We start from the raw sequence: 142,240 nt of genomic DNA, 5'->3' as shown, positions 1-142,240 counted from the left end.
TGACGTAGTATCCTTGAAATATTGGCTTGGAAGCCAGTTTCCTCGCGATTGAGAAACGGCCGCAGACGAAGAATCAACGTGTACTCGCTCTCTTTCCACTGGATCAACTTCGAGACAACAGCTGATTGTCTCCACTACTCGCTCTGTTTGTTTCATTACCACCTTACTTAATTAAAATACCAACTTGAACCTTTTCAGAGACTCCATTAGTCTCTTTATTTTAACTTCTCTCCTGGACGCGAGAACAAAGAACACAATCCAACAATACCTGTACTTTCTACTTCTTACATTTTCAAAACAGGGTTGTTACTTTAGTTTTAATCTGTGTTTGGTGGTGTGATCATTATTATTTAGAGTCATTGCGTGCCTATTGATTTGAACACGATCCGTGTATCCATCATTTCCTGGTCTTCTCTAAAGAAGAGGGACCAATGAAAACGTTGTCATGTGGCCGTTGTTCAGCCTCGAAACATTCATTAGCTAACAATGACATTATTTTTCTATTAATATAAAGCAGGGGTACTCAAACTTTTTTATTAAAGGTCCACTTGTGAATTGTATACAAGGTCACTGGTCCGGATCAAAACAGGGACTTTACTAGCATTGATCATTTCAGTTTAACGAAACTGAATCAGAAGCAGTTTCTTACGGTGCGCTATGCATGGGGCCCCCTTGAGGGGGTTTCCCGACGTGTCATTGCAGTAAATTAAAGGGTGTTTCATGTTGTCGTTGCTGTGGACCATCTTAATCTACCTTCTTTGGGGGCCCCCTTCTGGTCCAAGCACTTGCCTGTCGGCGCAAGGCACACGGCAGGCAGGCAGGCAGTCTGTATACACACAGAGGCCGTTTCTCAATCGCGAGGATGCTGGTTTGGTAGTCGCGTACATCCAAGTCACTTCCTTCAGATACGAAGCAAGTATGCTTCCAAGCCACGGCTTCGGAAAACGAAGAAGAATGGAACAGGCTAACAAGTGTGCCACTCTCTCTAACGGATTCAACATAAACTGTACCGAAAATAAATACCTCACTCACGATGTCTATCTAATTATGAACTTGCTTTACTTTCACGGAACACATTTATGGTGGTAACAAATTTAACAAAGTAACACATTTACCAACGCATGTTCTACGCCACTACATACTTACATTTAAATGTATGCTGCGTCGGTTCAGCCATTCTCCGCAAGGGTTGAACATTTGAAATGGGTCCGTGCGCAAAGCATTCTGGGGATTTTAAGGACGCGAAGTCTACCCATGTGCAGCCTCGACATTTTCCCCAAACCAAGGACGCGGCCTCGGTGGAATTCCAAGTATGCTGGAGATTGGAACAGTACTTCGGCGGCACTCGATGACGTAGCATCCTTGAAATATTGGCTTGGAAGCCAGTATCCTCGAGATTGAGAAACGGCCACACATTCAATACATATAGTATGGTGGCTTATAGTGGGAGAAATGGAACTTTTTGTCTGTAGCCATTAATGCCTTGAACCTCGGCAAAAAAGGCATTAGAAGCCAGCAGCGTGGCGTGAGGAAATTTTTTGGGGAAGCCAATTTGTTTGGGTCAGGGGGGGTGGTCAATAACGTAACCAGATGAGTGATTACAGTGCCCGGTATCATTTTACACACATTTGTATCACACAGATGCAGGACTTGCACACGCCTGTTATCGACAGGCCCGCACGCACTCTCCAGCCGAAACTCTCTCGTCTTATTAATTTAAGCATTTTCTTATTAATTTATGCAGCCAACCCCGGCTATCAAGGCTATCGCTATTGGGTTAAGGGCGAAGCATGATAGTCTGCGCCCCACTGGGTCCGCCCGGCACTAGAAGCAGACACACCTGCTCAATAACACCCCCTGCCTGTTGTGCCATGCGTAATGGCGCATCACCGTCCCTGGAACATAGCAAAACATGCCTTCCCTGACGGGGTGAAGGCTGGGAACAATACCAGCCGCTGTGAGAAAGTAGAGACGAAGGTCCCACCTTGCCCAACGATCATAGAGGGGGAACAACAGCTCTCTGCGTGTCAGATAGGTAGGAGAGCGCCCAGCTGGATGCCTGACGTCACTCACTCTGACCAGGCATTCCGTACAAAGTGTGTCAGAGGAAAAAGGAACATCCCTCCTATAAGAGGGGAAAAGGGCCGCTCTCCGCGTGCCGAGAGGCAGGAGAGAGGCGCACAGCTGGCTCCCTGACGTCACTCACTCCGACAGGACACCCAGTACAGGGTGTGTCAGAGAGGAATGGGAGACATCCCTCAAATAAAAATTAATAAATGAACAGGGGGAAGCTCAAGATGCAGCATTGCAAATATCTTCCACTGACATTCGGACATCGGTTGCCCGATCGAGCGCTCTCTATAGTGCACAAACAGGCGCTGAGAATGGCGCCAGGCCGCCGTGCGCGCCACATAGCAAGACAGCGCGTGCACAGGACAGAGGAGATGAGACGTGGCTTCTTCCTCCGACCTGTAAGGAGGGGGGAATAAGCCAGCCAGGGGGATCACTCTTGACCTAAAAGAGTTGTGATGACCTTAGGCATGAAGCCGGGTTAGGGCGTAAAACAGCTGAACTGCCATCTCCTTGGATCCGGAGAGCTGACGGAGCCACAGAGAGAGCGGACAAATCAGTCACCCTTCTCGCTGTTGTTAGAGCCAAAAGTAGTACTACTTTGGCTGATAACAGTTTAAGGGGAACCTGATCAGGTTCAAATGGGGCTTTGCTTTAGTGCGCGTAACACCAAAGCCAAATCCCACTGAGGCGCCAGTATGCGTGACACAGGTCTGAGTCTCCATACTCCTCGCATACAACGGCTGCTGCGTTCTGCGAGCCCCTCGGTTAATTTCGCCGGGAATATACATTACTCTGATGGAGAGCAACGTGTGTGCACGCCCAAAACAGCAGCCGCCTGGCTGCATTCAGAAGCTGCGCAGATCGTACTCCTCCCTTGAGGTAGGCTGCTTCCGTGGCCTGTTGTCTGTGCAAATCAACACATGTTTGATTGTACAGCAACGGGGCGACTCCCCCGTTCTTTTCCGAGATTTAGAAAAATAGCGGGGGTAAAAACCGCGCAAGACACTGTTCCTGGGATGACAGGAGTGTTTCTTGTATCCCATGGAACTGCTGGGGGGAGAGGCTTCTCTGTGATGTGCCATAATGGTCGTCATAGTGACGAGCCACGCCATCGCCGCCGCTGCCAGTGAGGCAAAAGGGCTGCGAGGGAGTTTCCACACGCTGCATTTCACTCCGTCTCTCATCATGAGGCGCATACACGCCCAGAGGATGAGGTGTGTGTATGCTGTCCACACAAGGCGTTATAACGGTGCTCGTGGATTTATTATGACCGTGTGTAGGAGGCATATCTGGGACAGAGGAATGCCGCGAGCTCTGCAGAAGCCTGCTGTTTTTAACCTATTGGTTAATAGGTTAAAAACAGCAGGCTTCTGCAGCGAATGAACCACCTCTGGAGTGTCCCCCTGTTGGAAGAGACCCAAGGAGATCATCACGTGACCAGCTGACACCAACGCCGAGCAGCTGCGTCACGGAGAGGGCTGTGTGGGTTGTGACATGCCGGAGGAGAGCTGTCAGTTCCTCCACTCGCTGCTGCGAGAGCCGCGCTCTGCTGGCTGAGTTTAATTCCACTCCCAGATAAACGTTTGTCTGAGAGGGAAGAGGACAGCTCTTCTTCCAAGTTATTATGAAACCCAGGCTTTGACAGATGCGATACGAGATGTACCGTCTGTAAAGCGACTTCCTCCCTGGAGTGAGCCAGCAAATAGCAGGTCGTCCAGAGGAAACCACCCTCTCATCCCTCCTCTGTGTAGCGGCTCCAGCCTTCTCTACACAAAAATGGGAGGAGACAGGAAATATCCGAACGGCAGACGATTGTCTGGTCTGATATTCCCTGAAATTAGAAACCGCAGGACTTTCCTGTGTTTCGGGATGATGGGTAGTGGAAGTATGCATCCTTCAGGTGGAAGTGAATCAGTCGTCCTGGTGAACACATTCCAGCCCCTGTTTGATCGTCAGCATGTGGAATACTGACAGATCGAGGATGTCTCATTGCCCCAGTCTTTTTCGGGATTAGAAAAATAACGGGAGTGAAAACCCCTGATTTTCCTCCCTTTGAGGAACCCTGGAAATATCCTCTTTCAACAGGAGTTCCAGCAGCTCGGATTTGGAGCGCAAGACATAGCTTCTGGGAGGACAGGAGTGTTTCCTGTATCCCATTGAACTGTGGGGGGCTTTTTCGTCACCACGCTGCGGGGTGTGACACGTCGAAGGAGAGCTGTCAGCGTGTCCATTCCACTCTCTGCCGTGAGAGTCGTGCTCTCATGCGGGCTGAGTTCAATTCCACCCAGGTAAACAATACTCTGGGCTGGAATAGGACAGCTCTTTTCCCAATTTATCATGAAACCCAGCTTTGACAGATATGAGTTGTACCGTCTGTAAAGCCGCTTCCTCCCTGGAGCGAGCCATGCAGCAGCAGGTCGTCCAGGTAAAAATAGTACTCTCATCCCTCCTCTGTGTAGCGGCTGCAACGCCGTCTCTACACACTTTGAAAAAGTACGAGGAGCCAGGGAATAGCTGAACGACAGACGGTTGTACTGGTAAGCTATTCCCTGGAATGAAAACCGCAGGAATTTCCTGTGTTGCGGAATGATGGGTACATGGAAGTATGCATCCTTAGGTCTATAGAGGTGAACCAATCTCCCTGGTGAACACACTCTAGCACCTTTTTGACCGTCAGCATGTGAAAAGGCCTTTTCATTATTGCCTTGTTGAAAACTGACCGGTCGAGGATGGGTCTCATTCCCCCTGTCTTTTTCGGGATAAGAAAATAGCGGGAGTAATACCCCTGATTTTCTTCCTCCTGGGGAACCCTGGAAATAGCCTCTTTCAACAGGAGTTCCCGTAGCTCTGCTTGGAGCGCAAGACACTGTTCACGGGATGTTAGGCATGTCACCTGTATCCCGTTGAACTGTGGTGGGGGGGGGGGGGGGGGGGGGGAGGCGAACTGCAGGGTGTACCCTGCTGATCAGCCTGTGCATCCATCCGTCCATCAAACACATGCGCTGCCACGCCGAGAAACACTCTGACAGCGGGCGCGCATGCTCGAGATGTGTTGTGGTTGTCATGACGACGAGCCACGCCAGAGCCCTCGCCGCCGCTGCCCGTGAGGCAACCCAAGGTGGGCCTAGAGCGAAAGGGCTGTGCGGAGGCCTCCACACGCTGCGTATCACTCCGCCTCGCATCATGAGACGTGTACACGCTCAGAGGATGGATGGAGGTGTGTGCAGTAATATCCACATGAGGCGTTAACACTGCGCTCCTGGGCTTATTATGACCGTGTATAGGTGGCGTATCTCGGACAGAAGAATGCCGCGAGGTCTGTGGTTTAATAACCGAAGAGTCATAACCACCAGAACCCTGCAGCGAACCATGCTGCCTACTAATTACCAGATTGAAGGCAGCTGGTATAATTACTGTGCTCCGCAGCTTATTAATCGATAGATTAAATAGCGCAGGCTTTTGTACCGAACCCGGCTGGCTATTAACCGATAGGTCATGGCAGCTGGCTCACCGGCCAGAGTGGGGGATATGTGAAACACATTTGAAACTAATGACTCAGCCAACATGTTGGGAAATAATCTTCTTTTATTTTCCTCACACTGCCTCCCCAACCGTCAAGGCCGCTCTGCTTCCTCGGCGGCTCTCATGGATCAGACGCCGAACGGGAGTACCTCACTCCCTTTTTACCCCCCCTCTCCTGGTGGGGGGGGGGGGAGGCCCCGTGAGGCAACCCAAGGTGGGCCTAGCGAAAAGGCTGTGAGGAGGCCTCCACACGTTGCATTCACTCCGCCTCTCATCATGATGCACGTACACGCTCAGAGGATGGGTGGAGGTGTGTGCAGTGATAACCACATGAGGCGTTACCACGGCGCTCATGGGCTTATTATGACCGTGTGTAGGTGGCGTATCTGGGATAGAGGAATGCCGCGAGGTCTGTGGTTTAATAACCGAAAGTTATAACCACCAGAACCCTGCAGCGAACCATGCTGCCTACTAATCACCAGATTGAAGGCAGCTGGTGTAGTTACTGTGCTCCGCAGTTTATTAATCGATAGATTAAAATGCGCAGGCTTTTGTAACGAATCCTGCTGGCTATTAACCGATAGGTCATAGGCAGCTGGTTTACCCAGAGTGGGGGATATGTGAAACACATTTGAAACTGATGACTCAGCCAACATGTTGGAAAATAAGCTTCTTTTTATTTTCCTCACACTCCCTCCCAAACCGTCAAGGCCGCTCTGTCTCCTCGGCGGCTCTCATGGAGCAGACGCCGAACGGGAGTATCTCACTCCCTTTTTACCCCCCTCTGGTGGGGGCCCGTAGGTGCGGGACGGTGCCCTGGAGGTGTGGGCCGGTGCCCCGGCCGCCGCTGACGGACGATTCTGACGCCTCGGCTGCTGTTGCCTGTCCGTCTGCCGCTGTGGCCGGGTTGGCTGCTGCTGCTGCCGCTGGTGTTGCTGCTACTTCACCGCTGGCTGGAGCCAGCCGACGTGCTGGCGGATGTCCTCCGCCTGCTCCGATGCCGCCTTCATGGAATCAACCATGGCCAGGAACTGGGGCCCGAACAGCCCGTCCGAGCTGATCGGAGCGTCCAGTAAAACCTTCCTGGCTGGCTCTGTGACCGCTGCCTGCTGTAACCAGAGGTGACGCTGGATCTGTGTCATCCAGGCTGCTAATCCTCGCCTGGGACACCGCCACGGCTGCGCACAGCGAGAGCGCCGTGCTGGCCGCCTTAGCGATCTCTTCCGCCTCCTCTGGAGCCACGGTGGTGTGTTCTGGATGGGTTCCTGCCCACCCCAGACGTCTTCCTCACCCACAGCAGCTAGAGCGTCCGCCCTTCGCTTCCTGTCGGATGAAGGAAGACGCACACAGTGAGGACATGCGACCTGCTGGCTGAGAGCCGCGTCCGCATGCTCTGGCCCCAGACAGGCTGCGCATATCGGATGCAAATCGTAGCTCATAATGTAGCCCGTATTGCACGAAGGGCACATACGGACACACTCTTTATTGCTCATGATGTTGCTTTTCTCGTGCTTCAGTAAACTGCTGGTTGCTGAAGAAAAGAGGGAGCAGATCGCCGGGCAACCTCCCTATTTATACCGGAAGGAGGCCCGAGGGTGGGGCCCACCTAGCGGGTGGGCGTGGTCTACAAGTGTTTTCAGTACTGCGCGGGGGCGCAGAAGGGTAAACCCAATAGCGATTTCCTTAGAGGGCGAAGCCATATACGAAATAGAACAGGGGTTTCAGGGACGGGCAGTGATAGTCGGTCCGTTCTTCTATATGTCCGTCTTTGGTTTTCTAAGTGTTATTCGATCCATATGACAATAGAGATATGTGCATAAACAACAAAAACACTTGGGGTATAATGTTCGAACAATGTTATCACCAAACATTTGAAGAATGTTTTTGGAGAACGTTATCCTACCTTTCAGAAGTACATTCTAGGAACCAAAATAAAACTTCTTGATGAAACCATTCCTAGAACAATGAATGGTAACATTCTCAGAATGTTTTTAGAACCTGAACAATATCTAGCTGGGAACAGAAACATGCCTACGCAAACATGCAATATCATGAATTACGTGCTTGTATTTTTTTTAAAAGGAAAATGTGGTGACATCAGATTTGGTTTAAACATCCTTTTCAAACAAATGCAACAAGTTTGTTTTTTAAAGCGCACTACAAATAAATCTGACGTTGACCATGACCTATTGACATATTTCGCATCAGAGGAACATTTTATAAAAAAAAGAATAACCTCCTGAAAACATTATCCAAATATTGCTTTCAAAATGTTCTTCTTTGGTTATCATGTAACATTAAGGGAATGTTTTATAAAGAACATCTTTAATGTATTACCCCAACAACGTCCAAAACACATCCTTAGAATGTTGCAGGCAAAACGTTCCACCTTTGTTAACATATCACATTAAAGTAACATTTTATAAAACACTTTCTGTCATCTCAGGCCTCAATAACATCCTGAAAACATTTTCAGAATGTTGCTTGGAGAATGTTCTTCATTTGTTATCATGTAACATTGAGGGAACGTTATATAAAGAACATCGTTAATGTGTTACCCAACAACGTCCAAAACACATCCTTAGAATGTTGCAGGCAAAACGTTCCACCTTTGTTAACATATCACATTAAAGGAACGTTTAATAAAAAAACTTTCTGTCATCTCAGGCCTCAATAACATCCTCAGAACATCCTCTGAATGTTGCAGTTAAAACGTTATGTCTTAGTTAACCTTAAACCTTATGGGAACATTATTTGAAAAAATAAACATCCTAAAAAGGTTCTTTGAACATCAGATTAAAACGTTTCTTTAAAACCATATTAGAACCTGTAGGTAACGTTAGCCAAAGTTGTGAGAACGTTCCCCGCTAGCTGGGTAGGTTGACAAGTCTGTCCTGTCCACACGTGTTCCTCAGATACGTTTTTATCATTTTTAGACAGGAAAATGAGCGCTCTGCTGATGTGCTGGTGGCTGGTATCGTGAGCATGAGCTGGAGTAGCTTGTAGACCTCGGAGAGCGTGCCCTGTAGGTCATCCTCAATAAGAAGCTCTATCAGCTCTCCTGGTGGCTTGTGAAACAACCTGTTGTTGTACAGCGTGTGCAGCTCATTCCTTAACTTCTGGTCATCAAAGAATGGATACGTGTTGATCAGCTGAGCCAGCTCACTGCTGGGAAATGCAGCAGGCTTGCAGAAATGTGTGAATGATGTGTGTTCCAGTATCAGAAAAAAGTTCAGGTGCTCCATATCTGCAAATCTTTGGGTAATGTGCAACACTATGCCGTCAACAATCTGAAAGTAAAGACGCCGGAAAGACACAACCGTTTCCTCGTCTCCTACTTGGTGCTGGTTCAACCCCTGCTCCAGGCCGTCCCAGCCGCGGCGACGTCGTTTACGTCGGGGCCCAGGATCTCCGACTGCCTTGACTGTTTCATCGTAAATGCGACTGAATGTCTCATCTGTTCTTGTGGCTTTGAGAGCGCTGAGAGTGCTCATGATCCGATTCTGGCATTTTTTTATGTCCACCGTCTTACTTTGCAGAACCTGGAAGAGTGGTTCTGTGAGGCCGAAAATGGACTGAAAGACCCCGAGCAGGAAGGTGAAGTAAAAATCCTCAAGTTTTTGCTTCAAGGAAGCACTCTGTGCAATGGTCTCTTTGTCCCATCCCGGCTTTGTCATTATCTTGTCGAAAGCGATACAGAGCAACCCGCGTCCTTCGTGGATGGCGTGTACCGCGCGGCTTTTAAAGTTCCACCTCACAGCAGAACCCCCTGGTACACGCACAGCTCAATCAACTTCACACAGTAATGCTGATTTCTTACTTGAACGTGAGAACAAATTGTGGAAGGGATCAAGATTGGCAAAAAACAGTTTGGCTGCTTGAATGTTGTTTGTGCCTTGTGCTAAAACCACATTTTATTTATGAGCATAACAGTGGATGAATAGCGCATTGGGGCAGTGTGCTTTCACTAAAGCCTGAATGCCACCGTGCTGTCCACTCATGCAGCTTGCTCCGTCATAAGTCTGACAAATCAGTTTGTTTGTTGGACTAGTTCCCGATGGCTCTCATGACAACTGATGTTACAGCTTTTGTGTCTCTTTCTAAGCTGACGTAAAAAAAAAGCCCAGAAAACGTTCACACACACTGCCTTTTTCATTCACATATCTGATGATGACAGTGAGATGACAGCACTTATTGGAAATGTCTGATGTGTCATCCACTTGTACAGCAATGAAAGGAGAAATGTGTATAATAATAATAATAATCCTTATATTTATTATAGCGCTTTATCAATGACTCTCAAAGCGCTTTACAGATACACATTACACATACAGATCATACATGTAATGGTCATCTACTGTGGACAATACCCACAGGAGCAAATTCGGGTGAAGTGTCTTGCCCAAGGACACAACGGCCTGACGCAGTGGGGCGGGAGCGGGTTTCGAACTGGAGTTCACCAACGCCCCCTTGATCTGATGATCAAACGCACAGGCCACTGCGCCACCCGTCCCTAATTTCTTTATTTCATTTCTATTTCTTTATCTGTCTCATCCTGGATAGAATGAGCTATGCTTTCAATGAGGTCATTTTGCCATCATCCCAGCTCTGCTGCAGGACAAGCTCTCCCAGCTGCACGTGCCCGACTCCACCTGCAGGTGGATCACAGACTTCCTGTCTGACAGGAAGCAGCACGTGAGGCTGGGTAAGCACGTCTCTGACCCCCGGACCATCAGCACCGGTTCCCCTCAAGGCTGCGTTCTTTCACCTCTGCTCTTCTCCCTGTATACCAACAGCTGCACCTCCAGTCACCAGTCTGTCAAGTTCCTGAAGTTCGCAGACGACACCACCCTCATCGGACTCATCTCTGGTGGGGACGAGTCTGCCTACAGGTGGGAGATGGACCATCTGGTGACCTGGTGTGGGGAAAATCACCTGGAGCTCAACGCCCTAAAAACAGTGGAGATGGTCGTGAACTTCAGGAAGAACGCAGCCCCACCCATCCCCATCACTCTGTGTGACTCCCCAGTAACTGCTGTGAAGTCTTTCCGCTTCCTGGGCACCATCATCGCCCAGGACCTCAAATGGGAGCAGAACATCGGCTCCCTCATCAAAAAAGCACAGCAGAGGATGTTCTTCTTGAGGCAGCTGAAGAAATTCAACCTGCCAAAGACGATGATGGTGAACTTCTACACCTCCATCATCGAGTCCATCCTCACCTCCTCCATCACCATCTGGTACGCCACAGCCAAGGATAAGGGCAGGCTGCAGCATGTCATCCGCTCTGCAGATAAGGTGATCGGCTGCAATCTGCCATCCCTCCACGACCTGCATGCCTCCAGGACCCTGAGGTTGGCAGGGAAGATAGTGGCAGACCCCTTCCACCCTGGACACAAACTGTTCATGCCCCTCCCCTCTGGCAGGAGGGGACCATCAGGGCCAAAACCTCTCGCCACCTGAACAGTTTCTTCCCCTCCGCCTGCCTCCGCCTGCCTCTTAAACAAGGCCCGGCCCCCCCACTGACACTTTACCTCTGCCACATCATAGACTATATGCATTACATTAATTCTTCGTGTGCATCTGGACCCGGTGACGACATTACCTATTGACGCAGCAACCACTGTAAGTTATATTCTTGTTTAATTAGACTTCTCTGTTTCATTTATTCGACTCTGTATAAATTGTTATTGTAGCGTAAACGGCTAAATCGCGTTTGAGAGATTTTAAATCTCAGATCTGCTCAGGCGAAACCTGCTTTACAGGTCTCAGCACTCAATTCTGCATTAATATAGGCACGGCCAGTCTATTGATAGCGTGAAGTACAACCGCGTGACTCAGTCATTTTGTACCTTAAAAAGCATTTAAATACCGCATTTAAAATCTGATGAACTCAATGTGCATCTGGACCCGGTGACGACATTACCTATTGACGCAGCAACCACTGTAAGTTATATTCTTGTTTAATTAGACTTCTCTGTTTCATTTATTCGACTCTGTATAAATTGTTATTGTAGCGTAAACGGCTAAATCGCGTTTGAGAGATTTTAAATCTCAGATCTGCTCAGGCGAAACCTGCTTTACAGGTCTCAGCACTCAAGCCTGCATTAATATAGGCACGGCCAGTCTATTGATAGCGTGAAGTACAACCGCGTGACTCAGTCATTTTCTACCTTAAAAAGCATTTAAATACCGCATTTAAAATCTGAGGAACTCAGTGTGCATCTGGACCCGGTGACGACATTACCTATTGACGCAGCAACCACTGTAAGTTATATTCTTGTTTAATTAGACTTCTCTGTTTCATTTATTCGACTCTGTATAAATTGTATAAATTGTTGCAGAAACTCTCCTCTCTACTCTCTCATCCACTCTGGACTCGCTCTGTCCTCTCACATCTCGGCAGGCTCGTCAGTCCCCTCCTGCTCCCTGGCTAAATTATGCACTGCGTGCTAATAGAACTGTCCTTAGGGCAGCAGAGCGGAAATGGTGGAAATCCAAACACCGTGACGACCTCCTAACCTATCAGGCTCTCCTCTCCTCTTTCTCTGCTTCGATCTCTCAGGCAAAAAGCACTTTCTTTCAAGATAAGATCCAATCTTCCTATTCCAATCCTAAAAAACTATTTTCCATCTTCTCCACCCTCTTGGACCCTCCAAAAGCTCCTCCCCCCTCCTCACTTCTGTCAAGCGACTTTGTTACCCACTTTGAAAAAAAGGTTGATGATATTCGCTCTTCTTTTTCTGACTCACCTTTACTCACCGCTGGGTCACCAGACCCTCCTTCCACCAACACACTGACCTCCTTTTCCCCTCTCTCTCCAAGTGAGGTTCTTACCCTCATTACCTCTGCCCGCCCTACCACCTGTCCTCTGGACCCTATCCCTTCAAACCTCCTTCAGACTATCGCTCCTGATATTCTACCGTTTCTCACCCATTTCATCAACACTTCTCTAACTTCTGGTCACTTTCCAAACAGTCTCAAGGAGGCAAGAGTAAACCCTCTCCTAAAGAAACCCACTCTCAACCCGTCTGATGTTATAAACTACAGGCCTGTCTCTCTCCTCCCGTTCCTGTCTAAATCACTTGAACACGCTGTCTTTAAACAACTCTCCTGTTATCTCAATCAGAACAACCTTCTGGATCCGCACCAGTCTGGTTTCAAGGCAGGTCACTCCACAGAAACTGCTCTCATTGCTGTCACGGAGGAACTGCACACTGCCAAAACTGCATCCCTCTCCTCTGTCATCATCCTATTGGACCTGTCTGCTGCATTCGACACGGTGAATCATCAGATCCTCCTTCGCACTCTCCAAAAACTTGGAGTTTCAGGCTCTGCACTTTCCCTCCTCACCTCATACCTGAAAGACCGTACCTACAGGGTGACTTGGAGAGGGTCTGAGTCCGACCCTTGTCAATTAACTACGGGGGTCCCTCAGGGCTCTGTTCTTGGTCCCCTCCTATTCTCCCTGTACACAAACTCGCTCGGATCAGTCATTAGCCCGCATGGTTTTTCTTACCACTGCTACGCTGATGACACCCAATTAATTCTGTCCTTTCCCCGCTCAGAGACCCAGGTCGTTGCACGCATCTCTGCTTGTCTAGCTGACATCTCTCAGTGGATGTCTGCTCACCACCTCAAGCTCAACCTTGACAAGACTGAGCTGCTCTTCCTCCCGGGAAAAGATTGTCCCACTCTTGACCTAACAATCAACATCGGCACCTCAGTTGTTTCCCCGACTCAGACTGCAAGGAATCTGGGTGTGACCCTAGATAACAACCTGTCCTTCACTGCAAACATCGCTGCTACAACCCGTTGCTGCAGATACACGCTTTACAACATCAGGAAGATACGTCCCCAGCTGACTCAGAAAGCGACTCAGGTTCTGGTCCAGGCTCTCGTCATCTCACGCCTAGACTACTGCAACTCCCTCCTGGCTGGTCTACCTGCATGTGCCATCCGACCTCTGCAGCTCATCCAGAATGCAGCGGCTCGTCTGGTCTTCAACCTTCCTAAATTCTCCCACACCACTCCGCTCCTCCGCTCCCTTCACTGGCTTCCGGTAACTGCTAGAATCCACTTCAAGACACTGGTACTTGCTTACCATGCTGCGAATGGATCTGGCCCTTCCTACATCCAGGACATGGTTAAACCGTACACCCCAGCGCGTGCACTACGCTCTGCATCAGCCAAACGACTCGTTGCGCCCTCGCTGCGAGGGGGGACCCAAGTTCCCATCGGCGAAAACACGTGGGTTTGCTGTCCTGGCTCCAAGATGGTGGAATGAGCTCCCCATTGACATCAGGACAGCAGATAGCTTGCACATCTTCCGGCGCAAACTGAAAACTCATCTCTTTCGACTCCACTTCGAGCGTTAGAACTATTAACGAAGCACTTTTATACTAATAAAGGACTGGCTTACCTAAAGCCAGTTGAGTAGCACTTGAAATGTTTGGCTCTATGAAACCTGATGTACTTATATGATTCTGTTTTCTTCAAGGTTGTGTCTTCCTGGTCGAATGTACTTATTGTAAGTCGCTTTGGATAAAAGCGTCAGCTAAATACAATGTAATGTAATGTAATTAATGCACACAATGTTCATACTCCTTTCTGCACATATTCTTACTTCACATTTCATAGTTTATATTCTAAAACTCATTCATGGCATTTTATTTCCATGTAAATTACTGCTTTATTTAATTTGTATTGCTATTTAACTGTATTTTATTACGGTGTAAAAGATTTATTGTTTTTATATTAGATTTATTGTTTTTTATATTTTATGTATGCACCTTGACATCAAGTCAAATTCCTAGTATGTGCGAACCTACCTGGCAATAAACCTGTTTCTGATTCTGATTCTGATTGTATGGTGTTTGACGTACCGCTGAAGACTGTTGACGATCCCAAGTGCTCCGCAAGTGCAGTGTCAAACTCTGCAAATGCACGTACCAGCTCTACAGAATTGCAATGATGCGTTTCCTCAGAATATCCGGTTATTTTTTACTTGTTCTTTGTGCTAATGGTTCTAGCTAAATCCAGAGCCTCGTCAATCCTGACGCGTCCAAAAAGCTTACATTTCACAGCACAATCTATATGATTTTTGGATTTACCGTGCCTCTCAATTGCCCGTGACAGGTTGGCAAGGTCGATGAATCCTGAAGTTGCCCAAGGATTGTTCAGGGAGCACGAATCCTGGTCAAAAAGAAGACATGGCCAGATAGCCACTCCGTGCGGACATAATTGTCCTCATTGAACGTCTGATTCACTCACTTTATCCTCTGTGTACACAGCTCGAGTGCGGGCATTGGCCTGTCATCTGATTTAATTTTTAGTTGCTGCTGTAGCGGAAGTTTAGTAAAGTTATGTTTGATTAAGTACGCCAAATCTCCACCCTCCATAATGCTTGATAATTTCTAACTGCTATGTAGTACTATGTAGTAAAACTGATGTTGATGCCTCTGAAGGGAAGCCAGAGGCCCTGACCAATCACAGATTGGCAGGGGCATGACGCGGGCCTCATCTGATTGGTCAATCCCTCCATTTTTTTTCACCAAGGGAAGCCCGATTCGGCTGGGCTCCTCTCGCAACAGTGAATGCAATCTACTGTTTCACCATAACATCTAGACTCAGGGCGCTGTTTGTTTCACTCTTTGTAAAATACTCAATGAGAATGGGGGAGAGACGGTCCGGCAGCAACACACAGCAAAGGAGAATTATCTAAACAAAACAAAGTGTTTTTATTCATTTATTTCAATTATAACTACAATCTGAAAAAACAGGGGAAGCCTGGCTTCCCTTGGCCTCCGGGAGAAAACGCCACTGTTAGAAGCATTAGAAAGTCAAGGTAAACTTGCGGTTAACTTGCGGTCTGCAATGCGTGTCACGCTCGCGCACACAAGTAAATATATATGCACGTTCATTCTCACAACGCGACAGACACAAGAATCAGAATCAGAAAGTTTTTATTTTGTATAATTTGATTTTTTTTTATAATGGGACACAGGGTTCGGTCCGGATTGATTGGCAGTTCGGTCCGGATCCGGACCTTGGTCCAGAGTTTGAGAAGCCCTGATATAAAGGGAGGTCAGGTACTCTTTAAAACAGATGGTAGGTATGGGTACTTTTTACTTAAAGTGGACCTATCATGCTATATTTGACAAATATATTGTAGGGCCACACCTAAAACATGTCTGTGAAGTTATTTTTTCAAAATACCAAACAGATCATGCATTTTAGCCATGCCTCATTTCGCTCTATTTGCTCTTTTCCAGCCCTGTTTTTGCAAGGGCTGATTCTGTGACGTAGCTTTAATGCAAATGAGCTGCAGCTGACCACGCCCCCCTGCAGGAGAGGGGAGTGTGCTCTGATCAGCTGCTGGGCTCTCAGAAGAGGGGGAGGAAAAGAAAGGCTCCGTCCTCCGTGTTTTATTCTTATATGATTATATAGAGTTGTTATTCATTTGTTTTAAAGCTCAATAAATAACAAAGAAGACCTTTGACCGGCACATTTCTAATTTTATCTGGAGGATTTAAACTTTAATGGACATGTTGACCGGCGAAAAAAAATCTAACTGAAACTCTGCCGCACGGTCCCCTCGTCCCTTGGAAGAGGTGGAGACAGAGCCGGCCCGATCCATTAAGCGATAAGCGGCCGCTTAGGGCCCCGCAGCAACTAAGGGGCCCCCTAGCAACAACAAAACATTTAAAAAAATGTTTTTAAATCTCAGTACACCGTCACTGTGATAAGTATGTTTAATTAATTGTGTTAATATGCCTAGATTGCCTACTCTCAAAGTCATGTATTATATTATTGAGTCAATAATGTAATACATTAACCGTGCTTTACCTGAACCTCATCATGACACAAGAGAGGACGGCAGGATTGTAATTTCCCGTGTTCGGTGAATGCAACAGAGGCAAGACACCAGACCAACCAGAGTTGAATGGAAATAAACATCTGTCTTATTGGCTGACAGTAGAGATGGGGTCGTTACTAAAAAAATGTAATATATTACATATTACTTTTTTTTTTTTAAAGTAATATATTACACTACTTCGTTACTCTCTACATAAAGTAACTCGTTACTTTACTTGTTACTTTAATCGTTACTTTACTCACAGGGCCGGCCCGCCCCTCCCTACAGGCAGATCACGCAGACTGCTAAAGTTTCAAATGTTCTCTTTAGTTCAGTTTCCATTGTCGCATAAGACTGATCCAGATAGCTCCTGAATGTTTTCCTATCTGACCATGGCTGTCCTCTGTCTCCTGCTATCTGTATTTTGCGCAGTATATCTCTGAACGATGGTGATTCCACTGTGCAAATGGGCAACATTTCCTCTACTATGAAGCATGCTACAAGCCTGTCCATCTCTGCTTTGGTTACCGGTCCTCCAAATTCTAATTGTTGCTGCTTCGGAATCGGCGGCGGGCCGGCGGCGCACTCACAACATCCTCACTCTGGGTTCGGGGGTCCTTAGCTATTAAGGCCCTGACACACCAAGTGGTCACCAGAGAACTTGCCGACGCCTGCGTCTTGGCCATGTGTCGCACTGGAACACACACCGCAAAGACTTCAACTGAGCACGTACGAACTGCGCATGCGTGAGTGGCAATAACTCTCCTTACCAGCAGGCGGCGGTAGTGTGCATTCGTCATTCAAAACAGGCAACAACCGGAAGACAGAGAAGAAGAACAGACTACGTGATATAAACAAACAACAAATAGCGTGTGTGTTAGCTTCACCTTAGCATGTGTGCTTTGCAGGTGTTTGTTGAGGTTTGACGTGGTGTTTACAGCAGTGGATAACAGCTTCTGGCCTGGACACAGTTTGCACCTCACCGTCACATTCCTGTCTATTCTTCGGACGAACTCAAAATAATGGGCATACCTCCACCCCTCGAAAGTTGTTTATGCAACACTGCACGTGGAGATGTGGACGCGCAAGTCGCGCAGATTACGTACATATAAACCTGCGGCGGAAACCCCTCTTGTCTGTCAGTGTGATTATGACTGATTTTTGTAAGTAACGAAGTAACGCGTGTCGGGGCAATGTCAGTAACTGTAGTGTGATTACTGAATTATAAAAGTAGCGCGTTACACTACTCCGTTACCGACAAAAGTAATATTATTACAGTAACGCGTTTCACCAACTCTGGCTGACAGGTACCTATCCTGTGAGCTGTGACAATGTTTAAAATAAACTGTCAGTCGGACTCAGAGTTTTGGAAGATGGACATAAGGCAAGGCAAGGCAAGTTTATTTATATAGCACTTTTCAACACAAGGCAATTCAAAGTGCTTTACAAAAAATGAAAGAGATTAAGAAAATGGCATTTAAAATCAGTCATTAAAAAGAAAAGCTAATAAAATAAACATTAAAAGAAAAAATACATGGATAAAAGTTACAGTGCAGTCTAAGATATGAATAGTTCAATTAAAAGCAGCGACAAAAAGAAAAGTCTTCAGCCTGGATTTAAAAGTAGTCAGAGTTGTAGCGGACCTGCAGGTTTCTGGGAGTTTGTTCCAGATATTTGGAGCATAATAACTGAACGCTGCTTTACCATGTTTAGTTCTGACTCTGGGGACAGAAAGCTGACCAGTCCCTGAAGACCTGAGAGATCTGGATGGTTCATAAGAAAACATTTTCTTAAAAAAGACGACAATTCTCAAGTGGTGGCCGTGGCTCACACAAAAACCCCAGAGCCACCACTTGAGCCAGGTAAACAAGGTATGTAAATGTCAGTAAACTTCCAAGTTATGCGAACATGTAAGCAAAGCATAAATTACAGCTACGTTGACGTTACTTTGAATCGCGGGGGTAAGATAAACCGTTAGCAAGTAGCTATAGCTAGCCAGATATATTAAATAAACACTTTGTCATACAATCTAAATGTAATGTTTTTTAGCGTTACCTGGTGATTTCAAAGAAAGCTCTCTGGGAAATGTTGACTTACTGTTCGACATGAAGCTACCTTACAGTACACAGTTGATCCTGAGTCCTGTCAATTAAAGTGTTTCATAGTTAGCTTAGCATCAACCTAGCACTGAAATATATGGATGTTATGTGACAGTATTTCTGAGAGAAAGTCAGCTGAAATGGTGGCATAGTTGCCACTGCTTTACGTGTCAATAGTTTGAACGTATTTGCAGCAGTAAATGTGGCTGTTTGGCCACTGACATTGCCATAACAACACCTGAATTTAAATGTGCAACCTCTTTTTGTGACGATATTCTGAATGATATTCCTATTGACAGCTAGTTTATATGTGAACATTATGAGATGGACAGCCAGAGAGAATAAATGAAAAACAGTTATGAAATACTATATGACAAAACAAGAATACAGTTTAAGTGATTTGTAAAATATCCATAAAGAAAAATCTGTTTACAGTTCTGTTTCATATGGGTGTTGAGAGATGTATCCATAGATCTCTTAATTTTGCTCTCAAAGTGCACCAGATTGATGCTTTTAACTTCAATATTTAAAATAAAATCTTCCCCTAGAGGGGGTTAGGTCCACAGTGTTTACATGCTTATTTTTACAATATGTGTGCTTATGCTAACATCATAAGACAAAAGTTGGTTCCGTTTTGTGTGTGGTGAGAACGCGCTAGAGTGAGGGGGGCCCCCAAGCCAAAGCTCGCTTAGGGCCCCCAAAAGTCTATGCCGGCCCTGGGTGGAGAGGTGGGTGTTTGTCATCTGCTGGTGGACTACCGGAGGGAATTACAGCGAGGGAGGGATTGCATTGAATTACAGCAGCAGGAGCAAACGCTTGCCTCGGGGAGGGAGAAAAAGAGCCAGAGTGTCCACAGCGGAGAATAAACAGAAGGGCAACCATGGTAACCATGGCAACCATGCGCGGGAAGTCTTCTTTGCTGCTTTTGTGGCAGACTACAGCGCCACTTACAGGCCTGGCATATGTACTACAGCGTCTCCAGCGCTTTCGAGCGGCAATGGCCGTGGCCCAACCCCCCATTCCCCTGATAGGTGGAGAGTTGCCCATATAGGCGGAGCACCCCTTTTCTGACGTCAGAACAATTCAAATCTGTATCAGCTCCGTTGCAGCCCCGTTTTTAGAGATTTGGGTATGGAGGAAAAGAGAGAGGGTTGTGTTTTCTGACACTTGGTGAGTTCCCTGACACACCGGGGACACATATTCATGTATAAAAGACATACAAAAGTGCATTTTGCATGATAGGTCCCCTTTAAGTAAATGTCTTTACTTTTACTTGAGTAAAGACGTTTAGTCAGTACTTCTACTTCTATCAGAGTATTTTTAAACACGAGTATCTGTACTTCTACTTGAGTAAAGGATGTGTCTACTTTTGCCATCTCTGTATATTAAATTAACCTGTTGGCAGCTGCAGTTCTAGCCAACACCTTGCACATACATGAAAATGTGTGTGTTCCCTAAGAGTGCAGCAGGGATGTAATGGTTAATGATCCTCAAACACACGTCTTGACCTGCGGCACATCCGGATCCATTCCAGGCATGAGGTCCAACTCTTTCATGTCACAGGTCAGAGCCCCGCAGGAGCATTGAGGAAACGATATTCTGAGAGAGGAAGGCCATATATTCTGCAGAAGAGAGAGGATGCAAGACGGGTCAAAACATTTAGTATGCATGCTATAACTTTCCCACTTGACATTGCAAACATGCCTACACTTGGGTGAAGAAACTGCCACTCCTTCAAGCAGCTGCTGATATTGTGCAAGTAAAAACATTAACATACTTCATAGCTAAAACATGATGAGACTCAACGTGAATGGGGCCCAACTTTCGTGAAGACACACTAGGCAGTGGTGGAAAAAGTACTCAGATTCTTAAGTAAAAGCAGTATAAATACTCAATTTCAAGAATGTATGACATCAAGAATGGAACTCAAGTCATTAATAGTAATTAAGTACAATAGGGAACATTTACTGAAAGAATTAGGAGGAGTAAAAGTACTAATTTCAAAATGTAATATGTTTGAACAAAAAAAATTCTGTTAACCCACTCATGGTTTTGGTTACTTAAATATACGGTTGGATGGTTTAATCTATACCAAATATTCGTATTTTTAACGTTTTTCGTAACGGTACGTCCACACGGTTCCGTCGCGTGCTTCAACAGAGACGCTTCCCATTCACTTTCAATGGGGTGACGTCACGCTTTACCGAACTGCATTGTGGTTCCGTCGCTTTGCTTTGCCTCCGTTGCTCGCTTCGAAAGTTGAGAAAAATTCAACTTTTCAAGCGTCAACGGAAGCGCCAGCCAATCAAATCATATGCCAGTACAAGCGCTAGCCAATCAAACCGCATGCTTGTGTGTCCAGGGCGGGAGATTAATGTGATAGGTTGTTGGTCGCGCCAGACACGCCCACCGGCAAGCTACAATGCGATGGAACCGTGTGGACGTTACGTAAGTGTTGTGTGTCAAAATCATACTTTATAAGTAACTACATCCGTAAAATAAATGTGTTGGAGTAAAAAGTAAAACCTTTCCTTCCAAAAAGTGGAAGTATAAAGTGAAATGAAAATACTCGGGTACTTAAAAGGTCTCCTATCATGCAAAATGCACTTTTCAATGTATTTTATACATAAATGTGTGTGTCAGGGAACTCACAGTGTCAGAAAACAAAACCCTCTCTCTTTTCCTCCGTACCCACATCTCTAAAAACGGGGGTACAACAGAGCTGATCCAGCTCCAAACTGTTTAAGAAATAATCCTTAATGTGGTTTTGAACATGATATGGTGTGCCTGTTAAGCTCCAAAGCCCCCCTCGGCGGGTCTCTCTTTTTTTCTCTCACAACACTGTGTCTCAGGGCATCTTAATATGTAAGAACCTATTAATGTGTTATACCAGATTAACGCGAATAATCTCAGCTAACTGACGATACAAACCATTTTTACCAAAACACAAGTCTCATAAGAAGCATCTAAATGACCCCTGAGCGAAAAATGCTAACGCACTTTGGCACAGAACTCAAGATAAAGATACCCTTATTACTTATCGTAGCTGTAACATGCAAGATATCCGATTAAAGCTGAGATTCCACAGATTATATAGGTATTGTATCATCACTGAGCGATCCGAACTCGCGACAGAGGAAGCAAACACAGACATCACAACACGTACCTTTACGGAGCTTTTACGGGAGATCGTCTCACCGTAGCTGTCAATCTGATCAAAAGACGTGTTCAATGGCATTAAAACGAGAAAAAACGCGGCTGAATCGGTTAATCCATAGGTTGATAATGAATCTGTAGCTTTGAAAAAATTATTTATAATCCATAATTCCATTTTTATGTAAAAATCGGAGAGTAAAAGTTAGCTGCTAATGGTAGCCACCAGAGTTATCGCAGCTTCCGGTTTTGGCTATGCGTCACTCTCACTCCTTATTTGGTAATGTGTGTGCGTATGTGGGAGTTCCCCTCGATTCCATTGGCTCTGACGGTTAGAAAGAGATGTCAATCAGCAAAATCGAGCAAGGGGGGCCAGAGATATGGAAAATCCACCCAAATGACCCCAGAAGTGTTTTCTTTGTTGCTAAATCTCTCAAAAAAGGTCAAATTTCACTTGTTTTGCATCAATCTTGATACAGGGTGCTTATTATATGTTGTAGTTTGGATTCCTAAAGCTTTTAGTCTACCATCCCATCATTCAAGGGTGGTTTTCACCATAAGTAATTTTTTTTTGGACGGACAGACACAATCATTTACATTTTTTTACTGTGTTCAATCTGAATTTACTTTAAAATAAAAACATCTATATTGATTCTGACACTTCTACATCCAACTCACAGATGTAACATTGCTTTGAGAAAAAAAGATTATTAATTTAACCCTTTTAGAAGGGAAGATATGGTAATTTGAGCCTGAGACCTGAAAAACAGGCTCGGGGCTTAACAGGTCACGGCAGCATTTAGCTGTATCTGGGTAGAATTCCCCTGATCAGATACTCAGCATAAGCTCCTCCGCCTCTTTTTATTTTTTGTTTTGTTTTTAAGCTTTACACCTAGAATCCGCAATTCTCTAACAGGGCTGAAATAGAGGGATATGAGGGATGTCTAAAATGCATGATCTTTTTGGTATTTTGAGCAAAACACATCATAGACATGTTTTTTATATATTTGTATCTGAGACCCATAATATATGCCTACAAATAGCATGAGGAGATCTTTAATTTAATTTACATAGTTACTTTCACTAGGAAATACTTAAGCGCAAACAGACATAGATAAACACCCCCTTCAAATCACCCCATCTCCTTCCAGGCGTGTTAGGCTGCTTTATCATTCAACCACAATGTCTCCCTTTAGGATTCCTAGCTATTGCGGTTAAGACCATAGCAGTCATAAAGCAGTCAGCCCTGCTGCAACACTTACTGCTCCTTCGGTGTAGGCCTACCTGTTTTTTCTGAAAGCATTGAGTCCTATCAACAGGACATTTTGAATGAGACTAATTATGATCCAAACAGCAGACAATCCCAGAGGTCTACACGCACTGCAACATAGATAAAAATGTATGAGGAAAACAAATCTGAAGTCTGCTGATTCAGTTTCATGCATGACGTGCTCCAACTAATACAGAAAGTGGCCCAGGGATCATTTGCATGCCCAAATAATGCTGAAAAATATATTGAATCTGATCAGACGTGATATCATGTTTTGCTCCAATCACGGTCTCCCTCAAGAATATTTGCTACACTGACATGTTGGAATGCCACATCAATGTTATTTGCAGCTGCACCGGGAACCCTGTGATCTGCAGAAAGCGCCTTTATGTGCATGTTTAGCGGAGACTCCAGAGAGATGACTACAGTACATACGGTAAAGATTTTATCGTACACAAATCAGAGAAAATTGCAGAGTTTGCGCTGATGTCAGCTACTTTGAGTAGGCTGGAGATCAGGCTAAGAACCAAAAGGTAAAAGCAGTAAAGATGCTCTCCAGCTCAGCTCAGAGATATATTGCAGTGATAAATTGTGGTTAGCCTCCTGATGTTATTTTGAAGATCCCTGCAATGTCTGATAGTATTTTATATTTAATCAACTCAATGTTTTTTGCACAGCAAGCAAAACTGGGCTTCCTGCCAAGTCAAATAGTTTCATTGGATTACAGTCAATAGTTCCCTTACATGGACAACTTTAAATGTTTCTGTCCAGTGGAGGAAGAGCCTATCTTATGGCTGTCTCATGCAGTTTTCTCCCCTCTTTCTGAGGTAAGAGGATGGGGGGAGTCAAACAAATAGTCCCTGTGTTCTCACCCCGTGTTTGTATGCAGTGCCACGGCCAGGCTTCCTGCCAACTTCTCCTCCTCTTCCCCCCGGATTGCAAAAACAAAGACAAACCACGGTCACCTCCACCCCCCCTGCACCCCAAACACAAAAGGAAGGCAGAGAGGCTGGGTGTGTTTTCCCCCCCATGAACGTGCCCAGATTAGGCCGAGGCTGATGATGAAGACGGCCGGTGAAGAGGTGAAGGATGAAGGGGAGGATTTGAGGTTGTTATTTCACGGACAGTGCCCTCCTCGCCAGCTGGGACGAGGAGTGGCATCCCTCGCTTTCTTTCTTTTCGGTTTTCTCCATCTCCATCCTTTTATGCTTTCAATGAGAGCATTGTACGATCTGCAGGAAGGATATGAGGTCCCATTTGGCGTGACAGACAGCTGACGGGATCAGTGGCCTGTAATTAGCCGGGGATATAGGATATAGACTCTCACCGATCCGTGTCAAAGCCACACATCTATAAATGTATAAAAGATAGACAGAATATGTACAGTATAAACACCAAACCAAACTGCCATGATTTGTTTGCCTGGAGTTATATTAAGGGTGTCCTATCATGCAAAATGCACTTTTCTATGTCTTTTATACATAAATAAATATGTGTCAGGGAACTCACAAAGTGTCAGAAAACAAAACCCTCTCTCTTTTCCTCTGTACCGAAATCTCTAAAAACGGGGGTACAACGGAGCTGATCCAGATTTGCGTCCAACAGGGCGTAATATCAGAAATGTGGGCTGGCTTTACGCCCACGGCCCTATCAGAAACAATGCGCAAAGTTTTTTTGGAAGTAATATGGTCTGTGTTTACATTAGCAAGCATTGCTCATTCTCAGAGCTAACCTGTACTGGAGAGAGTATGAAATAATAAGGAACTCACCTTGTGGTAAACCCGCAAGAGAAGAAGCATTTGAGCTCCATACTGTTTCAGAAATAATCCTTGATGTGGTTTGGAACATGATATGGCGGTTAATCACAGCAGCATTTAGCTGTATCTGCGTAGAATTCTCCTGATCAGATACTCAGCATAAGCTCCCCCCCCCCCCCCCCTCTTTTTATTTTTTAAAGCTTTAAACCCAGAATCAGCACTTCTCTAACAGGGCTGAAATAGAGCGATATGAGGGATGTCTAAAAAGCATGATCTGCTTGGTATTTTGAGCAACACACATCATAGACATGTTTTTTTATACATTTTTATATATCTGAAACACATAATATATGCCTAAAAAATAGCATGATAGGAGATCTGTAAGGGTTATCTATTAGCCTACGTGTGAGGTTTCACACTGGCCTCCCTGGGTGCTATAAATCCAAAGGCGTGAACTATGTGGTTTGGCCCCGGGTGGCCCATTTATTTAAAGAAGGAAAAATTAAAATCCCTGCAGTAGTCGGGGGAGAAGTTTGGACTGAGACATTCATCCATGAAAGACAGAGGTGTGATAAGCCGACTGTGAATAATAGCTGCGTCTCTTCACACCTCATAAATCACATCCATGCTCAATGTGGAATGTGCTAAAAAGTGTCTTAATATGCCTTTTGGGTTGTTAATGTTAATGTGTTATTTATTATTTGCATGTACAGCACTTTGGCTTGACCAAAAAATCGTTTTAAAATGTGCTATATAAATAAAACCTGATTTGATTTGAGTTATCATGCAGAGAAACCAGGGCTGTTATGGAGATTACATCCATGTAACTATAGGACATTTGTATTACTATAATGTATTTACATGCTTTTTATACTTACATATACAAACACAGCAGGATCCCTTATCATGTAATATATTGCCCAAATTGACATATTTTCCAATTACTTTCAGGGTTAAAATTCAGGCAGCTCATTGTTTTTCCTAGCCTTGGTTTTAAACCCGCATAAACCCGATTTTTCTGCCAAGCAAAAACAATCTATAAATGCAAAATTGAGATCATTTGTCACCAAAACATTTCTATTGGTAAACTTGTTTGTTTGCCAGCAGCAGCTGGATTGCACATCCAGAACAATATAGCGAACTAGTAGCATCACATTTCAATTTGATATAGCTGCCTAATAAAGGTGAATTTAGGTGAATTGAACTTCCCAGAGACAGAATTCCAGTACCTCTGGATTGTCAACAGCTTTTATAGTGAGTACATCTTCAGAAGAAACCTTTGTCATTTCACTCCAACTCTCCCTTAGGCCACTAATTGTTGTTTTCACATTTCTCTTTCAGTTCAGGTTTAAACAAAAGAGATACAACTGCTAATAAGCCAGCTTTAAAGATACATTATTTTTCACTTGGGACTCGATTCCAGTCTGTATGCCAACAGAAAGACTGATATCAAGTTTCCATAACAAAGAATTGCAAGGCGAAGAAGTATAACTTTTTTCACGCATGGAAAAAAGAACACTGAAAAAACTGAAACGTTTTGTATTGGGTTAGGTATATAATAACAGAGATGGCAAAAGTATACACATACTTTACTTAAGGAGAAGTACAGATACTCATGTTTAAAAATACTCTAGTAAAAGTAGAAGTACTGCCTAAACTTATTTACTCAAGTGAAAGTAAAGAAGTATGGGTTTCGAAATGTACTTAAGTAATAAGTTTTCATTGGTCCCTCTTCTTTAGAGAAGACCAGGAAATGATGGATACACAGATCGTGTTCAAATCAATAGGCACGCAATGACTCTAAATAATAATGATCACGCCACCAAACACACATTCAAACGAACCAGCCTGTTTGGAAAATGTAAGAAGTAGAAAGTACAGGTGTTAAAAATGTAAGAAGTCAAAGTAAAAAGTCGTCAGAAAAATAAGTAGTGGAGTACTGATATCAGAAACATGTACTTAAGTACAGTATCAAAGTATTTGTACTACACTACTTCCCACCTCTGTATAATAATATTAAGTTGAACCTATATATATATATATATATATATACCTTCACTGTAGTGCATCTTTAAGGTAATGAAGAAGATCCATGCTGTTTTTGTGATTACCCTTCACTGTCCTAAGGGTCTCACACTGAAAAACAGTGTAAATGTGTGTGTGTGTGTGTGTGTGTGTGTGTGTGTGTGTGTGTGTGCGTGCATGGGGTCAGGGTCGGGGGGTACCCGACATACAAGGTTACCCGTGGCGATTAAGCTCCTCTTTCAAACTTGGGTCTCATCTGAAGATGGGCCTTCTCTTTGAAACAGAAAGATCTGGGATTGTGTCAAACCACCACAAGGGTCTCGGCTCGATCAAAACCACCGATGACAGTTTGCTGTTCGGAGATGAGAATCTGCAAAGGACAACGACCTGTGGACCCCCGTTGTCCCATGGGAACTCGTGGAAGGCCCCTTCTCCTAAAACTGGTGCCTCCTCCATCACCCCCCCCCCCCATTGAACCCTTTGATGTCCTGGGAAAGTAAAGCACCACATGGAGAAGGAACTTAATGTCCATGTTTGAAATACACTTTTGATATGAAATCAGAGTGTGATAAGAAAGGTTCAGACATACAGACACAGAGGCAGACACTATCAAAGGTTTCACCGTCTGACCTGTAACTTGGTTTTGATGGAAGACAAGGACGCCGTTTGTTCTTTAATCTGCTTTCTCATACCGAGTTACTGAGGTCCCTCGTGGGAATCAGCTTCAGAACGACTGTGATCTAGCACACAACTCAATCACAGAGCTGCAAAAACAGGGGTGGTTCTGGGTAAAGGTTCCCATTTAGTCTGGACACACTGGAAATACAATGAGAGCATCTTCTTTATCTAATAATGCAGAGCACTTGTGAGACATTACAATTACCAGTGTGTCCAGACAAAACATTTCATTTGACAACTTGTCACAGCTTGCTGGACTAATGTTGGTTCTGAAATGACAACAGCTTGCAAATTCTCCCAAATTCATTTTATTGAGAAAATAACTATACCCTGAGATTCAATTTGTAAACTAACTGTCATGTAGTGAAAAGTTACTATACAAAATCCTGATTTTGTTTTTGGTTAGAACAGATAGTTTAGTGGTCAGCCTTCAAAAAAGAGCTCTGTATTTCATTACCTGACACTTCCAGCCAAATGAATAACTGAAAACATTTTATAAAATGACATTAAAATGTGATTTTTAAGCTTTAAAATTGTCCACCAATAAAAAATGTTTTCAAAAAGTGCCATTGGTTGTATTTCCCTTGCTCTATTGTGCATTTCATTGGATGAATCTCTTCCGCCCTCCAGTGGTTTTCAGTTGCTATTGCAGTTGTGCAGACCCATCACATGTGTTCTGGATGGTTCTGCAGACAGGTGATGAACTCTTTCACCTCTTTGCCCTCAAAGCAGATCAGGTACACTGCAGAAAACAATGGAAACCTGTAGAAGAAAAACACACATTAAGCCTAGGCATCATTTTTATAGGACGTAAAGGCTATGCGACAGTTTTTAAAGAAGTCAATGGACTCACTTGTCAACCATGTCCTTCTTCTTTAGGACCTTGTAGACCTCGGCAGATGTTTGCGGGCCCTGAAGTTTCTGCCCGTTCAGCATTTCTGCCTCCAGCTCAACAATAGACTGTAGAAAAAGACATGAGTTTTAATGTTGTTTCCTTATAATATCAAATAGCATATATCGTATGCTGTTGTTAGAATCAGAATCAGAAACAGGTTTATTACCAGGTACACGTAAGAGGAATTTGACTTGATGTCAGGATGTATACATAAAAGTAAAACAAAAATGTAGAACACAGATAGAAAACTATTTTAAGAAAACTATAATAACATTAAAAAATAATACAAAATATAGCAGCATTTACATATAACTAGAATGGAGTAAAATATGTGCAGTAATAATAAAAAAAACAGATATTGTGTGCATTAATGTAATGGAGTACACCAAGCTTTTGGGCTACATGCAGTATTTGAGTGTATACAAGTAGATCAATACAAGAGATCTCACTCATTATAACATACTTCAATACTATACATATTATACATTTAAAATAACTGATGCAACTTTAACTGATTGCAACTATTTTCAAGCATTCCTAACTGAATTAATAATAATAATCTTTATTTGTATAGCCCCTTTCATACAATAAGTGCAGCTCAAAGTGCTTCACATAGACATCTCACAGAAAATGCAGTTACCAGTAAAATACATACATACAAACAAAAAATTCATAGAGTAGACATATACTAAATATATTCAGATTAAAGGTACAACGATGAAACGATTAAAAGGAGGATAGTGCAATCACACAATCAGGTGACAGGTTAAAATGAGAGTGCAGTAGAGAGCAGGAGTTTGCTTCCTAAAATGCTAAATAGTACAAATGTGTTTTTTTTTTAAGTCTTCCACCGAAGCTGGCTTCCCTGATGTCTACACAGGTATTTTTGTTCCATAGCTTTGGGGCATAGTTAATGAAAGCTGCCTTAAATTGAACGAATTTATGTTTTTTCTGAAATGGTGAATACAGTTACCAGCCTATAATGGTGTCCAGTTTTCTAGAGTTTCTTAAAGTAATGGGACTGACCTTGGACGTGCGGGACAAAGGCCCTCCGCCACTTTGCGGTTCCGTCCCCCGTAGCAGGTGGTGATGAGGTCGGCCACGCCGCAGCTTTCCAGGAAAGTGTCGGAGCTCACCGGGCCCTTTGCAGAAGATCTCTGCGAAGGCCACCATCTCCATCAGACCCAGCCGGATCACCGCCGCCTTGGTATTGTCCCGAAACCCAGCCCGTCGCAAAATCCAGCTCCTACTGCCACGATATTCTGCAACATTTTGGATTAACACGTTAAGAGAGGATAACAAATGTGGAACCTCTTTTAATAATAAGGAATATCTACCTTACCTTCAGAGCTCCACACAGCTCCACTGTGTCACTCGCCTTCACCACAGTGATGCGGAAGTTGGGAGTCTGAAGCAGCTCTTTGAAGATGTGGCCGTTTGCTTCATTTCTTGCCCCTGCATTAAAAAGTGTATCAAAAGGAGGAACACAATGTTGCTTAAAGAACACTCATTATGCAAAATCCACTTTTTCATGTCTCTTCTACATCCACATGTGTCCCCTCTGTGTAAAGAGATTCTGAAAGTTTCAGGAAAAAAGACCCCCTCTCTTTTTGTCCTGATCCATTTATATAAAAATCTGTCTGAAAATGAGCTGATCAGATTTTGGCCACTTTATGATGTCATAACGATTTTTTGGCTTGTGCAACTATTAGCCAATCACCAACCAAGGTAACCCCCCTTGTGTTATTTTTAACCAAATCTCTCTCAGAGGGGCGTGGATCCTTATTTTCATCTAAAGCAGGGGTCACCAACTTTTTTTAGGATGAGGGCTACTTTCAAAAAATAAAACAAGGCTACTTTTACTCCTCTTTTTTTTTGTTTTTTGCAGTGTATATATTTAGCACATTTTAACATTATTATATGCTTACCTTTAACCTTTGTGTGCTGTTTGGGTCTGTGGGACCCCGTTTTCAGTGTTTACTAAAATAACATGTATGCAATTGAATTATTTTAACCTGCTTTATTTGGGGGTGGGCCTCACATCCTCTAGGGGGGGCCTCACATCCTCCAGGGGGGGCCTCACATCCTCCAGGGGGGTCCTCACCTCCTCTAGGGGGGTCTGGGGGCATGCACCCCCGGGAAGATGTTTTTAAGTGAAATGCATCAATCTGGTGCACTTTGAGCACAAAATGAATGTATGGATACAGCTCTCAACAGTCAGATGAAAGGGAGCTGTATACTTTTCAATAATCAAAACATCTTTAGAATATGATCACAACCAATAACAAATCATTTAAACTTGTTTATTCTTATCTTATGTTACCTATTTAGCATTCTATCTTTTTCTTTATGCATATTTTACTGATCACTCCCCTTTTAAACAGTTCTTTGTACTGTCCTATAGTACACATTGGAATGATTTCTTACTTTATATTAAATAGATAAAAGTGTGCTCTCCCTAGCTCTCTCGCTCTCTCCCTCCCTCCCTAGCTCTCTCGCTCTCTCCCTCCCTCCCTAACTCCCTCGCTCTCTCTCTCTCCCTCTGTCTCGCTCGCTCACAGAGGCTGTGTGCTCCTCCGTGGCGATGACGGCTTGCGTTAAAAAAATAATAATAAACATATTTGTAAAGTGGGGGGACAGTACACAAACGGGATTCGAAAAGTGCGGGGGACATGTCCCCCCCTGTCCCCAGTGGAGATTACGCCATGCGTGTGTGTGCGTCAAGTGCAATAAATATATATGCAAGTTTCAACACACACAGTAAAACTCTGCCCTCATGTGCAGTATAGGCTGGCATGATAGGCTGTTCAATGGGGCTGATTGTGTTGTGTAGATTCTGCCAGAAGGAAAATCAACGGGGGAGGTGCCACATTGCTTTTCTTCCCGACTGCAACGCTGGTCCGCAAATCAAGCAAGAACGTGATTGGTCGATATTCATTGTGGGGGTGGGGGGAGGAGGGGGTGTTAGATATAGAGTAAGTAAGTAAGTAGATAGAGTTCGCTATGATGTAGGTTTTGTTCATGCATAGGGTAGATTCTTTAATCACAATTTCCTTTTTTTTTTTGTGTTATTTATACATTTTGGATTTGCTTGGCGAGCTATTTTTAGAACATGCTCCAGCGGGCGACTCACGTTGCCCCTGCGGGCGACTGAGTGCCCGCGGGCACCATGTGGCTACCCCTGATCTAAAGTAACAGACAGAGAATCAGCACTCTGAAACAGGGCTGAAACAGAGGGATTATGGGATGCTGTACTGATCTGATTGGTATTTCAAGCCAACACTCAGAGACATGTTTGTATATATCTAAGACCTATAATATATTGAAGGAGAAAATAGTATAATAGGGGACCTTTAACAGGGAAGTAACGCTGTATTGTTCTCCTTATCTGACCACCAACAGCATCCAGGCAGCTTTTTTTGGCAGCTGAATAGACAAAACGTACCGATGGTGGTTTCACAGAACTTCTCATCTGCGACCTCGCTGGCGATGTTGGCCCCCATAAGGACGCTGACCTCTATCTCCAGTTTCTCTCGGATGATGTCAGAGATGAGCTTCAGTCCATCTGGTCCCCTCATCGATACCCTGGGAGACAATAACCAATTAGAAACCGCTTTGGTTAACTTTCAATTCTTTGGGTTAACTTTCAATTCTCACTGGTATCATTGTCCGTGTTACTGTATTATTTCTGTTTTGCTTTTATTTGACATTTTTAAATTGGTTTTATTGTAACCCATTTTAATTTGTTGTCAGCTTTACTTCAGGGAATTCCATTAGGGTCACTGCTGATGTTTTATCTTGTTCTCTATTTATTTTTATATTGTTGTAATGTTTTCTTCTGTTCTGTAAAGCACTGCTTTGTGCATCAAGGTGTTCATCAAATAAAGTGTATTATTATTATATTATTATTATTTAGAAACAGCTTCTGTCCTTTGACTTAGTGTCATAAAACTCTCTCCTGGAAAGGGTGTTAGTTATGGATAATTTAGGGTTTGATAGCGATAAATCAGTGCGTTGCCTCAACTTCTACATCCCATGATGTCGTGGCCACAAAAACAATAAGTCAGCTGACACTATTTCCCTGTTTCCCTTTTTTTGCTGTGAGGAAATCCTGACATGACGAAGTGGATCTTACTTTGATGAGCGATATCCCGTGGTTCCCTCTGAGATGTGGGGTTTGATCTGATCACACAGCTTGCTGATGAAACTGGTGAGGGATTACAAAGACCAGGATCTTCGCTCCTTTGACGGCTTCTGAGATGTCTGGAACAGCGACCTAGCGAGGAAATAAATCGTCCCTTAATAGTGTCAGATCTTTGAGTATCAACAACGTAGACTCACCTTATTCAAGTCTGGCTTTGCAAATTATTTTTTCTTTAATAAATGTATTTTATTACCAGATTGGTCGCTTGAATGGCACCGTCTTGGGTCCCCATATCATTTTCTCGTTTATACTAACTATTAAATAAAGGTTTTGAATTGAATTGAATTGAATGTGTACATTTCACAGCAAAGAAAACTGGTTAAAAACATCCATAATGATAACAAAAATATAAAATAGGTCTTTATAAGAAAGAAATACAAAACTGATTTAGAAATACGACGAGAAGAATTTGTACAAACAAACAAATTCTTATCGGCCCCTTGGAAAATATCCATATGACGCCACAAATAAACCACACACACACAACAGTAAACGCAAGATACACAACACTATTAATAAAGCTTAATAAACAGATCAATAACTATTCTCTTTTGAAAACGATGCGTTTGCTCATCCTGCTTCTCTCCCACAGGTCAAATCCATGTGAAACTCAAGGAAACTCTTACAGTTTGCAACAATGACAAAGAAATAAACGTGATAACATGCATATGGTCGGATTTAAGTAATCTTATACAATCCAAGTATGTTTCAAGACTGCAGTGAATTGATCATCCGTAGATACTGCTGTTCCTAAATTGGAGAACTTACCACATTCCTGGGCAGCGTGTGACCTGGTAGATATTTTGACATTTTGGTGCTCAGTATTAATGATCTCTGTTAGCTTTCTTCCCATCGATCATCTCTTCATAAACCCACATGTTCACCATTGGGTCGAACCGTTTGGAGGCTTTGACATTATGCCCGATATTTTGGCAATAGGAAGAGCCCCTGGAGGGAGTTCAGGACAAAAGTAGACAATTAGGGGAAAACTATAGCATTAACCGGAGAAAAAGGTCTCATTCAATTCAAACTACACTTTTACTGCGTCAAACACTTTTGAAATTAGGTCCAAGCAGGTCGGAAAGTAAACATTTCCCATAAATATAAGGGATGTGATTTGCAATAAATGAATAGAGGACAAAAAACACTTTAGTTTCAACAAATAAATGTATAATAGTAATACATATATATTTAAATAAAACTGTAAATACAATAAATAAGGATGCTTAATTTAAAAAAAATCAAACAATTTAAAATAAATGTTCTTAAAACAGAGATTAGCACTTCATATTTTTATAACCATGCAGGACAACATCTACTTAAATTAATGAAGGTTGTGCATTTTTCTATTGTTTAACCTTTTTATTTCAACATATCTTTTATTTCAGTTTATTTAAAGTATTTATTTATCAGATCCTGTATTTATGAATGCATTTTCTTTATTAAGTCATGCAGTCCTCCCTATTGAAACACATTGTGCACTTAAAAAAGGGAAATCAAATGGTGTGTCACGTGTGCATTTAGGGCTAACACTTTGATAAGTATCTACAAGGTGATTTATGTGTCAGGCAGCAGACAGAATAACCGTATCTGAGCTAACATGAGCAATGCTTGTAGCTTTATCCTGGAGGTCGGTAAGAAGATGCTGTCAGCAGACTGGATCATTCAACAGCTGGATTTTAACTTTCGCATTTTTTATTGAGATGTATAAAAGAGTAATACATTAGACTTATGCATTTTGACGATATTTGGTCTGATATCTGCTAAATATCCATCCGAGTTCAGTTACGCGATTTGCTAGCAGTACAGTCCCCATTCATAAATAGTATGTCTGTGGAAGAGGCATTAATATACAGATGTTAATTTACCAGTTTTCCAGATCCCACGATGCACACTTTCTTTGCAGGCATATTGCGAAAATGCGAATCCTATTGCTGGTTGAAGCGGTTGCTTTTGTTTATCCCTGGTATAATAACTTCCTCATACGCCCTGCTATAAATGTCTATCACCCCTCCCCCCACCTCACCACGGCTACACCTCTTTTTTTCCTCACAAGTGAAAATACCATAATAATGCAAACTACAATAGCTATTTTAACGCTTTATTCTTCATTTTTTCCACGTTATGGTTCAGCCGACCTAAGCATGCATTATATGGATGCACTAGGTGTATAAAGGACAACCTAACGTAGCCTATATTCATAATGTATCTTGATGTTTTTACCGGTCATTTATTATTAAGTATTAGTAATGACTGGACATATGGGAACCTGCCCATTCACATCTTCAATACACTTTCCGGTCAAGATACCTTTCAAAACAATGTTTATTGATTTATTAAACATATGTAAAAACTACTACCTAAGTTATGCTGAGGAAGAACATTTTATAGTATTATAACCATTCTCCTGCAACTAGCTAACTCCTCAAATCACTCATTTAATTAATCGGATACCAAAGTAATACAATTGAAGGAATTCTATATATTTTTGGACTGAAATCTCTGATTTAATATCCTTTTATTTATGTGTTCGTTTTTTATTTAATTTATGATGTAATTGTCCTACAATATTCTCATGATATACTCTTCTTGAGTCTTACACTTTATATATACAGTCTATGGTCTTAAATAACTGTTTCACTTGTATGCGCCTGTTTTTGTTTACCTGAATGTTTTGTTACCCCTTGTCAATAAAGAAACAAACGATACACAGGAAGCTCGCGCTGTAGTCACTGACTGCTTTCCTGCCAGGCAGTAAATATCAGGCGAGCTAGCATACACAGGCTAACTGACTACTCCCTGAATTAGCGCAATTGAAAAATGTTTTATCTTTCGTTTTTCAACTTACCCAGTTAACAGCGTCTGTCGGGTATGGGAGGTGTTAATAAGCGATGAACTTGCTGCTTGTGTTATAAGGTTTTACTTAATTCAATCTGTAGTGACTTAGTGTAGCTAGTTAGCTAGCTTCCCAGGTTAGCTTAACGCCTACAAGCTGAGTTAGCGTCTGTGAAGGGGGCTTCGTTGCTTGTGATTATGCAAGGGGAAACTACGGCTATACGAATTACGGAAAATGAAGGAAAGCTGGGATGTATTACCCCAGAACAGGACCCCAAGCTCCGGGAGAGTAAGTGCCAAAAGCTGGCAGTATAGGTGGGTGTTTGTTTAAATCCTGTCATACATTTTAAACCTTCTGATTTAAGGCGTATTTTCTATCGAGCAAGTTTGTAATAATACACAATGTTCAGTTAATTATCATGTGTTTTCACTGTGCAATGTGTGGCGGATTTGCTCTTAAATTAATGATTAGGAATTAAATGTGCTTTCTAATCTGACAGGTAACAGTGAAATCAGATTGCCCTTTGAGCAAACCTGTCAACGCTGTGTGATTAATGTGTGCATGCACTATGGGTGTGTCCAAGTATCTGAAGTGTCCATTGTCTCCTTTTTGCTTGATAACCTCCAGTGACCACATGGAGAATATCGATGGCTACTTGATGAAATACACCAACCTTGTAACAGGGTGGCAATACAGGTGAGTTTTATATCTGTGTTTTAATATGACACCAAACTAAACAGTATGGTGTCCCAAGAATAAGAAGACACAACCACTTTCAGCCAAATTCCTTCCTGTAATCCAATCCGCCAATCTGGTTGTACGTGGACTGACATTGTATTTGTGTACCAGTTGTACAGTTGTTCATGCATACAAGTGTATCTGAAAGTATTAGTAGAAAAAAACAAGCAAAAATCATTGATGTTGACAAAACGGCATTGTTTCACTGAAATAGCGTTAAAATCACAAATGCAGGTTCTTCGTCTTAAACAATGAGGTGGGCTTGCTGGAGTACTTTGTCAATGAGCAGTCAAGACCCCAGAAGCCCCGGGGTATGCTCCCCCTGGCAGGGGCCGTCATCTCCCCCAGCGATGAGGACTTCTCATACCTTCACCGTCAACGCCATCAGCGGGAGCAGTACAAACTCAGGGGTGGGTACCTAATGCACATTAACAGTCTTATGTCTGATCGTTGCCTAATTATTTTACGTCTTACTGTAATCACCATCCATCATACAGTATTGATCTGAATGTTTTCCATTAGCTGCTCCTAGATGCAGAGAAGCACGCTGAAATTGATGCTGAGTAAGATGCATCGCAGAGTAACGTTAACATGGTTTGGCTTTTTGTGTGTCTCTCAGCCACCGATGCCAAAGAGAGACAGCACTGGGTGAGCCGTCTGCAGATCTGCACCCAGCACCACACAGAGGCCATGGGGAAGGTAAGATCGTGTGCAAATAATAAAAGAGGAGGCACACAAATACATGTAGATTGTATGTATATAAATGACTGGGAACTGTATTTAGAATAGATGTCAGTCAATACAACAGTGTATAATATCCATTTAAGGTTTGGATAAACATAACAATGTCAGGATGTGAGCTGGACATTCTTCAGTTTCATGCTTTACTTCCTCAAATACAATGAAGCAATTGAGCAAAGCGAGATATAAAAAAAGAACTAACCCTAAAATGCAATTAGTGTGTGTCAGCACAGTTATAACTCATATCGAGATATATTGATCTACCATTAAAACGTGAAATTTCTCCGGTATTTCTAAATCCATCGGGCCAATCAAATGGCTCAATCCAATCAAAAATGCATATATTATTGCCAACCTGGTTTGAAAGCGCATATCTCATCCTTTGGTCTCGTGATTCCAGTAGGTGTTTTGGGAATGTCTATCACAGGCGAACCAATCAGAGCCATAGGGCTAAATTACACTAGAACTAAAAACACATCATTCTTTAAGCAGTGGTTAGAAATATTCAGGAGCTGAATGAATTTGGTTTTAAATGATCAGGTGAACAATTTGCCTTGCACAGACTAACCCCCCGCCCAAGTCCCGGAGCTACTCTATGGCGTCTCAGGGCAGCGGCAGCTCACCGATGTCTGTGCGGCGGCCCAGCCAAAACCCTGCGTTGTTGTTCAGCTGGCAGGCCAACAAGGGCTCGTCGCTGTACTCCAGCAAGAGGTCTCTGCTGCCGGACCACCTGATGGAGGCCCGAGAGGTACTGCTGCCACACTCAGTCTCCTGCTACTGTTAACATTTAATATTATTAATATCATCCCAAATCTGCGATTATTTCGAGTTGTAATGTTAATTTCATTATAGTGTCTAACATTTTAATCTATTTTATATGAAATGTCTATTCAATGCTAATTTTATGTTTCTCTTTACTGGTAACTTTATTCTATGTGATATAAATTATCCAATCCTTCCAATCCAACTTTATTTATATAGCACATTTAAAAACAAAAGTTGACCAAGTGCTGTACATCAATACATGTATAAAAAAGCAGCATAAATACATTTAGACAAAATCGATAGGACGAAAATAAACTAATATAAAACCACGAGACAATAAAACCATACTTATAGCCACAGACTGAAAACCCTCATACACGATTTAAAAACACAACAAAATAGAAAACCCCAATTTAGAAAGCACAGACTGATACCTCTTATACGTGGTCTGCAAAAGCACTGGAGAACAAGTAGGTTTTTAAACGAGATTTAAAAACAGGCAAAGTGGGAGCAAGTCTGATCAATTATCTGTGTCAATTCTCTACTGTAAGGCACTTTGGACTCTTGTATGGAAAGTGCTATACAATAAAGCTTATTATGCTTGAGACATCAGGACCAGCACATAAACTGTATTTTGCAAAATGTATCACACATATGCTTTTCTACTCTGTGCTTCATTTTTACTTTGCTTCCAAACGTTGAATATCAGTTTCCTTGACTACCAATCATTTGTATCATATTCGTCCCTAAAACATATCAATACATCCATATTCCTGCCATGGTCGACAAGATATTTAGTGGTTAATTTAAACTAATTACAGTAGGATTTAGTTGCTTCAGATGTATTTAGTGTCTCTCGTGTTCCCTTTGACCCATTTGTATGATGGTCATTGTCCACAAGAGGGTGCTGTTGTTTCTAATAACAGCAGCACGGCTCAGTTTGAATCAATCATGTGTTTTTTTTAGTGCTGTCAAACGATTACAATTTGTAATCAGATTAATCACAGCTTAAAAATTAATTAATCATGATTAATCACCATTCGAACTATGTCCAAAATATGTCATTTCTTTATGTATATTGTTGTGGGAATGGAAAGATAAATGAAAGAAGGCGGATATATCCATTTAACATGTTTATTGTAACATTTTTCTGTGTGTCAAAATGAAAGAGAGCCCCTATCAATCATCAAACCGTGGGGTCTTAATTCATTACGTGTTGATTTCTATCAACGGGGGAGTACTTCAGGAAAGTCGACGGGGGGGGGGGCCAGGGCTAGTGGAGTACTTCGTGACCACAGAGTGTGAACGTTGTGATCAGCTGTTTCAGCGCAGTTCGCCAGTGAAGGGGGGAGTCTCTGCTGTGCAATTCTCGGCGCGAGTTGGCGGACTTTATTTTGCTAACTTTAACATCATTGTTCATGGTGGGGCTAAGCCATTTCTTGGTATGGGTGTAGCCTACCCCAGCCATACCCTGGCGCTGCCACTGGTGGGATGTATGGGGCGGGCCATTCTGCACATGCGTTAAATGCGTTAAATATTTTAATGCAATTAATTCAAAAAATTCATTACCGCCGTTAACGCGATAATTTTGACAGCATTCGTTTTTTTATAAGCTCCCTCAGGACAATATATACAGTATTTGTCCCATGTACTAATAAGCAAAAGAGTTAGATAAAGGTACTCGATTTCAAATGTTTGTGCTGATCTATGAATAAGACCCTTACCTTACTTACAATTGTAGAATTGCTGATTCAAAGACTAATGAATAATTGAGTTGTATTAATGTCTGTTTGTTGTAGCTTCTACACACAATGGTTACACTTTTTTAGTAAGAGGAAAAAATAAGATGTGTAAGGGGACATTGGCACAAGTTTTTAATGTTAAAGTGCACAGATTAAAAAAGGAAAACAATTTTAAAAGTACCTGCACAGATATATATATATATACACACATACATGTGTTTTCACCCTGAATAACTAAACAACCCTCATCATCCGCCTCCAGATGATGACCCAGGCGCAGGGCCAGCACAGAGACGTGATCCAGAGCATCGAGGGTCTGCCCGCGACCCCCGGGTTCTCCCCACTAGACCAGGATCTGCTGATGCTCAAGGCCACCTCCATGGCGACCATGAACTGCCTCAACGAGTGCCTGCACATCCTGCACCTGCAGCAGGTGGCCAGACTGAGGGGCTCCCTGGGAGGTGAGTGGAGGGGGGGGGGGTGTATACATTGTGTGATGGTGCCTGTTCCTGTTTTGTCTTTGAATATATCATTGAGAACAACTTAATGTATGCATAGCAAGAGGGGATCTGCTATTTCACCAAGCAGAAGTGTCTTTTTCTTCCAAATAAAGCTGCTCCTGTGCTGCCTGACGACAAATCTTAGCCTTGAACATGCAGCCCTGCTTCCAATCTAACAGTTTGCCAGACAGTGGAATTATTTTTGCATTATTGATAGGGAGCTGTACCTATTCTTACCACCTGTCTCAGAGGTAATGAGATCTCAGATGGTTAAAACGTCTATCGGCAACACTTTGTTGACAGAATACAGTTCTTTATCTGCTTCATATTCAAAACTATACATTCTAGGGTATTGTTTTGCTGAAGTATCAACACTTTCCAGATTTTAAAATGGGGCAAATGGTCTGGTTGTAGCCAATCAGAGGCAAGGGATGTTTCCATGGTACGGGCCGAAAGTACCTGATACCTGGCCTGTCGGGGGGGGTTAGGTTACACCCTGTTGGTGTAGGGCTGCCGCTTAAGGAAGAGCCATCTGTCCAGTCAGCAGCCAGGCAGCCGTGGGGTGTTTATGTGGCGATTGTAGAGCTACGCCTGTGTGCCAGTGTCAGGGGGACTTGCAAAGGGAGGGGGGGGATAGCACCACGAGTACCTCTAAAACGGCCTCCCATGGCAGGACCCACCATCGAGTGGCTGGAGCCCAAGCTGCCCGACATCCTGAAGAACGGCAGCTCTCTGGACAGCTTCACTGCGGGGGAGGGCCAGCTGGAGGGGGGCGGCCTGGAGCTCAGTAGCCCAGACTCCTGCAGCTTCTCTGGGGTAAGGACATGACACCCTCTCCCCTAAGAAGTTGATCTGACTTCAGTTATTTCCCCTTTAGGCTTTCTGAGTTTTTTTAAAGGAGTCCTATCATGTCTTTTATACATAAATGTGTCCCTGGTGTGTCAGGTAACTCACAAAGTGTCAGAAAACAAAATCCTCTCTCTTTTCCTCAGTACCCAAATCTCTAAAAACTGGGGTACAACGGAGCTGATCCAGATTTGCTGCCGATATGACGTAATATTGGGCTTTACACCCACGGCCCTATCAGAAACGTTGCTGTCAGAAACAATGCCCGACGTGTTTTGGACGTAATATGGTCTTTGTTTACATTAGCAAGCATCGCTAACATTCAGAGCTAACCTGTACTGAAGAGAGCATGTGTCAAAAAGCAGGGGGAAAATACCTTGTGGTAAACCCGCAAGATAAAAAGCATTTGAGCTTCATACTGTTTCAGAAATAATCCTTGATGTGTATTTTGAGCAAAACACATCATAGACATGTTTTTCATATTTGTATATATCTGAGACCCATAATATATGCCTAAAAATAGCATGATAGGAGATCTTTAAGTGACGTCTCCCATGTCATAAACACTAACTTATTATCAACCTCTGCTGAGACATTCGTGTAGGTTGTTGCTTAAATCAAACCCCCCCCCCCCCTTCCGTGTCTCAGGAACAGGAGGACATTGACGCAGAGGATGAGGCGGAGGACTCTTTCACGGATAAGGAGGAGGACCTGGGTGCTGTGGAGGAGGAGCGCAGCGTCATCCTACACCTGCTGTCCCAGCTGAAGCTCGGCATGGACCTCACAAGGGTAGGTCCAGTTCCATGTAGCTCCGAGAGGCTAAACAACCCCCCTTCCAACACATCTTGACAAAACAAGACTAATGGGATATGTTATCATGTTTTATATGGTATAACAGATGGTAAGTGACATTTCTATAGACTAGTCCAGAAAAATAATGTTCGTTACGCCCTACTATTTAGCTGAAGTCAGTTCAAATTTAAAGCTTCAAAAAGCATTTAGTTTACCTGAATTGAAAAGGTTCGTAGTTGCCCAAAATAAATACATTCAGGTCATGTTTGTGTTTCAATATTCTGATACTTTGATTTGTAATGACCTCTCAGGCTGAAGTAAGCACTTCCTGCTTTGTAATTACTGCTCCTGGACACTCGGACACTCTATCTTCCAGGGTCGGTTTGTTCTAGTATTTGGATAGCCTCCTCTTGGGTTTCTGATTTATCGCAGTTATCTGGTGAAATCATGGCTCAGGTGGACATCTAGTAGACGCTGTGACCTCAGGGTCATGTCGAGTGTACGTCAGCCGCTCAATTTACCCATGGTGAATGATCTGATAACGCACCAAATGGAAAAGAAAATAGCATCCAAGCACTACCTAAGATTTACGAAGACAACCAGGGGTAAATAGCGTTGGCAAGGAATCCTGTTAACAGACAGAGATGTTGACATTAAGTATCATTTTTTGAGGTCAACTGTGGAAGAGGGAAAAACAAGTTTGGTTTATTGTCCAACAGACCAGATGGTGGCAGATGTGATGACAAAACCAGCACCAAAGTTTATGTTTGGAGAGTAATCATTTCTGTAAGGTAGAGAACCGTATCATATTTTTTTGTTTAAAGACCACAAATGTGATATCAAGTGGGGGTGTTAACATTCATGTAAATGTGGTATCAATTTGCATTGTAGTTTTGACAGCCAATAACATGTAAGGTTAAAGTGCATGTATAAATAAAGCCACGCCTCCAATGTGAGGGTCCGTTGAACGAAGTACTGCTGTCTCAGACGCTATATTTTCCTCTGCTACACTTGATTGTTTTATCGGGTGCTAACAAATAAATGTCTCTCCTCCCAGGTGGTCCTCCCCACCTTCATCCTGGAGAAGCGCTCTCTCCTGGAGATGTACGCTGACTTCATGTCCCACCCGGACCTGTTTGTGACCATCACCGACGGCAACAGCCCGGAGGACCGCATGGTGCGCTTCGTAGAGTATTACCTCACCTCCTTCCACGAGGGCCGCAAGGGGGCCATCGCCAAGAAGCCCTACAACCCCATCATCGGGGAGAGCTTCCACTGTTCCTGGAGGGTCCCCAGGGAGCCCTCGCAGGGGGGGGCCGACCCTGCCACCCCTCAAGACCCCTACCAAGTGCGCTTTGTGGCTGAGCAGGTGTCCCACCACCCCCCTGTGTCCGGTTTCTACGCTGAGTGCCAGGAGAGGCGGATGTGTGTGAACACGCACGTGTGGACAAAGAGCAAGTTCATGGGGATGTCCATCGGGGTGTCCATGATAGGGGAAGGTAAGCCAGCACTATCTCATTAGATCACCCAGAAGTAAAGAGCCTGGCTCACATTCTATGGATGTGCTCGACTAGTCAAATAAAGTTTGTACCCTCGCCAGAAGTCAAATAAATAATAGTCCTTAAACTCTTATTAAAAACAGCTATTAAATAACTTGATACACTGCCTTCCTTGTCAAAGCATCTGTCGACTACAATTGTTAATGCTAATTTCAAATGGTGGTTATAATATATTAGGCCTTTCTCCAACTCATATGATTTTGTCAAATAACTGATTTGTTGATTTTAGTTTTTGCACAAAGAATCTTTGCAAAAGCACCACTTACTTTCTTGTATTTACCTGAGGTTATTTGGAAATAAGTCAGACAGGCAAAAAAAAGAACTAATCGACTAAAGAAATAATAGAATTATGTATTCTTCGCTAAGTAATATATGAACCTCAAGAATAAAGTATCCTAACTGATAGAACTCTGGTAGAGATTAATTATGGCCAACAGAATGGATGGTAATGAACAAATTAGTTAAGGAATTAGTTGTTTCTTGATTTAATTTGTATCTGTTATCCTCCCAGGTTGTCTGTATTTGCTCGAGCACGATGAAGAGTACACCTTCACGCTGCCTTGTGCCTATGCCCGCTCCATCCTCACTGTCCCCTGGGTGGAGCTGGGCGGCAAAGTCAACATCAACTGCGCCAAGTCGGGGTACTCTGCAATCATCACCTTCCAGACCAAACCCTTTTACGGCGGCAAATTACACAAGTGAGTTCCTCCTGGGGTTTCTTCTTACAACGCCTGCTGTCCCTGTGTCTAATTGTTCAGTCTGAACACAGGGTAACGGCGGAGGTGAAGCACAACACCACCAACGCGGTGGTGTGTCGTGTGCAGGGCGAGTGGAATGGGGCTCTGGAGTTCAGCTACACCAGCGGAGAGACCAAGACGCTGGACGTCACCAAGCTGCCCGTCACCAAGAAGAGCGTCCGGCCCGTGGAGAAGCAGGGGCCCACTGAGTCCAGGTCAGAAAAAAGAGGGTGGATTTGTTGCGTTTTAATGTTTAAATCTATCATAAAAGCAGTGAAATATGTCAGCAGAGATGGCAGAAGTACACACATCCTTTACTCAAGTAGAAGTACAGATACTCATGTTTAAAAATACTCTGGTAGAAGTACTGACTAAACTTCTTTATTCAAGTAAAAGTAAAGAACTATGGCCTTTGGGTTAGGGTTAATGTACTTAAGTAAAAAAGTACCCATAACTAGCAGCTGCTTTAAAGAGTACCTGACCTCCCTTTATATCAATAGAACAATAATGTCATTGTTAGCTAATGAATGTTTCCATGCTGAACAACGGCAACATGACAACGTTTTCATTGGTTCCTCTTCTTTAGAGAAGACCAGGAAATGATGGATACACGGATCGTGTTCAAATCAATAGGCACGCAATGACTCTAAATAATAATGATCACGCACCAAACACACATTCAAACTAAAACCTGTTAAAAAATGTAAGAAGTAAAAGTAAAAAGTCGTCAGAAAAATAAGTAGTGGAGTAAAGTATTGATACCAGAAGAATTTACTTAAGTACAGTAACGAAGTATTTGTACTCCACTACTTCCCACCTCTAGCATTAAGAAGTATAAATCCAGACTACAGTTTATTGTGTAAAACATTCAACAGATATATATCATCATAAAACTCCCTGGGTAAATACGCAAATAAAGCAGTAACTTCTAACATTTGTGCTAAACTTTCTGGAACATAAATGCGCCCGTTGGACGTACTCAATTTCAAAATTGACGTGATTGATGTATCAGAATTAGGGTTTTTCATAGAAGGAACTACAGATCTCCATACATTGGAAAATACTTTTAATAACAGCCAGTAAAAGATTCCATGTAAAAAATAGTTATTTAAATGCTTTAAAAATCAGGCTATGAATATGGCCTCTTAAGATTGTAAAATATATATATATATATATATATATATATATACTTATTACTTCCACAATGTATTTCTTACAATAAGATAATTATTTTATGTGTGACAACTTTTATAAAACATTATATAACTTTGGTGACAAATCTATAGAGAAAATACATTTTTATTTTTTTATTTTGAATGTTATGTGTTAAAAACACTTTATGCAAGCACATTCTTCTCACTCATTTTAACGGTTTCCCTGCCTCCAGGCGTCTCTGGCAGCACGTGACAAAGTCTTTACGGCTGAAGGACATCGAGAATGCCACGGAGCACAAGAGGATCCTGGAGGAGAGGCAGAGGACGGAGGAGAGACACCGTGCTGAGACGGAGACAGCATGGAGGACCAGATACTTTGACAGAGAGGTGAGCAGGAGACACTAAATACATAAATCACCTTCAGCATAATTTCTGTCTCCAACTGGTCAATTGTCCAAGAATCAGCATCACTCAGCGCAGGAAGTTTGGTTATTATTTATGTATTCATCTCCCAAAATAGATTCAGTATTTTCTTCTTTGTCGTCTGCAAATCTGAATTTTTAACTCGACCCCTAAATAAATGATAAGATGAATGACCATTGGATTAAACAATCATGCTAGCTAGCTGCAGAAAATGAAGACCTTAGGCATTAAAGGTGGAGTAGGTAAGTTTGAGAAACCGGCTCGAGATACACTTTTTGTTATATTCCATAGAATGCTCTTAACATCCCGATAACAATGAATATCTTAAGTGCTTTGACAAAAAATCCATAAAAAAAATTCATCTGTGGAAGCCGTAATACTGTAAAAAGTACAACCAATCCGGCTAAACGGATTGGATTGCCGCCCTGTCTGTCAGCCTTCCATCTCGTGCACGCACAAATGTATCTCGTGCCCTCATTGGGCGTGCCGTCATTGGGCGTGCATCAGAGTTGTGGACTCGAGTCACATGACTTGGACTCGAGTCAGACTCGAGTCACAAATTTGATGACTTGAGACTCGACTTGACAAAATCACAAAACACTTGCGACTCGACTTGGACTTGAACACCAATGACTCGGAACTTGACTTGGACTTGAGCCTTCTGACTTGAGGTGACTTGATCATTTAATTCAGGGGTCTCCAACACGCCGATCGCCAGCTGCCGTTAGAAGAGCAGACTCCCGTCGGGGAGAGCAGAATCTCCAGCCGCTCCTACTCTTGCTGAGAATCCTTGCAGGCAGGGGCGGGACTTTATTTAGCTGGGCCACCATGCGGCCAATCATATGCGAGGACACACTAGGATCATACCATTATGTGAAAGAAGGGTGGGGGGCACAGCATGTGTAGTGGTACAGGCCAGCTGCACGGGGAGACGGGGAGCCGGATTTAAATGCAAGCAAGTCGCAACTACAATAAGCATGTTAGTTAATGTTAATCAATACAGCTCCGGTGATCCACTAGCACCCCCCCCCCGTGAATCTGAATTTAAGGCCCTAAGAAGGTCTTAAATATGACTTGGAAGGTCTTACAAATTATCGGATTTGAAAGGTACTTCTGTGTTGCGATAGCGTCTAAATGTGTTTTGGGGGAAATGTCCGGGCTGCAAAGTAACCAGTACGGTAACAGCCTTTCAGTTCCCCCCAACAATTTGTATTGAATTAAATCAACATGGAACCAGTAATCACTAACTTTGTTTCCCCCGGCCCCTTATTGGAGAACACCCAGCTAGTAACCTAGCAACCAAGCTTCAGCTCATGTAGCCTATCTTCGAATCTACTTGCAAATTAATATGGGGAAGTGTCAGTTCAACCGTATTTGGTTGGAAAACATCTAATTTAGTGCTTGGTTGAAACCAGTGGAGGGGAACGTGTTTGAAGCCCGCTGCACCTTTTGCAAAATAAATTAGCGTTTGTTTTGCTAATGTAGTGTTTGCTAATGTAGCGTTAGCTAGTAGAACGTTAGCTAGTGCAGCAGCTCCCGCAACAACAACGGGGAACCTCCGGGCGAATTTGGGTCTACGTCAACCCTAAAAGCGGAGGTGCTGTAGACGCTAAATACCGTGGCTAAACACCAATCATACAACAGCAACGATGACATAGTGTAGCCAAGGCAGCAGAGCTCTGAATATAGCTCTTGTCACACACACACACACACACACACACACACACACACACACACACACACACACACACACACACACACACACACACACACACACACACACACACACACACACACACACACACACTAGGGCTGCTCGATGATGGCAATAATCAAGATTATGTTGGTCAATAATTAATATCACGATTATTAAATGCGATTATTCATTGACTTTGAAAACATCCATTTATTGAACTTTAAAACAAATAATAATTTGAACAGTATCTTTTTAACTGTTGATTACCCTGAACGTATAATTCAACTGAAAAACCAATACAAAAATTAATTAAATAAATAATATCAAAATAATAAATACCAATAAACAAGATCAACAAATATTTTAGAGCGCACTTCCACAAGCTATTAAACATATATAAATATGATAAATAAAAACAAATTAGACTAAAATGAAATGGATCAAAAATGTTGTAGTGCACTGTCACAACCTAGCAAAGCTAAATAATCGTTTTTTCGATTATGTTGTTTTCGTAATTGTGGCAGGCCAAAATCGTAATTGCGATTAAAATATGATTAATTGCACAGCCCTAACACACACACACACATACACATGTGAAGGTAAACTTCTGTTGTTGCAATGTTGAGGTAGAATGAAGGAGTCTGGAACGTCGATTAGCCAAAGCACTGAGAGTTTTATTGATCACAGTACATTAATTACATACGGCCGGGAGATCATCTTAGTTTCACACTGTCCTGTGCTCCACCAAGATAATCTCTGAACCAAAGCCACAAAACATCGCTGCTACACGAGGAGAGGCCGGCCCACAGAAAGCCCGCGTTTACCTAATCAATAGCCGATGGGAGACAATGAACTACTTGTCTCAAAGAGATCCAGACAAGCCTCAACCCTCCCCCACGGATATAGGAGAAGCGTTTGACCTGTGACCTCAATTTACAGAATAGTCTTTGGCTGCTTCTCAGGTCGATTAAATGAAATCCTTGCTTCCCTCACTTGCGTCGTTTCCCTGCGTTTAGTCCCTCCCACCAGGGAAGCATGGAGGGACGCAAGGAAACCACGAGAAGCAGGGAAATGAGTTTTAAGAGCAATGGGACGTCCTTTCCTCCGGAGCGTCACGTGAAGCGACCTCCGTTTGTGATGACGCTGCACAGCTGATCGTCTGACAGCAGCCAGCTCTGTACCCGTTATTTCCACAAACACCCCCGCCTCTGTTAGTGCACATTAACTGACACACACATTAGTATCATCTGTTGTAGATCCAAATACATGAAATAAAATAAGAAGTCATTCTCAAAAAAGATAAACGCCATTCTTAAAATGTATTTAAACGAACAATAGTTTGATTAATATTGATTAGAGTGCACAATCGAAATAAAATAATTGAGAGAAGAAAAAGAGATATGTTATCTATCAAAACCCAGTTAGATTAACATTCATTGGATTGCACACTTTGTTTGTTTGTTTGGATATGTAGCACATTAACATTTTAATAGCACTTAATGACTGACTGAATGGAAATGACAATAAATGAAAATGTAAAACGAAAAAAGCGATCATGAAAATGTTTCCAATAAATGAATAAAATGATTTTTGACCACTTTGTTGTTCAGATATATCACATATTTGTAACTAAATGAGACATTAATTGAAACAAAACACGGTATAAACTGAGGAGTGAGTCCCGTGAGATTCATGTATTTTCTTCACTCCGCTGGGAAACTGCTCTCATGTCAAGAAGCATCAGATCAGTGCATGCACTGCCTCGTCCAATCAGTGAGCGATACACAGTAAGGGGGCGGGGTGAGTATCTGAGGATTTCATCGGAGGATGGTCTGGTGGTTCCTCGGTTATCGCTCCTCCATGATCGCTCCTCGCTCCTCGATCCTCCTGCAGAAATAAGAGCCATGGGACGGTACTCAAGATGGCGCAGGCAAATCAACTTCCGGTGAGACCGAGGACCAAGGAGCGAGGAAATGAATATAGTCGACCTGAGAAGCAGCCTTTGACTGATAAGTCAAACACATGTTTGCAGTATCACAGAATCTAAGAAACTATAAGAGACTCTATAAACAGATCATATTAAAATATTCTCTTACAGATTCACTCTTTTTATCAATCTATTGATAACCAATTAACATTAGTCTAAGAATATTTCAGTCAATACTTAAAATCAATAGGCGTCTTCAGAGTTGGGTGGGCTCAGATACATTCATTACATTAAAAATAGAACAAGATTGAAAAACACTTCAATCACCATGATTGAACACAGTCAATCATAATAAAAATCATCTCTCTTCAGTGCTTGGCATCTTTTGTCAAAAGGCACAATAATAAACACATGGGATACAAAATATTATAGCAAAATATATGTTTCAAAAAATAAGATCTTTTATCATTTATCACTCAGTTAATCTCATTCATCAAACACAAATTCTAAATCAGCTTACATCTCAAAGATTTGCTTTAAGGCAATTACTTATTAAAAACACAATTAGGATTATAAGAAATCAATTGAGGTATAAATCAGAATCATGAGAGATCCAGCTAAGGTTCCTAGTTTAAGGTATACATTCACAGTGATGAATCGATCAATCTGTAAAGTTACAGTGTCCTCAATCTTTAACATTACTTTACGTTTACTTCATTACGCTTTATTCAAGAGTAAGGCACTTAGTAATACATTTATTTCATTCAAATACATTTGTTCAAAATCTGAAAAGGAAAATTAGACATTTTATTTGTATAACAACCTGAAAAGGAAAAATCAGACATTTGTCCTTTAATCAATTATCAAAACATCTGTTCTTTATTCAGAATATCAACTTTAAACAACATCTCAATCGCTGAATGGAGGTACCCACGGGTCGGAGATCACGATGGAGACCCAGGGGTCCGGAAGCTCGGCATTGTACATTAATATTGTGTCCTTTACAGTCGAATGCTCAACTAGCCTCTGTGGGGCCTGGAGGGCAGTCTTGGCAACCCTTCGTATGGCTAATTTAACCACAGTGATCAAACAGATCACTAGGATTAGCACAACCAAGATAAACACTGAAACAGTAACAACACATTTAACCAGCCCCGCTCCCCAAGATCCAAAAGTTCCACTTAATTCCCCAAATGTAAACCCATGAGTTTCATGCAATTCTTTTATTCCCCTGGCAGTATCATGAGCCATGTCCATAACTTCAGGTGTGGCATCAGATATGAAAGAACAGCATTCACTTCCTATCACCTTGCATGTTCCTCCTTGGGCAGCTAAGAGGAGGTCAAGCGCCATACGATTCTGTAGTGCTACTGTCCTAACTTCCTGCAATTCTTTGTGTTCAGCTAACATCGCTGTGTTGGATACATTTAGATGATGTTCTACAACTTTAGACAATGCGACAATTTCCTGCTGAGTAACATAAATACCGTACCAAGGCAAGAATAGGCTAGCTATCTGTTGTCCTTGTGTAATTGACCTGCTGTTCCTGTGTAGAGAGGGAAGTATTGCTGCAATCTCAGTAGCCTCTACTTTACGGATTAAAGGGATTAGGTAGGCTAGATAACAGGTACCATAAAAAACATCATATGGCACACAGCCATAGGCCCGGTCCCCACAAACTAAGTAAACTCTCTGTGGGAGGGGAATTCTGGCTATATGTACTCTCACTATGGCGTTACAGTCGCTGTGTCCCACATCAGGAGAGGTGTGAGATCCTACTGCATTCTGGAAACAGATGGACACATTCTTCCATTCATGCACAACAATTGGGGGAACATATACTGAGCAGTCACGTGTAGGGGGCTTGCCTAAGGGTATTGGCTGCGTACAGTCATGTATTTTAACCTCAACGGAGTCCACTGTTCTAGAGCCAAACCAGGGCACAACTGTTACCAAAGCTTCAACTAACAAAGCGGGTGTGTGTGGTTGCATTGTACATGTTGGACTTGTAAAGTTAGCTGAACAATTAGTCTGAGCTAGAGCTAACTGGAATCTGTATTCAAAAGCTAGGTTAACATATTTCTTCACATATTAGTTTTAAAAACATCAAACGTTTGAAACCATCAGGCAGGTCATCTTTATTTACTGTATCAACAATGAGAGAGACTAAGCCCTTGTACTGTAAAGGTTTTTCAGAGTCTATGGGGTAGGAAGGAGTATAACAATCCTCAGCCTCATCGCTAATTGTAGATGCTATGTCATTCCAGTTTACTAAACCGTAATCAGCTTTTGTGAAAGGAATTGGGCTAAACATGGGAGAATGCATTGATTCTGGCATATTTTGGCACAACCAACAGTTGCTAACATTACGTTCATGTGCGTAGTCTAACATTAAACTTACTGCAGAATTAGTTTTAGTTTGTTTAAAAGGAGTAATTAAGGCCTTTTTTGAAGAATCTACCTCGCCTCCTGATTGTTTAAGTGGAGTAGATGGAACATTTGTTTTGCTATTTGGTTCAGTAAATGTGCATGCAGTATCACCTAGATTGGGAACGCGGTAATCTGGCTTCCGCACTGTACATTTGACCTCATTCCTTATCAGTGTCTCGAACTGTTCTACCGTGCTACACCACAGTTCTGGGGGCATTTCTTCGATGGTGTTAAGAGCCATCCTTACCCCCCTCTGGTACGAACCTGAACCAAGAGTACTGGCTTTTTGGATATATCTCCCATGTTGGGTAAACTGAGGACACAGGAAACACAATAATACAGTTAGATGAGTCACATATTGAACTTGGGCAGTTAAAGGCAATAGTCTCTGACTTATGATCAGGGAGGGAGACAATCTTCCTTATTCTCTCTCTTTGTGTCTCTTGCACCATACTGAATGTCTGTGTGGTGTTTGGATACAACCTGTCCTTGTCGCTAGGCACTTCTTTGCCCGTTGGTGTTGTTTTGCCCTCAGGGCCTGGACCTTGAGTGGTCAAGTCGTCTGCGCTCTTAGATAAGAGCATCTTATTTTCTCCCTCAGACGGGCGAGGTCCCTCGCCACCTGTCGTTGGGATTTTCACAGCTTCATCTAGCAGGGCGTTCTTGGCCAGGTACAGTAAACCCAGAATGACGATGATGATGACTGCCTTCACACGCCAGCATCCGGTAGAGGAGAGAGACGACATCTTGAAGCGTGAATCCACTCCGTTCTACCTTGTACTCTCAGGGCTGTTCTGGTCACTATTAATACCTGGAAAGGACCTTTCCACCTGGGAGACAAAGAATCTTTTTCAAGCGATTTGATTAGTACATTATCACCAATCTGAAAAGGGTGGGTGGGCTCCTCACCAGGCTGGGGGAGCCTGTCAGCCACCTGCCTGTGAAACTTTCTCAACATGTCAGTTAGATATTTGACATAGTTAGTCATGTAATCCTCTGTCCACAAAAGAGTGTGTCTGTGGGGCATTACTGGAGGACTAGATCCTGTGAACATTGGCCTTCCCATCAATACTTCGTTTGGGCTGAGCCCTGTCGTTGCATTTGGTGAGTTTCTGATTGAGCACAGAACTAGCAGCAGCGCGTCTACCCATTTTAGTCCTGTGGTCAACATTGTTTTAGTGAGTTTTTCCTTTATAGTCAAGTTCATTCTCTCAACCTGACCTGAGCTCTGTGGATGATAGGGAACATGCAATTGCCATTTGAACCCTAACACTGTAGCTAGACTCTGGGTTATCTTAGAAATGAATGCTGGACCTCTGTCACTGTTAATCCCTGCTGGAACACCAAATCTAGGGACAACATCTTTGAGAAGACACTTTACAACTGTTCTGGCGTCTTCTTTTCTGGTAGGGTAGGCCTCTAACCATTTGGAGAACTGGCACACTATTACCAAAATATATTTGAATCCTTGGCATGGTGGCATGTGCGAAAAGTCAATTTGCATATTTACAAAGGGCCCCGAGGGGGGCGGTAAATGTTCATGCTGAACTGGACCTTTTCTTCTTCTTGTCTGCTGGCATATCATGCATCTATCTACAAGGGTCTGTGTAAGGCAAGGCAAGGCAAGGCAAGTTTATTTATATAGCACTTTTCAACACAAGGCAATTCAAAGTGCTTTACAAAAAATGAAAGAGATTAAGAAAATGGCATTTAAAATCAGTCATTAAAAAGAAAAGCTAATAAAATCAACATTAAAAGAAAAAAATACATGGATAAAAGTTACAGTGCTGTCAATTAAACATTAAAAGCAAAAGTACATGGATAAAAGTTACAGTGCAGTCTAAGATATGAATAGTTCAATTAAAAGCAGCGACAAAAAGAAAAGTCTTCAGCCTGGTGTAGCTAGTGTAATGCCTGGAGCAAACCATTGTGACTTTATAATCCCATTCATCCCTCCTTTTCCTACATGTGATTTGCCATGTGCAACATGTGCCAAAACATGGAGGAATGAACGGGGACAGACCATCCGGCCGTCTGGGTGGAGCCACAAGCTGGACTCAGCGTCAAGTGTACAACCTCGTCTTAGCCATAAATCTTTCTCCCTACCATCAGCGCAGGCTTGCATGTCCGCGACATCATTAAAGGAAGGCAAACAAATGGTTTCTGCGGGTTGTGTCGAGGGGCATTGGAGCACCATAGAAGAGGAGGAAGCTGCTGCTTGTTTAGCCGCGGTGTCGGCTAACGCATTTCCACGCGAAATAGGATCATTAGAATTTGTGTGAGCAGCACATTTAACTACTGCTAGCTGTGCAGGGAGCAGGATAGCGTCTAATAGCTCAGCTACTAACGCATGATGTTGAATAGGCTTACCAGCCGATGTTAAGAAACCGCGCATTTTCCACAAGACACCAAAATCATGGCACACACCAAATGCATACCTGGAGTCTGTGAAAATGGTTGCAACTCTACCTTGAGCCAAAATACACGCCCTGAGCAGAGCATACAACTCTGCAGCCTGAGCTGACGTGCCATTTGGCAAGGCCCGGCTTTCTAAAACTTCCCAGTCATTCACAACAGCGTAGCCTGCTAAGTGTACTGTGTCAGACGGCCTGCTCGCAGACCCGTCTGTGTATAGAATCATATCTGAATTAGGGATAGGAGTTTGCAACATATCAGCTCTGGGGGAGGAAGACATGTCAATCTTTGTGACGCAGTCATGTGTTATTTCAAAATCTGGAATTGGCACCAGTGTAGCTGGGTTTAGGGGGGGGGAACGTTTAAGAGTGATGTGTGGACTTGAAAGAATTACCGCTTCATAACCAGATCGCCTTGCTGCCGTCATATGCTGAGTAGCAGAGGTGTTCAGAATATGCAAAACTGCATGTGGGACATGTACTACACAGTCACTGGCCAGTACAATGGGAGAGGATTGTTTTACAACTATCGCAACTGCGGCCACAGCCCGCAGGCATGAAGGCATACCAAGCACCACAGGGGAGAGTCGAGATGAGTAGTATGCAACAGGCTGGAAATTAGAGCCATGCTTCTGCACCAAGATGCCCGTTGCAAAGCCCCCCTTCTCATGGACGTGCAGGTGAAACGGCTGATGGTAATCAGGTAGACCCAGGGCGGGAGCCGATGTGAGGGCTCGCTTTAAGTCCTGAAAGGCAGTGTGCATGTCCTCAGACCATTGAACAATGTTAGGGGCAGCCTGCAGAGTGGCAGCACGCAGGACAGAATCCATCGCAGCATACTCAAAAATCCAGTGTCTGCAATAATTTGCCATGCCCAAGAAGGAAAGCATGTCCTTCTTTGTGCGAGGTGGTGGTACTTTGTTCAACAGACAAATCCTTGCTGGCGAGAGGAGACGGTGTCCATCCCTCAGAATGTGACCCAAATACGTGACCTCAGTCTGGCAGTATTGCAACTTGGCCAGGGATGCTCTGTGTCCGCATTCAGAAAGTCTTTTCATGAGCAGAATGGAGTCGATGCGACAGGCGTCTTTATTGGGAGAAGCTAACAACAGGTCATCTGCGTACTGAAGCAAGGTACTACCTCCTGTCAGGACCAAAGTGTCCAGATCTCTCCTCACAGCTGCTGCATACACTGTCGGAGATTCAACAAACTCCTGTGGGAGGCGCGTGTATGTGATTTGTTTACCTTTAAAAGTAAATGCAAACAGATACTGGCTGTCTGGATGCAGAGGAACAGAGAAAAATGCTGAACATAAATCAATCACTGTGTAGTACTTAGAGTCCGGGGGCAGAGAAGCTAAAATCGAATTGGTGTCCGGCACTATAGGAGCTGTCGGAACGACAATAGCATTAATAGCTTGCAAATCTTGGACAAAGCGCCACTCATCAGGGCGATTGTGTTTAGGTATGGGTAGAATTGGAGTATTACAGGGACTAGTTGTGTAAATTAACACGCCCTGATCAAGCAAAGATTGGATTACTCCTTCAATCCCCAAAATGGCTCTATGGGGCAAATTGTACTGTCTGATAGCTGGCAATCTGGCGTTGGCTTTAAGTGTTACTCGATGTGGAGGCGCTGAGGCAACAAAACCCACATGATTCTTGTGTTTTGCCCATAATGTAGCCGGGACTTCTGAAAAATCTGAGGGGGGGGCCATACTCTGTGGGGGGGTTTGGTTGTAAATGAAGGAAGGTGCTTTGGGGAAGAGCAATCGGCTCCGCGAGACGCAGCAGGAAATGCTCCTCTCCAAAGTTAATTACGTTAGGTGTGTGTGTGTGTGTGTGTGTGTGTGTGTGTGTGTGTGTGTGTGGTGTGTGTGTGTTGTGTGTGTGTGTGTGTGTGTGTGTGTGTGTGTGTGTGTGTGTGTGTGTGTGTGTGTGTGTGTGTGTGTGTGTGTGTGTGTGTGTGTGTGTGTGTGTGTGTGTGTGTGTGTGTGTGTGTGTGTGTGTGTGTGTGTGTGTGTGTGTGTGTGTGTGTGTGTGTGTGTGTGTGTGTGTGTGTGTGTGTGTGTGTGTGTGTGTGTGTGTGTGTGTGTGTGTGTGTGTGTGTGTGTGTGTGTGTGTGTGGTGTGTGTGTGTGTGTGTGTGTGTGTGTGTGTGTGTGTGTGTGTGTGTGTGTGTGTGTGTGTGTGTGTGTGTGTGTGTGTGTGTGTGTGTGTGTGTGTGTGGAAAGTGAGGCTTCCAGCTGGGACTGGCAGTGGGCTGCCATGGCCCCCACCTCCTTTGGGTTACTGCCTGGCGTAACAGCCACCGTTATGTAGGGGAGGGTTTCTTCAACATGGAGAACCTGCTGGGGTGTTGTGAGTCTGATGGGTAAAGCACATCCTTGTCGGGAAATGAACAAATATTGTTCACTTGTCAACCGATCTGATTTGTTGCAAAAACCTCTTACTGATTGCGCGTAGTCATCTGACGGATTAAAGGCTGCTGTGCAATGACAATTCAACACAGGTCGCATAAGAGACATTAAAGACGCACAAACCGGAGAAATGCTAGCAATCTTCTGAATCCCTGTTGTGGAGAAAACAGAAATCATGTTGAAATCTGGAAATGACCAACAATAAAGGTTGTCTCGCGATGATTGAATGAATTGGACTGCCTGATAGACCTTACTGTCAGGAATTGATTGAAAACAATCCATCTGGAGTGCAATGTATTGTTGCCTGTAACATACAAAGTAAGTCCCTGCCCATTAAATTAATAGGACTTCCATCTGAAATAATGAAAGAGTGTTGCACGTTTGATCCATTAATTGAAACATTAGTGGTCTCTGAAATGGGTTCGGACATAGAAATTCCAGCAACACCGATAGTTGTGACAAACTTATTGGTTGCTTCACACACTTTCTCCTTAGTACGCACGGCAGACAAGGTGGCTCCGCTGTCAATCAAAATATCTACAGCCGTACCACTAAAATCAACGGGCATAATCGGATCTTCACGCGGGTTATTGGAAAGGCGAATTGTTGCTGCTTGAATGGGGAAATGCTGTGAATCTGATCCTATATCTTCCTGGCACCCCTATCTTCTATTAAATCCACTTTGTTGAGCGTTCTGCTCCTGCTGAGTTTGTCTGTCATACCTTGGAGGCTGCGTTAATGCCAGATGTCCGGACTGCTGGGGAAGGTTAGGGGGAAGTGCGGGCTGGGAAAAGGGGGGCTGTGTGAGGGGGGGCTGTGTGTGCTGCTGGACCCCCCACCGCTTACCACACTGTCCTGCCCAGTGATCCGTTGCTCCGCAAACATGACATGGCATCAACTTTTTGGGATTTTTGTTCTGCTGCTGTCTGCTCTTTTTATGATAATCCTGTGATCTCCCCTGATTTTGATACTGCTGTGTGTGGTTTTGTCCCTGAGTTTGATAAGCCTGGGTGTTTTGAGGAAATTGTTGAAGCAGTTGTGAAATTCTGGGAGTAAGAAATATTTGGCTCCTATGCAACGCACGCATTGTGGCGATAGTCATTTTCCAAGATTTAATTTGCCAATCCGGAGTTGACATCATGTAGGCTTGAGCTGTCTCTGGGATTCAATTATGTAACAAGGTCTGTATGGCAAACAAATCATTACCCTCTCTTTTAATTCCCGCATTATTGTCCCAAACTGTCATGAAACGCTGGATAAATTCTGGGACATTTTCTGCTGGGTCTTGTACACAAGCCGTCACCTGGGAGAAATCTGTGTGAGTTTTAGCGCATGCTCTGATAGCCAATGCAGCGACGTTTTGTATCCACATGTCTCGCGTCTGTGTCGTGGGCCAGTCCCCTGCGGCCGTACACTCAGGAAATTTAAACTCGTCTCTGCACGTGGGCCAATCTGCTTTGTATGTTAAGATTATCAGCTGCTTAACATCATGAACCAAACAGTTATAAACTGAACAAACATTAGTCAACCATGACAGATACTCATCTGGACTTTTAGTGGGACTGGGAGCGTGGTTAGTGACATCAATGACCTCAGCGGGTGTCCAGGGTTTGCAAACTGGAACATCTCCTATCAGAATTTTCGGGGCGGTCACACTTTCTTCAGAATTATTATCCTGAGATGTTTGCATTGTCGTGTACATTTTACGCTGGACATGTTTTGGAAAACTGCTGCCGTACGGCGAACCTGTGTAATCTTGTAAGAGGAGTGGCGGAGTGCGAGGAGTGGGGGTCAATAGCGGACTGCCATGTGAAACATTCCCCTCCCCCGCTGCTGCACTCTGCCCGGCGTGTGCCGATTCTAATACTCTATATTGTTCTGTCTGATATCTCAAACCATTTTTATTCATGATAGCTGCAGCTGTCATTAACAGATCATCATCGGAGTTTCTCGCAACGGGATTTGAGAGTTCTGTCGCGGGAATTATTTTCGTACAGAGAGATACAGCCTGCTTTCCGTTCAACAGCCCTGCGTCTGTCAAAATACAAATGAGCTGAGATGGGGTTGGAGTTTTGCCTTGTCGTTTAAGCCAATCAAACATGACTGATTTTGCAATGTCTGGAGCATTTTCACCGTGTCTTTCCCTGATTCTAGACATGTTTTCTGATCTTACATCAAAAGCAGCCTCTAGGCCAGGGGTGGCCAACCAGTCAGATGTTAAGAGCCACATTTTTTCTATTTTACTGCAAAGAGCCACATCAAACACACAGTCACTGATACCGCTTGTTTCAGTTTTTTGTTTTCTGGAGACAAGATTTCAACCACGTCACTGATGCATTTTTGTGGCATTGGGATATTTTTTTTTAAAATCCTCTGGAGCAGAGAGAGGAGCTGTGGATTATTGTTATTAATTAATGCATCAGTGTTTCTTAGGGTCAAAAACACTAAACTCACAACTTAAAATGAAAGTGTTTAGTTTATTTAATAAAAGAGCACATGTTCAATGTTAAAAGTGACAGTAGTTATAGATTATTTGCAATTTGGTGCTATATATATATTAAAAAAAAAAAATAATTATATATATATATTTTAAACACCTTGAATTTCAGGGGGGGGCACGGGGCTCCGTTGGCGGGGCGCAGCGCCCCTCCAAGACAATGGTAGGGGAAACACTGGATAGTGTTTAATCAACGATAGGTTTTCCCCCCCTCAAAGGTGATTGGTTCACTGCATCACAGGTATTATTGTGATTGGCTCTTGGGCCACATCAAAATTAGACGCGCTGTCATCCTCTCATACTGACACCTGACACCACACATACACACGTAGGGAGAGCCGGGACGAAAGTAACACGGGACGAAAGTAACACGGGACGAAAGTAACACGGGACGAAAGTAACGGAGCGATTTTATCCGAGCCCAAACAACTTTGACCGGCCAAATTACGTCAGAATGATCAGCATTCAATACTTAACAGACCTACTAAATATCAGGTTTAACTGTCAGGAGTAGCTAGCTAGTGTTGTCACGATACCAACATTTTGGTTTCGATACCAAGTCAAGAATTGCGATTCCGATTCTTTTTCGATACTTTTCTTAAAAAAAGGGAAACAGTCTTAAATGTAATTATTGTGCTTTATTTCACACCAGAACCATAACCATAACACACACTTTTAAACAATGAGAACAATAAATAAAAGAAATGACAAGAATTCGTATTAAATAAAATTAATACATTTCTTACAGACAGGCCTCGTGGTGTCCGTAGGCTTGCTCTCACTGTCAGAGATATAGCTAAAATACTTCCAAATGTCACTTCTGGCGTCTGTTTTGTCAACAAACTGAGGCGCAGCGGCAGCTGCACTCCCACTTGCAGCCATGCTTCTCGTTTTCTCACGTGCTCTGGCAGCTAGCGCGTGCACGAGAGAGGGGAGGCACTTGAGCGTGCTTGAGAGGGGCGGGACTGCAGGCACGGCTGCAGTGCAGGGAGTGGAAGCAGAGCGCTGAACACACACGGCTCTTATTAAACGGCGCTTTCTCACCGGAGTACTTTTCCCCGTCATTCTTAAAGTACCGATACTAATGAAACGGAGGAATAGTAACGTTTTTAACGGCAGGGTATCGCGGTACCTTTCAAGTATCGGTACACCGTGCAACACTAGTCAGGAGTCAGTGTCTCTCCCCCAAACTCACACATATACAATTCGATATGAACTGAAGAGCCGCATGAAACTAGGCAAAGAGCCGCATGCGGCTCGAGAGCCGCGGGTTGGCCACCCCTGCTCTAGGCTAAGCAAATGACAACTTTTTGCACATTGAGAAACTTTATCAATCAGCGCCTTGAGCTCAATGGAGCCTCGCTCGCTGCCAACAGATTTTGCATTCTTCCGCTCCTCATAACCTCTTTTTTCTGCCATAGTCATCCAGGCTTTCACACATTCTGTCATGTATTTCTGATCCCATGAACAATTTGAATTATCTTCCACCAGTTTAAATGCTTGCCACAACACGGCCATATCAAAACTACCTGTCAGAGGCCAATCAAATTGAATCAATCCTTTCTGATTAATCTGTTGCGAGTGTTCGCAAAGTAACGATGTAAACGGCATAACTTTAGACCAATCCAAAGTTCTTCCGACAATTCCAGACGGCATGTTTGGAGAAAACAAATGCGTGTACTGGTTTTCTGCAATTGGGTGTCTTTGTGTGTGAAATGGTTTTCCTCTTACCAACTGAATCGTTTGTGGAGGCAGTATTACCCATGTTTAACGGTTAGTACAATAAAACAAACACTGCAATTAGACAAACAAACATGTACTCGCAACAAAATCAGCGCCCTGGCCATAAAAATCATCCAGTTTAATTTAGTCCGAAATTACGGAAACGTCAACGGGAGCACTGAAATATCTGTTTAATATGGGCTCTTCTCAGCCATATTTACTAGTAATCTGTTGATGAGCAATAAACTACCTTATTCTCAATCAAAACCACTATGCAAATGTAGTGGTAAAACTGCTCAACCGACCGAGAGCAGAGATTTTTAATGAATTCAGTACTTTTTTTTTAAAAACAACATCCAATTCAATAATCCGTTAGTTTATTAAACACAGTGTGAATGTAATATTCTGCCACCACCCTTCCCATTTAATAGCTCAATTTAGTTCTTGAGCTTATGATGTGATTAACAGAAAATACAAGTCTGTGTTCTTAAACATTCCTCGTGTGCCGTTCACCACAGGGGGGAGGGGAATTCGCCCTCCCTCGTGCAGGCCTGAGCAGACACCCGAAAACGGATTGGTCTGATTTAAACCCGTTGAAATCTCCAGAATTCGGCAATTTGTTTCAATTACAAATCCTCACATTGCTTTTTGAAACAGAGGTTCCACCTTGCTGATGCTTTCCTTAAGGTCTCTCCGAATATTTGCAGTGTGTGATTGTCCAGTAATTTAATTCTAGAAACCACACACAGCGGAAATCGTTAAAAGTCGATATTCCGAGGTTATTTATTAGCCCCAAATATTCTTATTGTTTTATACATGAGCTGTGCTTGCTTTTGTTGGCACTTGCCCCAGCAGCATTCACAGGAAAAACCGGTATCCTGTTCGTAGACGCCAAATTGTGAAGGTAAACTTCTGTTGTTGCAATGTTGAGGTAGAATGAAGGAGTCTGGAACGTCGATTAGCCAAAGCACTGAGAGTTTTATTGATCACAGTACATTAATTACATACGGCCGGGAGATCATCTTAGTTTCACACTGTCCTGTGCTCCACCAAGATAATCTCTGAACCAAAGCCACAAAACATCGCTGCTACACGAGGAGAGGCCGGCCCACAGAAAGCCCGCGTTTACCTAATCAATAGCCGATGGGAGACAATGAACTACTTGTCTCAAAGAGATCCAGACAAGCCTCAACCCTCCCCCACGGATATAGGAGAAGCGTTTGACCTGTGACCTCAACTTACAGAATAGTCTTTGACTGATAAGTCAAACACATGTTTGCAGTATCACAGAATCTAAGAAACTATAAGAGACTCTATAAACAGATCAGATTAAAATATTCTCTTACAACACACACACACACACACTCAAGCACACACAGACACATACACATACACACTTTTTGTCTAACACGCAACACAGTTCTGTACTGTTACGCTGTTATGTTCAGTCATTGTTCTTATGTTGAACATGAATACATTGACTTTGTAAGTGATTATGGGACGTATTTCTTCTTTCATATCAATTTTCCTTCATACTTTATTGCCGTGAAATAGGTTTTAAATTCTATGCAAAGTGGTCTTAAAAAGGTGTTAAAAAGTCTTAAATTTGAGTTGGCGAAACCTGCAGGAACCCTGTACAATAAAAAGTCCTGCATTCAAAATGTTACAAGTAAAAGTATTAGCATACAAATATACTTAAAGTACCACCTGCAGAGGGATCTAGATACAGGTGTTCTTTTCCCCATAGAGACTGCCTCGCTGCACATTATCCCTTGCATAAAGATAGATTGTGGGTCCCTTATAACATGTTGTACACAGTGGAAATAAACATTCTGGTTACCTCAACATCAGGGATCTTATACATTAAACTCCTTCTGAATCAAACCGTCACGGTAGCCTTACCTTTCTGATCCCTCTTAAAATAAAATAAAACATGTTACTTTACCAGCAGAGAGAAAATGGATTATTAAATTATGAATGTGACTAATAAAGGGCAGTTTGATTATTAAGTATTATTCTGTTGATCGATGTCATTACATTTGGTGAAAAGCACATAATGACTTGTTTAAGACTTGTTTTGTCAAAGTTTTGGACTTGGACTTGACTTGAACTTGCCCATCCTGACTTGAGACTTGACTCGGACTTGAGCACAAAGACTTGAGACTTGACTCGGACTTGCAAAACAATGACTTGGTCCCACCTCTGGCGTGCATTGCACGTTCATGTGTGTTGGAGGAGGTGCTCTGTAAGGAAGTCTGAAGGAAGGGGCGGATTCTTTTCGGCTGTGTACTTTCAAATTTTAGTGCACTCGAGCCGGTTTCTGAAACTTACCTACCCCACCTTTAAGATAAGAAGTAATTTGAAGCAGCATAAAAGGACATGGCATTGTACATTACAAATCAAAAGACTAGGAATAACCATTCCAAAATGTAAACATATTGGTGTTTTGGAGAGTTTTAATATGTATTCTGATAAATGTACTTAAATAAAAATGTAGTCAGTAACCTAATCCAAATAACACAATATAACTCCCATTACTTTTGGTTAACCTTAAAGTAAAAAGGCTGAAATGTTACCATTGTTTTGTGTGTAAAGCAGAAAAAGGAAACACAATCAATTTATTGACACTTTAGCAGACGTTATCACATTGCCCTGGTTTGACCTTTATTATGTTTGCTGGTTTACTAGGAATTGGGTTTTGTTTTTAGGATGCATCTCGCCAAAAAATAATAATAAAAATGAACTTGAAAGGGCTAATCATTGTTACTAATCTAGTCTGCTTTACAAACTAAATGATGTCCAATTTACACCCAGTAAAAGCTCCTAATGTAAGAGGCGTTATTCTTTATTTTGAAAGGTATTAAACAATTTTAGTCTTATGTTGACTAAATGTATCTGTAATCTGATAACGCCGGCTTACGTATTGTAACCCTTGTTATATTAACACAGGCGGAGCCCTCTACTGGACTCTATGGGTACTACCTTATCATGCAAGCATTCACCTACTGAGATTTATATAGACGTAGCCGGCCCCGGGGCGGGCCTACCTGAATGCGCGCGCATCTCACTTCCGTATAAAAGGAGGCCATCATCCTACACCACTCTTCAGCGAGCGGTATAGGACAGACAGTGCCCCAGAGTAGAGGGCTGTGTTAATATACCAAGGGTTACAATAAGTAACCCGGCGTTATATCTCTCACAGGCTCAATGTATGCACGCACTGTCCAGGACCGGCTTTAGCAGACCGTGGAGAAGTCTGGGTTGCGGCTGACCGAGCACACTCTGCCGCGCTTACCTCGCAAAAAACAGTGCTGAGGGCTCCCCCCCGTCCGCCTATAGGCAGACAGAGAAAGTCTGCAGCCCTGTATGGGTTCACTATGCACCCTCTCTCCGAAGTCCCTAAGGAGCACGGAGAGGGCGCAATTTCCCCCCATATCCCCACACTCAGACACTGACCCAGTGCAGAGTGTGTACAGACTATAGTGTGGAGGGCTCTCCCCCTCCTGCCCCCTGCCCCCAGGCAGGCGAGGGGAGCCCTCCAGCCCTTTAAGGGCCCAGAGCGCATTACGTCACCCGCGACCCTCCAGGGGCCCGGGTAAGCGCATTCACGCCCCTCCTCACTAATCCTGTGTTGCCCCAGCAAGCACAGACGCTGAGAAAGAGCCAGACATATCCAAGAGATAAAACTTTATGAAGGGGCCTGGCGTTGACCAAGACGCCGCCGTGCATATATCCTCCACACTCACCTGTTGAATAAAGCTGTTGACGCAGCCACAGCTCGTGTGGAGTGCGCACGGACCCCCTCGGGGCAGGCTCTCCCTGCTTGTTCGTAGGCGTGTGCAATGCCTCCGCAGAGCCAGCCTGCCAGGCGTTTCTTGGACAGAGCTTTCCCAGTCACCCCGCCCCCGAAGCACACAAACAGCTGTTCAGTGCGTCTAAGGGCAGCTGTGCGCTCTACATAACATGCTACTGTGCGCACCGGGCAGTGTAGGTGTAATTTAGCTTCCCTGGCCCCACCATGGGGTGGAAGACTAAAACCCCTCAACTGAATAGCCCTCGACCTGAACGCACTCCTTAGGCTCTTGGGAACAAAGGAGGGGTTCGGTCTGAGTGTCGCCCCGCTCCGGTCACCACCCCGAATCAGTAAACAGCTCGGGTGCACCGACAGAGCGGTTAACTCGGACACTCTTTTGGCTGACGTTAAGGCAAGCAGCAATGCTGTCTTCCACGACAGTGCTTTCAGGGAGGAGAGCTCCAGAGGCTCAAATGGTTCTGTGACCAGAGCCTCGAGCACCAGCGGCAAGTCCCACTGCGGGGCGGAGGCGCGCACTACTGGGCACAGCCTCCTGACCCCCTGTAAAAACCGCAACATCAGTGGATGAGAAAAGGCTGACCTGCCGTCAAATCTCTCATGGCAGGACGAGATGGCTGCTGCATACACCTTTACCGTAGAATGAGCAAGCCCTCTGTCCACCAATAATAGCGCATTTCCACTGCAGCGGGTAGCCCGGTTTAAGCGTCCTTAACCGTCCTCAAGCGGCCAGGCCAGTTTTTGGTAGCCTTTCCATATAGTCTAGTACCGGCTAGCGGGTACTTTTTCCCTCTTTTTCCGGCCCCATAAAATCGTGGTTCTATCAGACCAGGGCCAGGGCTGAACTAGTGACGTCAACACTCTCGACTGCTGATTGGTCAGAGAGAATCGTCACAAGATCGCGCGCGAGATCATCCCTAGCGGCGCATATATATTTAGAAGCAAGCTTGCAGCATTTTTATAAACGGCATTTTGTAAACGGATGAGCTACAAAAATGGCTACGTCTAATAAGAAAAGCACACCGTGGTCGACCGAGGAGGTGACGACGTTCCTACATCTCATTGGGGATGATCAAATTACATTACATTACATTTAGCTGACGCTTTTATCCAAAGCGACTTACAATAAGTGCGTTCGTCCAACAAAATACAACTTGGAGAAAACAGAATCATAAAAGTACATCAGGTTTCATAGAGCAAAAACATTTCAAGTGCTACTCAACTGGCTTTAGAAAAGCCAGTCCTTTTATTAGTATAAAAGTGCTTCGTTAATAGTTCTATCGCTCGAAGTGGAGTCGAAAGAGATGAGTTTTCAGTTTGCGCCGGAAGATGTGCAAGCTATCTGCCGTCCTGATGTCAATGGGGAGCTCATTCCACCATCCTGGAGCCAGGACAGCAAACCCACGTGTTTTCGCCGTTGGGAACTTGGGTCCCCCTCGCAGCGAGGGCGCAGCGAGTCGTTTGGCTGATGCAGAGCGTAGTGCACGCGCTGGGGTGTACGGTTTAACCATGTCCTGGATGTAGGAAGGGCCAGATCCATTCGCAGCATGGTAAGCAAGTACCAGTGAATTTAGGAAGGTTGAAGACCAGACGAGCTGCTGCATTCTGGATGAGCTGCAGAGGTCGGATGGCACATGCAGGTAGACCAGCCAGGAGGGAGTTGCAGTAGTCTAGGCGTGAGATGACGAGAGCCTGGACCAGAACCTGAGTCGCTTTCTGTGTCAGCTGGGGACGTATCCTCCTGATGTTGTAAAGCGTGTATCTGCAGCAACGGGTTGTAGCAGCGATGTTTGCAGTGAAGGACAGGTTGTTGTCTAGGGTCACACCCAGATTCCTTGCAGTCTGAGTCGGGGAAACAACTGAGGTGCCGATGTTGATTGTTAGGTCAAGAGTGGGACAATCTTTTCCCGGAAGGAAGAGCAGCTCAGTCTTGTCAAGGTTGAGTTTGAGGTGATGAGCAGACATCCACTGAGAGATGTCAGCTAGACAAGCAGAGATGCGTGCGACGACCTGGGTCTCTGAGCGGGGAAAGGACAGAATTAATTGGGTGTCATCAGCGTAGCAGTGGTAAGAAAAACCATGCGGGCTAATGACTGATCCGAGCGGGTTTGTCTACAGGGAGAAGAGGAGGGGACCAAGAACAGAGCCCTGAGGGACCCCCGTAGTTAATTGACAAGGGTCGGACTCAGACCCTCTCCAAGTCACCCTGTAGGTACGGTCTTTCAGGTATGAGGTGAGGAGGGAAAGTGCAGAGCCTGAAACTCCAAGTTTTGGAGAGTGCGAAGGAGGATCTGATAATTCACCGTGTCGAATGCAGCAGACGGGTCCAACAGGATGATGACAGAGGAGAGGGATGCAGTTTTGGCAGTGTGCAGTTCCTCCGTGACAGCAATGAGAGCAGTTTCTGTGGAGTGACCTGCCTTGAAACCAGACTGGTGCGGATCCAGAAGGTTGTTCTGATTGAGATAACAGGAGAGTTGTTTAAAGACAGCGCGTTCAAGTGATTTAGACAGGAACGGGAGGAGAGAGACAGGCCTGTAGTTTATAACATCTGACGGGTTGAGAGTGGGTTTCTTTAGGAGAGGGTTTACTCTTGCCTCCTTGAGACTGTTTGGAAAGTGACCAGAAGTTAGAGAAGTGTTGATGAAATGGGTGAGAAACGGTAGAATATCAGGAGCGATAGTCTGAAGGAGGTTTGAAGGGATAGGGTCCAGAGGACAGGTGGTAGGGCGGGCAGAGGTAATGAGGGTAAGAACCTCACTTGGAGAGAGAGTGGAAAAGGAGGTAAGTGTGTTGGTGGAAGGAGGGTCTGGTGACCCAGCGGTGAGTAAAGGTGAGTCAGAAAAAGAAGAGCGAATATCATCAACCTTTTTTTCAAAGTGGGTAACAAAGTCGCTTGACAGAAGTGAGGAGGGGGGAGGAGCTTTTGGAGGGTCCAAGAGGGTGGAGAAGATGGAAAATAGTTTTTTAGGATTGGAATAGGAAGATTGGATCTTATCTTGAAAGAAAGTGCTTTTTGCCTGAGAGATCGAAGCAGTTAAAGAGGAGAGGAGAGCTTGATAGGTTAGGAGGTCGTCACGGTGTTTGGATTTCCACCACTTCCGCTCTGCTGCCCTAAGGACGGTTCTATTAGCACGCAGTGCATCATTTAGCCAGGGAGCAGGAGGGGACTGACGAGCCTGCCGAGATGTGAGAGGACAGAGCGAGTCCAGAGTGGATGAGAGAGTAGAGAGGAGAGTTTCTGCAGCAGAGTTTGGAGGCAGGAGTTGGAACGAGTCAGAGGAAGGGAGGGCTGAGAGCACCGACGAGGCAAAGGTAGAGGGGGAGAGGGATCGAAGGTTACGGCGGACAAGTGCAGGATGAGAAGAGATTAGTTTGTTATGTTTGGAAAGGGATAGAGAGAATGAAATGAAGAAGTGATCGGATGTGTGGAGCGGGTTTACAGAGAGGTTAGAAGTAGCGCAGTTCCTTGAGAATATGAGATCAAGGACATTGCCAGCTTTATGAGTCAGTGGGGACGGAGACAGTGAGAAAGCAAAGGCGGTTAACAGAGATGTTAGTTCGTCTATCTTCCCCGTCTGGAGGTTGAAGTCTCCGAGAAGTACAGCGGGAGGGCCAGTTTCAGGGATGTGTGAGAGGAGATTATCTAATTCCTCCAAGAAGTCCCCCAAGGCGCCTGGTGGACGGTAGAGAACAACAATGGTTAGCTGTATAGGATGGGTTACTGTGACGGCATGGAATTCAAAGGTGGAAGGAGTGAAGTTAGGTAGCTTGAAGAGGGAAAAGCTCCATTCGGGAGAGAGCAGGAGACCAGTGCTACCTCCTCTGCCAGTTGGTCTGGATGTATGGGAGAAGGAATATCCTGTGGAGAGAGCTGCTGGGGTGGATGTGTTGGATGGAGTAATCCAGGTCTCAGTGAGAGCAAGGAAATCCAGAGACTGCAGGGAGGCGTAGCCAGAGATGAAGTCAGCCTTAGGAACAGCTGACTGGCAGTTCCACAGGCCACCTGAAATTAGATGTTGGATCTCAGTGGAGCACGTGGGATAGACGAGAGCAGGCCGGTTATATCGATTACGAGATATACGGGGCCAGTGATAATTGCGAGAAGACACATGAACAGGAATGGAGAAAATACACATGATTATAGCATGAGGGGCTAAACAACCAAATAAAAATTAAAACGAAATAAAAAACACCAGCGATACTTAGCTCAATCAAAGTAGGATTTGCCTCCTCTTTGCCTCCCTCGTGACTCCCATAGGACTCTAATGTCTTTGTCAGTCTTACTCCCATAGGACTCTAATGTATTTGTCAGTCTTAGCCTGTCTGACGCTGAAGCTGACGCTCCAGGAAAGTGCTACCTAAAATGGACACCTGATTGCTGAGTTCTCACAGCTGTGGGGCAACGTCCTTTTAATTAGTTAACTCTGCAGCTGGTGGCCCTCAAAAGGAAATCTAGACTGGCTTCGTCCTGATGTGTTATTGTCTTTTAAGTCAAATACATTAAACCCTAAGTTATAAAGTTCTGAGTTTAACCCTTAATACAGTTACACCTACTCAATAAAGCTCTTAGTATTCTACAAATGTTTAAATCAAAGTTAACCCTAGTAGTCAGTTAGATCACTTTTAAGGTTTCAGTCAAATGACTTTTCCCAAGTTTCTGTCTGACAGATGCTGTAGCGGTTTTGAGTTTTTAAAAACACAATTCCAGTCAGATCAACTACAGAGCATTGATACAGAGTACACACACTGAAACAGAGAAGTCTACAAACACAGTGTTACTCACACAATTCTAGAAGTCTCCAGTAGCTTTCTTGTCAAATCTAGCGGGAGCTCGACGGAACAACTCGAAATGTGAACAAAAACAAAGCCGATCGCCCCGCCTACACCGCGTTGCTACCCCAGGTCCTAAACTGTAATGGAAATGCGCCACGGCCTCGGACGGCCAGCGAGGCAGCCCGAGGCCTGAGCGAGGACGCTTAGGGACGCTTAAACGGGGCTACCCCGTTGCAGTGTAAGAAGGATAAAATAGAGCCCAACTCACAAGATAGGGGCTCTATTCTCCGCTCCTCACACCATCGCTGGAATCCCAGCCACTCCGGCCTGTAACAGGCTGTGGTGGATCCCGCTCTAGCTGCCTGGATAGACAATCCACCCTGTCCCTCTCAGGAGCGAAGCCTGGAGAGGACGGCCCGGAGTGGGTAACGCTCCGATTGCACCTGCCTCTTGAGACATCGCCCCCCAGAACTGGGGGATTGCCCAGGGCTGGTCCACCTTCATCTGTGTCATCTCTGAGTACCACGGAGCCCCGACGCAATCCGGTGCTACTAGGATGACTGCCAGACGTTCTCGCCTCACTCTCCCCAGGAGAGGGAGAATGAGACGCAGCGGTCTCTGTTAGAGACCAGCGCCCACCTATAGCCCTATTCAGGCAGGTCCCTCCCCATCCTGTTCTGGATCCGTCCGTGAACACTGTGATGTAGGAGGTTACCCGTCCCAGTGGAGACCCCCTCCGGAGGTGACCGGGGGACCCCCAGAACTGGAGGTTGCCCGCCACTGAGGGGGGGATGGTCACCAGCCGCCGTTTGTGCCTCTTGGGATCCAAACGCAGGGTGGAGAACCACCTCTGCAGGCAGCGCATATGCAGTAACCCCAGCGGGACAACAACGTGAGCAGCCGCCAAGAGACTCAAAGTCTGCATGACAGTTAAAGCTGTCACTGTCGCCCCCTGTCGCAGCCTGTGAACCGCCCGGAGAAGGGACGCACTTCTGCTCCCTGACAGGGTGGTGCTTAGCGCGCATGCATCGAGCACCACCCCAACTACAACGCCTATTGGTGATGTATGGGGGTGCTCTTTTTCCAATTGATCGCAGAGCCTAATTTGGTTAGGTGTGTGATCAATTGTGCTGTGCAAAGCATTGCCTGTTCCCTGGACCTGGACTATGAGGTCGTCTAGGTCAAAGGAAACTCTCATGCCGTGGGCGCGCAGCGGTTGAAGCGCAGTGGCCACACATTCGAGTAGCCGAACGGTAATCTGTTGTACTCGTAGGCTATCCCCTGGAAGGCAAAACGCAGATACTTTCTGTGCTCCGGAGCAATTTTCACATGAAAGTATACGTTTTTCAGGTCGATGGTGGTCAATCAATCGCCCGGTTTGCACTAGCCCCATTAACTGTTTTATAGTTAACATGCAGAATTTTCTGCAGGCAATGTAGCGATTCAGGCTGCGGAGATCTAGAATAGGTCTGAATTCCCCTGTCTTCTTGAAAACCAGGAAGTACATGGAATAAAGACCCTTTTCTCTGTGCTGAGGGTGCACAAACATACACCACCTATTTTTGCACCAGAGCCTGAATCTCTGCTGAGAGGAAACCCATCTCCTCCTGGGATGACAGATTTACCTCTCGCATGCCTTTGAATGGAGGTGGGATGTTGCAAAACCGGAGTGAATAACCCCGTTTCAGCGTCCTGTCCATCCACTTTGTTAACCTGTTAAACCCTGAGCCGGTTTTTCAGGTTTCAGGCTCGAAAAATTCTATTAACACAACAAATTACTATATCTTCAAAATTAGTAATTAATTAAATTAATTAATTAATTAAATTAGTAAATTAATAATCTTTTTTTCTCAAAGCAAGGTTACATCTGTGAGTTGGATGTAGAAGTGTCAGAATCAATATAGATGTTTTTATTTTAATGTAAATTCAGATGGAACATAGTAGGGGTGTAACGGTTCACAGAATTCACGGTTCGGAATGTACCTTGGTTTGGGGGTCACGGTACGGTACAACAAGAAAAAGCAAAAAAAAGTCCCAAATGTATAATTCCAGGTTTGTTTTTTATTTATTTTGAACAGTAGTGCAAGTTTCAGTTAAAAAATAAGGAACTTTAACATTTTTAATAATTAACTTTATTCGGGGTTCGTACGGGTGCTGGAAATCCTTGAAAATGCTTGAAATTGTACGAGGTGTTTTCAAGGTTTGAAAAGTGCTTGAATTTTGGGAATGGTGCTTGAATTTGGGATAAAGTGCTTGAAATTGTACATGCTTTACTTCGCTTTTTAGATTAAAAGAAAAATAAAGAAGTCGGAGCACGCTTAATTGCTTCGCTTTTACATAAAACAGCTCCGCTCCGGCCTTCCCGCGCTATGCGCGTGACCGCAAGTGTTTTTGTTACGTGTGACCATAGACTGTATATATAAATGGACGTAGGGTCCGTGACGTCACCCATAGGATTCTGCAGAGTTGCCGTGAAGCCCTTAGTAGGCGGAGTCGGCCACTAACGGCTCGACGGTGTCGTCAGAGTCTAACTCCCGCCTTCTCCAAATAAGGGCAAAGAGGCGGAGCTCAGGCGGGACAGGGCGGGACCTGCTGCCAACGAGCGTGACGTTCAAGTCCTAGCTCAGGCTAAGAAGCTAAGCTAACATGCTCTCAGTATCAATCGAATGTAAAACATGATTGATGAAAGTAGTAAATCGGTCAGATTTGACCCGAAGACAACAGGAGGGTTAATGCCATATTCACTTAGTAACGCATGAACAACTTTTACAAATATTTCTATATAGTCTGTGTTGTTAAATGTCATCTAGGTTGCACATTTCCTGCTGAAATACATGCATACCAAGTCACTGCGTGGCACTTTGGTTTTGATAAAACAGTGTAGTTCCACTATATAAACGTTACATTCATAATCAAACGAGACAATCTGCAAGATAATTAGCTATTTGGTATTATTCTTAATGCTTGTCATTCACACGTTAATAAAATAAAATAAGTACCGATACATAGCAGAATAATTGTGGCGGTGTTCAGCTTAATGAGCCTTGCTCAACATCATTTATTTAGCTAATACTACAGCGGGCTGCAGGCGAACCAAGTCCGCGTTACGATGCATTCCTTGATCTCCAGTTATAACGCCGGACTCCGCCGCTGGCCGAAGCTAACGGAGCCCCAGGGTGCTAGCTACGGCCGCCGGGACGCGCTAGCGAGCTAGCACCCTGCAGCCCCGTTAGCTTCGGCGGCGTGGACTCCGGCGGCCCACCCCTTTTAACATTTGCTCCCGTTTAGCATTATGGGCGTCATAGCCATATAGTATAAAAGTCTTACCCAAGGCTGAATCATAAACTAAACTGTATACATGTATAAAGGGTTACGTCCTTAGCTGGCTAATAAGCTACATAACAGGCTAAGCTAAAAAGCACACAAACACCTGCTAACGGGGTTAACATGTATAATATTATCATTTTACTCACCGAAAAAAGCTGAAAGTAGACTTCTTGGAAGATCTGTTAGTACATTCAAGCGCACAGCACGACATTTTAATTATCTGGTATTTGTAACAATATTCCCTAACAGTCACGATCACCACGAACACAGCTAAAGGATCAAGTACAGTAACTACAACTAACTAACGTTGTAGCCTCTATGGTTGTAGCCTAGCAGATTGGACAAGTTGCTGTTAGCTGACAGTGAGGCACGTATCTGTCAATCAAAGTGACCACGCCCTAATGTATGCACAAACTTTAAGACCTAATATAAATATAAAGGGTCGCGTTAGAAAACAATTCACTCACAGATCCATAATCATGAAGGTGGAATCTAACTATATCGATAATAAAATGTATGGAGCCAGGGGTAGAAACAGGTTTTTTTCTGCTATAAAATCGGGCATTTTAACATGGGGTCTATGGAAATTGCTCCTTTCTGCAGCCATCGCCTATCGGCCAATATATGAACTGCAGTGTGTGGCACTTCCGTATTGGCTTCCCGGCTCTACCCCACAGTTTGCGGCTTGCGTGTGACCTGGGCATTCTGATGAGTGATAGATGACAGTATGCCAGGAGGTTGCAGTTTCAACGAGCGTTGGTTAGTAGAAGACAAATACAAGCCATGGCTAAGACGAGGGTCAAGCCCACGAGTAGCCTCCTGCAAAGTTTGCAAAAATAACGATGGGAGAGTCTGCGCTGACGAGCTACATGAAAGGTACGCCGTAGTAGAGCATTTTAGATTAGGCTAACGTTGCATGTTACGTTTGTTTAAGCTAACGTTAGCAAGCTGAATAGCGAACTCGTTGAGGGATAATAATAATTGCAGGGGACAATCATTTCAGAGGAGCATGTTATGCTATGTTATGTGCGTTACAGTCGCCATCCTGTGGTGTTCAGAGGATGAAGCACTCACTGTTGTAATTCAACCCAGTCTCACAGCATTTCGTGTTATAGTCACGAAATATAATCTATTGATTCGACACAGAGCGATTTTAAAAGCAATGTATTTCTACTAGGGGTCACGGTTCGGTACGGGTTCGGTACAACAAGAAAAAGCAAAAAAAAGTCCCAAATGCATAATTCCAGTTTTGTTGTTATTTATTTTTGAACAGTAGTGCAAGTTTCAGTTTAAAAATAAGGAACTCTGACATTTTGAATAATTAACTGTATTAAACAGTTAAAAACAAACCACAAACAGTACCACTCAGATGGCCATATTATCTATAATGGCTGATGTCAAACAAAAAGGTTTCATCAAGCTGTAAAACTAAAAAGAATGTCTTGAAAATATTACATCATAAATATTAAGAAAGTGTTTCAAGAGCGCATAGCCGTTGAAAAACATATGCCAAAAGCTTCCGTTATTTATTTTGGTCTCTCGGCTTTCATGTCTATTGGTTTATCAAAAACAGCGGGGATAAGCTGTTGAACTGCTGTTGTCTTTTGCCGGGCTCCGGTGATTGGCAAATCTGGGTGATGCCTTCTGATATGATTTAGCATGTTTGGCGTGTGTTGCCATTAGCATACCGCACCGCTATCGAACAACGCCGACACACCGTCCTCGTCCGATCCACCACTCGCGCACTTCATCGTTATTGTAGTCCACAGGGAACCCGAAATGTTCCCACACAGCTGATTTAAAAGAAGCAGGTGGGTTCTAGCTCCTGTGTGTTACCTGAAATCGCCATACTAACTTTTCCTCTTCTTGTATTTAGTTTGTTTTGTTGTTGTGTTTCTTCTTGTTCTTCATTTGTTGTTTAAGGGTGGCTGGCAAACAGCTTTTAGGCGCAATACCGCCCCCTGGATTATATATAGTGTAGTGGATATGAGACTTTTTTCCCACTCGTAAAAAAAAAAAGGCATATTTGCCGTGTGACTGCATGTGCCGAACCGTGACGTCCGAACCGTGACGGTACGGGACGAATACGGATACCGTTACACCCCTAATTTCTACTGGTACTAGTATGTTTCGTGCCTAAACCAAATGTGACTTGGGGTCCTTCTCACTTCGGTTAAATGGATTCCTTGCGTCCCTCACTTGCGTCGTTTCCCTGTGACTAGTCCCTCCCACCAGGGAAGCATGGAGAGACGCAAGGAAACCACGAGAAGCAGGGAAATGAGTTTTAAGAGCAATGGGACGTCCTTTCCTCCGGAGCGTCACGTGAAGCGACGTCCATTTGTGATGACGCTGCACAGCTGATCGTCTGACAGCAGCTCTGTCCCCGTTATTTTCACAAACACCCCCCCGCCTCTGTTAGTACACATTTACTGACGCAAACATTTGTATCATCTGTTGTAGATCCAAATAAATCAAATTTAAATAAGAACTCATTCTCAAAAAAGATGAACGCCATTCTTAAAATGTATAAACGAACATTAGTTGGATTATTATTGATTAGAGTGCACAATAGAAATAAAATAATTTAGAGAAGAAAAAGATATATGTTATCTATCAAAACCCAGTTAGATTAACATTAATTGGATTGCACACTTTGTTTGTTTGTTTGGATATGTAGCAAATTAACATTTTAATAGCACTTAATGACTGACTGAATGGAAATGACAATAAATGAAAATGTAAAACGAAAAAAGTGATCATGAAAATGTTTCCATAAAATTATTTTTGACCACTTTGTTGTTCAGATATATCACATATTTGTAACTAAATGATACATTAATTGAAACAAAACACGGTATAAACTGAGGAGTGACTCCCGTGAGGTTCATGTATTTTCTTCACTCCGCTGGGAAACTGCTCTCATGTCGAGAAGCATCAGATCAGTGCATGCACTGCCTCGTCCAATCAGTGAGCGATACACAGTAAGGGGGCGAGTGTCTGAGGATTTCATCGAAGGATGGTCTGGTGGTTCCTCGGTTATAGCTCCTCCATTATCGCTCCTCGCTCCTCTGTCCTCCGGCAAAAATAAGGCCATTGGGACGCTACTCAAGATGGCGCAGACAAATCAACTTCCGGTGAGACCGAGACCGAGGAGCGAGGAAATGAAAAATAAGAGAAGTGAGAAGGGCCCCCAGTCTCACGGCATTTCGTTTTATAGTCACGAAATATAATCTATTGATTCGACACAGCGATTTTAAAAGCAATGTATTTCTACTGGTACTAGTATGTTTCGTGCCTAAACCAAATGTGACTTGCTCTATCGAAATCAGTCACATTGACCCGAAGACACATTTTCGTTTGTATTACTGGTCTGGGGGAAGCTTGCGAGTGTGTGTATGTTTGTGGATTTTTGCATTTGCGCAAGAAACACCGGCTGTTGTTATGCTTGCTGTGACGTTAAATGACTCCGTTCTCCGCTTGTAATTATGCCGTTAAAAGCTTCAAAGTTGTATTTATCATCTGAATTTGCCGAAACAAGTTTAATATTCTGAAAGCCAATACTTTGTTTATTTGACATATGAAAACAAACACGAATCCATAGATTACATTTATTTCGTGACTATAACAGGAAATGCCGTGAGACTTGGCTGCGTAATTAGACCTTAGCTAGTCAGTATGTTATAAATTATAAATTGAGGATTTCACCGCGTCGCTATGGTTGATACTTTTAGAAACAGGCTTTTATATAAAATCTTGAAGTATTATACAAGTAAAACTTAATTTTGCTTTAATCCCATCATGTAATTGTAGAATGAACACAGTCTTCCTTTGAAGATGTATAAGTCAGGTGTCTTGAGTAGTCAACATTACCTACAAATCATTGTACACATTTGTAAATATTAGTTACCTTTGTGAGTGTATTTTTATGCAGCTCTGCATGATTGTGTGGCTACAATTCAGGCTAATACGAAGATTATCTTTCGATCCCGTTTGAATTGTGCCACGAATTACACATATGATGTTTGTCAATTTAAAAGATAATTTTGCCAGTCAAAAAAAAAAAAATGTGTCTTAAAACTGTGAAGTAACACATGTTTGTGTGTGAAACGGTCAATGAACTACATCTCTGGTCTTGCACAACAACACACGTCACCAAGATGGCCGTCACTACTGTCTTGCTAAACAAGGAATTGGCTACCTTCACTATCACTTCCTCAAACCCCCCAGGACTAAGCTCCGTACTATGGGAGACCAGGCCTTCTGCTCGGCTGCTCCCAGTCTGTGGAATGCTCTCCCCGACCAAATGAGAGCACCACAGACCGTGGAGGCTTTTAAAAAAGGCCTCAAAACCCATCTCTTCAAAAGAGCCTTTGCCTAGACCTTTTTATCACCCTTTTATTTATTTATTTATTAATTTATTATTTTTTTATTGCTTTTTATTAATTTTACCGTAATGTTTATTTATACTGTTCATGCTCACCACTTGTAGCACTTCGGGATTTGGAGTCAAATATGAGGTGCTTTATAAATGGAACCCATTATTATTATTATTATTATCACCACAATGAAACATGTCCAGAAGAATGTCATGCAAAGCTGCCTGCCTTCCTTTGATTCTCTCTGAACTGCCTGATCTTTGTAATGTTTAATGTGAACCATTTGTGCAGATGGCATGAGGTACAAAAGATCGCCGATGCTAATGTAGCGTTAGCGTTAGCATTTCTCCCCCGGGCTTAAATGGTGTTTTTATAGAATGATCACACCGGTCTGACGGTAGCCTACTCTTCAAAGGGTTCAAGAAATATGACTACTACTCTTACTGTTTAACATTTTGGGTTACTTAATGTTACTTCATGTTAAGGCTAATAAAAATGACAAGGCTAAGGCTGTAATGCTAACTAACGTGCTTGCTACTAGCAAGGTATCTAACTTGATCCAGCCTCTCCTGGTCCTTTCATCAGACGGGAAGCGAAAGAACAAGCAAGATCCATTGCTGGTATGATAACAACCTGTTACTAAGCACACAGGCATCTTGTTAAAGTTATCTTATCTTAGCTATCAATTATATTTAGCGGAGGAAAACAATTGTGATTTGTAGTCTTTCTAGTTGCGTATTTTTCATAGTCTTATATTTCAACAGTTTTACGACAAACTGACTTTTTTGACATGGAAATTATTTTTTATGATTGACAAACATCATATGTGTAATTCGTGGCACAATTCAAACGGGATCGAAAGATACGTTTTCTCTCTCCATTGACTTCAATACATAATTTTTCCGAAATAAGGTCCCATGGATCGGAAGTAGATGGGCGTGACTTCCAGGGTAGGATTTTCATTATACTGTTAAAATCTCGAAGTTGCTTTAAAAGCAAGCATGTGATCATGCAGAGCTGTGTGTCGACTCGTCAGCAGCAGCTGATCTCTCTCTCTCCCGTCAGATTAGACTTCACTCGCGTTTATGTCCATATCGATCAGATCCAGCTAGTTCTAGCTAATGATATGACTACCTGCTTATTAAAAGACACCTAAACAATAAGTGTCGCTATGCAACTGGGTGAGGCCACAAAGTATAGCGCAGCATTATGCATTTGTTTACATGCCCACCGGCACCCCGAGGCATTACCAACAGATCAACGCACAATCAACCCATACAGGACATCTCTTTCTCCACATTAAGTGTTAGACGGAATTGACTATTCTTGTCTGTCACATACTTTCTTGTCTGTCACATAAGTGGCGCAACTGAAGCGGTATTGCGCTAAAGGGAAATTATTTTGACCGAAGAGATTTAGCTAACGGGAACTCTGACGTCGCCATTTTGTGTGCTTCGCGGATGCGCTCGGCTCCTCTCGACTGCTGCTCGGGTCTGCTCGGTCAGCTTCCGGATGAGGAGGCATTCGTTCGACCAACTTACAGCAGAGTCCTGCATCGGGTCGGGTACCCGACGGGTGACCCGCAAAAAAGGTGATTCGCGGGTGGTATTTTTTCAAACGCTTTTTTCCGGGTTCGGTTCTGGGTAAAACAAAGATGATGCGGGTCGGGTCGCGGGTATTGCATAATAAATATATTAAAATAATAATTTAGTTTAATGTTTGAATCCTCAGACCTCTCCCCCGCGGGACCGTGCATAATCATAACCTCTGCAGCGCATCAATCTGCTGCTGAGCGCGCCACATTCGAAATGGCTGAGGTGAAGCTCTCTAGCGGAGAATACAGCATTTTCAATAACACTTCCTCAAGAGCGAAATCCAACGTCTGGGAGGCTTTTGGTTCCTAGATGGAGAAAATAACCAACATCCCACGCTTTTTGAGACAAATATGCAACTTCGTGTGTTCATAATTGCACGTTTTCACTGCTCATATATAGGCTATGCGGGTTCGGGTCGGGTTGCGGATCTTGTGCCGACGGGTCGGGTCGGGTTGCGGAACTAATTGGCAATATGTGCGGGTAGCGGGGCGGTTTCGGTATTGCACGTCGCGGGTGCGGGAGCAGGTCTTGAAAATCAGACACGTGCAGGACTCTGACTTACAGTTGATAACATTACAAACATTTTTAACAGGGGCCATAATAGTGTAAATAATATTTGTTTTGGCAGTTATAACTGAATGTAATGTTTTCTACTTTTTTTACATCTGGGAAGGCATTTGGAAAAGTGTCTTGACCAACAACTTAAGTATTTCTTATAGCTATGCAGGGCATGCAAGCGAGCAAACACAAACAAGAACAAACAAACAAGTGAAATGAAGAATAAAATTGAAATTGTAAAATATAATATTGTGGTGGTTCATCTATAATTCAGTCTAGAGAATGCACCAGACAACATCTTATGGCGCGTTTCCACTGCAGGCCTCGCTCGGCCTCGCTCGGTTTGGTTAGGCGCCCGGCTCACTTTAATGCTGCGTTTCCATTACAGTTTAGGAACTGGGGCAGTTACTATAGTAACGCAGTGTAGGCGGAGCCGTGACGTCATCTTCAATGAGAGCCACAGAAAAACAACACAGCCGTTAGCTCTTAGCACTCGGAGCTCACAGCTCTTCATATCTGTTCAGAAACTTGACAAAAGTTAAACGAGTACAAACCACAGACTGCCTGTGTCATGGCGAATACAGTCGCTGGTTTATTTATGTCTGTATAGGCCGTTGTTGTGAGTGTGGACGGTCGGAGCATATATAACGTTAGCTTAGCCAAGCTACATTTAGAAAACACGCATTTTAAAAGGGTTTTTCGCCTGCCTTCTGTCTGCAGACTTGTCAAAGCATTAATTCATGGTTTTTACTAACCGGTATCAGTATGTTGTTACTTCGGCATCATTTTGAAACGTGTATTACAATTAATTCACGGTCAAATATGTTCATCTTGTTGTAGTTGTAGCCCCCTTGCCAGCGATTCTCTCTCTAGTTTAGCATACTCAGCCCGACTCAGCCTGGTTGTTCCTGGCCCTAGAACCACGATTTAGTCGGGCCAGAAAAAAGGTGAAAAAGTAGCCCCGGGCCAAAACTAGGCCAAGTGGAAACGCAACCAAAAACGGGCCCCGCACGGCTCGGCACGCTTAAAGCGAGCTACCCGCTGCCGTGGAAACGCGCCATAAGACCTGCAAAAATCTAAATGTTCTAGGGGGAGGCCCCCCAAACCCTTCGTGCGTCATTTTCGTCCGTGCACATTTTGGCCACAGGGCCATCTCCCAAAATCCTTAATGTCCTGCACTGCACACACACACACACACACACACACACACACACACACACACACACACACACACACACACACACACACACACACACACACACACACACACACACACACACACACACACACACACACACACACACACACTTTTGCATTCCAAAGTATTGCTTGTTCATACAGTTGAATCAATCAATCAATCAATCAATGTTTATTTATATAGCCCAATATCACAAATGTTACATTTGTCTCAGTGGACTTTACAGTTTGTACAAAATATCGGTATGACAATACGACACCCTCTGTCCTTAGACCCTCACATCGTACAAGGAAAAACTTCAGAAGAAAACCCACAGTTTAAAGGGAAAAATGGGAGAAACCTCAGGGAGAGCAACAGAGGAGGGATCCCTCTCCCAGGACGGACAGACGTGCAATAGATGCCGTGTGTAAATTGAAAAGATAATACATTTGCAACATAGGTAGTCCAAATGTTTGGAAATGCATGTGTGTATAATAGGAAGATGAATCCACGAGGATATCCATCCAGGACCTATGATCCAGGACCACAGCCACGACTCAAGATCCAGGGCTCGCGATCCAGGACAGAGGAGCGCAGGATCATCCATGACTCCGGATCCCGGCATATATAGACACCAAAAAGAAAGAAATTTGGGGAAGCTGGGTTAATCGGAACATGAGAGTACACAGGTATAGACAGAGAGAAGGAAGAAGTAAGATGTCCCCCGACAAACTAAGCCTATATCAGCAAAACTAGGGGCTGAATCTAATCAGCCCTAACTATAAGCTTTATCAAAAAGGAAGGTCTTAAGCGCACTCTTAAAAACGGATAGGGTGTCTGCCGCCCGAACACAAACTGGAAGCTGATTCCACAAATGTGGAGCTTGATAAGAAAAGGCTCTGGCTCCCATTGTACTTTTAGAGACTCTAGGAACAACCAACAACCCTGCATTCTTGGAACGCAATGCCCTAGTAGGACAGTAGGGTATAATGAGTTCTTTAAGGTAAGATGGCGCCTGCCCATTAAGGGCTTTGTAGGCGAGAAGAAGAATTTTAAATTCTATCCTGTGTTCTATAGGGAGCCAGTGTAAGGCAGCCAGAACAGGAGTAATGTGGTCCCTTTTCCTAACTCTGGTTAGTACACGAGCTGCAGCATTTTGAATCAGCTGAAGCGACTTGACTGACTTCTTGGTACACCCTGATAATAAAGAGTTACAATAATCCAGCCTTGAAGTAACAAATGCATGGACTAGTTTCTCTGCATCGTTTTGAGGCAAGATATGCCTGATTTTTGCAATGTTACGTAGATGGAAGTAGGCGGTCCTTGAAATTGATTGTATGTGGGCGTTAAAGGATAAATCCTGATCAAATATAACACCAAGATTCCTTACAGTCTCACGGGAGGCCAAATTAATGCCATCCATAGTTAGTATATCCTTAGATACTTTGTTTCGTAGATTCTTCGGGCCAAGTACAATAACTTCAGTTTTGGTCGTGTTTAACATCAAAAAGTTTAAGGTCATCCATGTTTTTAAGTCCTTAAGGCAGTCTTGAATTTTATTTAGATGGTTAATTTCATCAGGCTTGATTGATAAATATAGTTGAGTATCATCCGCATAACAATGAAAGTTTACAGAATGATTCCTTATAATATTGCCTAACGGAAGCATATATAATGTGAACAAAATAGGTCCGAGCACTGAGCCCTGTGACACTCCATGGCTAACTTTGGTTTGTGTGGAAGATTCATCATTGACACGTACAAACTGAGAGCGTTCAGATAGATAGGACCTAAACCAGTCTAAAGCAGTTCCCTGTATGCCAACTAAGTGCTCTAGTCTTTGCAATAAGATATCATGGTCGATAGTATCAAATGCAGCACTGAGATCGAGCAAAACAAGAATAGAGACACGTCCCTTGTCAGAGGCTATTAGAATGTCATTTGTGACTTTAACCAGAGCACTCTCTGTGCTATGATGTGTTCTAAAGCCAGACTGAAAATCTTCAAATAAATCATTGTTTTTTAAGTAATCACACAACTGTTTTGCGACCGCTTTCTCAAGAATTTTTGAGAGGAACGGAAGATTGGAAATAGGTCTATAATTGGCTAAAACTTCTGGATCGAGGTTGTGCTTTTTAAGAAGCGGTTTTATCACTGCTACTTTGAATGATTGTGGAACATAGCCTGATAATAAAGACATATTCATAATATTTAATAAAGAAGTGCTAATTAATGGAAAAACTTCCTTCAACAGCTTAGTTGGAATTGGGTCTAACATACACGTTGATGGTTTAGAAGAGAGAATCATTGAATTTAATTGTTCAAGGTTTATGGCTGAAAAGCATTCTAGTTTACTATCTAGTGTAATATTAGAACTTACGTTTCCGGGAGCTGTTGATAACACTATACTGGTCAAAGGCAAGAGGTCATTAATTTTGTTTCTAAGAGTAACAATTTTATCGTTTAAAAAGCACATAAAATCATTACTACTGAGTGCTATGGGAATAGAAGGCTCAATCGAGCTGTGGCTTTCTGTCAGCCTGGCTACAGTGCTGAAAATAAATCTTGCATTATTCTTATTCTCATCTATTAATGAAGAGTAGTAGGCTGCTCTCGCTTTACGCAGTGCTTTCTTATATTCATTGAGAGTAATATGCCAAATTAAACGAGATTCTTCAAGTTTAGTGGAACGCCATATCCTTTCAAGTTGTCTCGACTTTTGCTTTATTTTGCGGGTTTCGGCATTATGCCATGGAGCTAATCTATGTTTTATTTTCTTCTTTTTCAAAGGAGCAACAGAGTCTAATTTTATTCGCAGCGCATCTGTAGCACTATCAACAACATGATCAATTTGGGGTGGTGTACATTTTGTATAAGTTTCCTCCCTTACATGCAGACATGCTATCGAGTTAAGTATTGGTGGAATCTCTTCCTTAAATTTGGCTATAGCACTAACAGATAGGTTTCTGCTGCAGGAGCTTTTGACTAATGCTTTGTAGTCTCGTAACAGTACTTCAAAAGTTACTAAGAAATGGTCGGATAAAGCAGGATTATGCGGTTCGACTAATAGTTGCTCAATTTCAATACCATAAGTCAGAACAAGGTCGAGAGTGTGATTATAGCAGTGGGTTGGTTTATTTACACTCTGACAAAAACCAACAGAATCTAATATAGAGTTAAATGCAACAGTAAGGCTATTTTTATCATCGTCGACATGAATATTAAAGTCACCTAGTACCTAGTCATTACTTTATCTGTTTTAAGAACCAAAGTTGATAAAAACTCAGAGAATTCAGATAGGAATTCTGAATAAGGACCTGGTGCACGGTACACTGTAACAAATAAGATTGGCTGCAAAGTTTTCCAGGTCGGATGCGTAAGACTAAAAACGAGACTTTCAAAGGAGGTATAATTTAATTTTGGTTTAGTATTGATAAGCAAACTTGAGTCAAAGATTGCTGCAACTCCACCTCCTCGGCCCGTGCCTCGGGCAATATGAGTATTGATATGGCTGGGTGGAGTGGCCTCATTTATGCTGACATATTCTTCATGTCTCAACCAAGTTTCAGTGAGACAGCATATATCAATATTATAATCTGATATTAAATCATTTACCAATATTGCTTTAGATGCTGGAGATCTTATGTTTAAGAGACCACATTTAATATTCCTGTTTTGTTGCACTGTAGTAGTTGTTACATTTACTTTTATTAGGTTATTATGTATGACACCTCTATTAGGTTTTACCTTAACTTGTCCTTGGGCAGACACACACACACCGCTAATATTGGGTATTTAATGTTGGACCTTCACTGTGCACTGCTGAATGATGTATGTGCAGAGTTTGACCGTTGAAGGCTGTTTCTTCTGCTCTGAAATGGAATATATTTGTTACATATTAATATAATTTTTGATTTTTTGATTTGATTTTGGATTTGTGAATGGGTGAAGTAGTAGATGGAAAAAATACCAAACACTAATTATTCAAAGTAGAGTATTTCATTTTATATACGGTAATACTAAGGAGGCATAGGCCTATATGATATCATGTTTGACATTATTGATATTAAAAAAGTGATTTGTTTTCCATGTCATTCGTGTGTTTTTCTTATCAGAAAGTGAAGTTATTTATTCGTAAGCTCCAAATCCAAATGTTTCCCTCAATGGCCTTTGTGCCCTGGCATGTGGCCTTTGCGCCCTGAAAAAATGTGTGACACCAAAGGCCAAATGGCCTTGCCCCTAAAATGATGAAAATCCAAGACTGGTGACTTTGCCACTCTATACTTTACACAGGACCTTATCTCTGGAAACCATGGGTCGATTTGGGTGATTTACACAGTTTTCTTAACCATTAGATCCAATAGAATCAATGGGCAGTTCCCAAATCCACGTAAACATTACCATTGCGGACGTGATAGAGATGCAACGAAGCATATCTGAAAGTACAAGCCCTGGACTGCAAAACGTTATACTCAGTATATCGCCATAAATGTAATGATGGATTATCAGTAAACATTTCTACGTGACACAAAGACATTGGATTAACCTTGAGCGGCGTTTTTATTCCGTTGAACACAACTTTTGATCACAAATCAAAGATTTGACGACGTAATTATTGTTATGGTTTTGAAACCGGATATTTTCTTGCTATGTTCTGGCTGATAGCTCGTACAGTGATGACATTACATGTATGGAATCTGTGGAATCTCAGCTTGCTAGTCGATATTTTGTTTGTGCAGTTAAGATAAGTAATAAGGGCATTTCTACCGTGAGTTATGTGCAAAGTCTGTTAGCATAAGTTAGCATTTTTTCGCTCAAGGCTAATTCAAAGGCTTGGTATTACTCTTGTGTTTCTTTTAGCTAAAAATGGTTCATATTGTCAGTTAGCGGAGTTTCTTCCCGTTAAAAGAGTATGGAACATTAATAGTTTCATAAATGTTAAGCCCTGAGACACAGTCTCGAAAAAAAAGTCGTCCTTAAGAGGTTAACACACCAGACATTTTTCATAGGGGTGGCCAAATGGGGCCACTGAAAATCTTGGGGTGGCCCACCAAAACCAAGAATTTAATTGTTGTAAAAGTATAGACTAGATGAAAACAATGGCAAAGAGAATCACCTACTGATACACTTTGGTTTCTTATTTTACATTTTCTGATACTATTCATCTGAAGTGAATATAATACAGATAGTTAACATTTTACTTCAAACAACATTTAAAAGAACCTTGTTTTGTGTTGGTGATTTATTGTTTTGTTTTTTATATATGCTAGTTGTTCTTTCCTTTAAAAAGACAAATACAGCTTAATTAAAATAAGTTCCTTTATTGTAAGGCACAAAATGTTCAGCATTCTCAACACATACAATACACAACAGCGACACAACATGTTCTTCAGTTATATTATGTCTCGAGGTTATAAATTGTTTTAGACTGAACAAATCTGTTTGTGTCACACTGGGATCAAAGATGATTGACATGACTTTATTAAATCAAGTTTTAAAACATGACTATTTTATTTCAACAGGACCCAAAAACACAAGGGGTATAAAATGGTAAATACATACTGTGATTGAACACAAAAACACCATCTATTATTGACCTTTATAGCAAATTCAAAACATAAATGATACAAAACACCACCTTTTAGTATTAGACAGAAAATAGGTGACGAGACATATTTCTATTTTTTTTAGATTAGGCCACTGTGGTGAGAGTAATACATATAGCTTGTATTCCATTATTATTTATACTTTATAAACAAACTGGTTACCCTTTTTTTTAATTAGCATGCATTGTTTATGAAAACAAACTTGACTAATGGTCGGCTCATAACCTCAGAACACAGAAGAGGAAAAACTGCATAGATTCTCGTTTCATTTTGAAGGAGCTGCAGACCTAAAGTGTGTAGAAGACTTAAATGATTACAAAGGTCACAATCACATTAATAAAACTGTACTTAGGTTTTAGTTTCACTTTTACAACACATAATTCCACATGTACTTTCTAGCATGTATGGCCATCTCCTCACTAGCCCTATGCTGCTGCTCCCCTGCCAGCTCTGTCTCTCCTTTACTCATCTTCTTCTTCAAATAAGAAGAGATGTCTGTTGACTTTCTCTTCATTTTCTGCAAATTGACATTACACACATCAGTGATTAATAGTACCCTACGCATTACACCAGCCCAGCATACCGACATCAGTTAACGTTAGCTTAGCAAGCTAAACTAACGCTAACTAGGATAGCCGCCAAAGTGTGTTTACAGACGAATTATACCTGAAGTCAAGAGTGGTGCGCCGAGTATCAGAGTGTTACCATGGTAGAAGAGGGAGAGGGAGGGGCTGCAGTATGAGCGTTGGAAGCTCAAATCAAGCGACTCGCTGGCTGTGTATTTGTTGTTAAATATCAGATAAACTACTGCACATACGTGACTGGCGAGGCGGTGTGTGTGGTGGGGTGGCCAACAAATATATCAGGGTGGCCATGGCCCCCCCTGGCCCCCCCCTGCTGGCGACACTGTAACACACATCTGAGTTTCAATTCCCCATAACATTGTGTTAGGGGACAAGCTCCCAGCTGTGGGGCCCCAGCTATGATACACTCTGTTTTCATTTAAACAGCTCCTTATATCCGTTAGCGCTGCTAGCTAGCACCAGATGCTAACAACAACAATACACGTAAAGTCTCTCGCTCGCTCGCGCCACACATACACACACCCTCCCGATGGCCAGTCGGTGCCTGCCGGTGAGCGTGGAAGTGTGGTCTGCCGCAAGCGGGCAGCAGGAGCGGGGTTGTCAGCATCAGCTTGTCGATGGTATTTTAAAGTCGATGCGCTCTGAAACTACGGGGCGATGCATTAATCGCGTTAAAATAATTAGTGGCGTTAAAAAAAATGTAACGCCATTATGCAGCCCCCGTCACAATGCCCGCCACAATGCCGTCTCTTTGAAACGGACATTATGGGGAAAAGTGGAATTGTGGAGAGAGATGACTCTTACTCTGGGATAAATGCAATCGTTTTTACTGAATGCATTTTTCCACACACGCATCACTCTAGAACTAGTTTACAAACGTAAACCACCGTTCTCCTGCGGAGGTCCCTGAACACACCGCGGCCACGTATTAACCCTGTATTTCCCATTCAACGGTGAAATGCATTAATCGGAGCTATTATACCAAGCAAGGTGTGTTCTCTGACAACAGCACACCGGCAATAGCGTCTCTTGAACCCGCACAGTGCTTTGACAGCACTCGGTTTATTCCATTCACGTGCACACGCCCACCTGCTGGCTCCCTATACTGGGGTTTACAGCGGGGAGTGTACGACAGTGTTTCTTCCTCTGGGGATGGGCAAGAAGCAGCCACGCTGCGATTACTCCTTATCCTGTGAGGGACACGGGGGCTCCCAGGAGATCAACATGGTCCTCTTTGGAAAGTGCCATGCGGCGTGATATCCAGGGACATCACACGGAAAGGCAGCGGTGGCGGCCTGTGATGAAGTAGGGTCAACCCTATATCATGTGAAGCCACCGAGCACCGGTCCCCGTGGTCCAAGCTACTTATTCGGCCTTGTGGCCCAATAATCGCTCTGACCTGGTGAGGCGGGGGCATCTCTAGCAATGAGCGAGTAGCCCACACACCCGCCGCCATGATCATCATCCAGGGAGAGTACAGCCCTGGGCGGTGGACTTCCATGGACGCCGGACCCGGAAGGAATGGCGAACGTGAATGGCACTGCCTCGGCCATATCCTGGTCCCCCAAACACTCGAAGCAGAGGTGGTGGGGATCGGCGCCCGCTATTTAAGCCAGGGCACGAAGGACAGTCTCTACTCCCTGGAGGTATGATAACTCTTTCTTCTTCTTTCAGACGTCAGATAGTTCTCAGTGTCACTTCCGCTCGCTGAAGAGTAAAAGATGATGGTCAGGAGGCGAGGCCTCATTTTATACGGAAGTGAGATGCGCGCGCATTCAGGTAGGCCCGCCCCGGGGCCGGCTACGTCTATAGAAATCTCAGTAGGTGAATGCTTGCATGATAAGGTAGTACCCATAGAGTCCAGTAGAGGGCGGAGCCTGTGAGAGATATAACGTCTTTGTTTCCTGTAACTGGTACATAAATAATAATATATCTCTTCTTCTCCTCCAGGGTGAAGGCTGGATCTACCACAAACCACTTTGGAAAAATTCTGCATTCAAAACCTAGTTTCTTCAGTCTGTATCTTGGATGTTGATATTGTAGATTAAAGTGTGTGTGTGTGTGTGTGTGCGCTGACCAACAGATGAATGCAACAGAAGGACAGTAAAGACAGCATGGAAGCTTCTGGATTCTCATGATTTTCAGGACAAGCTCTTCTACTCCTGATCAGCTGTTTTTTTATAATCCAATGTCAATGGAAACATACTCTTGTACAGATAACGTTTCTCTATTTCAAAGGCCTTAACATAGTCTGTTTTCTGCTGGTTATTTTTCTTTTTCCAAGCTTTGGTATCACACTTTAAAAGTACTTCCTTTCCTATAACAAGATATCCAACATAACGAAAACGAATTGGAATACTGCCTGGTAAATGTAATGCTGTGAAATGTTGTAATTGAGTGTACTGGAATGTAGAAGAATATTTGATCGCTATTTAAACGTACTTAACATCCATGACTAAATGAGCAATCAGATATTTTTAGGTACTACCTTTGAGAGTTTAACAGTTAAAAGCTTCTTCATCTAGACTGTGGCGTGTAGTATCATTACATTTGATTTAATGTGACTACCAATCCATTAAATGTCATTAAACTGATGCCGTGTTGCGTAATCCACACAATAATGGGACATTTTTAAGTTACTCCTGTGCACAAATAAGAAATGTTAAATGTGAAGTTAGTTCAAACACATCACTCACACTTTTTCAGAGCCTTTTACCCCCAATAACTATCGAACATACTGAAAACATAAATCACTTTCATTCAGTATATTTTCATGCGCACAATCTCTAGTCCAATAAATAGTCCAGCACTTTTCCTCCAGTCTTTATGCTAAGCTAAGCTACCTGTAGCTTCATATTGAAGGGAGTGGTATCGATATTCTTATCCAACTCTCTGCAAGAATTAAGAAACCGTCTTTCCAACTCCAATTTCCGTCTCTAAGCATTGGGATGTTTAAGACAAGACAAAGAATGCATTTTACCACAGGATCAGGTACTCCATGTGACGAGTAAACTGAGCTTTATGGGTACAATTGGTTGCCTTTTTATCGTGATTATGATTCAATGAGTTCACACTACAATTTCTTCAATTTGGTTTCAAACTGGTAAAGATGTGCATATAATGATGGCTGACAAATAACCACATTTTAAATAATGATTGATCACATGTGAATGCAACTCAATATTCCCCCCCCCAATGATTCACCTCTTTCTCCTTGTCTAGTCCTGTGCTTTTGCAGTATGGAATCAGGTTTGTGCCATTAACATCAAGCAAAACTAACAGTTTAAGAGAAAGGAAAAAAAACTCAGTCACGCAAAATAAATGTAATCTGAAAAATAAATCTATAACTTGCAAACAAATAATTTGTGAAATCCAAACTATTTCGTCTTTTTTATAACATGTATTTTTGACTCAAAGACTGACACAAAGACCGACTCAAAGACTGAAAGACTGACTCAAAGACCGACTCAAAGACTGACTCAAAGACCGACTCAAAGACTGACTGAAAGACTGACTCAAAGACAGACTGACTCAATGACTCAAAGATAGACTGACTGACTCAAAGACTGACACAAAGACTCAAAGACTGAAAGACTGACTCAAAGACTGACACAAAGACTCAAAGACTGAAAGACTGACTGAAAGACTCAAATACTGACTGACTCAAAGACTGACTCAAAGACTGACTGACTCAAAGACTCAAAGACTGACTCAAAGACTGTAAAGACTGAAAGACTGACTCAAAGACTCAAAGACTCAAAGACTGACTTAAAGACTGACTCAAAGACTCAAAGACTGACTGAAAGACTGACTGAAAGACTCAAAGACTGACTCAAAGACTGACTCAAAGACTCAAAGACTGAAAGACTGACTCAAAGACTGACTCAAAGACTGAAAGACTGACTCAAAGACTCAAAGACTGACTTAAAGACTGACTCAAAGACTGAAAGACTGACTCAAAGACTGAAAGACGGACTCAAAGACTGACTGAAAGACTCAAAGACTGACACAAAGACAGACTCAAAGACTGACTGAAAGACTCAAAGACTTACTCAAAGACTGACTCAAAGACTGACTGAAAGACTGACACAAAGACTCAAAGACGGACTCAAAGACTGACTCAAAGACTGACTCACAGACTGACTGAAAGACTGACTCAAAGACTGACTCAATGACTGACTGAAAGACTGACTCAAAGACTCAAAGACGGACTCAAAGACTCAAAGACTGACTCAAAGACTGACTGAAAGACTGGCTCAAAGACTGACACAAAGACTGACTCAAAGACAGACTCAAACACTGACTCAAACACTGAAAGACTCAACGACTGACTCAAAGACTGAAAGACTGACTCAAAGACTGACTCAAAGACTGAAAGACTGACTCAAAGACTCAAAGACTGAAAGACTGACTGAAAGACTCAAGACTGAAAGACTGACTCAAAGACTGACTCAAAAACTGACTCAAAGACTGACTCAAAGACTGACTCGACTGACTCAAAGACTGACTCAAAGGCTGACTCAAAGACGGACTCAAAGACTGAAAGACTCAAAGACTGACTGAAAAACTGACTCAAAGACTGACTGAAAGACTGACTCACAGACTGACTCAAAGACTGACTCAAAGACTGACTCAAAGACTGAAAGACTGACTCAAAGACTGAAAGACTGACACAAAGACAGACTCAAAGACAGACTCAAAGACTGACTGAAAGACTGACTCAAAGACTGACTCAAAGACTCAAAGACTGACTCAAAGACTGAAAGACTCAAAGACTGACTCAAAGACTGACTGAAAGACTCAAAGATTGACTGAAAGACTGACTCAATGACTGACTCAAAGACTGACTCAAAGACTTACTCAAAGACAGACTCAAACACTGAAAGACTCAAAGACTGACTCAAAGACTGACTCAAAGACTGACTCAAAGACTGACTCAAAGATTGAAAGACTTAAAAACTGACTCAAAGACTCAAAGACTGACTCAAAAACTGACTTCAAGACTGACTCAAAGACTGAAAGACTGACTCAAAGACTGAAAGACTTACTCAAAGACAGACTCAAAGACTGACTCAAACACTGAAAGACTTACTCAAAGACAGACTCAAAGACTGACTCAAACACTGAAAGACTCAAAGACTGACTGAAAGACTGACTCAAAGACTGACTCAAAGACTCAAAGACTGACTCAAAGACTGAAAGACTTAAAAACTGACTCAAAGACTGACTCAAAGACTGAAAGACTCAAAGACTGACTCAAAAACTGACTTCAAGACTGACTCAAAGACTGACTCGACTGACTGACTGAAAGACTGACTCAAAGACTGACTCAAAGACTGAAAGACTGACTCAAAGACTGACTCAAAGACAGAAAGACTGACTCAAAGACTGACTCAAAGACTCACAGACTGACTCAAATACTGAAAGACTGACTCAAAGACTGACTCAAAGACTCAACGACTGACTGAAAGACTCACTCAAAGACTGACTCAAAGACTAAAAGACTGACTCAAAGACTCAAAGACTGACTCAAAGACTGACTGAAAGACTCAAAGACTGACTGAAAGACTGACTCAAAGACTGACTCAAAGACTGACTGAAAAACTGACTCAAAGACTGAAAGACTGACTGAAAGACTGACTGAAAGACTGACTCAAAGACTGACTCAAAGACTGACTGAAAGACTGACTGAAAGACTGACTCAAAGACGGACCCAAAGACTGAAAGACTCAAAGACTGACTCAAAGACTGACTCAAAGACTGACTCACAGACAGACTGAAAGACTGACTCAAAGACTCAAAGACTGACTCAAAGACTGACTCAACGACTGACTCAAAGACTCAAAGACTGAAAGACTGACTCAAAGACTGACTCAAAGACTCAAAGACTGACTCAAAGACTCAAAGACAGACTCAAAGACTGACTCAAAGACTGAAAGACTTAAAGACTGACTCAAAGACTGAAAGACTCAAAGACTGACTCAAAAACTGACTTCAAGACAGACTCAAAGACTGACTCGACTGACTCAAAGACTGACTCAAAGACTGACTCAAAGACTGAAAGACTGACTCAAAGACTGACTCAAAGACTCACAGACTGACTCAAACACTGAAAGACTGACTCAAGTACTGACTCAAAGACTGACTCAAAGACTGAAAGACTGACTCAAAGACTGACTCAAAGACTGACTGAAAGACTGACTCAAAGCCTGACTGAAAGACTCAAAGACTGACTCAAAGACTGACTCAAAGACTGACTGAAAAACTGACTCAAAGACTCAAAGACTGACTGAAAGACTGACTCAAAGACTGACTGAAAGACTGACTCAAAGACTGAAAGACTCAAAGACTGACTGAAAAACTGACTGAAAGACTGACTCAAAGACTGACTCACAGACAAACTGAAAGACTGACTCAAAGACTGACTCAACGATTGACTGAAAGACTGACTGAAAGACTGACTCAATGACTGACTCAAAGACTGACTCAAAGACTGACTCAAAGACTGAAAGACTCAAAGACTGACTGAAAAACTGACTGAAAGACTGACTGAAAGACTGACTCAAAGACTGACTGAAAGACTGACTCAAGGACTGACTCAAAGACTGACTAAACGACTGACTCAAAGACTGACTGAAAGACTGGCTTAAAGACTGAAAGACTGACACAAAGACTGACACAAAGACAGACTCAAACACTGAAAGACTCAAAGACTCAACGACTGACTCAATGACTCAAAGACTGACTCAAAGACCGACTCAAAGACTGACTGAAAGACTAACTCAAAGACTGACTCAAAGACTGAAAGACTCAAAGACTGACTCAAAGACTGAAACACTCAAAGACTGACTGAAAGACTCAAAGACTGACTCAAAGACTGAAAAACTGACTGAAAGACTGACTCAAAGACTCAAAGACTGACTCAACGACTGACTCAATGACTGACTGAAAGACTGACTCAAAGACTGAAAGACTGACACAAAGACTGACTCAAAGACAGACTCAAACACTGAAAGACTCAAAGACTGAAAGACTGACTCAAAGACTGAAAGACTGACTGAAAGACTGACTCAAAGACTGACTCAAAGACTGAAAGACTGACTCAAAGACTGAAAGACTCAAAGACTGACTCAAAGACTGACTCAAAGACTGAAAGACTGACTCAAAGACTGACTCGACTGACTGACTGAAAGACTGACTCAAAGACTGAAAGACTCAAAGACTGACTGAAAGACTGACTCAAAGACTCAAAGACGGACTCAAAGACTCAAAGACTGACTCAAAGACTGACTGAAAAATTGACTGAAAGACTGACTCAAAGACTGACTCACAGACAAACTGAAAGACTGACTCAAAGACTCAAAGACTGACTCAAAGACTCAAAGACTGACTCAACGACTGACTCAAAGACTGAAAGACTGACTCGAAGACTGACTCAAAGACTGAAAGACTCAAAGACTGACTGAAAAACTGACTGAAAGACTGACTCAAAGACTGACTGAAAGACTGAAAGACTGACTCAAGGACTGACTAAACGACTGACTCAAAGACTGACTGAAAGACTGGCTCAAAGACTGAAAGACTGACACAAAGACTAACTCAAAGACAGACTCAAACACTGAAAGACTCAAAGACTCAACGACTGACTCAATGACTGAAAGACTGACTCAAAGACTGACTCAAAGACTGACTCAAAGACTGACTCAAAGACTGAAAGACTCAAAGACTGACTGAAAAACTGACTGAAAGACTGACTCAAAGACTCAAAGACTGAAAGACTGACTCAAAGACTGAAAGACTGACTCAAAGACTCAAAGACTGAAAGACTGACTCAAAGACTGAAAGACTCAAAGACTGACTCAAAGACTGAAAGACTCAAAGACTGAAAGACAGACTCAACACTGAAAGACTCAAAGACTGAAAGACTGACTTAAAGACTGAAAGACTGACTCAAAGACTGACTCAAAGACTGACTCAAAGACTGACTCAAAGACTGAATGAAAGACTCAAAGACTGACTCAAAGACTGACTCAAAGACTGACTCGACTGACTGACTGAAAGACTGACTCAAAGACTGAAAGACTCAAAGACTGACTGAAAGACTGACTCAAAGACTCAAAGACGGACTCAAAGACTGACTCAAAGACTGACTGAAAAACTGACTGAAAGACTGACTCAAAGACAAACTGAAAGACTGACTCAAAGACTCAAAGACTGACTCAAAGACTCAATGACTGACTCAAAGACTGACTCAAAGACTGACTCAAAGACTGACTGAAAAACTGACTGAAAGACTGACTCAAGGACTGACTCAAAGACTGACTAAACGACTGACTCAAAGACTGACTGAAAGACTGGCTCAAAGACTGAAAGACTGACACAAAGACTGACTCAAAGACAGACTCAAACACTGAAAGACTCAAAGACTCAACGACTGACTCAATGACTGAAAGACTGACTCAAAGACTGAAAGACTCAAAGACTGACTCAAAGACTCAAAGACTGACTCAAAGACTGAAAGACTGACTGAAAGACTCAAAGACTGACTGAAAGACTCAAAGACTGACTCAAAGACTGAAAGACTGACTGAAAGACTCAAAGACTGACTCAAAAACTGACTTCAAGACTGACTCAAAGACTGATTGAAAGACTGACTCAAAGACTGACTCAAAGACTCAAAGACTGACTCGACTGACTGAAAGACTCAAAGACTGACTGAAAGCCTGACTCAAAGACGGACTCAAAGACTGAAAGACTCAAAGACTGAAAGACTGACTAAAAAACTGACTCAAAGACTGACTGAAAAACTGACTGAAAGACTGACTCAAAGACTCAAAGACTGACTCAACGACTGAAAGAATGACTGACTGAAAGACTGACTCAAAGACTGAAAGACTGACACAAAGACAGACTCAAAGACAGACTCAAACACTGAAAGACTCAAAGACTGACTCAAAGACTGAAAGACTGACTCAAAGACTGACTGAAAAACTGAAAGACTGACTGAAAGACTGACTCAAAGACTGACTCAAAGACTGAAAGACTCAAAGACTGACTCAAAGACTGACTCAAAGACTGAAAGACTGAATGAAAGACTCAAAGACTGACTCGACTGACTGACTGAAAGACTGACTCAAAGACTGAAAGACTCAAAGACTGACTGAAAAACTGACTCAAAGACTGACTGAAACACTGACTCAAAGACTGACTGAAAGACTCAAAGACTCAAAGACTGAAAGACTGACTGAAAGACTGACTGAAAGACTGACTCAAAGACTCACAGACTGACTCAAATACTGACGAGGTTAAATATACTTTGAGTCAGTCAGTCTTTGAGTCAGTCAGTCAGTCTTTGAGTCAGTCTTTGAGTCTTTGAGTCAGTCTTTGTGTCAGTCTTTCAGTCTTTGAGTCTCTGAGTCAGTCTTTGAGTCTCTGAGTCAGTCTTTGAGTCTCTGAGTCAGTCTTGAGTCAGTCTTTGAGTCAGTCAGTCTTTGAGTCAGACAGTCAGTCTTTCAGTCTTTGAGTCAGTCTTTGAGTCAGACAGTCAGTCTTTGAGTCAGTCTGTCAGTCTTTGAGTCAGTCTTTGAGTCTTTGAGTCTTTGAGTCAGTATTTCAGTCAGTCTTTGAGTCTTTGAGTCAGTCTTTGAGTCTGTCGTTGAGTCAGTCTTTCAGTCAGTCTTTCAGTCAGTCTTTGAGTCAGTCTTTCAGTCTTTGCGTCAGTCTGTGAGTCTTTGAGTCAGTCTTTGAGTCAGTCTTTGAGTCAGTCAGTCAGTCTTTGAGTCTTTCAGTCTTTGAGTCAGTCTTTGAGTCAGTCGTTGAGTCAATCTTTGAGTCTTTCAGTCAGTCTTTCAGTCTTTGAGTCAGTCTTTCAGTCTTTGAGTCTCTGAGTCAGTCTTTGAGTCTCTGAGTCAGTCTTTGAGTCAGTCTTTGAGTCAGTCAGTCAGTCTTTGAGTCAGTCTTTCAGTCAGTCTTTGAGTCAGTCGAGTCAGTCTTTGAGTCAGTCTTTGAGTCTGTCAGTCTTTGAGTCAGTCATTAAGTCAGTTTTTGAGTCAGTCTTTGAGTCAGTCTTTCAGTCTTTGAGTCAGTCTTTGAGTCAGTCTTTCAGTCTTTCAGTCTTTGAGTCAGTCTTTGCGTCTTTCAGTCTTTGAGTCAGTATTTCAGTCTTTGAGTCAGTCTTTGAGTCTTTCAGTCAATCTTTGAGTCTTTCAGTCTTTGAGTCTTTCAGTCAGTCTTTCAGTCTTTGAGTCTTTCAGTCAGTCTTTGAGTCAGTCTTTCAGTCTTTGAGTCAGTCTTTGAGTCATTCTTTCAGTCAGTCTTTCAGTCTTTCAGTCTTTCAGTCAGTCTTTCAGTCTTTGAGTCAGTCTTTCAGTCTCTGAGTCAGTCTTTGAGTCTCTGAGTCAGTCTTTGAGTCAGTCAGTCTTTGAGTCAGTCAGTCTTTGAGTCAGACAGTCAGTCTTTCAGTCTTTGAGTCAGTCTTTGAGTCAGACAGTCAGTCTTTGAGTCAGTCTGTCAGTCTTTGAGTCAGTCTATGAGTCTTTGAGTCTTTGAGTCAGTCTTTCAGTCAGTCTTTGAGTCTTTGAGTCAGTCTTTGAGTCTGTCGTTGAGTCAGTCTTTCAGTCAGTCTTTCAGTCAGTCTTTGAGTCAGTCTTTCAGTCTTTGCGTCAGTCTGTGAGTCTTTGAGTCAGTCTTTGAGTCAGTCAGTCAGTCTTTGAGTCTTTCAGTCTTTGAGTCAGTCTTTGAGTCAGTCGTTGAGTCTGTCGTAGAGTCAATCTTTGAGTCTTTCAGTCAGTCTTTCAGTCTTTGAGTCAGTCTTTCAGTCTTTGAGTCTCTGAGTCAGTCTTTGAGTCTCTGAGTCAGTCTTTGAGTCAGTCTTTGAGTCAGTCAGTCAGTCTTTGAGTCTTTCAGTCTTTGAGTCAGTCTTTGAGTCAGTCTTTCAGTCAGTCTTTGAGTCAGTCGAGTCAGTCTTTGAGTCAGTCTTTGAGTCTGTCAGTCTTTGAGTCAGTCATTAAGTCAGTTTTTGAGTCAGTCTTTGAGTCAGTCTTTCAGTCTTTGAGTCAGTCTTTCAGTCTTTCAGTCTTTGAGTCAGTCTTTGCGTCTTTCAGTCTTTGAGTCAGTATTTCAGTCTTTGAGTCTTTGAGTCAGTCTTTGAGTCAATCTTTCAGTCAGTCTTTCAGTCTTTGAGTCAGTCTTTCAGTCTTTGAGTCAGTCTTTGAGTCTTTCAGTGTTTGAGTCAGTCTTTGAGTCAGTCTTTGTGTCAGTCTTTCAGTCTTTGAGTCAGTCTTTCAGTCTTTGAGTCAGTCTTTGAGTCAGTCTTTCAGTCAGTCATTGAGTCAGTCTTTCAGTCAGTCTTTCAGTCTTTGAGTCAGTCTTTGAGTCAGTCTTTCAGTCAGTTTTTCAGTCAGTCTTTCAGTCAGTCTTTGAGTCAGTTTTTCAGTCAGTCTTTCAGTCTTTGAGTCTTTCAGTCTTTGAGTCAGTCTTTGAGTCCGTCTTTGAGTCTTTCAGTCAGTCGAGTCAGTCTTTGAGTCTTTGAGTCAGTCTTTGAGTCAGTATTGAAGTCAGTTTTTGAGTCAGTCTTTGAGTCTTTCAGTCAGTCTTTCAGTCTTTGAGTCAGTCTTTGAGTCAGTCTTTCAGTCTTTGAGTCTTTCAGTCAGTCTTTGAGTCAGTCCTTCAGTCTTTGAGTCAGTCTTTGAGTCTTTCAGTCTTTGAGTCAGTCTTTGAGTCAGTCTTTCAGTCTTTGAGTCAGTCTTTGAGTCAGTCGTTGAGTCTTTGAGTCTTTCAGTGTTTGAGTCTGTCTTTGAGTCAGTCTTTGTGTCAGTCTTTCAGTCTTTGAGCCAGTCTTTCAGTCAGTCTTTGAGTCAGTCGTTGAGTCAGTCTTTGAGTCAGTCATTGAGTCAGTCTTTGAGTCTTTGAGTCAGTCTTTCAGTCTTTCAGTCAGTCTTTGAGTCAGTCTTTCAGTCAGTCTTTCAGTCAGTCTTTCAGTCAGTTTTTCAGTCAGTCTTTCAGTCTTTCAGTCTTTGAGTCAGTCTTTGAGTCTTTGAGTCAGTCTTTGTGTCAGTCTTTCAGTCTTTGAGTCAGTCTTTGAGTCAGTCTTTTAGTCAGTCATTGAGTCAGTCTTTCAGTCAGTCTTTCAGTCAGTTTTTCAGTCAGTCTTTGAGTCTTTCAGTCTTTGAATCAGTCTTTGAGTCAGTCGTTGAGTCAGTCTTTGAGTCTTTGAGCCAGTCTTTCAGTCAGGCTTTGAGTCAGTCTTTGAGTCAGTCATTAAGTCAGTCATTGAGTCTCTGAGTCAGTCTTTGAATCTTTCAGTCAGTCTTTGAGTCAGTCTTTCAGTCAGTCTTTCAGTCAGTTTTTCAGTCAGTCTTTGAGTCAGTCTTTGAGTCTTTGAGTCAGTCTTTGTGTCAGTCTTTCAGTCAGTCATTGAGTCAGTCTTTCAGTCAGTTTTTCAGTCAGTCTTTGAGTCTTTCAGTCTTTGAGTCAGTCTTTGAGTCTTTGAGTCAGTCGTTGAGTCAGTCTTTGAGTCTTTGAGTCAGTCTTTCAGTCAGTCTTTGAGTCAGTTTTTCAGTCAGTCTTTGAGTCAGTCTTTGAGTCTTTCAGTCTTTGAGTCCGTCTTTGAGTCTTTGAGTCAGTCTTTCAGTCAGTCTTTGAGTCTTTCAGTCAGTCTTTGAGTCAGTCTTTGAGTCTTTCAGTCAGTCTTTGAGTCTTTCAGTCAGTCTTTCAGTCAGTCTTTGAGTCAGTCTTTGAGTCTTTCAGTCTTTCAGTCAGTCTTTGAGTCAGTCTTTCAGTCTTTGAGTGAGTCTTTGAGTCAGTCGTTGAGTCTTTGAGTCAGTCTTTGAGTCAGTCGTTGAGTCAGTCTTTGAGTCTTTCAGTCAGTCTTTGAGTCAGTCTTTCAGTATTTGAGTCAGTCTGTGAGTCTTTGAGTCAGTCTTTCAGTGAGTCTTTCAGTCTTTGAGTCAGTCTTTGAGTCAGTCTTTCAGTCTTTGAGTCTTTCAGTCAGTCTTTGAGTCAGTGTTTCAGTCAGTCTTTGAGTCAGTTTTTCAGTCAGTCTTTGAGTCTTTCAGTCTTTGAGTCAGTCTTTCAGTCAGTCGAGTCAGTCTTTGAGTCAGTCTTTGAGTCTTTCAGTCAGTCTTTCAGTCTTTGAGTCAGTCTTTGAGTCAGTCTTTCAGTCTTTGAGTCAGTCTTTGAGTCAGTCTTTGAGTCTTTCAGTCTTTGAGTCAGTCTTTGAGTCAGTCTTTCAGTCTTTGAGTCAGTCTTTCAGTCTTTGAGTCAGTCTTTGAGTCTTTCAGTGTTTGAGTCAGTCTTTGAGTCAGTCTTTCAGTCAGTCTTTGAGTCAGTCTTTCAGTCTTTGAGTGAGTCTTTGAGTCAGTCGTTGAGTCTTTGAGTCAGTCTTTGAGTCAGTCGTTGAGTCAGTCTTTGAGTCTTTCAGTCAGTCTTTGAGTCAGTCTTTCAGTATTTGAGTCAGTCTGTGAGTCTTTGAGTCAGTCTTTCAGTGAGTCTTTCAGTCTTTGAGTCAGTCTTTGAGTCAGTCTTTCAGTCTTTGAGTCTTTCAGTCAGTCTTTGAGTCAGTGTTTCAGTCAGTCTTTGAGTCAGTCTTTGAGTCAGTCTTTGAGTCAGTCTTTAAGTCAGTCTTTGAGTCTTTCAGTCTTTGAGTCTTTGAGTCAGTCTTTCAGTCTTTGAGTGAGTCAGTCTTTGAGTCTGTCTTTGAGTCTTTCAGTCTTACAGTCTTTGAGTCAGTCTTTGAGTCTTTGTGTCTGTCAGTCTTTGAGTCAGTCTTTCAGTCTTTGTGTGAGTCAGTCTTTGAGTCTGTCTTTGAGTCTTTGAGTCAGTCTTTGAGTCAGTCTTTCAGTCAGTTTTTCAGTCAGTCTTTAGCCCAATCCCAAACCACTCCCTCGACCCTCCCCCTCCGTGACGGAGTAAACTCCGTCTGTAGGCACACTCACAGCTGAATGAAGTTCCCTCCATTAAGGGTTAAGGGTAAAAATACAGCGGCAAGCTTTGGGACGGCCTCCCCTCTCTCCGCAGGAAACGGAAACGGACGTCATGGTGTCCAACTCACATCTCCATCTGTCGGCTGCATTGACCTGCGTTGCTATCCGTCGCCTGTTAGCGGGTGCAATGGCAAGATCCAACAGAAGGCGCAGAAGGTTGAGGCGCATTTTAGCGATGTGCCAGTGGCAGGTAAACATTTCAATATTGCTAATACAACAATTATCTTCACTTTATTTCTTATATAGTAGCCTATGAACTTTGTATGTGTAATACAAATAGATATTTAGATATATTGTGATATACATTCATTTATTCTTTCCTTATAAGCTATACGTGTATATCTGTATAGTGTATGTAGAATTCCAACACAGAGAAATGTTGTCAGTAGTTTATAGAATAAAAAAGGAAAGGTTAATTTGACTTGGTCTCAGAATTGTGTGTGTGTGTGTGTGTGTGTGTGTGTGTGTGTGTGTGTGTGTGTGTGTGTGTGGTGTGTGTGTGTGTGTGTGTGTGTGGTGTGTGTGTGTGTGTGTGTGTGTGTGTGTGTGTGTGTGAGTGTGTGTGTGTGGTGTGTGTGTGTGTGTGTGTGTGTGTGTGTGTGTGTGTGTGTGGTGTGTGTGTGTGTGTGTGTGTGTGGTGTGTGTGTGTGTGTGTGTGTGTGTGTGTGTGTGTGTGTGTGTGTGTGTGTGTGTTCCAAAGCGCTGGAGGTCAGTCCAAGCTTTGCCCCTGACATCATTGCATGTTGTGCATTTCTGTGCATAGACATGAACGATGTCCTTGAGGATGCTGAAGCCTTCCCCCCTGAAGATGGGGACCAGAGTCCTCCCCCTGCCGCAGCACGTGGACAGGAAAGTCCTGGACACCACCTAAGGAACAGGATTGCTGCACAACTCTCTGCTCCTGTCCAAATGGCACCACACCAGAGAGCACGATTACATCGAATGAACTTTGTTTTTTTTTGGGAAAACGTGGTTGTCTGTTAACTTGTGTTTTTGAAATGATGTGCACACATACCTGATTAATTTTGTTTGTTTTAGTGAGCTCCACTTCTCACTTTAGAGAAAAGAGGTGAAATAAAATAAACCTGTGCACCGTTGATTTCAAACTTGGTTTTCCTGAATTGTCTTTCTGCATAATCCCAAATTGGAGACAAATGTCCTTACTTCTTGGATCATTCAATCACGAGCACAGAGCAAAGGTTCAGAAAATGAACACAGGTCTTCTAATACAATCACTTTTGTTTTTGAGTGAAACTCTGCAAATGGTTTGACATGAGCAATTAAGACCGTAAATGTCATGTATATTTTAATGCCTTATACCTATGAAGCGCACAGACATATCTTTATTTAAAATGCTGATATTCAGGGTTAATCTTCAGACTTTGGAAAAAAACACTTTAGTTCCGTGCACAACATTACTTTGTGCAAAACTTTTCCTTCTACATTATGAAACCCACACAGAACAATGTAGCCATCTAACAATCAAGCAAACGCAATGTCACCTTCATCACCCGTCTACCTGTATTTACTATAGAATATTGAAGACATGAAGGACAGTACGTTAAATTAGGTTTATTGTCTTCCAAATAAATAATACAAGCGAACAAAAACAAGTCTTTTAAGTAACATCAATAATCAAACATAGAAATGGCCAATGGTGGGGGAAAAAAAAAAAATCACATTTTGTCGACCATTTTTTCGAACAGGATTAGAAATTTCTCTGAGTGCTGCATTATTTGTCCGTGGCGTTCGTCCTCTTTTTCTGCCTCGCGTTCTAGGCACTCCAGCACTCCCATAGCACCTTTTCTTTTTTTGGGGGGGGGCTGCTGGGTGGTTCCAGCCTCAGACAGTGATGAGGGTGGTGAGGGGTCTGGATCATCAGCCACATTTGGGGGGGGGAAGGAAGAGGAGCAGGACGCAGCCTCCGGATCAAAGAGGATTGTGGGGTTTGCCAAGGCTGAGGCAACAAGGACAGGAGGACTAATTGAAGGCCTTGCACCTATGGCCTCATCCATGGCCATGAAGAAGGGCCATGTTGCAGGGGTTTCTTCCCCCTGATCAGTCCCTGTTCCAGTCCTTGGCCTTTTAAGTTCCTATTGCAAACAAATGCATGTTAGAAATCTTTGTTCAGCTTTTTCAAAAACAAACATGTTTTACAATAACAATACACCATTTACCTTGTATTTCTTTTTTAGGTTCTCCCATTTCTTGGAGGCCTGTTTGTGAGACACATGTTGCCCAAGGTCCAGTTCCTTAATGATTGACCTGTTATCATAGAATATTTAAACAATATATATTGGTGTTAAGGCAATGACCCACAGTGCACATTCATTACTTTCATTGCACAAAATATGAATTGAGTGCATAACTCACTCCCATGCTTCTTTGGCAGCATTGCGTTTTTTGCTAAACAGGTCGTCCTTGTCCATCCTTAATGCAATAAGTGCCTTGGTTTTTACCACAGTCCCTGAAATTACAAATCACACTTAAGTTTAAACCGATTTCGTAAGTGAATGGATACATGAATTGACACGTGTGTTGTTAGTTTGATTCCGATTTAGATTTGTACATCTTCAAAATAAAAATCTAATGTAATCTTGGCAAATCAAATTAACACGTGTAGATTTATAAATACATTTTCACAAAGGCATGTTTTAGTTAAGGCAACGTATTATTTATCGTTTAAAAAAATAACCACATGGAACTCACATTTGTATGACGTTGTTTCCTCCATGCCCGAAAAACGGTTGCACACCTGTGGAGTGAGATTATCAAGCCTGCATCCATGCAAACTCGCTGTCGGAGGCTTTTATAACCCACTACGCCTCCGCCCTGATTGCTTTGGACCAGCCCTCAATATGGCGGACCCTTCGCGTGAACGCGCAAACGGAGGGGTAGGGTGTAGGGGGCGGTTTGGGAATGGGCCTTTGAGTCAGTCTTTGAGTCTTTCAGTCTTTGAGTCAGTCTTTCAGTCAGTCTTTGAGTCTTTCAGTCAGTCTTTGAGTCTTTCAGTCAGTCTTTGAGTCAGTCTTTCAGACTTGGGGGCAGTCTTTCAGTCTTTGAGTCAGTCTTTCAGTCAGTCTTTGAGTCAGTCTTTCAGTGAGTCTTTCAGTCAGTCGTTGAGTCTTTGAGTCAGTCTTTGAGTCAGTCGTTGAGTCAGTCTTTGAGTCAGTCTTTCAGTATTTGAGTCAGTCTGTGAGTCTTTGAGTCAGTCTTTCAGTCAGTCTTTCAGTCAGTCTTTCAGTCTTTGAGTCTTTGAGTCTTTCAGTCAGTCTTTGAGTCAGTGTTTCAGTCAGTCTTTGAGTCAGTTTTTCAGTCAGTCTTTGAGTCTTTCAGTCTTTGAGTCAGTCTTTCAGTCAGTCAGTCGAGTCAGTCTTTGAGTCTTTCATTCAGTCTTTCAGTCTTTGAGTCAGTCTTTGAGTCAGTCTTTGAGTCTTTCAGTCTTTGAGTCAGTCTTTCAGTCTTTGAGTCAGTCTTTGAGTCAGTCTTTCAGTCAGTCTTTCAGTCTTTGAGTCAGTCTTTCAGTCTTTGAGTCAGTCTTTGAGTCTTTCAGTGTTTGAGTCTGTCTTTGAATCTGTCTTTGTGTCAGTCTTTCAGTCTTTGAGTCAGTCTTTCAGTCAGTCATTCTTTCAGTCGTTGAGTCAGTCTTTGAGTCTTTGAGTCAGTCTTTCAGTCAGTTTTTCAGTCAGTCTTTGAGTCAGTTTTTTAGTCAGTCTTTCAGTCTTTGAGTCTTTCAGTCTTTGAGTCCGTCTTTGAGTCAGGCTTTCAGTCAGTCTTTGAGTCTTTCAGTCAGTCGAGTCAGTCTTTGAGTCTTTGAGTCAGTCCTTTGAGTCAGTCTTTCAATCAGTCTTTGAGTCAGTCTTGAAGTCAGTTTTTGAGTCAGTCTTTGAGTCTTTCAGTCAGTCTTTCAGTCTTTGAGTCAGTCTTTGAGTCTTTGAGTCAGTCTTTGAGTCTTTCAGTCTTTGAGTCAGTCTTTGAGTTAGTCTTTCAGTCAGTCTTTGAGTCAGTCTTTCAGTCATTGAGTCAGTCGTTGAGTCTTTGAGTCTTTCAGTGTTTGAGTCTGTCTTTGAGTCAGTCTTTGTGTCAGTCTTTCAGTCTTTGAGCCAGTCTTTCAGTCAGTCTTTGAGTCAGTCGTTTAGTCAGTCTTTGAGTCAGTCCTTGAGTCAGTCTTTCAGTCAGTTTTTCAGTCAGTCTTTGAGTCTTTCAGTCTTTGAGTCAGTCTTTGAGTCAGTCTTTGAGTCAGTCATTGAGTCTTTGAGTCAGTCTTTGAGTCTTTGAGTCAGTCTTTCAGTTTGTCTTTGAGTCAGTCTTTGAGTCAGTCTTTGAGTCAGTCTTTGAGTCAGTCTTTGAGTCCGTCTTTGAGTCTTTGAGTCAGTCTTTCAGTCAGTCTTTGAGTCTTTCAGTCTTTGAGTCAGTCTTTCAGTCAGTCAGTCGAGTCAGTCTTTGAGTCAGTCTTTGAGTCTTTCATTCAGTCTTTGAGTCAGTCTTTGAGTCTTTGAGTCAGTCTTTGAGTCAGTCTTTGAGTCAGTCTTTCAGTCAGTCTTTCAGTCTTTAAGTCAGTCTTTCAGTCTTTGAGTCTTTCAGTGTTTGAGTCTGTCTTTCAGTCTTTGAGTCTTTCAGTCTTTGAGTCAGTCTTTGAGTCAGTCTTTGAGTCTTTCAGTCTTTGAGTCAGTCTTTCAGTCTTTGAGTCTTTGAGTCAGTCTTTCAGTCTTTGAGTCAGTCTTTCAGTCTTTGAGTCTTTGAGTCAGTCTTTGAGTCTTTCAGTCTTTGAGTCAGTCTTTGAGTCAGTCTTTCAGTCTTTGAGTCAGTCTTTCAGTCTTTGAGTCAGTCTTTGAGTCTTTCAGTGTTTGAGTCAGTCTTTGAGTCAGTCTTTCAGTCAGTTTTTCAGTCAGTCTTTCAGTCAGTCTTTGAGTCAGTTTTTCAGTCAGTCTTTCAGTCTTTGAGTCTTTGAGTCTTTGAGTCAGTCTTTGAGTCCGTCTTTGAGTCTTTCAGTCAGTCGAGTCAGTCTTTGAGTCAGTCTTTGAGTCAGTCTTTGAGTCAGTCTTTCAGTCAGTCTTTGAGTCAGTCTTTGAGTCAGTCTTGAAGTCAGTTTTTGAGTCAGTCTTTGAGTCTTTCAGTCAGTCTTTCAGTCTTTGAGTCAGTCTTTGAGTCAGTCTTTCAGTCTTGGAGTCTTTCAGTCAGTCTTTGAGTCTTTCAGTCAGTCTTTCAGTCTTTGAGTCAGTCTTTGAGTCTTTCAGTCTTTGAGTCAGTCTTTGAGTCAGTCTTTCAGTCAGTCTTTCAGTCTTTGAGTCAGTCGTTGAGTCTTTGAGTCTTTCAGTGTTTGAGTCTGTCTTTGTGTCAGTCTTTCAGTCAGTCTTTCAGTCAGTCGAGTCAGTCTTTGAGTCAGTTTTTGAGTCAGTCTTTGAGTCTTTCAGTCTTTGAGTCAGTCTTTGAGTCAGTCTTTGAGTCTTTGAGTCAGTCTTTGAGTCAATCTTTGAGTCTTTCAGTGTTTGAGTCAGTCTTTGAGTCTGTCTTTGAGTCAGTCTTTGTGTCAGTCTTTCAGTCTTTGAGTCAGTCTTTCAGTCTTTGAGTCAGTCTTTGAGTCAGTCTTTCAGTCAGTCTGTGAGTCAGTCTTTCAGTCAGTCTTTCAGTCAGTCTTTGAGTCTTTCAGTCTTTGAGTCCGTCTTTGAGTCAGTCTTTCAGTCAGTCGAGTCAGTCTTTGAGTCTTTGAGTCAGTCTTTGAGTCAGTCTTTGAGTCAGTCAGTCTTTCAGTCAGTCGAGTCAGTCTTTGAGTCAGACTTGAAGTCAGTTTTTGAGTCAGTCTTTGAGTCAGTCTTTGAGTCAGTCGTTGAGTCAGTCTTTCAGTCTTTGAGTCAGTCTTTGAGTCAGTCTTTGAGTCTTTCAGTCAGTCTTTCAGTCTTGAGTCTTTGAGTCAGTCTTTGAGTCAGTCTTTGAGTCAGTCTTTCAGTCTTTGAGTCAGTCTTTGAGTCTTTCAGTCAGTCTTTCAGTCTTTGAGTCAGTCTTTGAGTCAGTCTTTCAGTCTTTGAGTCAGTCTTTGAGTCAGTCTTTCAGTCTTTGAGTCAGTCGTTGAGTCTTTCAGTGTTTGAGTCAGTGTTTGAGTCTGTCTTTGAGTCAGTCTTTGTGTCAGTCTTTCAGTATTTGAGCCAGTCTTTCAGTCAGTCTTTGAGTCAGTCTTTGAGTCTTTGAGTCCGTCTTTGAGTCAGTCTTTCAGTCAGTCATTGAGTCAGTCTTTGAGTCTTTGAGTCAGTCTTTCAGTCAGTCTGTGAGTCAGTCTTTGAGTCAGTCTTTCAGTCAGTCTTTGAGTCCGTCTTTGAGTCTTTGAGTCAGTCTTTCAGTCAGTCTTTGAGTCAGTCTTTCAGTCTTTCAGTCAGTCTTTGAATCAGTTGAGTCAGTCTTTGAGTCTGTCAGTCTTTGAGTCAGTCTTTAAGTCAGTTTTTGAGTCAGTCTTTGAGTCTTTTAGTCAGTCTTTGAGTCAGACTTTCAGTCAGTTTTTCAGTCTTTGAGTCAGTATTTGAGTCTTTGAGTCTTTCAGTTAGTCTTTGAGTCTTTGTGTCAGTCTTTGAGTCTTTGAGTCAGTCTTTCAGTCTTTGAGTCAGTCTTTGAGTCTTTGAGTCTGTCTTTGTGTCAGTCTTTGAGTCTTTCAGTCAGTCTTTGAGTCAGTCTTTCAGTCTTTGAGTCAGTCTTTGAATCAGTCTTTGAGTCAGTCTTTAAGTCAGTCTTTGAGTCTTTGAGTCTTTCAGTCAGTCTTTGAGTCAGTCTTTGAGTCAGTCTTTGAGTCAGTCTTTAAGTCAGTCTTTGAGTCTTTCAGTCTTTGAGTCTTTGAGTCAGTCTTTCAGTCTTTGAGTGAGTCAGTCTTTGAGTCTGTCTTTGAGTCTTTCAGTCTTACAGTCTTTGAGTCAGTCTTTGAGTCTTTGTGTCTGTCAGTCTTTGAGTCAGTCTTTCAGTCTTTGTGTGAGTCAGTCTTTGAGTCTGTCTTTGAGTCTTTGAGTCAGTCTTTGAGTCAGTCTTTCAGTCAGTTTTTCAGTCAGTCTTTGGCCCAATCCCAAACCACTCCCTCGACCCTCCCCCTCCGTGACGGAGTAAACTCCGTCTGTAGGCACACTCACAGCTGAATGAAGTTCCCTCCATTAAGGGTTAAGGGTAAAAATACAGCGGCAAGCTTTGGGACGGCCTCCCCTCTCTCCGCAGGAAACGGAAACGGACGTCATGGTGTCCAACTCACATCTCCATCTGTCGGCTGCATTGACCTGCGTTGCTATCCGTCGCCTGTTAGCGGGTGCAATGGCAAGATCCAACAGAAGGCGCAGAAGGTTGAGGCGCATTTTAGCGATGTGCCAGTGGCAGGTAAACATTTCAATATTGCTAATACAACAATTATCTTCACTTTATTTCTTATATAGTAGCCTATGAACTTTGTATGTGTAATACAAATAGATATTTAGATATATTGTGATATACATTCATTTATTCTTTCCTTATAAGCTATACGTGTATATCTGTATAGTGTATGTAGAATTCCAACACAGAGAAATGTTGTCAGTAGTTTATAGAATAAAAAAGGAAAGGTTAATTTGACTTGGTCTCAGAATTGTGTGTGTGTGTGTGTGTGTGTGTGTGTGTGTGTGTGTGTGTGTGGTGTGTGTGTGTGTGTGTGTGTGTGTGTGTGTGGTGTTCAAAGCGCTGGAGGTCAGTCCAAGCTCTGCCCCTGACATCATTGCATGTTGTGCATTTCTGTGCATAGACATGAACGATGTCCTTGAGGATGCTGAAGCCTTCCCCCCTGAAGATGGGGACCAGAGTCCTCCCCCTGCCGCAGCACGTGGACAGGAAAGTCCTGGACACCACCTAAGGAACAGGATTGCTGCACAACTCTCTGCTCCTGTCCAAATGGCACCACACCAGAGAGCACGATTACATCGAATGAACTTTGTTTTTTTTTGGAAAAACGTGGTTGTCTGTTAACTTGTGTTTTTGAAATGATGTGCACACATACCTGATTAATTTTGTTTGTTTTAGTGAGCTCCACTTCTCACTTTAGAGAAAAGAGGTGAAATAAAATAAACCTGTGCACCGTTGATTTCAAACTTGGTTTTCCTGAATTGTCTTTCTGCATAATCCCAAATTGGAGACAAATGTCCTTACTTCTTGGATCATTCAATCACGAGCACAGAGCAAAGGTTCAGAAAATGAACACAGGTCTTCTAATACAATCACTTTTGTTTTTGAGTGAAACTCTGCAAATGGTTTGACATGAGCAATTAAGACCGTAAATGTCATGTATATTTTAATGCCTTATACCTATGAAGCGCACAGACATATCTTTATTTAAAATGCTGATATTCAGGGTTAATCTTCAGACTTTGGAAAAAACACTTTAGTTCCGTGCACAACATTACTTTGTGCAAAACTTTTCCTTCTACATTATGAAACCCACACAGAACAATGTAGCCATCTAACAATCAAGCAAACGCAATGTCACCTTCATCACCCGTCTACCTGTATTTACTATAGAATATTGAAGACATGAAGGACAGTACGTTAAATTAGGTTTATTGTCTTCCAAATAAATAATACAAGCGAACAAAAACAAGTCTTTTAAGTAACATCAATAATCAAACATAGAAATGGCCAATGGTGGGGGAAAAAAAAAAAAATCACATTTTGTCGACCATTTTTTCGAACAGGATTAGAAATTTCTCTGAGTGCTGCATTATTTGTCTGTGGCGTTCGTCCTCTTTTTCTGCCTCGCGTTCTAGGCACTCCAGCACTCCCATAGCACCTTTTCTTTTTTTGGGGGGGGGCTGCTGGGTGGTTCCAGCCTCAGACAGTGATGAGGGTGGTGAGGGGTCTGGATCATCAGCCACATTTGGGGGGGGGGAAGGAAGAGGAGCAGGACGCAGCCTCCGGATCAAAGAGGATTGTGGGGTTTGCCAAGGCTGAGGGCAACAAGGACAGGAGGACTAATTGAAGGCCTTGCACCTATGGCCTCATCCATGGCCATGAAGAAGGGCCATGTTGCAGGGGTTTCTTCCCCCTGATCAGTCCCTGTTCCAGTCCTTGGCCTTTTAAGTTCCTATTGCAAACAAATGCATGTTAGAAATCTTTGTTCAGCTTTTTCAAAAACAAACATGTTTTACAATAACAATACACCATTTACCTTGTATTTCTTTTTTAGGTTCTCCCATTTCTTGGAGGCCTGTTTGTGAGACACATGTTGCCCAAGGTCCAGTTCCTTAATGATTGACCTGTTATCATAGAATATTTAAACAATATATATTGGTGTTAAGGCAATGACCCACAGTGCACATTCATTACTTTCATTGCACAAAATATGAATTGAGTGCATAACTCACTCCCATGCTTCTTTGGCAGCATTGCGTTTTTTGCTAAACAGGTCGTCCTTGTCCATCCTTAATGCAATAAGTGCCTTGGTTTTTACCACAGTCCCTGAAATTACAAATCACACTTAAGTTTAAACCGATTTCGTAAGTGAATGGATACATGAATTGACACGTGTGTTGTTAGTTTGATTCCGATTTAGATTTGTACATCTTCAAAATAAAAATCTAATGTAATCTTGGCAAATCAAATTAACACGTGTAGATTTATAAATACATGTTCACAAAGGCATGTTTTAGTTAAGGCAACGTATTATTTATCGTTTAAAAAAATAACCACATGGAACTCACATTTGTATGACGTTGTTTCCTCCATGCCCGAAAAAACGGTTGCACACCTGTGGAGTGAGATTATCAAGCCTGCATCCATGCAAACTCGCTGTCGGAGGCTTTTATAACCCACTACGCCTCCGCCCTGATTGCTTTGGACCAGCCCTCAATATGGCGGACCCTTCGCGTGAACGCGCAAACGGAGGGGTAGGGTGTAGGGGGCGGTTTGGGAATGGGCCTTTGAGTCAGTCTTTGAGTCTTTCAGTCTTTGAGTCAGTCTTTCAGTCAGTCTTTGAGTCTTTCAGTCAGTCTTTGAGTCTTTCAGTCAGTCTTTGAGTCAGTCTTTCAGACTTGGGGGCAGTCTTTCAGTCTTTGAGTCAGTCTTTCAGTCAGTCTTTGAGTCAGTCTTTCAGTGAGTCTTTCAGTCAGTCGTTGAGTCTTTGAGTCAGTCTTTGAGTCAGTCGTTGAGTCAGTCTTTGAGTCAGTCTTTCAGTATTTGAGTCAGTCTGTGAGTCTTTGAGTCAGTCTTTCAGTCAGTCTTTCAGTCAGTCTTTCAGTCTTTGAGTCTTTGAGTCTTTCAGTCAGTCTTTGAGTCAGTGTTTCAGTCAGTCTTTGAGTCAGTTTTTCAGTCAGTCTTTGAGTCTTTCAGTCTTTGAGTCAGTCTTTCAGTCAGTCAGTCGAGTCAGTCTTTGAGTCTTTCATTCAGTCTTTCAGTCTTTGAGTCAGTCTTTGAGTCAGTCTTTGAGTCTTTCAGTCTTTGAGTCAGTCTTTCAGTCTTTGAGTCAGTCTTTGAGTCAGTCTTTCAGTCAGTCTTTCAGTCTTTGAGTCAGTCTTTCAGTCTTTGAGTCAGTCTTTGAGTCTTTCAGTGTTTGAGTCTGTCTTTGAGTCTGTCTTTGTGTCAGTCTTTCAGTCTTTGAGTCAGTCTTTCAGTCAGTCATTCTTTCAGTCGTTCAGTCAGTTTTGAGTCTTTGAGTCAGTCTTTCAGTCAGTTTTTCAGTCAGTCTTTGAGTCAGTTTTTTAGTCAGTCTTTCAGTCTTTGAGTCTTTCAGTCTTTGAGTCCGTCTTGAGTCAGTCTTTGAGTCAGTCTTTGAGTCTTTCAGTCAGTCGAGTCAGTCTTTGAGTCTTTGAGTCAGTCTTTGAGTCAGTCTTTCAATCAGTCTTTGAGTCAGTCTTGAAGTCAGTTTTTGAGTCAGTCTTTGAGTCTTTCAGTCAGTCTTTCAGTCTTTGAGTCAGTCTTTGAGTCTTTGAGTCAGTCTTTGAGTCTTTCAGTCTTTGAGTCAGTCTTTGAGTTAGTCTTTCAGTCAGTCTTTGAGTCAGTCTTTCAGTCATTGAGTCAGTCGTTGAGTCTTTGAGTCTTTCAGTGTTTGAGTCTGTCTTTGAGTCAGTCTTGAGTCAGTCTTTCAGTCTTTGAGCCAGTCTTTCAGTCAGTCTTTGAGTCAGTCGTTTAGTCAGTCTTTGAGTCAGTCCTTGAGTCAGTCTTTCAGTCAGTTTTTCAGTCAGTCTTTGAGTCTTTCAGTCTTTGAGTCAGTCTTTGAGTCAGTCTTTGAGTCAGTCATTGAGTCTTTGAGTCAGTCTTTGAGTCTTTGAGTCAGTCTTTCAGTTTGTCTTTGAGTCAGTCTTTCAGTCAGTTTTTCAGTCAGTCTTTGAGTCAGTCTTTGAGTCCGTCTTTGAGTCTTTGAGTCAGTCTTTCAGTCAGTCTTTGAGTCTTTCAGTCTTTGAGTCAGTCTTTCAGTCAGTCAGTCGAGTCAGTCTTTGAGTCAGTCTTTGAGTCTTTCATTCAGTCTTTGAGTCAGTCTTTGAGTCTTTGAGTCAGTCTTTGAGTCAGTCTTTGAGTCAGTCTTTCAGTCAGTCTTTCAGTCTTTAAGTCAGTCTTTCAGTCTTTGAGTCTTTCAGTGTTTGAGTCTGTCTTTCAGTCTTTGAGTCTTTCAGTCTTTGAGTCAGTCTTTGAGTCAGTCTTTGAGTCTTTCAGTCTTTGAGTCAGTCTTTCAGTCTTTGAGTCTTTGAGTCAGTCTTTCAGTCTTTGAGTCAGTCTTTCAGTCTTTGAGTCTTTGAGTCAGTCTTTGAGTCTTTCAGTCTTTGAGTCAGTCTTTGAGTCAGTCTTTCAGTCTTTGAGTCAGTCTTTCAGTCTTTGAGTCAGTCTTTGAGTCTTTCAGTGTTTGAGTCAGTCTTTGAGTCAGTCTTTCAGTCAGTTTTTCAGTCAGTCTTTCAGTCAGTCTTTGAGTCAGTTTTTCAGTCAGTCTTTCAGTCTTTGAGTCTTTGAGTCTTTGAGTCAGTCTTTGAGTCCGTCTTTGAGTCTTTCAGTCAGTCGAGTCAGTCTTTGAGTCTTTGAGTCAGTCTTTGAGTCAGTCTTTGAGTCAGTCTTTCAGTCAGTCTTTGAGTCAGTCTTTGAGTCAGTCTTGAAGTCAGTTTTGAGTCAGTCTTGAGTCTTTCAGTCTTTGAGTCAGTCTTTGAGTCAGGTCTTTCAGTCTTGGAGTCTTTCAGTCAGTCTTTGAGTCTTTCAGTCAGTCTTTCAGTCTTTGAGTCAGTCTTTGAGTCTTTCAGTCTTTGAGTCAGTCTTTGAGTCAGTCTTTCAGTCAGTCTTTCAGTCTTTGAGTCAGTCGTTGAGTCTTTGAGTCTTTGAATGTTGAGTCTGTCTTTGTGTCAGTCTTTCAGTCAGTCTTTCAGTCAGTCGAGTCAGTCTTTGAGTCAGTTTTGAGTCAGTCTTTGAGTCTTTCAGTCTTTGAGTCAGTCTTTGAGTCTTTGAGTCAGTTTTGAGGTCTTTCAGTCAGTCTTTGAGTCAATCTTTGAGTCTTTCAGTGTTTGAGTCAGTCTTTGAGTCTGTCTTTGAGTCAGTCTTTGTGTCAGTCTTTCAGTCTTTGAGTCAGTCTTTGAGTCAGTCTTTGAGTCTTTGAGTCAGTCTTTGAGTCAGTCTTTCAGTCAGTCTGTGAGTCAGTCTTTCAGTCAGTCTTTCAGTCAGTCTTTGAGTCTTTCAGTCTTTGAGTCCGTCTTTGAGTCAGTCTTTCAGTCAGTCGAGTCAGTCTTTGAGTCTTTGAGTCAGTCTTTGAGTCAGTCTTTGAGTCAGTCAGTCTTTCAGTCAGTCGAGTCAGTCTTTGAGTCAGACTTGAAGTCAGTTTTTGAGTCAGTCTTTGAGTCAGTCTTTGAGTCAGTCTTTGAGTCAGTCTTTGAGTCTTTCAGTCAGTCTTTCAGTCTTTGAGTCTTTGAGTCAGTCTTTGAGTCAGTCTTTGAGTCAGTCTTATCAGTCTTTGGAGTCAGTCTTTGAGTCTTTCAGTCCAGTCTTTCAGTCTTTGAGTCAGTCTTTGAGTCTTTCAGTCTTTGAGTCAGTCTTTGAGTCAGTCTTTCAGTCTTTGAGTCAGTCTTTGAGTCTTTCAGTGTTTGAGTCAGTGTTTGAGTCTGTCTTTGAGTCAGTCTTTGTGTCAGTCTTTCAGTATTTGAGCCAGTCTTTCAGTCAGTCTTTGAGTCAGTCTTTGAGTCTTTGAGTCCGTCTTTGAGTCAGTCTTTCAGTCAGTCATTGAGTCAGTCTTTGAGTCTTTGAGTCAGTCTTTCAGTCAGTCTGTGAGTCAGTCTTTGAGTCAGTCTTTCAGTCAGTCTTTGAGTCCGTCTTTGAGTCTTTGAGTCAGTCTTTCAGTCAGTCTTTGAGTCAGTCTTTCAGTCTTTCAGTCAGTCTTTGAATCAGTTGAGTCAGTCTTTGAGTCTGTCAGTCTTTGAGTCAGTCTTTAAGTCAGTTTTTGAGTCAGTCTTTGAGTCTTTTAGTCAGTCTTTGAGTCAGTCTTTGAGTCAGTCTTTCAGTCTTTGAGTCAGTCTTTGAGTCTTGATCTTTCAGTTAGTCTTTGAGTCTTTGTGTCAGTCTTTGAGTCTTTGAGTCAGTCTTTCAGTCTTTGAGTCAGTCTTTGAGTCTTTGAGTCTGTCTTTGTGTCAGTCTTTGAGTCTTTCAGTCAGTCTTTGAGTCAGTCCTTTTCAGTCTTTGAAGTCAGTCCTTTGAATCAGTCTTTGAGTCAGTCTTTAAGTCAGTCTTTGAGGTCTTTGAGTCTTCAGTCAGTCTTTGAGTCAGTCTTTGAGTCAGTCTTTGAGTCAGTCTTTAAGTCAGTCTTTTGAGTCTTTCAGTCTTTGAGTCTTTGAGTCAGTCTTTCAGTCTTGAGTTGAGTCAGTCTTTGAGTCTGTCTTTGAGTCTTTCAGTCTTACAGTCTTTGAGTCAGTCTTGAGTCTTTGTGTCTGTACAGTCTTTGGAGTCAGTCTTTCAGTCTTTGGTGTGAGTCAGTCTTTGAGTCTGTCTTTGAGTCTTTGAGTCAGTCTTTGAGTCAGTCTTTCAGTCAGTTTTTCAGTCAGTCTTTGGCCCAATCCCAAACCACTCCCTCGACCCTCCCCCTCCGTGACGGAGTAAACTCCGTCTGTAGGCACACTCACAGCTGAATGAAGTTCCCTCCATTAAGGGTTAAGGGTAAAAATACAGCGGCAAGCTTTGGGACGGCCTCCCCTCTCTCCGCAGGAAACGGAAACGGACGTCATGGTGTCCAACTCACATCTCCATCTGTCGGCTTGCATTGACCTGCGTTGCTATCCGTCGCCTGTTAGCGGGTGCAATGGCAAGATCCAACAGAAGGCGCAGAAGGTTGAGGCGCATTTTAGCGATGTGCCAGTGGCAGGTAAACATTTCAATATTGCTAATACAACAATTATCTTCACTTTATTTCTTATATAGTAGCCTATGAACTTTGTATGTGTAATACAAATAGATATTTAGATATATTGTGATATACATTCATTTATTCTTTCCTTATAAGCTATACGTGTATATCTGTATAGTGTATGTAGAATTCCAACACAGAGAAATGTTGTCAGTAGTTTATAGAATAAAAAAGGAAAGGTTAATTTGACTTGGTCTCAGAATTGTGTGTGTGTGTGTGTGTGTGTGTGTGTGTGTGTGTGTGTGTGTGTGTGTGTGTGTGTGTGTGTGTGTGTGTGTGTGTGTGTGTGTGTGTGTGTGTGTTCAAAGCGCTGGAGGTCAGTTCCAAGCTTTGCCCCTGACATCATTGCATGTTGTGCATTCTGTGCATAGACATGAACGATGTCTTGAGGATGCTGAAGCCTTCCCCCCTTGAAGATGGGGACCAGAGTCCTCCCCCTGCCGCAGCACGTGGACAGGAAAGTCCTGGACACCACCTAAGGAACAGGATTGCTGCACAACTCTCTGCTCCTGTCCAAATGGCCACCACACCAGAGAGCACGATTACATCGAATGAACTTTGGTTTTTTTTGGAAAAAACGTGGTGTCTGTTAACTTGTGTTTTTGAAATGATGTGCACACATACCTGATTAATTTTGTTTGTTTTAGTGAGCTCCACTTCTCACTTTAGAGAAAAGAGGTGAAATAAAATAAACCTGTGCACCGTTGATTTCAAACTTGGTTTTCCTGAATTGTCTTTCTGCATAATCCCAAATTGGAGACAAATGTCCTTACTTCTTGGATCATTCAATCACGAGCACAGAGCAAAGGTTCAGAAAATGAACACAGGTCTTCTAATACAATCACTTTGTTTTTGAGTGAAACTCTGCAAATGGTTTGACATGAGCAATTAAGACCGTAAATGTCATGTATATTTTAATGCCTTATACCTATGAGCGCACAGACATATCTTTATTTAAAATGCTGATATTCAGGGTTAATCTTCAGACTTTGGAAAAAACACTTTAGTTCCGTGCACAACATTACTTTGTGCAAACTTTTCCTTCTACATTATGAAACCCACACAGAACAATGTAGCCATCTAACAATCAAGCAAACGCAATGTCACCTTCATCACCCGTTCTACCTGTATTTACTATAGAATATTGAAGACATGAAGGACAGTACGTTAAATTAGGTTTATTGTCTTCCAAATAAATAATACAAGCGAACAAAAACAAGTCTTTTAAGTAACATCAATAATCAAACATAGAAATGGCCAATGGTGGGGGAAAAAAAAAAAATCACATTTTGTCGACCATTTTTTCGAACAGGATTAGAAATTTCTCTGAGTGCTGCATTATTTGTCTGTGGCGTTCGTCCTCTTTTTCTGCCTCGCGTTCTAGGCACTCCAGCACTCCCATAGCACCTTTTCTTTTTTTGGGGGGGGGGCTGCTGGGTGGTTCCAGCCTCAGACAGTGATGAGGGTGGTGAGGGGTCTGGATCATCAGCCACATTTGGGGGGGGGGAAGGAAGAGGAGCAGGACGCAGCCTCCGGATCAAAGAGGATTGTGGGGTTTGCCAAGGCTGAGGCAACAAGGACAGGAGGACTAATTGAAGGCCTTGCACCTATGGCCTCATCCATGGCCATGAAGAAGGGCCATGTTGCAGGGGTTTCTTCCCCCTGATCAGTCCCTGTTCCAGTCCTTGGCCTTTTAAGTTCCTATTGCAAACAAATGCATGTTAGAAATCTTTGTTCAGCTTTTTCAAAAACAAACATGTTTTACAATAACAATACACCATTTACCTTGTATTTCTTTTTTAGGTTCTCCCCATTTCTTGGAGGCCTGTTTGTGAGACACATGTTGCCCAAGGTCCAGTTCCTTAATGATTGACCTGTTATCATAGAATATTTAAACAATATATATTGGTGTTAAGGCAATGACCCACAGTGCACATTCATTACTTTCATTGCACAAAATATGAATTGAGTGCATAAACTCACTCCCATGCTTCTTTGGCAGCATTGCGTTTTTTGCTAAACAGGTCGTCCTTGTCCATCCTTAATGCAATAAGTGCCTTGGTTTTTACCACAGTCCCTGAAATTACAAATCACACTTAAGTTTAAAACCGATTCGTAAGTGAATGGATACATGAATTGACACGTGTGTTGTTAGTTTGATTCCGATTTAGATTTGTACATCTTCAAAATAAAAATCTAATGTAATCTTGGCAAATCAAATTAACACGTGTAGATTTATAAATACATGTTCACAAAGGCATGTTTTAGTTAAGGCAACGTATTATTTATCGTTTAAAAAAATAACCACATGGAACTCACATTTGTATGACGTTGTTTCCTCCATGCCCGAAAAAACGGTTTGCACACCTGTGGAGTGAGATTATCAAGCCTGCATCCATGCAAACTCGCTGTCGGAGGCTTTTATAACCCACTACGCCTCCGCCCTGATTGCTTTGGACCAGCCCTCAATATGGCGGACCCTTCGCGTGAACGCGCAAACGGAGGGGTAGGGTGTGTAGGGGGCGGGTTTGGGAATGGGCCTTTGAGTCAGTCTTTGAGTCTTTCAGTCTTTGAGTCAGTCTTTCAGTCAGTCTTTGAGTCTTTCAGTCAGTCTTTGAGTCTTTCAGTCAGTCTTTGAGTCAGTCTTTCAGACTTGGGGGCAGTCTTTCAGTCTTTGAGTCAGTCTTTCAGTCAGTCTTTGAGTCAGTCTTTCAGTGAGTCTTTCAGTCAGTCGTTGAGTCTTTGAGTCAGTCTTTGAGTCAGTCGTTGAGTCAGTCTTTGAGTCAGTCTTTTCAGTATTTGAGTCAGTCTGTGAGTCTTTGAGTCAGTCTTTCAGTCAGTCTTTCAGTCAGTCTTTCAGTCTTTGAGTCTTTGAGTCTTTCAGTCAGTCTTTGAGTCAGTGTTTCAGTCAGTCTTTGAGTCAGTTTTTCAGTCAGTCTTTGAGTCTTTCAGTCTTTGAGTCAGTCTTTCAGTCAGTCAGTCGAGTCAGTCTTTGAGTCTTTCATTCAGTCTTTCAGTCTTTGAGTCAGTCTTTGAGTCAGTCTTTGAGTCTTTCAGTCTTTGAGTCAGTCTTTCAGTCTTTGAGTCAGTCTTTGAGTCAGTCTTTCAGTCAGTCTTTCAGTCTTTGAGTCAGTCTTTCAGTCTTGAGTCAGTCTTTGAGTCTTTCAGTGTTTGAGTCTGTCTTTGAGCTCTGTCTTGTGTCAGTCTTTTCAGTCTTTGAGTCAGTCTTTCAGTCAGTCATCTTTCAGTCGTTGAGTCAGTCTTGAGTCTTTGAGTCAGTCTTTCAGTCAGTTTTTCAGTCAGTCTTTGAGTCAGTTTTTTAGTCAGTCTTTCAGTCTTTGAGTCTTTCAGTCTTTGAGTCCGTCTTTGAGTCAGGCTTTCAGTCAGTCTTTGAGTCTTTCAGTCAGTCGAGTCAGTCTTTGAGTCTTTGAGTCAGTCTTTGAGTCAGTCTTTCAATCAGTCTTTGAGTCCCAGTCTTGAAGTCAGTTTTTGAGTCAGTCCCTTGAGTCTTTCAGTCAGTCTTTCAGTCTTTGAGTCAGTCTTTGAGTCTTTGAGTCAGTCTTTGAGTCTTTTCAGTCTTGAGTCAGTCTTTGAGTTAGTCTTTCAGTCAGTCTTTGAGTCAGTCTTTCAGTCATTGAGTCAGTCGTTGAGTCTTTGAGTCTTTCAGTGTTTGAGTCCTGTCTTTGAGTCAGTCTTTGTGTCAGTCTTTCAGTCTTTGAGCCAGTCTTTCAGTCAGTCTTTGAGTCAGTCGTTTAGTCAGTCTTTGAGGTAGTCAGTCCTTGAGTCAGTCTTTCAGTCAGTTTTTCAGTCTAGTCTTTGAGTCTTTCAGTCTTTGAGTCAGTCTTTGAGTCAGTCTTTGAGTCAGTCATTGAGTCTTTGAGTCAGTCTTTGAGTCTTTGAGTCAGTCTTTCAGTTTGTCTTTGAGTCAGTCTTTCAGTCAGTTTTTCAGTCAGTCTTTGAGTCAGTCTTTGAGTCAGTCTTTGAGTCTTTGAGTCCAGTCTTTCAGTCAGTCTTTGAGTCTTTCAGTCTTTGAGTCAGTCTTTCAGTCAGTCAGTCGAGTCAGTCTTGAGTCAGTCTTTGAGTCTTTCATTCAGTCTTTGAGTCAGTCTTTGAGTCTTTGAGTCAGTCTTTGAGTCAGTCTTTGAGTCAGTCTTTCAGTCAGTCTTTCAGTCTTTAAGTCAGTCTTTCAGTCTTTGAGTCTTTCAGTGTTTGAGTCTGTCTTTCAGTCTTTGAGTCTTTCAGTCTTTGAGTCAGTCTTTGAGTCAGTCTTTGAGTCTTTCAGTCTTTGAGTCAGTCTTTCAGTCTTTGAGTCTTTGAGTCAGTCTTTCAGTCTTTGAGTCAGTCTTTCAGTCTTTGAGTCTTGAGTCAGTCTTTGAGTCTTTCAGTCTTTGAGTCAGTCTTTGAGTCAGTCTTTCAGTCTTTGAGTCAGTCTTTCAGTCTTTGAGTCAGTCTTTGAGTCTTTCAGTGTTTGAGTCAGTCTTTGAGTCAGTCTTTCAGTCAGTTTTTCAGTCAGTCTTTCAGTCAGTCTTTGAGTCAGTTTTTCAGTCAGTCTTTCAGTCTTTGAGTCTTTGAGTCTTTGAGTCAGTCTTTGAGTTCCGTCTTTGAGTCTTTCAGTCAGTCGAGTCAGTCTTTGAGTCTTGAGTCAGTCTTTGAGTCAGTCTTTGAGTCAGTCTTTCAGTCAGTCCTTTGAGTCAGTCTTTGAGTCAGTCTTGAAGTCAGTTTTTGAGTCAAGTCTTTGAGTCTTTCAGTCAGTCTTTCAGTCTTTGAGTCAGTCTTTGAGTCAGTCTTTCAGTCAGTCTTTCAGTCAGTCTTTGAGTCTTTCAGTCAGTCTTTCAGTCTTTGAGTCAGTCTTTGAGTCTTTCAGTCTTTGAGTCAGTCTTTGAGTCAGTCTTTCAGTCAGTCTTTCAGTCTTTGAGTCAGTCGTTGAGTCTTTGAGTCTTTCAGTGTTTGAGTCTGTCTTTGTGTCAGTCTTTCAGTCAGTCTTTCAGTCAGTCGAGTCAGTCTTTGAGTCAGTTTTTGAGTCAGTCTTTGAGTCTTTCAGTCTTTGAGTCAGTCTTTGAGTCTTTGAGTCAGTCTTTGAGTCAGTCTTTCAGTCAGTCTTTGAGTCAATCTTTGAGTCTTTCAGTGTTTGAGTCAGTCTTTGAGTCTGTCTTTGAGTCAGTCTTTGTGTCAGTCTTTCAGTCTTTGAGTCAGTCTTTCAGTCTTTGAGTCAGTCTTTGAGTCAGTCTTTCAGTCAGTCTTTGAGTCAGTCTTTCAGTCAGTCTTTCAGTCAGTCTTTGAGTCTTTCAGTCTTTGAGTCCGTCTTTGAGTCAGTCTTTCAGTCAGTCGAGTCAGTCTTTGAGTCTTTGAGTCAGTCTTTGAGTCAGTCTTTGAGTCAGTCAGTCTTTCAGTCAGTCGAGTCAGTCTTTGAGTCAGACTTGAAGTCAGTTTTTGAGTCAGTCTTTGAGTCAGTCTTTGAGTCAGTCGTTGAGTCAGTCTTTCAGTCTTTGAGTCAGTCTTTGAGTCAGTCTTTGAGTCTTTCAGTCAGTCTTTCAGTCTTTGAGTCTTTGAGTCAGTCTTTGAGTCAGTCTTTGAGTCAGTCTTTCAGTCTTTGAGTCAGTCTTTGAGTCAGTCTTTGAGTCTTTCAGTCAGTCTTTGAGTCAGTCTTTGAGTCAGTCTTTCAGTCTTTGAGTCAGTCTTTGAGTCAGTCTTTCAGTCTTTGAGTCAGTCGTTGAGTCTTTCAGTGTTTGAGTCAGTGTTTGAGTCTGTCTTTGAGTCAGTCTTTGTGTCAGTCTTTCAGTCAGTCTTTCAGTATTTGAGCCAGTCTTTCAGTCAGTCTTTGAGTCAGTCTTTGAGTCTTTGAGTCCGTCTTTGAGTCAGTCTTTCAGTCAGTCATTGAGTCAGTCTTTGAGTCTTTGAGTCAGTCTTTCAGTCAGTCTGTGAGTCAGTCTTTGAGTCAGTCTTTCAGTCAGTCTTTGAGTCCGTCTTTGAGTCTTTGAGTCAGTCTTTCAGTCAGTCTTTGAGTCAGTCTTTCAGTCTTTCAGTCAGTCTTTGAATCAGTTGAGTCAGTCTTTGAGTCTGTCAGTCTTTGAGTCAGTCTTTAAGTCAGTTTTTGAGTCAGTCTTTGAGTCTTTTAGTCAGTCTTTGAGTCAGACTTTCAGTCAGTTTTTCAGTCTTTGAGTCAGTATTTGAGTCTTTGAGTCTTTCAGTTAGTCTTTGAGTCTTTGTGTCAGTCTTTGAGTCTTTGAGTCAGTCTTTCAGTCTTTGAGTCAGTCTTTGAGTCTTTGAGTCTGTCTTTGTGTCAGTCTTTGAGTCTTTCAGTCAGTCTTTGAGTCAGTCTTTGAGTCAGTCTTTGAGTCAGTCTTTAAGTCAGTCTTTGAGTCTTTCAGTCTTTGAGTCTTTGAGTCAGTCTTTCAGTCTTTGAGTGAGTCAGTCTTTGAGTCTGTCTTTGAGTCTTTCAGTCTTACAGTCTTTGAGTCAGTCTTTGAGTCTTTGTGTCTGTCAGTCTTTGAGTCAGTCTTTCAGTCTTTGTGTGAGTCAGTCTTTGAGTCTGTCTTTGAGTCTTTGAGTCAGTCTTTGAGTCAGTCTTTCAGTCAGTTTTTCAGTCAGTCTTGGCCCAATCCCAAACCACTCCCTCGACCCTCCCCCTCCGTGACGGAGTAAACTCCGTCTGTAGGCACACTCACAGCTGAATGAAGTTCCCTCCATTAAGGGTTAAGGGTAAAAATACAGCGGCAAGCTTTGGGACGGCCTCCCCTCTCTCCGCAGGAAACGGAAACGGACGTCATGGTGTCCAACTCACATCTCCATCTGTCGGCTGCATTGACCTGCGTTGCTATCCGTCGCCTGTTAGCGGGTGCAATGGCAAGATCCAACAGAAGGCGCAGAAGGTTGAGGCGCATTTTAGCGATGTGCCAGTGGCAGGTAAACATTTCAATATTGCTAATACAACAATTATCTTCACTTTATTTCTTATATAGTAGCCTATGAACTTTGTATGTGTAATACAAATAGATATTTAGATATATTGTGATATACATTCATTTATTCTTTCCTTATAAGCTATACGTGTATATCTGTATAGTGTATGTAGAATTCCAACACAGAGAAATGTTGTCAGTAGTTTATAGAATAAAAAGGAAAGGTTAATTTGACTTGGTCTCAGAATTGTGTGTGTGTGTGTGTGTGTGTGTGTGTGTGTGTGTGTGTGTGTGTGTGTGTGTGTGTGTGTGTGTGTGTGTGTGTGTGTGTGTGTGTGTGTGTGTGTTCAAAGCGCTGGAGGTCAGTCCAAGCTTTGCCCCTGACATCATTGCATGTTGTGCATTTCTGTGCATAGACATGAACGATGTCCTTGAGGATGCTGAAGCCTTCCCCCCTGAAGATGGGGACCAGAGTCCTCCCCCTGCCGCAGCACGTGGACAGGAAAGTCCTGGACACCACCTAAGGAACAGGATTGCTGCACAACTCTCTGCTCCTGTCCAAATGGCACCACACCAGAGAGCACGATTACATCGAATGAACTTTGTTTTTTTTTGGAAAAACGTGGTTGTCTGTTAACTTGTGTTTTTGAAATGATGTGCACACATACCTGATTAATTTTGTTTGTTTTAGTGAGCTCCACTTCTCACTTTAGAGAAAAGAGGTGAAATAAAATAAACCTGTGCACCGTTGATTTCAAACTTGGTTTTCCTGAATTGTCTTTCTGCATAATCCCAAATTGGAGACAAATGTCCTTACTTCTTGGATCATTCAATCACGAGCACAGAGCAAAGGTTCAGAAAATGAACACAGGTCTTCTAATACAATCACTTTTGTTTTTGAGTGAAACTCTGCAAATGGTTTGACATGAGCAATTAAGACCGTAAATGTCATGTATATTTTAATGCCTTATACCTATGAAGCGCACAGACATATCTTTATTTAAAATGCTGATATTCAGGGTTAATCTTCAGACTTTGGAAAAAACACTTTAGTTCCGTGCACAACATTACTTTGTGCAAAACTTTTCCTTCTACATTATGAAACCCACACAGAACAATGTAGCCATCTAACAATCAAGCAAACGCAATGTCACCTTCATCACCCGTCTACCTGTATTACTATAGAATATTGAAGACATGAAGGACAGTACGTTAAATTAGGTTTATTGTCTTCCAAATAAATAATACAAGCGAACAAAAACAAGTCTTTTAAGTAACATCAATAATCAAACATAGAAATGGCCAATGGTGGGGGAAAAAAAAAAAATCACATTTTGTCGACCATTTTTTCGAACAGGGTTAGAAATTTCTCTGAGTGCTGCATTATTTGTCTGTGGCGTTCGTCCTCTTTTTCTGCCTCGCGTTCTAGGCACTCCAGCACTCCCATAGCACCTTTTCTTTTTTTGGGGGGGGGCTGCTGGGTGGTTCCAGCCTCAGACAGTGATGAGGGTGGTGAGGGGTCTGGATCATCAGCCACATTTGGGGGGGGGAAGGAAGAGGAGCAGGACGCAGCCTCCGGATCAAAGAGGATTGTGGGGTTTGCCAAGGCTGAGGCAACAAGGACAGGAGGACTAATTGAAGGCCTTGCACCTATGGCCTCATCCATGGCCATGAAGAAGGGCCATGTTGCAGGGGTTTCTTCCCCCTGATCAGTCCCTGTTCCAGTCCTTGGCCTTTTAAGTTCCTATTGCAAACAAATGCATGTTAGAAATCTTTGTTCAGCTTTTTCAAAAACAAACATGTTTTACAATAACAATACACCATTTACCTTGTATTTCTTTTTTAGGTTCTCCCATTTCTTGGAGGCCTGTTTGTGAGACACATGTTGCCCAAGGTCCAGTTCCTTAATGATTGACCTGTTATCATAGAATATTTAAACAATATATATTGGTGTTAAGGCAATGACCCACAGTGCACATTCATTACTTTCATTGCACAAAATATGAATTGAGTGCATAACTCACTCCCATGCTTCTTTGGCAGCATTGCGTTTTTTGCTAAACAGGTCGTCCTTGTCCATCCTTAATGCAATAAGTGCCTTGGTTTTTACCACAGTCCCTGAAATTACAAATCACACTTAAGTTTAAACCGATTTCGTAAGTGAATGGATACATGAATTGACACGTGTGTTGTTAGTTTGATTCCGATTTAGATTTGTACATCTTCAAAATAAAAATCTAATGTAATCTTGGCAAATCAAATTAACACGTGTAGATTTATAAATACATTGTTCACAAAGGCATGTTTTAGTTAAGGCAACGTATTATTTATCGTTTAAAAAAATAACCACATGGAACTCACATTTGTATGACGTTGTTTCCTCCATGCCCGAAAAACGGTTGCACACCTGTGGAGTGAGATTATCAAGCCTGCATCCATGCAAACTCGCTGTCGGAGGCTTTTATAACCCACTACGCCTCCGCCCTGATTGCTTTGGACCAGCCCTCAATATGGCGGACCCTTCGCGTGAACGCGCAAACGGAGGGGTAGGGTGTAGGGGGCGGTTTGGGAATGGGCCTTTGAGTCAGTCTTTGAGTCTTTCAGTCTTTGAGTCAGTCTTTCAGTCAGTCTTTGAGTCTTTCAGTCAGTCTTTGAGTCTTTCAGTCAGTCTTTGAGTCAGTCTTTCAGACTTGGGGGCAGTCTTTCAGTCTTTGAGTCAGTCTTTCAGTCAGTCTTTGAGTCAGTCTTTCAGTGAGTCTTTCAGTCAGTCGTTGAGTCTTGAGTCAGTCTTTGAGTCAGTCGTTGAGTCAGTCTTTGAGTCAGTCTTTCAGTATTTGAGTCAGTCTGTGAGTTCTTTGAGTCAGTCTTTCAGTCAGTCTTCAGTCAGTCTTTCAGTCTTTGAGTCTTGAGTCTTTCAGTCAGTCTTTGAGTCAGTGTTTCAGTCAGTCTTTGAGTCAGTTTTCAGTCAGTCTTTGAGTCTTTTCAGTCTTTGAGTCAGTCTTTCAGTCAGTCAGTCGAGTCAGTCTTTGAGTCTTTCATTCAGTCTTTCAGTCTTTGAGTCAGTCTTTGAGTCAGTCTTTGAGTCTTTCAGTCTTTGAGTCAGTCTTTCAGTCTTTGAGTCAGTCTTTGAGTCAGTCTTTCAGTCAGTCTTTCAGTCTTTGAGTCCAGTCTTTCAGTCTTTGAGTCAGTCTTTGAGTCTTTCAGTGTTTGAGTCTGTCTTTGAGTCTGTCTTTGTGTCAGTCTTTCAGTCTTTGAGTCAGTCTTTCAGTCAGTCTTTCAGTCGTTGAGTCAGTCTTTGAGTCTTTGAGTCAGTCTTTCAGTCAGTTTTTCAGTCAGTCTTTGAGTCAGTTTTTTAGTCAGTCTTTCAGTCTTTGAGTCTTTCAGTCTTTGAGTCCGTCTTTGAGTCAGGCTTTCAGTCAGTCTTTGAGTCTTTCAGTCAGTCGAGTCAGTCTTTGAGTCTTTGAGTCAGTCTTTGAGTCAGTCTTTCAATCAGTCTTTGAGTCAGTCTTGAAGTCAGTTTTTGAGTCAGTCTTTGAGTCTTTCAGTCAGTCTTTCAGTCTTTGAGTCAGTCTTTGAGTCTTTGAGTCAGTCTTTGAGTCTTTCAGTCTTTGAGTCAGTCTTTGAGTTAGTCTTTCAGTCAGTCTTTGAGTCAGTCTTTCAGTCATTGAGTCAGTCGTTGAGTCTTTGAGTCTTTCAGTGTTTGAGTCTGTCTTTGAGTCAGTCTTTGTGTCAGTCTTTCAGTCTTTGAGCCAGTCTTTCAGTCAGTCTTGAGTCAGTCGTTTAGTCAGTCTTTGAGTCAGTCCTTGAGTCAGTCTTTCAGTCAGTTTTTTCAGTCAAGTCTTTGAGTCTTTCAGTCTTTTGAGTCAGTCTTTGAGTCAGTCTTTGAGTCAGTCATTGAGTCTTTGAGTCAGTCTTGAGTCTTTGAGTCAGTCTTTCAGTTTGTCTTGAGTCAGTCTTTCAGTCAGTTTTTTCAGTCAGTCTTTGAGTCAGTCTTTGAGTCCGTCTTTGAGTCTTTGAGTCAGTCTTTCAGTCAGTCTTTGAGTCTTTCAGTCTTTGAGTCAGTCTTTCAGTCAGTCAGTCGAGTCAGTCTTTGAGTCAGTCTTTGAGTCTTTCATTCAGTCTTTGAGTCAGTCTTTGAGTCTTTGAGTCAGTCTTTGAGTCAGTCTTTGAGTCTTTAAGTCAGTCTTTCAGTCTTTGAGTCTTTCAGTGTTTGAGTCTGTCTTTCAGTCTTTGAGTCTTTCAGTCTTTGAGTCAGTCTTTGAGTCAGTCTTTGAGTCTTTCAGTCTTTTGAGTCAGTCTTTCAGTCTTTGAGTCTTTGAGTCAGTCTTTCAGTCTTTGAGTCAGTCTTTCAGTCTTTGAGTCTTTGAGTCACAGTCTTTGAGTCTTTCAGTCTTTGAGTCAGTCTTTGAGTCAGTCTTTCAGTCTTTGAGTCAGTTCTTTCAGTCTTTTGAGTCAGTCTTTGAGTCTTTCAGTGTTTGAGTCAGTCTTTGAGTCAGTCTTTCAGTCAGTTTTTCAGTCAGTCTTTCAGTCAGTCTTTGAGTCAGTTTTTGAGTCAGTCTTTCAGTCAGTCTTTGAGTCAGTCTTTCAGTCTTTGAGTCCGTCTTTGAGTCTTTCAGTCAGTCGAGTCAGTCTTTGAGTCTTTGAGTCAGTCTTTGAGTCAGTCTTTGAGTCAGTCTTTCAGTCAGTCTTTGAGTCAGTCTTTGAGTCAGTCTTGAAGTCAGTTTTTGAGTCAGTCTTTGAGTCTTTCAGTAGTCTTTCAGTCTTTGAGTCAGTCTTTGAGTCAGTCTTTCAGTCTTGGAGTCTTTCAGTCAGTCTTTGAGTCTTTCAGTCAGTCTTTCAGTCTTTGAGTCAGTCTTTGAGTCTTTCAGTCTTTGAGTCAGTCTTTGAGTCAGTCTTTCAGTCAGTCTTTCAGTCTTTGAGTCAAGTCGTTGAGTCTTTGAGTCTTTCAGTGTTTGAGTCTGTCTTTGTGTCAGTCTTTCAGTCAGTCTTTCAGTCAGTCGAGTCAGTCTTTGAGTCAGTTTTTGAGTCAGTCTTTGAGTCTTTCAGTCTTTGAGTCAGTCTTTGAGTCTTTGAGTCAGTCTTTGAGTCAGTCTTTCAGTCAGTCTTTGAGTCAATCTTTGAGTCTTTCAGTGTTTGAGTCAGTCTTTGAGTCTGTCTTTGAGTCAGTCTTTGTGTCAGTCTTTCAGTCTTTGAGTCAGTCTTTCAGTCTTTGAGTCAGTCTTTGAGTCAGTCTTTCAGTCAGTCTTGAGTCAGTCTTTCAGTCAGTCTTTGAGTCAGTCTTTGAGTCTTTCAGTCTTTGAGTCCGTCTTTGAGTCAGTCTTTCAGTCAGTCGAGTCAGTCTTTGAGTCTTTGAGTCAGTCTTTGAGTCAGTCTTTGAGTCAGTCAGTCTTTCAGTCAGTCGAGTCAGTCTTTGAGTCAGACTTGAAGTCAGTTTTTGAGTCAGTCTTTGAGTCAGTCTTTGAGTCAGTCGTTGAGTCAGTCTTTCAGTCTTTGAGTCAGTCTTTGAGTCAGTCTTTGAGTCTTTCAGTCAGTCTTTCAGTCTTTGAGTCTTTGAGTCAGTCTTTGAGTCAGTCTTTGAGTCAGTCTTTCAGTCTTTGAGTCAGTCTTTGAGTCAGTCTTTGAGTCTTTCAGTCAGTCTTTCAGTCTTTGAGTCAGTCTTTCAGTCTTTGAGTCAGTCTTTGAGTCAGTCTTTCAGTCTTTGAGTCAGTCGTTGAGTCTTTCAGTGTTTGAGTCAGTGTTTGAGTCTGTCTTTGAGTCAGTCTTTGTGTCAGTCTTTCAGTATTTGAGCCAGTCTTTCAGTCAGTCTTTGAGTCAGTCTTTGAGTCTTTGAGTCCGTCTTTGAGTCAGTCTTTCAGTCAGTCATTGAGTCAGTCTTTGAGTCTTTGAGTCAGTCTTTCAGTCAGTCTGTGAGTCAGTCTTTGAGTCAGTCTTTCAGTCAGTCTTTGAGTCCGTCTTTGAGTCTTTGAGTCAGTCTTTCAGTCAGTCTTTGAGTCAGTCTTTCAGTCTTTCAGTCAGTCTTTGAATCAGTTGAGTCAGTCTTTGAGTCTGTCAGTCTTTGAGTCAGTCTTTAAGTCAGTTTTTGAGTCAGTCTTTGAGTCTTTTAGTCAGTCTTTGAGTCAGAATTTCAGTCAGTTTTTCAGTCTTTGAGTCAGTATTTGAGTCTTTGAGTCTTTCAGTTAGTCTTTGAGTCTTTGTGTCAGTCTTTGAGTCTTTGAGTCAGTCTTTCAGTCTTTGAGTCAGTCTTTGAGTCTTTGAGTCTGTCTTTGTGTCAGTCTTTGAGTCTTTCAGTCAGTCTTTGAGTCAGTCTTTGAGTCAGTCTTTGAGTCAGTCTTTAAGTCAGTCTTTGAGTCTTTCAGTCTTTGAGTCTTTGAGTCAGTCTTTCAGTCTTTGAGTGAGTCAGTCTTTGAGTCTGTCTTTGAGTCTTTCAGTCTTACAGTCTTTGAGTCAGTCTTTGAGTCTTTGTGTCTGTCAGTCTTTGAGTCAGTCTTTCAGTCTTTGTGTGAGTCAGTCTTTGAGTCTGTCTTTGAGTCTTTGAGTCAGTCTTTGAGTCAGTCTTTCAGTCAGTTTTTCAGTCAGTCTTTGGCCCAATCCCAAACCACTCCCTCGACCCTCCCCCTCCGTGACGGAGTAAACTCCGTCTGTAGGCACACTCACAGCTGAATGAAGTTCCCTCCATTAAGGGTTAAGGGTAAAAATACAGCGGCAAGCTTTGGGACGGCCTCCCCTCTCTCCGCAGGAAACGGAAACGGACGTCATGGTGTCCAACTCACATCTCCATCTGTCGGCTGCATTGACCTGCGTTGCTATCCGTCGCCTGTTAGCGGGTGCAATGGCAAGATCCAACAGAAGGCGCAGAAGGTTGAGGCGCATTTTAGCGATGTGCCAGTGGCAGGTAAACATTTCAATATTGCTAATACAACAATTATCTTCACTTTATTTCTTATATAGTAGCCTATGAACTTTGTATGTGTAATACAAATAGATATTTAGATATATTGTGATATACATTCATTTATTCTTTCCTTATAAGCTATACGTGTATATCTGTATAGTGTATGTAGAATTCCAACACAGAGAAATGTTGTCAGTAGTTTATAGAATAAAAAGGAAAGGTTAATTTGACTTGGTCTCAGAATTGTGTGTGTGTGTGTGTGTGTGTGTGTGTGTGTGTGTGTGTGTGTGTGTGTGTGTGTGTGTGTGTGTGTGTGTGTGTGTGTGTGTGTTGTGTGTGTGTGTGTTCAAAGCGCTGGAGGTCAGTCCAAGCTTTGCCCCTGACATCATTGCATGTTGTGCATTTCTGTGCATAGACATGAACGATGTCCTTGAGGATGCTGAAGCCTTCCCCCCTGAAGATGGGGACCAGAGTCCTCCCCCTGCCGCAGCACGTGGACAGGAAAGTCCTGGACACCACCTAAGGAACAGGATTGCTGCACAACTCTCTGCTCCTGTCCAAATGGCACCACACCAGAGAGCACGATTACATCGAATGAACTTTGTTTTTTTTTGGAAAAACGTGGTTGTCTGTTAACTTGTGTTTTTGAAATGATGTGCACACATACCTGATTAATTTTGTTTGTTTTAGTGAGCTCCACTTCTCACTTTAGAGAAAAGAGGTGAAATAAAATAAACCTGTGCACCGTTGATTTCAAACTTGGTTTTCCTGAATTGTCTTTCTGCATAATCCCAAATTGGAGACAAATGTCCTTACTTCTTGGATCATTCAATCACGAGCACAGAGCAAAGGTTCAGAAAATGAACACAGGTCTTCTAATACAATCACTTTTGTTTTTTGAGTGAAACTCTGCAAATGGTTTGACATGAGCAATTAAGACCGTAAATGTCATGTATATTTTAATGCCTTATACCTATGAAGCGCACAGACATATCTTTATTTAAAATGCTGATATTCAGGGTTAATCTTCAGACTTTGGAAAAAACACTTTAGTTCCGTGCACAACATTACTTTGTGCAAAACTTTTCCTTCTACATTATGAAACCCACACAGAACAATGTAGCCATCTAACAATCAAGCAAACGCAATGTCACCTTCATCACCCGTCTACCTGTATTTACTATAGAATATTGAAGACATGAAGGACAGTACGTTAAATTAGGTTTATTGTCTTCCAAATAAATAATACAAGCGAACAAAAACAAGTCTTTTAAGTAACATCAATAATCAAACATAGAAATGGCCAATGGTGGGGGAAAAAAAAAAATCACATTTTGTCGACCATTTTTTCGAACAGGGTTAGAAATTTCTCTGAGTGCTGCATTATTTGTCTGTGGCGTTCGTCCTCTTTTTCTGCCTCGCGTTCTAGGCACTCCAGCACTCCCATAGCACCTTTTCTTTTTTTGGGGGGGGGCTGCTGGGTGGTTCCAGCCTCAGACAGTGATGAGGGTGGTGAGGGGTCTGGATCATCAGCCACATTTGGGGGGGGGAAGGAAGAGGAGCAGGACGCAGCCTCCGGATCAAAGAGGATTGTGGGGTTTGCCAAGGCTGAGGCAACAAGGACAGGAGGACTAATTGAAGGCCTTGCACCTATGGCCTCATCCATGGCCATGAAGAAGGGCCATGTTGCAGGGGTTTCTTCCCCCTGATCAGTCCCTGTTCCAGTCCTTGGCCTTTTAAGTTCCTATTGCAAACAAATGCATGTTAGAAATCTTTGTTCAGCTTTTTCAAAAACAAACATGTTTTACAATAACAATACACCATTTACCTTGTATTTCTTTTTTAGGTTCTCCCATTTCTTGGAGGCCTGTTTGTGAGACACATGTTGCCCAAGGTCCAGTTCCTTAATGATTGACCTGTTATCATAGAATATTTAAACAATATATATTGGTGTTAAGGCAATGACCCACAGTGCACATTCATTACTTTCATTGCACAAAATATGAATTGAGTGCATAACTCACTCCCATGCTTCTTTGGCAGCATTGCGTTTTTTGCTAAACAGGTCGTCCTTGTCCATCCTTAATGCAATAAGTGCCTTGGTTTTTACCACAGTCCCTGAAATTACAAATCACACTTAAGTTTAAACCGATTTCGTAAGTGAATGGATACATGAATTGACACGTGTGTTGTTAGTTTGATTCCGATTTAGATTTGTACATCTTCAAAATAAAAATCTAATGTAATCTTGGCAAATCAAATTAACACGTGTAGATTTATAAATACATGTTCACAAAGGCATGTTTTAGTTAAGGCAACGTATTATTTATCGTTTAAAAAAATAACCACATGGAACTCACATTTGTATGACGTTGTTTCCTCCATGCCCGAAAAACGGTTGCACACCTGTGGAGTGAGATTATCAAGCCTGCATCCATGCAAACTCGCTGTCGGAGGCTTTTATAACCCACTACGCCTCCGCCCTGATTGCTTTGGACCAGCCCTCAATATGGCGGACCCTTCGCGTGAACGCGCAAACGGAGGGGTAGGGTGTAGGGGGCGGTTTGGGAATGGGCCTTTGAGTCAGTCTTTGAGTCTTTCAGTCTTTGAGTCAGTCTTTCAGTCAGTCTTTGAGTCTTTCAGTCAGTCTTTGAGTCTTTCAGTCAGTCTTTGAGTCAGTCTTTCAGACTTGGGGGCAGTCTTTCAGTCTTTGAGTCAGTCTTTCAGTCAGTCTTTGAGTCAGTCTTTCAGTGAGTCTTTCAGTCAGTCGTTGAGTCTTTGAGTCAGTCTTTGAGTCAGTCGTTGAGTCAGTCTTTGAGTCAGTCTTTCAGTATTTGAGTCAGTCTGTGAGTCTTTGAGTCAGTCTTTCAGTCAGTCTTTCAGTCAGTCTTTCAGTCTTTGAGTCTTTGAGTCTTTCAGTCAGTCTTTGAGTCAGTGTTTCAGTCAGTCTTTGAGTCAGTTTTTCAGTCAGTCTTTGAGTCTTTCAGTCTTTGAGTCAGTCTTTCAGTCAGTCAGTCGAGTCAGTCTTTGAGTCTTTCATTCAGTCTTTCAGTCTTTGAGTCAGTCTTTGAGTCAGTCTTTGAGTCTTTCAGTCTTTGAGTCAGTCTTTCAGTCTTTGAGTCAGTCTTTGAGTCAGTCTTTCAGTCAGTCTTTCAGTCTTTGAGTCAGTCTTTCAGTCTTTGAGTCAGTCTTTGAGTCTTTCAGTGTTTGAGTCTGTCTTTGAGTCTGTCTTTGTGTCAGTCTTTCAGTCTTTGAGTCAGTCTTTCAGTCAGTCATTCTTTCAGTCGTTGAGTCAGTCTTTGAGTCTTTGAGTCAGTCTTTCAGTCAGTTTTTCAGTCAGTCTTTGAGTCAGTTTTTTAGTCAGTCTTTCAGTCTTTGAGTCTTTCAGTCTTTGAGTCCGTCTTTGAGTCAGGCTTTCAGTCAGTCTTTGAGTCTTTCAGTCAGTCGAGTCAGTCTTTGAGTCTTTGAGTCAGTCTTTGAGTCAGTCTTTCAATCAGTCTTTGAGTCAGTCTTGAAGTCAGTTTTTGAGTCAGTCTTTGAGTCTTTCAGTCAGTCTTTCAGTCTTTGAGTCAGTCTTTGAGTCTTTGAGTCAGTCTTTGAGTCTTTCAGTCTTTGAGTCAGTCTTTGAGTTAGTCTTTCAGTCAGTCTTTGAGTCAGTCTTTCAGTCATTGAGTCAGTCGTTGAGTCTTTGAGTCTTTCAGTGTTTGAGTCTGTCTTTGAGTCAGTCTTTGTGTCAGTCTTTCAGTCTTTGAGCCAGTCTTTCAGTCAGTCTTTGAGTCAGTCGTTTAGTCAGTCTTTGAGTCAGTCCTTGAGTCAGTCTTTCAGTCAGTTTTTCAGTCAGTCTTTGAGTCTTTCAGTCTTTGAGTCAGTCTTTGAGTCAGTCTTTGAGTCAGTCATTGAGTCTTTGAGTCAGTCTTTGAGTCTTTGAGTCAGTCTTTCAGTTTGTCTTTGAGTCAGTCTTTCAGTCAGTTTTTCAGTCAGTCTTTGAGTCAGTCTTTGAGTCCGTCTTTGAGTCTTTGAGTCAGTCTTTCAGTCAGTCTTTGAGTCTTTCAGTCTTTGAGTCAGTCTTTCAGTCAGTCAGTCGAGTCAGTCTTTGAGTCAGTCTTTGAGTCTTTCATTCAGTCTTTGAGTCAGTCTTTGAGTCTTTGAGTCAGTCTTTGAGTCAGTCTTTGAGTCAGTCTTTCAGTCAGTCTTTCAGTCTTAAGTCAGTCTTTCAGTCTTTGAGTCTTTCAGTGTTTGAGTCTGTCTTTCAGTCTTTGAGTCTTTCAGTCTTTGAGTCAGTCTTTGAGTCAGTCTTTGAGTCTTTCAGTCTTTGAGTCAGTCTTTCAGTCTTTGAGTCTTTGAGTCAGTCTTTCAGTCTTTGAGTCAGTCTTTCAGTCTTTGAGTCTTTGAGTCAGTCTTTGAGTCTTTCAGTCTTTGAGTCAGTCTTTGAGTCAGTCTTTCAGTCTTTGAGTCAGTCTTTCAGTCTTTGAGTCAGTCTTTGAGTCTTTCAGTGTTTGAGTCAGTCTTTGAGTCAGTCTTTCAGTCAGTTTTTCAGTCAGTCTTTCAGTCAGTCTTTGAGTCAGTTTTTCAGTCAGTCTTTCAGTCTTTGAGTCTTTGAGTCTTTGAGTCAGTCTTTGAGTCCGTCTTTGAGTCTTTCAGTCAGTCGAGTCAGTCTTTGAGTCTTTGAGTCAGTCTTTGAGTCAGTCTTTGAGTCAGTCTTTCAGTCAGTCTTTGAGTCAGTCTTTGAGTCAGTCTTGAAGTCAGTTTTTGAGTCAGTCTTTGAGTCTTTCAGTCAGTCTTTCAGTCTTTGAGTCAGTCTTTGAGTCAGTCTTTCAGTCTTGGAGTCTTTCAGTCAGTCTTTGAGTCTTTCAGTCAGTCTTTCAGTCTTTGAGTCAGTCTTTGAGTCTTTCAGTCTTTGAGTCAGTCTTTGAGTCAGTCTTTCAGTCAGTCTTTCAGTCTTTGAGTCAGTCGTTGAGTCTTTGAGTCTTTCAGTGTTTGAGTCTGTCTTTGTGTCAGTCTTTCAGTCAGTCTTTCAGTCAGTCGAGTCAGTCTTTGAGTCAGTTTTTGAGTCAGTCTTTGAGTCTTTCAGTCTTTGAGTCAGTCTTTGAGTCTTTGAGTCAGTCTTTGAGTCAGTCTTTCAGTCAGTCTTTGAGTCAATCTTTGAGTCTTTCAGTGTTTGAGTCAGTCTTTGAGTCTGTCTTTGAGTCAGTCTTTGTGTCAGTCTTTCAGTCTTTGAGTCAGTCTTTCAGTCTTTGAGTCAGTCTTTGAGTCAGTCTTTCAGTCAGTCTGTGAGTCAGTCTTTCAGTCAGTCTTTCAGTCAGTCTTTGAGTCTTTCAGTCTTTGAGTCCGTCTTTGAGTCAGTCTTTCAGTCAGTCGAGTCAGTCTTTGAGTCTTTGAGTCAGTCTTTGAGTCAGTCTTTGAGTCAGTCAGTCTTTCAGTCAGTCGAGTCAGTCTTTGAGTCAGACTTGAAGTCAGTTTTTGAGTCAGTCTTTGAGTCAGTCTTTGAGTCAGTCGTTGAGTCAGTCTTTCAGTCTTTGAGTCAGTCTTTGAGTCAGTCTTTGAGTCTTTCAGTCAGTCTTTCAGTCTTTGAGTCTTTGAGTCAGTCTTTGAGTCAGTCTTTGAGTCAGTCTTTCAGTCTTTGAGTCAGTCTTTGAGTCAGTCTTTGAGTCTTTCAGTCAGTCTTTCAGTCTTTGAGTCAGTCTTTGAGTCAGTCTTTCAGTCTTTGAGTCAGTCTTTGAGTCAGTCTTTCAGTCTTTGAGTCAGTCGTTGAGTCTTTCAGTGTTTGAGTCAGTGTTTGAGTCTGTCTTTGAGTCAGTCTTTGTGTCAGTCTTTCAGTATTTGAGCCAGTCTTTCAGTCAGTCTTTGAGTCAGTCTTTGAGTCTTTGAGTCCGTCTTTGAGTCAGTCTTTCAGTCAGTCATTGAGTCAGTCTTTGAGTCTTTGAGTCAGTCTTTCAGTCAGTCTGTGAGTCAGTCTTTGAGTCAGTCTTTCAATCAGTCTTTGAGTCCGTCTTTGAGTCTTTGAGTCAGTCTTTCAGTCAGTCTTTGAGTCAGTCTTTCAGTCTTTCAGTCAGTCTTTGAATCAGTTGAGTCAGTCTTTGAGTCTGTCAGTCTTTGAGTCAGTCTTTAAGTCAGTTTTTGAGTCAGTCTTTGAGTCTTTTAGTCAGTCTTTGAGTCAGAATTTCAGTCAGTTTTTCAGTCTTTGAGTCAGTATTTGAGTCTTTGAGTCTTTCAGTTAGTCTTTGAGTCTTTGTGTCAGTCTTTGAGTCTTTGAGTCAGTCTTTCAGTCTTTGAGTCAGTCTTTGAGTCTTTGAGTCTGTCTTTGTGTCAGTCTTTGAGTCTTTCAGTCAGTCTTTGAGTCAGTCTTTGAGTCAGTCTTTGAGTCAGTCTTTAAGTCAGTCTTTGAGTCTTTCAGTCTTTGAGTCTTTGAGTCAGTCTTTCAGTCTTTGAGTGAGTCAGTCTTTGAGTCTGTCTTTGAGTCTTTCAGTCTTACAGTCTTTGAGTCAGTCTTTGAGTCTTTGTGTCTGTCAGTCTTTGAGTCAGTCTTTCAGTCTTTGTGTGAGTCAGTCTTTGAGTCTGTCTTTGAGTCTTTGAGTCAGTCTTTGAGTCAGTCTTTCAGTCAGTTTTTCAGTCAGTCTTTGGCCCAATCCCAAACCACTCCCTCGACCCTCCCCCTCCGTGACGGAGTAAACTCCGTCTGTAGGCACACTCACAGCTGAATGAAGTTCCCTCCATTAAGGGTTAAGGGTAAAAATACAGCGGCAAGCTTTGGGACGGCCTCCCCTCTCTCCGCAGGAAACGGAAACGGACGTCATGGTGTCCAACTCACATCTCCATCTGTCGGCTGCATTGACCTGCGTTGCTATCCGTCGCCTGTTAGCGGGTGCAATGGCAAGATCCAACAGAAGGCGCAGAAGGTTGAGGCGCATTTTAGCGATGTGCCAGTGGCAGGTAAACATTTCAATATTGCTAATACAACAATTATCTTCACTTTATTTCTTATATAGTAGCCTATGAACTTTGTATGTGTAATACAAATAGATATTTAGATATATTGTGATATACATTCATTTATTCTTTCCTTATAAGCTATACGTGTATATCTGTATAGTGTATGTAGAATTCCAACACAGGAGAAATGTTGTCAGTAGTTTATAGAATAAAAAAGGAAAGGTTAATTTGACTTGGTCTCAGAATTGTGTGTGTGTGTGTGTGTGTGTGTGTGTGTGTGTGTGTGTGTGTGTGTGTGTGTGTGTGTGTGTGTGTGTGTGTGTGTGTGTGTGTGTTCAAAGCGCTGGAGGTCAGTCCAAGCTTTGCCCCTGACATCATTGCATGTTGTGCATTTCTGTGCATAGACATGAACGATGTCCTTGAGGATGCTGAAGCCTTCCCCCCTGAAGATGGGGACCAGAGTCCTCCCCCTGCCGCAGCACGTGGACAGGAAAGTCCTGGACACCACCTAAGGAACAGGATTGCTGCACAACTCTCTGCTCCTGTCCAAATGGCACCACACCAGAGAGCACGATTACATCGAATGAACTTTGTTTTTTTTTGGAAAAACGTGGTTGTCTGTTAACTTGTGTTTTTGAAATGATGTGCACACATACCTGATTAATTTTGTTTGTTTTAGTGAGCTCCACTTCTCACTTTAGAGAAAAGAGGTGAAATAAAATAAACCTGTGCACCGTTGATTTCAAACTTGGTTTTCCTGAATTGTCTTTCTGCATAATCCCAAATTGGAGACAAATGTCCTTACTTCTTGGATCATTCAATCACGAGCACAGAGCAAAGGTTCAGAAAATGAACACAGGTCTTCTAATACAATCACTTTTGTTTTTGAGTGAAACTCTGCAAATGGTTTGACATGAGCAATTAAGACCGTAAATGTCATGTATATTTTAATGCCTTATACCTATGAAGCGCACAGACATATCTTTATTTAAAATGCTGATATTCAGGGTTAATCTTCAGACTTTGGAAAAAAACACTTTAGTTCCGTGCACAACATTACTTTGTGCAAAACTTTTCCTTCTACATTATGAAACCCACACAGAACAATGTAGCCATCTAACAATCAAGCAAACGCAATGTCACCTTCATCACCCGTCTACCTGTATTTACTATAGAATATTGAAGACATGAAGGACAGTACGTTAAATTAGGTTTATTGTCTTCCAAATAAATAATACAAGCGAACAAAAACAAGTCTTTTAAGTAACATCAATAATCAAACATAGAAATGGCCAATGGTGGGGGAAAAAAAAAAAATCACATTTTGTCGACCATTTTTTCGAACAGGGTTAGAAATTTCTCTGAGTGCTGCATTATTTGTCTGTGGCGTTCGTCCTCTTTTTCTGCCTCGCGTTCTAGGCACTCCAGCACTCCCATAGCACCTTTTCTTTTTTTGGGGGGGGGCTGCTGGGTGGTTCCAGCCTCAGACAGTGATGAGGGTGGTGAGGGGTCTGGATCATCAGCCACATTTGGGGGGGGGAAGGAAGAGGAGCAGGACGCAGCCTCCGGATCAAAGAGGATTGTGGGGTTTGCCAAGGCTGAGGCAACAAGGACAGGAGGACTAATTGAAGGCCTTGCACCTATGGCCTCATCCATGGCCATGAAGAAGGGCCATGTTGCAGGGGTTTCTTCCCCCTGATCAGTCCCTGTTCCAGTCCTTGGCCTTTTAAGTTCCTATTGCAAACAAATGCATGTTAGAAATCTTTGTTCAGCTTTTTCAAAAACAAACATGTTTTACAATAACAATACACCATTTACCTTGTATTTCTTTTTTAGGTTCTCCCATTTCTTGGAGGCCTGTTTGTGAGACACATGTTGCCCAAGGTCCAGTTCCTTAATGATTGACCTGTTATCATAGAATATTTAAACAATATATATTGGTGTTAAGGCAATGACCCACAGTGCACATTCATTACTTTCATTGCACAAAATATGAATTGAGTGCATAACTCACTCCCATGCTTCTTTGGCAGCATTGCGTTTTTTGCTAAACAGGTCGTCCTTGTCCATCCTTAATGCAATAAGTGCCTTGGTTTTTACCACAGTCCCTGAAATTACAAATCACACTTAAGTTTAAAACCGATTTCGTAAGTGAATGGATACATGAATTGACACGTGTGTTGTTAGTTTGATTCCGATTTAGATTTGTACATCTTCAAAATAAAAATCTAATGTAATCTTGGCAAATCAAATTAACACGTGTAGATTTATAAATACATGTTCACAAGGCATGTTTTAGTTAAGGCAACGTATTATTTATCGTTTAAAAAAATAACCACATGGAACTCACATTTGTATGACGTTGTTTCCTCCATGCCCGAAAAACGGTTGCACACCTGTGGAGTGAGATTATCAAGCCTGCATCCATGCAAACTCGCTGTCGGAGGCTTTTATAACCCACTACGCCTCCGCCCTGATTGCTTTGGAACCAGCCCTCAATATGGCGGACCCTTCGCGTGAACGCGCAAACGGAGGGGTAGGGTGTAGGGGGCGGTTTGGGAATGGGCCTTTGAGTCAGTCTTGAGTCTTTCAGTCTTTGAGTCAGTCTTTCAGTCAGTCTTTGAGTCTTTCAGTCAGTCTTTGAGTCTTTCAGTCAGTCTTTGAGTCAGTCTTTCAGACTTGGGGGCAGTCTTTCAGTCTTTGAGTCAGTCTTTCAGTCAGTCTTTGAGTCAGTCTTTCAGTGAGTCTTTCAGTCTTTGAGTCAGTCGTTGAGTCTTTGAGTCTTTCAGTGTTTGAGTCTGTCTTTGTGTCAGTCTTTCAGTCAGTCTTTCAGTCAGTCGAGTCAGTCTTTGAGGTCAGTTTTGAGTCAGTCTTTGAGTCTTTCAGTCTTTGAGTCAGTCTTTGAGTCTTTGAGTCAGTCTTTGAGTCAGTCTTTCAGTCAGTCTTTGAGTCAATCTTTGAGTCTTTCAGTGTTTGAGTCAGTCTTTGAGTCTGTCTTTGAGTCAGTCTTTGTGTCAGTCTTTCAGTCTTTGAGTCAGTCTTTCAGTCTTTGAGTCAGTCTTTGAGTCAGTCTTTCAGTCAGTCTTTGAGTCAGTCTTTCAGTCAGTCTTTCAGTCAGTCTTTGAGTCTTTCAGTCTTTGAGTCCGTCTTTGAGTCAGTCTTTCAGTCAGTCGAGTCAGTCTTTGAGTCTTTGAGTCAGTCTTTGAGTCAGTCTTTGAGTCAGTCAGTCTTTCAGTCAGTCGAGTCAGTCTTTGAGTCAGACTTGAAGTCAGTTTTTGAGTCAGTCTTTGAGTCAGTCTTTGAGTCAGTCGTTGAGTCAGTCTTTCAGTCTTTGAGTCAGTCTTTGAGTCAGTCTTTGAGTCTTTCAGTCAGTCTTTCAGTCTTTGAGTCTTTGAGTCAGTCTTTGAGTCAGTCTTTGAGTCAGTCTTTCAGTCTTTGAGTCAGTCTTTGAGTCTTTCAGTCAGTCTTTCAGTCTTTGAGTCAGTCTTTCAGTCTTTGAGTCAGTCTTTGAGTCAGTCTTTCAGTCTTTGAGTCAGTCGTTGAGTCTTTCAGTGTTTGAGTCAGTGTTTGAGTCTGTCTTTGAGTCAGTCTTTGTGTCAGTCTTTCAGTATTTGAGCCAGTCTTTCAGTCAGTCTTTGAGTCAGTATTTGAGTCTTTGAGTCCGTCTTTGAGTCAGTCTTTCAGTCAGTCATTGAGTCAGTCTTTGAGTCTTTGAGTCAGTCTTTCAGTCAGTCTGTGAGTCAGTCTTTGAGTCAGTCTTTCAGTCAGTCTTTGAGTCCGTCTTTGAGTCTTTGAGTCAGTCTTTCAGTCAGTCTTTGAGTCAGTCTTTCAGTCTTTCAGTCAGTCTTTGAATCAGTTGAGTCAGTCTTTGAGTCTGTCAGTCTTTGAGTCAGTCTTTAAGTCAGTTTTTGAGTCAGTCTTTGAGTCTTTTAGTCAGTCTTGAGTCAGAATTTCAGTCAGTTTTTCAGTCTTTGAGTCAGTATTTGAGTCTTTGAGTCTTTCAGTTAGTCTTTGAGTCTTTGTGTCAGTCTTTGAGTCTTTGAGTCAGTCTTTCAGTCTTTGAGTCAGTCTTTGAGTCTTTGAGTCTGTCTTTGTGTCAGTCTTTGAGTCTTTCAGTCAGTCTTTGAGTCAGTCTTTGAGTCAGTCTTTGAGTCAGTCTTTAAGTCAGTCTTTGAGTCTTTCAGTCTTTGAGTCTTTGAGTCAGTCTTTCAGTCTTTGAGTGAGTCAGTCTTTGAGTCTGTCTTTGAGTCTTTCAGTCTTACAGTCTTTGAGTCAGTCTTTGAGTCTTTGTGTCTGTCAGTCTTTGAGTCAGTCTTTCAGTCTTTGTGTGAGTCAGTCTTTGAGTCTGTCTTTGAGTCTTTGAGTCAGTCTTTGAGTCAGTCTTTTCAGTCAGTTTTTCAGTCATGTCTTTGGCCCAATCCCAAACCACTGTCCCCTCGACCCTCCCCCCCTCCGTGACGGAGTAAACTCCGTCTTGTAGGCACACTCACAGCTGAATGAAGTTCCCTCCATTAAGGGTTAAGGGTAAAAAATACAGCGGCAAGCTTGGGACGGCCTCCCCTCTCTCCGCAGGAAACGGAAACGGACGTCATGGTGTCCAACTCACATCTCCATCTGTCGGCTGCATTGACCTGCGTTGCTATCCGTCGCCTGTTTAGCGGGTGCAATGGCAAGATCCAACAGAAGGCGCAGAAGGTTGAGGCGCATTTTAGCGATGTGCAGTGGCAGGTAAACATTTCAATATTGCTAATACAACAATTATCTTCACTTTATTTCTTATATATGTAGCCTATGAACTTTGTATGTGTAATACAAATAGATATTGAGATATATTGTGATATACATTCATTTATTCTTTCCTTATAAGCTATTACGTGTATATCTGTATAGTGTATGTAGAATTCCAACACAGAGAAATGTTGTCAGTAGTTTATAGAATTAAAAAAGGAAAGGTTAATTTGACTTGGTCTCAGAATTGTGTGTGTGTGTGTGTGTGTGTGTGTGTGTGTGTGTGTGTGTGTGTGTGGTGTGTGTGTGTGTGTGTGTGTGTGTGTTGTGTGTGTGTGTGTGTGTGTGTGTGGTGTGGTGTTTCAAAGCGCTGGCGGTCAGTCCAAGCTTTGCCCCTGACATCATTGCTGTTGTGCATTTCTGTGCATAGACATGAACGATGTCCTTGAGGATGCTGAAGCCTTCCCCCCCTGAAGATGGGGACCAGAGTCCTCCCCCTGCCGCAGCACGTGGACAGGAAAGTCCTGGACACCACCTAAGGAACAGGATTGCTGCACAACTCTCTGCTCCTGGTCCAAAATGGCACCACACCAGAGAGCACGATTACATCGAATGAACTTTGGTTTTTTTTTGGAAAACGGTGGTTGTCTGTTACACTTGTGTTTTTGAAATGATGTGCACACATACCTGATTAATTTTGTTTGTTTTAGTGAGCTCCACTTCTCACTTTAGAGAAAAGAGGTGAAATAAAATAAACCTGTGCACCGTTGATTTCAAACTTGGTTTTCCTGAATTGTCTTTCTGCATAATCCCAAATTGGAGACAAATGTCCTTACCTCTTGGATCATTCAATCACGAGCACAGAGCAAAGGTTCAGAAAATGAACACAGGTCTTCTAATACAATCACTTTTGTTTTTGAGTGAAACTCTGCAAATGGTTTGACATGAGCAATTAAGACCGTAAATGTCATGTATATTTTTTGCCTTATACCTATGAAGCGCACAGACATATCTTTATTTAAAATGCTGATATTCAGGGTTAATCTTCAGACTTTGGAAAAAACACTTTAGTTCCGTGCACAACATTACTTTGTGCAAAACTTTTCCTTCTACATTATGAAACCCACACAGAACAATGTAGCCATCTAACAATCAAGCAAACGCAATGTCACCTTCATCACCCGTCTACCTGTATTTACTATAGAATATTGAAGACATGAAGGACAGTACGTTAAATTAGGTTTATTGTCTTCCAAATAAATAATACAAGCGAACAAAAACAAGTCTTTTAAGTAACATCAATAATCAAACATAGAAATGGCCAATGGTGGGGGAAAAAAAAATCACATTTTGTCGACCATTTTTTCGAACAGGGTTAGAAATTTCTCTGAGTGCTGCATTATTTGTCTGTGGCGTTCGTCCTCTTTTTCTGCCTCGCGTTCTAGGCACTCCAGCACTCCCATAGCACCTTTTCTTTTTTTGGGGGGGGGCTGCTGGGTGGTTCCAGCCTCAGACAGTGATGAGGGTGGTGAGGGGTCTGGATCATCAGCCACATTTGGGGGGGGGAAGGAAGAGGAGCAGGAAGCAGCCTCCGGATCGAAGAGGATTGTGGGGTTTGCCAAAGGCTGAGGCAACAAGGACAGGAGGACTAATTGAAGGCCTTGCACCTATGGCCTCATCCATGGCCATGAAGAAGGGCCATGTTGCAGGGGTTTTTCCCCCTGATCAGTCCCTGTTCCAGTCCTTGGCCTTTTAAGTTCCTATTGCAAACAAATGCATGTTAGAAATCTTTGTTCAGCTTTTTCAAAAACAAACATGTTTTACAATAACAATACACCATTTACCTTGTATTTCTTTTTTAGGTTCTCCCATTTCTTGGAGGCCTGTTTGTGAGACACATGTTGCCCAAGGTCCAGTTCCTTAATGATTGACCTGTTATCATAGAATATTTAAACAATATATATTGGTGTTAAGGCAATGACCCACAGTGCACATTCATTACTTTCATTGCACAAAATATGAATTGAGTGCATAACTCACTCCCATGCTTCTTTGGCAGCATTGCGTTTTTTGCAAACAGGTCGTCCTTGTCCATCCTTAATGCAATAAGTGCCTTGGTTTTTACCACAGTCCCTGAAATTACAAATCACACTTAAGTTTAAACCGATTTCGTAAGTGAT

The 142,240-nt window shown here is 42.6% G+C and overlaps 2 protein-coding genes and 11 long non-coding RNA genes across 13 annotated transcripts; 6 read left to right on the top strand and 7 right to left on the bottom strand.

The window, feature by feature from the left end:
- Positions 1-27,721: 27,721 nt before the first annotated feature.
- LOC117539364 (glycerol-3-phosphate dehydrogenase 1-like protein) lies at positions 27,722-34,441 on the bottom strand. Its single transcript, XM_034205519.1, is given in 14 exon segments — positions 27,722-28,194; positions 28,286-28,392; positions 29,301-29,304; positions 29,354-29,472; positions 29,474-29,544; positions 29,547-29,589; positions 29,670-29,782; positions 31,773-31,912; positions 32,463-32,533; positions 32,535-32,603; positions 33,300-33,335; positions 33,337-33,375; positions 33,377-33,479; positions 34,425-34,441. Coding segments are annotated over 14 exon segments (1,029 nt in total). The 3' UTR covers positions 27,722-28,097.
- Positions 34,442-35,564: 1,123 nt separating this feature from the next.
- On the top strand, positions 35,565-89,650 carry LOC117539293 (oxysterol-binding protein-related protein 11-like). The gene is given in 16 exon segments (XM_034205405.1): positions 35,565-35,615; positions 35,617-35,681; positions 35,995-36,063; positions 36,340-36,463; positions 36,465-36,495; positions 36,498-36,515; positions 36,725-36,804; positions 37,409-37,594; positions 39,616-39,814; positions 40,527-40,669; positions 41,348-41,488; positions 42,549-42,990; positions 43,562-43,748; positions 43,820-44,002; positions 45,175-45,328; positions 88,230-89,650. Coding segments are annotated over 16 exon segments (2,130 nt in total). The 3' UTR covers positions 88,287-89,650.
- Positions 89,651-100,168: 10,518 nt separating this feature from the next.
- On the top strand, positions 100,169-101,367 carry LOC117539360. Its single transcript, XR_004567989.1, has 2 exons — positions 100,169-100,451; positions 101,025-101,367. It is a non-coding gene; the product is annotated as an uncharacterized LOC117539360 (long non-coding RNA).
- Positions 101,368-102,184: 817 nt separating this feature from the next.
- Positions 102,185-102,668, bottom strand: LOC117539267. Its single transcript, XR_004567974.1, has 3 exons — positions 102,635-102,668; positions 102,439-102,526; positions 102,185-102,354 (listed from the first exon to the last, which is right to left on the bottom strand). It is a non-coding gene; the product is annotated as an uncharacterized LOC117539267 (long non-coding RNA).
- Positions 102,669-107,326: 4,658 nt separating this feature from the next.
- Positions 107,327-108,345, top strand: LOC117539350. Its single transcript, XR_004567988.1, has 2 exons — positions 107,327-107,605; positions 108,003-108,345. It is a non-coding gene; the product is annotated as an uncharacterized LOC117539350 (long non-coding RNA).
- Positions 108,346-109,208: 863 nt separating this feature from the next.
- Positions 109,209-109,648, bottom strand: LOC117539273. Its single transcript, XR_004567977.1, has 3 exons — positions 109,615-109,648; positions 109,419-109,506; positions 109,209-109,334 (listed from the first exon to the last, which is right to left on the bottom strand). It is a non-coding gene; the product is annotated as an uncharacterized LOC117539273 (long non-coding RNA).
- Positions 109,649-121,235: 11,587 nt separating this feature from the next.
- Positions 121,236-122,269, top strand: LOC117539363. The gene is made up of 2 exons (XR_004567990.1): positions 121,236-121,514; positions 121,927-122,269. It is a non-coding gene; the product is annotated as an uncharacterized LOC117539363 (long non-coding RNA).
- Positions 122,270-123,084: 815 nt separating this feature from the next.
- On the bottom strand, positions 123,085-123,568 carry LOC117539271. Its single transcript, XR_004567976.1, has 3 exons — positions 123,535-123,568; positions 123,339-123,426; positions 123,085-123,254 (listed from the first exon to the last, which is right to left on the bottom strand). It is a non-coding gene; the product is annotated as an uncharacterized LOC117539271 (long non-coding RNA).
- Positions 123,569-128,123: 4,555 nt separating this feature from the next.
- Positions 128,124-129,160, top strand: LOC117539369. The gene is made up of 2 exons (XR_004567991.1): positions 128,124-128,402; positions 128,818-129,160. It is a non-coding gene; the product is annotated as an uncharacterized LOC117539369 (long non-coding RNA).
- An 816-nt stretch (positions 129,161-129,976) lies between these two features.
- Positions 129,977-130,460, bottom strand: LOC117539373. The gene is made up of 3 exons (XR_004567993.1): positions 130,427-130,460; positions 130,231-130,318; positions 129,977-130,146 (listed from the first exon to the last, which is right to left on the bottom strand). It is a non-coding gene; the product is annotated as an uncharacterized LOC117539373 (long non-coding RNA).
- A 4,581-nt stretch (positions 130,461-135,041) lies between these two features.
- Positions 135,042-136,079, top strand: LOC117539342. The gene is made up of 2 exons (XR_004567987.1): positions 135,042-135,332; positions 135,737-136,079. It is a non-coding gene; the product is annotated as an uncharacterized LOC117539342 (long non-coding RNA).
- An 817-nt stretch (positions 136,080-136,896) lies between these two features.
- Positions 136,897-137,380, bottom strand: LOC117539341. The gene is made up of 3 exons (XR_004567986.1): positions 137,347-137,380; positions 137,151-137,238; positions 136,897-137,066 (listed from the first exon to the last, which is right to left on the bottom strand). It is a non-coding gene; the product is annotated as an uncharacterized LOC117539341 (long non-coding RNA).
- Positions 137,381-141,780: 4,400 nt separating this feature from the next.
- LOC117539288 lies at positions 141,781-142,136 on the bottom strand. Its single transcript, XR_004567979.1, has 3 exons — positions 142,101-142,136; positions 141,905-141,992; positions 141,781-141,820 (listed from the first exon to the last, which is right to left on the bottom strand). It is a non-coding gene; the product is annotated as an uncharacterized LOC117539288 (long non-coding RNA).
- Positions 142,137-142,240: the final 104 nt, after the last annotated feature.

The sequence above is a fragment of the Gymnodraco acuticeps genome, unplaced genomic scaffold (assembly GCF_902827175.1).
Source record: "Gymnodraco acuticeps unplaced genomic scaffold, fGymAcu1.1, whole genome shotgun sequence".
Taxonomy (NCBI): Eukaryota; Metazoa; Chordata; class Actinopteri; order Perciformes; family Bathydraconidae; genus Gymnodraco; species Gymnodraco acuticeps.
This window is presented reverse-complemented; position numbering and strand designations above follow the sequence as displayed.